We start from the raw sequence: 144179 nt of genomic DNA, 5'->3' as shown, positions 1-144179 counted from the left end.
CACACCAAACCCGAAACTAAGATGTTCTACTTAGGATCAAGAAGACAAAGATACCCCCACACTTAAGCTCTTAGTACCCAACATTGATTCTAGCAACAAGTATACATCCTAATTAGGGAATCTCCCCATATCTTCCAAACACCACCTTACTTAAGGTAAGACCACTCATGACGTCGAGGGCATCAAGGACTTTCGGCTTCGGAGCATTTTTTACCATACAATTGTACCAAGGCAATGACATTTCTTCCTCTTTTTTTTTCTTTTTTTTTCAAAACAATGAACTCCATTTGTTACTCCACTACTGTTCCTCAAATGCCATGCAGGGTCACTACACAAGACACCCGAGCTACTTGGTAGCTTTGTTTCTTACATATATCCACATGGATAGTGATGCTAGAGCTCTTTTTCAGAGGTTTCACCCCAAGGAGTGTCGATCAAGTCACCTCGCTTCCTGAGGCGGAGTGCCCTGTCTAGCCCCAAAGAATTCAACTCTTACTTTTAATTTTTTTTCCAGAGGTTTCACCCCAAGGAGTGTCGATCAAGTCACCTCGCTTCTTGAGGCGGAGTGCCCTGTCTAGCTCCAAGGAATTCAACTCTTACTTTTATTTTTCAAAACAATGAACTCCATTTGTTACTCCACTACTGTTCCTCAAATGCCATGCAGGGTCACTACACAAGACACCCGAGCTACTTGGTAGCTTTGTTTCTTACATATATCCACATGGATAGTGATGCTAGAGCTATTTTTCAGAGGTTTCACCCCAAGGAGTGTCGATCAAGTCACCTCGCTTCCTGAGGCGGAGTGCCCTGTCTAGCTCCAAGGAATTCAACTCTTACTTTATTTTTATTTTTATTTTTTTTTTGTCACGCCAAAACTAAACTTGGTCTCAGCTCCTAACCAAAAGCTCAAAGAAACACAAAACAGCCAAGTGGTCTGTCCCTTCGACAAGATGGGGCTCTTATTGTCTGAGTCAAAACCCACCTTAGGATACATACTAGCTACTGTCCTCTTAACAGGGTTTTCATTACTTCAGATTAGGGTTCCTAAGTCACTTTCTCCCGCGTTTCGCATCAAAGTAACAGAGAGACATGTAACACTTACTAAAAGCTGAAAAACAAAAATATGCCAATCGGTCTTACACCCCCCCCAGTTAAAGTATGCAGTGTCCTCAATGCATGCAAAAGAATAAAAACAGGGATAAGGGAAGGAGTGTACCAGAAATCAGCAATATAGGGCAGAACAGTGCATCCAGCAATCAGTAGCAACTACCTAAAAAGACAAAAATAAACAAACACAAAAACCAAAGAAATAATATCATGAAGCAAGGAAGGGGGCGGTCACAATCATCTTCTATGGTTGGAGTTGTGCCGTCGTTCTTCGTTGAGAGTTCTGCTCAGAATTATAAAGAGAACTATAACAGTTAGATTGGGTATCATCCTTGAGCAGCAAACTTTCACCAATCTTTATTTATGGACATACATAAAGAGAACTATAACACAGAATTAATATTAGAAAGAAAGAATTGAAAAGTTCCATCAGGCTTCAGAGCTTATAGAGAGTATTGGAAAATAAAATTTCACATAGAGCTGCAATTGAGACCTAATATAAGAGGCAAACATATGGCATATAATTCTTTTAATAAGAAAAAGAATACTCAGTAAACCAGTGATCGGCTGTTGCTTTAAAGTACTAGTGAGTTTATTAAAGAAGAGGAAACAGACTGATAACAGCAGTTTTTCTGATAGGAATAACGATGAAAACTCGGACTATAATAACAATAATAATTAAAAAAAAAAATCCATCCTTGCCGAGGGAGTCCACCGAATCATTAACGGAAGTTGGGAATCCCAAGAACAATACAATTGATGCAGCCGTCTACCCCCATGGTTTCTCTAAAATGTTACATATTGTCAAGGAATTTCTTACCCATGACCTCCATCCTAAAACATTGTTAGAAGCACCCTAGCTTACCACATTAATAGAATTAAGCTTCTTCATTATTCTAGCTAAATAGATGTTACATATTGGCAGCATATTCACACAATTTAACAATTTTCTGTTCATTTGGAGCACCCTTCTACAAAATTACACAGCAAGACATCATTATCCTGGATGTCAAATAGATAAGTAGGACTACTCTGATTTTATAACATCATGTAACAAGAAGATAGATGCGGCGTCTATCTCAAAGAAGGATACAAGAAATCCAAATCGACAACCCTACAAACTAAATAGGAAAACGCATATACTCTCTCTCTCTCTATTATCTGGTAAAGTAAGTGTTTCTATCACAAAATCATGTGGTACCTTTCAATTCGGAAGAGCTCGAAGGAACCTTAGTCGGGCACTTACTCGGATATTTCAACCTTGCCTCGGCTACCTCATCGCTTGGATTAATCATCCTACATCAAAGGAAAAGGAAAGTAAAAATATAATTCAGATTCTTGGTCCATTTGGCCAAGCAAACACGAAGTCCAACGAAAGGTTCAACCCGATTACTTAATTCACAATATGATCTACCGGCTTCAAGCTCGAAATTTTCACAAGCAATAACTGCTCCCTTTAGAACACAGCTGTTTCAACCTATCAATTGAGAAAATATTGAACAATTTGCACTTAACGTGCTCTCAAATGAGTCATACACAAAGAGAACTACAACACAAAATTAATATTAGAAAGAAAGAATTGAACAGTTCCATCATGCTTCAGAGCTTATAGACAGCATTGGAAAATAAAATTTCACATAAAGCTGCTATTGAGACCTAATATAATAGGCAAACGTATGGCATAAAATTCTTTTAATAAGAAAAAGAATACTGAGTAAACCAGTGATCACCTGTTACTTTAAAGTACTAGTAAGTTTAGTAAAGAAGAGGAAACAGACTGATAACAACAGTTTTTCCGATAGGAATAACAATGAAAACTTGGATCATAATAATAATAATAACAATTATAAAATCCACCGATCGCTCTATTTCTAGGTCAAGGGAAGTCAGGTTGGGGTGCAAAGAACGCCGACCATGCATAAAACACAACACAAGTTGAACGTGCTAATTAAACAGAAATTAAAATGTAATAACTCAATAAAAAAAAAAAGTAAAAATCAGAACTAAAAAGTAAACAATTAACTAATTTCAAACTAACCAAAATACTTACTTGGTGTTGGCGGTTGCGCAATTCCATGTGCTGTCCCCGATGAACGGTTAAACATATGATCTTAAGGGGCTAGCGGAATTAAAATTAAACCTAAACACCCAATCTAATGCTGGAATAAAAAAAATTACATAAAATAACCCTAATTACATAAAGTCTAGGAATTTGTAGTAAACCAAACGGACAGCTTGTCATGCTCGATCTACTCGACTTCCTGCACAAACAAAGAGAACGTTAGGTATACTCAAATTTACCTAATAAAGTACTTAAAAATAAAAATTCTGCAATTATGAAATTAAAGCTAAAACAAAGTAACACAAAACAACTCAATCAATCTTAGCAGCCGTGCTTCGGTTCCCCGGAACGGCACCAAAATTTAAGAGAGGGATTGTTAAAAGAGATGGGATTTAGGAAGGATTAGAAACCGTAGTGGGATGAGAGAGGAAGAGAGAAAGAAAGAGAATTTAATCTAAATACCAAATTTGATCCAAATTCTCGTTTTAAACATATCTCTCCATCCTGGCCCTGGATGGACCCAATCTGAGAATTAAAGTTGCTCCAATTAATATTCCGGATAATATGAGCCCAATATCGGATATCTTTCGAAAATTTACCAATTTTCTGAAATTACAGTTATGCCCTTGGGTCTTCAGTGAAACTTCTTCCCATATGCCGAAAATACCCCTGCACCCTGAAAATACAGAAAAGTGCCCGAATAGCTCCATTCTAAGCAGATAAAAATGCAGAATTAAATGGGATAATTTCACATATAAATGTGCTCATCAAATACCCCCACACTTAGATTTTGCTAGTCCTCGAGTAAAAAGAAAATAAAGAAAACAAAAATCCTAACTCACTTTCGAAGGAATCACGGTTGCAATAAGCATGTGCAACAAGCTTTTAAACCCTTAGGTTACCCCTAGTGGACGAGTTTTGTCTCCTGAGTGTTTGCAAGGAATATACACAACAAATTCATGATTGCAAGTTTAAATTTTGACAATGGGTAAGAAGCACACACCAAACCCGAAACTAAGATGTTCTACTTAGGATCAAGAAGACAAAGGTACCCCCACACTTAAGCTCTTAGTACCCAACATTGATTCTAGCAACAAGTATACATCCTAATTAGGGAATCTCCCCATATCTTCCAAACACCACCTTACTTAAGGTAAGACCACTCATGACGTCGAGGGCATCAAGGACTTTCGGCTTCGGAGCATTTTTTACCATACAATTGTACCAAGGCAATGACATTTCTTCCTCTTTTTTTTTCTTTTTTTTCAAAACAATGAACTCCATTTGTTACTCCACTACTGTTCCTCAAATGCCATGCAGGGTCACTACACAAGACACCCGAGCTACTTGGTAGCTTTGTTTCTTACATATATCCACATGGATAGTGATGCTAGAGCTCTTTTTCAGAGGTTTCACCCAGGAGAGTCATCGCTCCGGCGGAGTGCCGTCTAGCCCAAGAATTCACTCTTACTTTTAATTTTTTCCGAGGTTTCACCAAGGAGGTCGATCAAGTCACCTCGCTCAGCGAGTGCCTGCTAGCTCAAGGAATTCAACTCTTACTTTTATTTTTCAAAACAATGAACTCCATTTGTTACTCCACATGCGGTCATACAAACCGAGCTACTTGGTAGCTTTGTTTCTTACATATATCCACATGGATAGTGATCTAGAGCTCTTTTTGAGGTTTCACCCAGGAGTGCCCAAGTCACCTCGCTCCAAGGAATGCCTGTCTAGCTCAAGGAATTCAACTCTTACTTTTATTTTATTTTATTTTTTTTTTTTTGTCACGCCAAAACTAAACTTGGTCTCAGCTCCTAACCAAAAGCTCAAAGAAACACAAAACAGCCAAGTGGTCTGTCCCTTCGACAAGATGGGGCTCTTATTGTCTGAGTCAAAACCCACCTTAGGATACATACTAGCTACTGTCCTCTTAACAGGGTTTTCATTACTTCAGATTAGGGTTCCTAAGTCACTTTCTCCCGCGTTTCGCATCAAAGTAACAGAGAGACATGTAACACTTACTAAAAGCTGAAAAACAAAAATCTGCCAATCGGTCTTACACCCCCAGATTAAAGTATCACGCAGTGTCCTCAATGCATGCAAAAGAATAAAAACAGGGGATAAGGGAAGGAGTGTACCAAAAATCAGCAATATAGGGCGAGCAGTGCATCCAAGAATCGAGCAACTACTAAAAAGACAAAAATAAACAAACACAAAAACCAAAGAAATAATATCATGAAGCAAGGAAGGGGGCGGTCACAATCATCTTCAATGGTTGTAGTTGTGCCGTCGTTCTTCGTTGAGAGTTCTGCTCAGAATTATAAAGAGAACTATAACAGTTAGATTGGGTATCATCCTTGAGCAGCAAACTTTCACCAATCTTTATTTATGGACATACATAAAGAGAACTATAACACAGAATTAATATTAGAAAGAAAGAATTGAAAAGTTCCATCATGCTTCAGAGCTTATAGAGAGCATTGGAAAATAAAATTTCACATAGAGCTGCTATTGAGACCTAATATAAGAGGCAAACATATGGAATATAATTCTTTTAATAAGAAAAAGAATACTAAGTAAACCAGTGATCGGCTGTTGCTTTAAAGTACTAGTGAGTTTATTAAAGAAGAGGAAACAGATGATAAAGCAGTTTTTTCCGATAGGAATAACGATGAAAACTCGGACATAATAACAATAATAATAAATAAAAAAATCCATCCTTTCCTAGGAGTCCACCGAATCATTAGTGGAAGTTGGGAATCCCAAGAATGATACACTTGATGCAGCCGTCTACCCCCATGGTTTCTCTAAAATGTTACATATTGTCAAGGAATCTCTTACCCATGACCTCCATCCTAAAACATTGTTAGAAGCACCCTAGCTTACCACATTAATAGAATTAAGCTTCTTCATTATTCTAGCTAAATAGATGTTACATATTGGCAGCATATTCACACAATTTAACAATTTTCTGTTCATTTGGAGCACCCTTCTACAAAATTACACAGCAAGACATCATTATCCTGGATGTCAAATAGATAAGTAGGACTACTCTCGATTTTATAACATCATGTAACAAGAAGATAGATGCGGCGTCTATCTCAAAGAAGGATACAAGAAATCCAAATTGACAACCCTACAAACTAGATAGGAAAACGCATATACTCTCTCTCTCTCTATTATCCGGTAAAGTAAGTGTTTCTATCACAAAATCATGTGGTACCTTTCAATTTAGAAGAGCTAAGAAGGAACCTTACTCGGCACTTACTCGCAGATATTTCAACCTTCCTCGGCTACCTCATCGATTGGATTAATCATCCTACATCAAAGGAAAAGGAAAGTAAAAATATAATTCAGATTCTTGGTCCATTTGGCCAAGCAAACACTAAGTCCTACAGAAGGTTCAACCCAGTTACTTAATTCACAATATGATCTACCTGGCTTCAAGCTCTGAAATTTTCACAAGCAATAACTGCTCCCTTTAGAACACAGCTGTTTCAACCTATCAATTGAGAAAATATTGAACAATTTGCACTTAACTTGCTCTCAAATGAGTCATACATAAAGAGAACTACAACACAGAATTAATATTAGAAAGAAAGAATTGAACAGTTCCATCATGCTTCAGAGCTTATAGAGAGCATTGGAAAATAAAATTTCACATAAAGCCGTTATTGAGACCTAATATAATAGGCAAACGTATGGCATAAAATTCTTTTAATAAGAAAAAGAATACTGAGTAAACCAGTGATCGGCTGTTACTTTAAAGTACTAGTAAGTTTATTAAAGAAGAGGAAACAGACTGATAACAACAGTTTTTCTGATAGGAATAACAATGAAAACTTGGATCATAATAATAATAATAACAATATAAAATCCACCGATCGCTCTATTTCTAGGTCAAGGGAAGTCGGTTGGGGAACAAAGAACGCCGACCATGCATAAAACACAACACAAGTTGAACGTGCTAATTAAACAAAAATTAAAATGTAATAACTAAATAAAAAAAAAGTAAAAATCAGAACTAAAAAGTAAACAATTAACTAATTTAAAACTAACGAAAATACTTACTTGTGTTGGCGGTTGCGCAATTCCATGTGCTGCCCCGATGAACGGTTAAACATATGATCTTAACTAGCGGGGAATTAAAATTAAACCAAACACCCAATCTAATGCTGGAATAAAAAAATTACATAAAATAACCCTAATTACATAAAGTCTAGGAATTATAAGTAAACCAAACGGACAACTTGTCCTACTCGATCTACTCGACTTCCCGCACAAACAAAGAGAACGTTAGGTATACTCAAATTTACCTAATAAAGTACTTAAAAATAAAAATTCTGCAATTATGAAATTAAAGCTAAAACAAAGTAACCCAAAACAACTCAATCAATCTTAGCAACCGTGCTTGGTTCCTCCTAACAACGCCAAAATTTAAGAGAGGGATTGTTAAAAGAGATGGGATTTAGGAAGGATTAGAAACCGTAGTGGGATGAGAGAGGAAGAGAGAAAGAAAGAGAATTTAATCTAAATACCAAATTTGATCCAAATTCTTGTTTTAAACATATCTCTCCATCCTGGCCCGATGGACCCAATCTGAGAATTAAAGTTCCTCCAATTAATATTCCGGATAATATGAGCCCAATATCGGATATCTTTCGAAAATTTACCAATTTTCTGAAATTACAGTTATGCCCTTGGGTCTTCAAGTGAAACTTCTTCCCATATGCCGAAAATACCCTGCACCCTAAAAATACGTAGAAAAGTGCCCGAATAGCTCCATTCTAAGCGATAAAAATGCAGAATTAAATGGGATAATTTCACACATAAATGTGCTCATCAAATACCCCCACACTTAGATTTTGCTAGTCCTCAAGCAAAAGAAAATATAGAAAACAAAAATCCTAACTCACTTTCATAAAAATCACGGTTGCACTTAGCATGTGCAACAAGCTTTTAAACCCTTAGGTTACCCCTAGTGGACGAGTTTTGTCTCGTGAGTGTTTGCAGGAATATACACAACAAATTCATGATTGTAAGTTTAAATTTTGACAATGGGTAAGAAGCACACACCAAACCCGAAACTAAGATGTTCTACTTAGGATCAAGAAGACAAAGATACCCCCACACTTAAGCTCTTAGTACCCAACATTGATTTAGCAACAAGTATACATCCTAATTAGGGAATCTCCCATATCTTCCAAACACCACCTTACTTAAGGTAAGACCACTCATGACGTCGAGGGCATCAAGGACTTTCGGCTCGGAGCATTTTTTACCATACAATTGTATCAAGGCAATGACATTTCTTCCTCTTTTTTTTTTTTTTTTTTCAAAACAATGAACTCCATTTGTTACTCCACTACTGTTCCTCAAATGCCATGCAGGGTCACTACACAAGACACCCGAGCTACTTGGTAGCTTTGTTTCTTACATATATCCACATGGATAGTGATGCTAGAGCTCTTTTTCGAGGTTTCACCCCAAGGAGTGTCGATCAAGTCACCTCGCTCTCGAGGCGGAGTGCCTGTCTAGCCCCAAGGAATTCAACTCTTATATTTTTTTTTCCGGGTTTCCCCAAGGAGTGCGTCATTACCTCGCTCGAGGCGGAGTCCTGCTCTAGCTCCAAGGAATTCAACTCTTACTTTTATTTTTCAAAACAATGAACTCCATTTGTTACTCCACTTCGTCTCAAATGCCATGCAGGTCACTACACAAGACACCCAGCTACTTGGTAGCTTTGTTTCACATATATCCACATGGATAGTGATGCTGAGTCTTTTTCGAGGTTTCACCCCAAGGAGGTCGATCAAGTCACCTCGCTCCGAGGCGAGTGACTTGTCTAGCTCTCAAGGAATTCAACTCTTACTTTTTTTTATTTTTTTTTTTTGTCACGCCAAAACTAAACTTGGTCTCACTCCTAACCAAAAGCTCAAAGAAACACAAAACAGCCAAGTGGTCTGTCCCTTCGACAAGATGGGGCTCTTATTGTCTGAGGCAAAACCCACCTTAGGATACATACTAGCTACTGTCCTCTTAACAGGGTTTTCATTACTTCGATTAGGGTTCCTAAGTCTCTTTCTCCGCGTTTAGCATCAAAGTACAGAGACATGTAACACTTACTAAAAGCTGAAAAACAAAAATCTGCCAATCGGTCTTACCCCCCCCCCCAGTTAAAGTATGCAGTGTCCTCAATGCATGCAAAAGAATAAAAACAGGGATAAGGGAAGGAGTGTACCAAAAATCAGCAATATAGGGCAGAACAGTGCATCCAGCAATCAGTAGCAACTACCTAAAAAGACAAAAATAAACAAACACAAAAACCAAAGAAATAATATCATGAAGCAAGGAAGGGGGCGGTCACAATCATCTTCTATGGTTGGAGTTGTGCCGTCGTTCTTCGTTGAGAGTTCTGCTCAGAATTATAAAGAGAACTATAACAGTTAGATTGGGTATCATCCTTGAGCAGCAAACTTTCACCAATCTTTATTTATGGACATACATAAAGAGAACTATAACACAGAATTAATATTAGAAAGAAAGAATTGAAAAGTTCCATCAGGCTTCAGAGCTTATAGAGAGTATTGGAAAATAAAATTTCACATAGAGCTGCAATTGAGACCTAATATAAGAGGCAAACATATGGCATATAATTCTTTTAATAAGAAAAAGAATACTAAGTAAACCAGTGATCGACTGTTGCTTTAAAGTACTAGTGAGTTTATTAAAGAAGAGGAAACAGACTGATAACAGCAGTTTTTCTGATAGGAATAACGATGAAAACTCGGACAACAATAACAATAATAATAAATAAATAAAATCCATCCTTTCCTAGGGAGTCCACCGAATCATTAGTGGAAGTTGGGAATCCCAAGAATGATACACTTGATGCAGCCGTCTACCCCCATGGTTTCTCTAAAATGTTACATATTGTCAAGGAATCTCTCACCCATGACCTCCAGCCTAAAACATTGTTAGAAGCACCCTAGCTTACCACATTAATAGAATTAAGCTTCTTCATTATTGTAGCTAAATAGATGTTACATATTGGCAGCATATTCACACAATTTAACAATTTTCTGTTCATTTGGAGCACCCTTCTACAAAATTACACAGCAAGACATCATTATCCTGGATGTCAAATAGATAAGTAGGACTACTCTCGTTTTATAACATCATGTAACAAGAAGATAGATGCGGCGTCTATCTCAAAGAAGGATACAAGAAATCCAAATTGACAACCCTACAAACTAAATAGGAAAACGCATATACTCTCTCTCTCTCTCTATTATCTGGTAAAGTAAGTGTTTCTATCACAAAATCATGTGGTACCTTTCAATTCAGAAGAGCTCAGAAGGAACCTTAGTCAGGCACTTACCTGCAGATATTTCAACCTTGCCTCGGCTACCTCATCAGTTGGATTAATCATCCTACATCAAAGGAAAAGGAAAGTAAAAATATAATTCAGATTCTTGGTCCATTTGGCCAAGCAAACACGAAGTCCAACAGAAGGTTCAACCCAGTTACTTAATTCACAATACAATATGATCTACCTGGCTTCAAGCTCTGAAATTTTCACAAGCAATAACTGCTCCCTTTAGAACACAGCTGTTTCAACCTATCAATTGAGAAAATATTGAACAATTTGCACTTAACGTGCTCTCAAATGAGTCATACATAAAGCGAACTACAACACAAAATTAATATTAGAAAGAAAGAATTGAACAGTTCCATCATGCTTCAGAGCTTATAGAGAGCATTGGAAAATAAAATTTCACATAAAGCTGCTATTGAGACCTAATATAACAGGCAGACGTATGGCATAAAATTTTTTTAATAAGAAAAAGAATACTGAGTAAACCAGTGATCACCTGTTACTTTAAAGTACTAGTAAGTTTAGTAAAGAAGAGGAAACAGACTGATAACAACAGTTTTTCCGATAGGAATAACAATGAAAACTTGGATCATAATAATAATAATAACAATTATAAAATCCACCGATCGCTCTATTTCTAGGTCAAGGGAAGTCAGGTTGGGGTGCAAAGAACGCCGACCATGCATAAAACACAACACAAGTTGAACGTGCTAATTAAACAAAAATTAAAATGTAATAACTCAATAAAAAAAAAAGTAAAAATCAGAACTAAAAAGTAAACAATTAACTAATTTCAAACTAACGAAAATACTTACTTGTGTTGGCGGTTGCGCAATTCCATGTGCTGCCCCGATGAACGGTTAAACATATGATCTTAAGGGCTAGCGGAATTAAAATTAAACCTAAACACCCAATCTAATGCTGGAATAAAAAAATTACATAAAATAACCCTAATTACATAAAGTCTAGGAATTATAAGTAAACCAAACGGACAGCTTGTCCTACTCGATCTACTCGACTTCTGCGACAAACAAAGAGAACGTTAGGTATACTCAAATTAACCTAATAAAGTACTTAAAAATAAAAATTCTGGAATTATGAAATTAAAGCTAAAACAAAGTAACCCAAAACAACTCAATCAATCTTAGCAACGTGCTTGGTTCCCCAACAACACCAAAATTTAAGAGAGGGATTGTTAAAAGAGATGGGATTTAGGAAGGATTAGAAACCGTAGTGGGATGAGAGAGGAAGAGAGAAAGAAAGAGAATTTAATCTAAATACCAAATTTGATCCAAATTCTCGTTTTAAACATATCTCTCCATCCTGCCCGATGGACCCAATCCGAGAATTAAAGTTGCTCCAATTAATATTCCGGATAATATGAGCCCAATATCGGATATCTTTCGAAAATTTACCAATTTTCTGAAATTATAGTTATGCCCTTGGGTCTTCAGAAACTTCTTCCCATATGCCGAAAATACCCCTGCACTGAAAAATACGAGAAAAGTGCCCGAATAGCTCCATTCTAAGCGAGATAAAAATGCAGAATTAAATGGGATAATTTCACATATAAATGTGCTCATCAAATACCCCCACACTTAGATTTTGCTAGTCCTCAAGCAAAAGAAAATAAAGAAAACAAAAATCCTAACTCACTTTCATAGGAATCACGGTTGCAATTAGCATGTGCAACAAGCTTTAAACCCTTAGGTTACCCCTAGTGGACGAGTTTTGTCTCGTGAGTGTTTCTAGGAATATACACAACAAATTCATGATTGTAAGTTTAAATTTTGACAATGGGTAAGAAGCACACACCAAACCCGAAACTAAGATGTTCTACTTAGGATCAAGAAGACAAAGGTACCCCCACACTTAAGCTCTTAGTACCCAACATTGATTTTAGCAACAGGTATACATCCTAATTAGGGAATCTCCCCATATCTTCCAAACACCACCTTACTTAAGGTAAGACCACTCATGACGTCGAGGGCACCAAGGACTTTCGGCCGAGCATTTTTTACCATACAATTGTACCAAGGCAATGACATTTCTTCCTCTTTTTTTTCTTTTTTTCAAAACAATGAACTCCATTTGTTACTCCACTCACTTCCTCAAATGCCATGCGAGGTCACTACACAAGACACCCGAGCTACTTGGTAGCTTTGTTTCTTACATATATCCACATGGATAGTGATGCTAGAGCTCTTTTTCAGAGGTTTCACCCCAAGGAGTGTCGATCAAGTCACCTCGCTTCCTGAGGCGGAGTGCCCTGTCTAGCCCCAAGGAATTCAACTCTTACTTTTAATTTTTTTTTCAGAGGTTTCACCCCAAGGAGTGTCGATCAAGTCACCTCGCTTCTGAGGCTGAGTGCCCTGTCTAGCTCCAAGGAATTCAACTCTTACTTTTATTTTTCAAAACAATGAACTCCATTTGTTACTCCACTACTGTTCCTCAAATGCCATGCAGGGTCACTACACAAGACACCCAAGCTACTTGGTAGCTTTGTTTCTTACATATATCCACATGGATAGTGATGCTAGAGCTCTTTTTCAGAGGTTTCACCCCAAGGAGTGTCGATCAAGTCACCTCGCTTCCTGAGGCGGAGTGCCCTGTCTAGCTCCAAGGAATTCAACTCTTACTTTTATTTTTATTTATTTTTTTATTTTTTTTTTGTCACGCCAAAACTAAACTTGGTCTCAGCTCCTAACCAAAAGCTCAAAGAAACACAAAACAGCCAAGTGGTCTGTCCCTTCGACAAGATGGGGCTCTTATTGTCTGAGGCAAAACCCACCTTAGGATACATACTAGCTACTGTCCTCTTAACAGGGTTTTCATTACTTCAGATTAGGGTTCCTAAGTCTCTTTCTCCCGCGTTTAGCATCAAAGTAACAGAGAGACATGTAACACTTACTAAAAGCCGAAAAACAAAAATCTGTCAATCGGTCTTTCACCCCCCCGCCCACAGTTAAAGTATGCAGTGTCCCCAATGCATGCAAAAGAATAAAAACAGGGATAAGGGAAGGAGTGTACCAGAAATCAGCAATATAGGGCAGAACAGTGCATCCAGCAATCAGTAGCAACTACCTAAAAAGACAAAAATAAACAAACACAAAAACCAAAGAAATAATATCATGAAGCAAGGAAGGGGGCGGTCACAATCATCTTCAATGGTTGTAGTTGTGCCGTCGTTCTTCGTTGAGAGTTCTGCTCAGAATTATAAAGAGAACTATAACAGTTAGATTGGGTATCATCCTTGAGCAGCAAACTTTCACCAATCTTTATTTATGGACATACATAAAGAGAACTATAACACAGAATTAATATTAGAAAGAAAGAATTGAAAAGTTCCATCATGCTTCAGAGCTTATAGAGAGCATTGGAAAATAAAATTTCACATAGAGCTGCTATTGAGACCTAATATAAGAGGCAAACATATGGAATATAATTCTTTTAATAAGAAAAAGAATACTGAGTAAACCAGTGATCGACTGTTGCTTTAAAGTACTAGTGAGTTTATTAAAGAAGAGGAAACAGACTGATAACAGCAGTTTTTCTGATAGGAATAACGATGAAAACTCGGACAACAATAACAATAATAATAAATAAAAAAAATCCATCCTTTCCTAGGGAGTCCACCGAATCATTAGTGGAAGTTGGGAATCCCAAGAATGATACACTTGATGCAGCCGTCTACCCCCATGGTTTCTCTAAAATGTTACATATTGTCAAGGAATCTCTCACCCATGACCTCCAGCCTAAAACATTGTTAGAAGCACCCTAGCTTACCACATTAATAGAATTAAGCTTCTTCATTATTGTAGCTAAATAGATGTTACATATTGGCAGCATATTCACACAATTTAACAATTTTCTGTTCATTTGGAGCACCCTTCTACAAAATTACACAGCAAGACATCATTATCCTGGATGTCAAATAGATAAGTAGGACTACTCTCGTTTTATAACATCATGTAACAAGAAGATAGATGCGGCGTCTATCTCAAAGAAGGATACAAGAAATCCAAATTGACAACCCTACAAACTAGATAGGAAAACGCATATACTCTCTCTCTCTCTATTATCTGGTAAAGTAAGTGTTTCTATCACAAAATCATGTGGTACCTTTCAATTTAGAAGAGCTAAGAAGGAACCTTACTCAGGCACTTAACTGCAGATATTTCGACCTTGCCTCGGCTACCTCATCAGTTGGATTAATCATCCTACATCAAAGGAAAAGGAAAGTAAAAATATAATTCAGATTCTTGGTCCATTTGGCCAAGCAAACACTAAGTCCTACAGAAGGTTCAACCCAGTTACTTAATTCACAAATCACAATATGATCTACCTGGCTTCAAGCTCTGAAATTTTCACAAGCAATAACTGCTCCCTTTAGAACACAGCCGTTTCAACCTGTCAATTGAGAAAATATTGAACAATTTGCACTTAACTTGCTCTCAAATGAGTCATACATAAAGAGAACTACAACACAGAATTAATATTAGAAAGAAAGAATTGAACAGTTCCATCATGCTTCAGAGCTTATAGAGAGCATTGGAAAATAAAATTTCACATAAAGCTGTTATTGAGACCTAATATAATAGGCAAACGTATGGCATAAAATTCTTTTAATAAGAAAAAGAATACTGAGTAAACCAGTGATCGGCTGTTACTTTAAAGTACTAGTAAGTTTATTAAAGAAGAGGAAACAGACTGATAACAACAGTTTTTCTGATAGGAATAACAATGAAAACTTGGATCATAATAATAATAATAACAATAATAAAATCCACAGATCGCTCTATTTCTAGGTCAAGGGAAGTCAGGTTGGGGAACAAAGAACGCTGACCATGCATAAAACACAAGACAAGTTGAACGTGCTAATTAAACAAAAATTAAAACGTAATAACTAAATAAAAAGAAAAGTAAAAAACAGAACTAAAAAGTAAACAATTAACTAATTTAAAACTAACGAAAATACTTACCTGCTGTTGGCGGTTGCGCAATTCCACGTGCTGCCCCCGATGAACGGTCACCCATATGATCTTAACTAGCTGGGGGAATTAAAATTAAACCAAAACACCCAATCTAATGCTGGAATAAAAAAAAATTACATAAAATAACCCTAATTACATCAAGTCTAGGAATTATAAGCAAACCAAACGGACAGCTTGTCCTACTCGATCTACTCGGCTTCCTGCACAAACAAAGAGAACGTTAGGTATACTCAAATTAACCTAATAAAGTACTTAAAAATAAAAATTCTGGAATTATGAAATTAAAGCTAAAACAAAGTAACCCAAAACAACTCAATCAATCTTAGCAACCGTGCTTCAGTTCCCCGGCAACAACGCCAAAATTTAAGAGAGGGATTTTTAAAAGAGATGGGATTTAGGAAGGATTAGAAACCGTAGTGGGATGAGAGAGAAAGAGAGAAAGAAAGAGAATTTAATCTAAACACCAAACTTGATCCAAATTCTCGTTTTAAACATATCTCTCCATCCTGGCCACGGATGGACCCAATCCGAGAATTAAAGTTCCTCCAATTAATATTCCGGACGATATGAGCCCAATATCGGATATATTCTGAAAATTTACCAATTTTTTGAAATTATAGTTATGCCCTTGAGTCTTCAGTGAAACTTCTTCCCATATGCCGAAAATACCCCTGTACCCTGAAAATACAGAAAAGTACCCGAATAGCTCCATTCTAAGCAGATAAAAATGCAGAATTAAATGGGATAATTTCAGACATAAATGTGCTCATCAAATACCCCCACACTTAGATTTTGCTAGTCCTCAAGCAAAAAGAAAATATAGAAAACAAAAATCCTAACTCACTTTCATAAAAATCACGGTTGCACTTAGCATGTGTAACAAGCCTTTAAACCCCTAGGTTACCCCTAGTGGACGAGTTTTGTCTCGTGAGTGTTTGCAGGGAATATACACCCAAAATTCATGATTGTAAGTTTAAATTTTGACAATGGGTAAGAAGCACACACCAAACCCGAAACTAAGATGTTCTACTTAGGATAAAAAAGACAAAGGTACCCCCACACTTAAGCTCTTAGTACCCAACATTGATTTTAGCAACAGGTATACATCCTAATTAGGGAATCTCCCCATATCTTCCAAACACCACCTTACTTAAGGTAAGACCACTCATGACGTCGAGGGCACCAAGGACTTTCGGCTTCGGAGCATTTTTTACCATACAATTGTACCAAGGCAATGACATTTCTTCCTCTTTTTTTTTTCTTTCTTTTCAAAACAATGAACTCCATTTGTTACTCCACTACTGTTCCTCAAATGCCATGCAGGGTCACTACACAAGACACCCGAGCTACTTGGTAGCTTTGTTTCTTACATATATCCACATGGATAGTGATGCTAGAGCTCTTTTTCAGAGGTTTCACCCCAAGGAGTGTCGATCAAGTCACCTCGCTTCCTGAGGCGGAGTGCCCTGTCTAGCCCCAAGGAATTCAACTCTTATATTTTTTTTTTCCAGAGGTTTACCCCCAAGGAGTGTCGATCAAGTTACCTCGCTTCCTGAGGCGGAGTACCCTGTCTAGCTCCAAGGAATTCAACTCTTACTTTTATTTTTCAAAACAATGAACTCCATTTGTTACTCCACTACTGTTCCTCAAATGCCATGCAGGGTCACTACACAAGACACCCGAGCTACTTGGTAGCTTTGTTTCTTACATATATCCACATGGATAGTGATGCTAGAGCTCTTTTTCAGAGGTTTCACCCCAAGGAGTGTCGATCAAGTCACCTCGCTTCCTGAGGCGGAGTGCCCTGTCTAGCTCCAAGGAATTCAACTCTTACTTTTATTTTTTTTTCCAGAGGTTTCACCCCAAAGAGTGTCGATCAAGTCACCTCGCTTCCTGAGGCGGAGTGCCCTGTCTAGCTCTAAGGAATTCAACTCTTACTTTTATTTTATTTTTATTATTATTATTTTTTTTTTATGTCACGCCAAAACTAAACTTGGTTTCAGCTCCTAACCAAAAGCTCAAAGAAACACAAGATAGCCAAGTGGTCTATCCCTTCGACAAGATGGGGCTCTTATTGTCTGAGTTAAAACCCACCTTAGGATAAATACTAGCTACTGTCCTCTCAATAGGGTTTTCATTACTTCAGATTAGGGTTCCTAAGTCTCTTTTTCCCGCATTTCGCATCAAAGTAACAGAGAGATATGTAACACTTACCAAAAGCCAAAAAATAAAAATCTGTCAATCGGTCTCACCCCCCACACTTAAAGTATGCAATGTCCTCAATGCATGCAAAAGAATAAAAACAGGGATAAGGGAAGGAGTGTACTGAGAATCAGCAATATACGGCGAACAATGCATCCAACAATCAGTAGTACTACCTAAAAGATAAAAACAAACAAACACAAAAACCAAAGAAATAATTTCATGAAGCAAGGAAGGGGGCGGTCACGATCATCTTCTATGGTTGGAGTCGTGCCGTCGTTCTTCGTTGAGAGTTCTGCTCAGAATTTTAAAGAGAACTATAAAGAGAACTATAACAGTTAGATTGGGTATCATCCTTGAGCAGCAAACTTTCACCAATCTTTATTTATGGACATACATAAAGAGAACTATAACACAGAATTAATATTAGAAAAAAAGAATTGAAAAGTTCCATCATGCTTTAGAGCTTATAGAGAGCATTGGTAAATAAAATTTCACATAGAGCTGCTATTGAGACCTAATATAATAGGCAAACATATGGCATATAATTCTTTTAATAAGAAAAACCAGTGATCGGCTGTTGCTTTAAAGCACTAGTGAGTTTATTAAAGAAGAGGAAACAGACTGATAACAGCAGTTTTTCTGATAGGAATAACGATGAAAACTTGGATCATAATAACAATAATAATAAATAAATCCATCCTTGCCTAGGGAGTCCACCGAATCATTAGTGGAAGTTGGGAATCCCAAGAATGATACACTTGATGGAGCCGTCTACCCCCCTGGTTTCTCTAAAATGTTACATATTGTCAAGGAATCTCTTACCCATGACCTCCAGCCTAAAACATTGTTAGAAGCACCCTAGCTTACCACATTAATAGAATTAAGCTTCTTCATTATTCTAGCTAAATAGATGTTAATCATTGTTATACGGACACAGCTCCAGCCTTATTTTGGTCACAACATGCAATGAATATGCATAGCACTTATTCCTTTAGCAATTTCCAATAGGCGGTCTTCAATGAAGGTCGGGAGTGAAATGTTCGAGTTTGACTCTTGCTGTCCTACCAATTCAACTGTTACCTGAATAGGAATTTTTATCACCTCCAATTCCCTGCCCCCTCCAATTCCCTCCAATCCCTCACATAGGAGCAGAAATGACCACCCTACCCCACCTTGGGCAGTGTGTTCGGGCAGTGGGTAAGGTGGTCATTATTGCTCCTATGTGAGGGATTGGAGGGAATTGGAGCGGGCAGGAATTGGAGGTGATAACGATTCCCTGAATAGACTTCCTCAAATGCCTGCATAGATCACTGATAGTCCCAATTTCAGAGACTACGGCTCATGTTCTGAGTTGTCGAGCCAAAGCGTTAGCAATCTGAACAATATCAGATTTAATTTGGGGATCATGTGCAACTTTTTTGTGATCCAGATGTCGAATGACAGCAGCTAGAATCAACCAAAATTGGAGTAAAAATAAACAAATATTATAAGATTCAAATAAGGAAGAAATATTTGGAGGGGGAATAAATCGGTTACAGAGATCTATAAACATGAAATGTGAGAATTGCAAATGAGAATAAAGATGTGGTTAAACCTAAAATTCAACTTCGAAGGCTTCGAAGTATTAACAGTGGTTGGGTTAACCTGGTCTCGGGAACAGGATGAGGGCTTTCGTTGATGGATGAGAAGAACCACCTCCTCAGCTTTGAAGAAGGAGTTGAAGTGACATTGATGATGGAAGCAGAAAAAGGGTTTGGTCTTCTGCAATTCGGAGGGAGAGCAGATTGCGCGAGTATAGAGGGGAGCGAATCTTAAGGATTTTTTCCATCGGGGTTTTAGCAAGATGAATTTGAAGACGATGCTTCTTCCTCCTCCTCCTCAACGGCTTCTTCTTCTTCCACGCCCGCTTCCTCCCTTATGTTTTTTTTTCATCTCATAACGTTGAGCTCCGAAAAGCAGTGCTGGTCTTAAATCCATAAAAGTTCACCTTCAGCTTGAACGGAATACAGCCATCAAATAATACTCCCAAAGTTCCTCCTCTGCACCTGCCCAGTTCAAATTCCAATTGAGAACACCATCACCCATCTCTGTCTCTCTCTCTCATGTTGTTTATTGACTGATGAACCAATACAGAAAAAGGGTATTAAGTCCAGCAATACACTTTATATGGGGAAGTCAGCGTTTCTCCCTCCCTCCCTCTCAAGTTATAAGTTATGACTGAATCAGAATAGCAAAATGGGTATTCAATCAAATTATTTCCTCACTGTTTCAATAATTATTAGTTCCTCACTGTTTTCATGATGGGGAAGATTTTGGATGTCAACACCGAAGAACTTACAAGGAATAAATATTGTAATGAAAAGGAAAAATATCACCACCTACCAAGGGGTTAATCTTGCTAGAATCATTGCCAAGCAATTAAAGAGAAGATTCAAAGTTACTTTATGTCTACACAGCTTGTCTCTCTTCTAATAAAAAATTTTTATTTATAAAAAAAATGGGAATGCATGAGAGAGAGAAATAAAACATGAAATTGAAGGTTAATATTGTCAATAAGCAGCTTCCTGCAGATCGTGAAGAGTTTCATATCAGAAGCCTAATTACAAATCATCTGTAAAACTCCTACATCATCTAACTGGCAAATAAACATCAATATCACACATCAAGTATAATGTTAACCATTCACCCAAAAAAAATTGTTTTAGCGAGAGAGAGAATAGAAAAGGCACCAAAATACCTGCAGCGTCCACAAAGTAGCACATATCAGACAGAATAACCATAGCTAACCCCTGCCGAGGAACTCAATGCTTCCCATTATCAAAGAAAGCGAACATTGGATCTAAAACCTGGTGCATTGTTGTACTCTCCTTGGCCAATTCTACTATTTTCTGGACACAAATTTGAGCCCATATTTTTGGATTTTCAATCTCTTCTCTGTTGTGCAAGTAAACCAATGTATTAACCACAGTCCACTATGTTTTTTTTTTTAATCTTTAGAGGAATGGAAAGAAAAAAGTTCCATTAGAAAAATGCATAATGAATCAAGAATATGATAGGTTAGGCTTTGGTGGCGCAGGTTACGAGTTGGGTTCTCGTGGGGTTCTGGCATGGTGTCGTCTCCCTCTCGGGAGGTTCGCCCCCCTGATCCTGGCCTGGGGGGCCCCCTGCTGCGTCGCAACCTGCGTCCTTCGCAACTGTGGTCTCATGTTCGTTGGCTGTTCCTGTGGTGGACATCAAGGTGAAGAAGGTTTCTTCCCACTTTGGGGATCCAGCGGTTTTCTTCTCGCAGGCGGAGGTGGATCGATCGGAGAGGGCTTTCTCGACAGCCTTGGTCGCAAAGTGCAGCTACGGGAGGCCATCGTTGTTCTCAATTAAGGATTTTCTGCAGAAATCTCTGTTCCTCCAGGGGGATCTTATCGTCTCCCTCCTTGACGCGAGGCATGTACTGTTGAGATTCGTGACACAGGCAGATTTCGTAAAGGTTTGGATGAAGGGCCAAGTTCATGTTCAGGGTTTTCTCTTGCGGTTTATGAAGTGGACTTCTGGCTTTCGGGGGTAACTCGATTTATGATAGAATTGGATTGCTAGCTTTGAAGCATTTGTTTCGCATATTTGGATGGAGCGCAACATCGAAGATGGACGGCCAACTCTAGGTCTTTCAAAGATTCATTCCATCTATTTGGATGTCAATTCCAAATCTTGTTTCCCTTCCCCTACCCACCATTTGTAAACACTCCAAGGCACGACACATTGCTGCTTCCTGGGGTCTACCCTTATCTCTTCTCACCACTTCCCCCTAGGGGGAAGGTTAGCCCTATGTACTGTAGGATGTTCTCTTCTTCTCCTTTCTCTCCCTGAATTCAGAGGGATTCTTGTTTACTCTATTTGGTAATGAATTACTGTTCACTCAAAAAAAAAGAGGCAAATTTCACGAACACCCCCTATAACTATTCGAAATGACAAGTACACCCTAAATTTTGTCAAAATGGCACAGACTACCCTTATTTTATATTTTTATTTCAACTTAGTCCACTCCGTTAGGTCTGTGCAGTTAAGTGGCTGTTAACTCTTTTATAATGGCAAAATTACCCTTACCATAGGGTGAACTTCCTATTATACCCTTAAGGTTAAATCCCCAATATCCCAAATACAAACCAGATTTTCTTCATCGTTTTCGCCGAGTACATTCTTAACTGAGAATGAGAACATTGTCTATATACATGTTTGGTTAAATGCATTCACTGATGATATCAGTGGCGGCCGGCAACTGAAAATCTTCACCTAGCCCTTGCCCTTCAAAATGCGAAACCAAAGAGCACTGTGGTTGGAAGTTGGAACCCTAACGGCCTAGTCCCCTTCTTCTCCGGCTCCGGTCAGTTTGTTCCCAGATGATTTCAATGGCGGTCGGCGATTGAAGTTCTTGAATATTGATTCAAATACCTCGAGTTGATCCTCTTGCCACCGGTGCTCCTTTTTTCTTCTTCTCCATCTCTCGCAAATTAACGAGAATTGCTCCTGTAAGTTTTTTTTTCTGTAAATCTAAACTTATTTCTCTCTATATATATAAAAATTAAAGAGAAAAGTAATGAAGATGTGCCATTAGTAGTCTGTTTCGATGATCGCTTTGTTCTTTTTCATTTCGTTAGTGTTTTTAGCTTCTTGTCCTCTACAAGTCCTAATAAATTCTACAATGGTCCTTTCAAATCTGGTTTTCATTTTTATGGAGACTGAAAGACGGATCAAAATTGCAAACTTTTTAGTTGATGGTGTTCCTATTTGACGTATTTGATGGAGATAAACTTTGAGGTTGGCCGTGAGATCGGTTATTGTTAATCCTGCAACTGAAATTTTCTAAATCTGAGTTTCAGAACGATGTGCGCAAGCTCGTTGATTTGCTATGGCGGTTGAGAAGAGGGGAAGAAACGAAATGACAGTTTTTTGTGACCGGAATTTATTCTCTCCGGTCGCAGAGAGCGTCGCCGATGGTACTACTGCTCACCGTGTCGTACTTTCCTGTTTATGGGCTTCTGGGTGAAATCAGTGGTGGTCGGAAAGACAGTGGTGGTGATGAGGAAGTTCAATTTGGGAAGATGATGGAATCTTAGTAATTTTTATTTAAATTATTAAGAGGGTAAAATCGACATTTTAATTTTTTTAGGGTAACCTTGCTTAATGTCAGGGGGAAGGTTGCCATTTTGACAAAATTTAGGGTGTACTTGTCATTTTGAATAGTTATAGGGGGTGTCCGTGAAATTTGCCCAAAAAAAAATGATATGTTTTCGGGAAAAGGAGATAGAGATTTGTAGCTGAAACTGATTTAGAGGAAATATCGGCCCAGATCTTGGATTCTTTGGATGACAGAATGAGACCCAATCTAGCATAAAGTACTAAAATTCCTTTAGCCAACTTCCAGGCGGAATTAATTTGCCCTTACTTGTCCGATTCGCCTTTATAATGATATGTTTTCGGAAAAAGGAGAAAGAGATATGTAGCTGAAACTGATTTAGAGGAAATATCAGTCCAATTCTTGGATCCTCTAAACCGACAGAATGAGACCCAATCTAGCTGAATGTACTTAAATTCCTTGAACCAACTTCAAGGCGGAATAAATTTTCCCATACTCATCCGGTTCGCAATTATAATGATACGTGTTTGAAAATGGGAGATAGAGATCTTTAGGTGAAACTAATTTAGAGGAAATATCGGCCCAGTTCTCGGATTTTCTGGACCAACAGAATGAGACCCAATCTAGCTGAAAGTAATAAAACTCCTTAAGCCAACTTCTGGGCGGAATTAATTTGCCCATACTTGTTGGGTTCGCTATTATAAGAATATGGTTACGAAAATGGGAGATAGAGATCTGTAGGTGAAACAAATTTAAGAGGAAATATCGACCAAGTTCTTGGATTCTCTGGACAGACAGAATGAGACCTAATCCAACATAAATTACTAAAATTCTTAGGGCCATTTTCCGGGGGGAATAACTTTTCCCATACTCATCCGGTTAGCCATTAAATATGTGTTTTGAAAATGGGAGATAGAGATCTGTACATGAAACTAATTTGGAGGAATTATCAACCCAGTTCTTTGACTCTCTGGACTGACAGAATGAGACCCAATCCAAAAGAAAGTAAAAAAAATCCTTTAGCCAACTTCCAAGCTGAACAATATTGCCTATACTTGTCTGGTTCGCAATTATAATGATATGTATTCGGAAAAGGGAGATACAGACCTGTAGGTGAAACTGATTTAGAGGAAATATCAGCACAGATCTTGGATTCTCTGGACCGATAGAATGAGACCCAATATAGCTGAAATAACTAATAATTATTGACACAACTTCCGAGCGGAATAACTTTTCCCATACTAGTCCAGTACACAATTATAACAGTATGTTTTCGAAAATGGGAGATAGAGATCTGTAGGTGAAACTTATTTAGAGGTAATATCACCCCAGTTCTTGGATACTCCGAACCGACAGAATGAGACCCAATCCAACAGAAAGTACAAAAATTCTTAGGGCCAACATCTGGGAGGAATAACTTTGCCCATACTCATCGAGTTAGCCATTTTAACGATATGTTTTCGGAAAAGGGAGATAGAGATCTGTAGCTGAAACTGATTTAGAGGAAATATCGGCTCAGTTCTTCAATTCTCTGGACCAATAGAATGAGGCCCAATCTAGCTGAAAGTACCTTCCATGAGCCAACTTCCGGGGGAAATAAATTTGCCCATACTCATCCAGTTCACCATTATAATGATATGTTCTCGAGAAAGGGAGATAGAGATCTATAGCTGAAACTGATTTAGAGGAAATATCAGCACAGTTCCTGGATTCTTTGGATCGAAAGAATGAGACCCAATCTAGCTGAGGTACTAAAAATCCTTGAACCAACTTCCGGGCGGATTAACTTTGCCCATACTTGTCCAATTCGCTATTATAATATTATGTTTACGAAATGGGAGATAGAGATTTGTAGGTGAAACCAATTTAGAGAAAAAATCGGCCCAGTTCTTGGATTCTCTGGACCGACAGAATGAGACCCAATCTAATAAAAGTACTAAAATTCTTAGGGCCAACTGCCGGGTGGAATAACTTTGCCCATACTCATCCGAATATCCATTATAATATGTGTTTCGAAAATGGGAGATAAGTGAAACTAATTTAGAGGAAATATCAGCCAAGTTCTTACATCCTCTGGACCGACAGAATGAGACCCAATCTAGCAGAAAGTACTAACATTCTTAGGGCCAACATGAGACCCAATCTAGCTAAAAGTACTAAAATTCCTTGAGCCAACTTCCGAGCGGAATAAATTTTCCCATATTAATCTGGTTCGCAATTATAATGACACGTGTTCGAAAATGGGAGATAGAGATCTTTAGGTGAAACTGATTTAGAGGAAATACCGGCCCAGTTCTTGGATTCTCTGGACCGACAGAATGAGACCCAATCTAGCTGAAAGTAATAAAATTCCTTGAGCCAACTTCCGGATGGAATTAATTTGCCCATACTGTTCCGGTTCGCAATTATAATGATAAGTATTAGAAAATTCGAGATAAAGATCTTTAGGTGAAACTGATATAGAAGTAATATCGGCCCAGTTCTTGGATTCTCAAGACCGACAAAATGAGACCAAAACTAGCTGAAAGTACTAAAATTCTTAGGGGCAACTTACAGGTGGAATAACTTTTCCCATACACGCCCGGATCGCAATTACAATTATATGTTTTTAAAAATTGAAGATAGAGATCAATAGGTGATATTGATTTAGAGGTAATATCGGCCCAGTTCTTGAATTCTCTTGACCGACAAAATGAGACCCAATCTAGCCTGAAGGTAATAAAATTCCTTAAGCCAACTCCCGGGCTGATTAACTTCGCCCATACTTGTCGGTTTCGCTATTATAGTAATATGTTTACGGAAATGGGAGATAGAGATCTGTAGGTGAAACTAATTTAGAGGAAATATCAGCCCAATTCTTGGATTCTCTGGACCGACAGAATTAGACCCAATCCAGCAGAAAGTACTAAAATTCCTTGGGCCAACTTCCGGATGGAAAACTTTGCCCATACTCGTCCGGTTAGCCATTATAATGATATGTTTTTGGAAAAGGGAGATAGAGATTTGTAGCTGAAACTGATTTAAAAGAAATATCGGCCCAGTTCTTTGATTCTTTGAACCGATAGAATGAGACCCAATCTAGCTGAAAATACAAAAATTCCTTGAGCCAACTTCAGGGCGGAATTAATTTGCCCATACTCATCTGATTCGCCATTATAATGATATGTTTCCGGAAAAGGGAGATAAGATCTGTAGTTGAAACTGATTTAGAGGAAATATCAGCCTAGTTCTTGGATTCTCTAGACCGATAGAATGAAACCCAATCTATTTGGAAATACTAAAATTCTATGAGCCAACTTCCGGGCGGAACAAATTTTTCCATACTCATCCGGCTCGCAATTATAATGATACGTTTTCGAAAATGGGAGATGATAACAGATCAGAATTAGGCCGAATGCTTGGATGCTTAATTCATCCCAAGCACCTTCTTATTTATAAGAATAATAGAATAGTAAAATATGCACATGAGCAATGTGGGACTAAACCACATATACAAAAACAATAAAATAACAAAGGGAAAAAGTCCAGAATACCCCCCACGGTATTCTGGCCCATATATCTAACACTCCCCCTCAAGTTGGAGCATATATATCATGCATGCCCAACTTGACTAAGATAGCATGAAACAGCTTGCTACTCAATCCCTTAGTGAACACATCAGCCAATTGATCAGTAGACTTCATAAAGGGAACACAAATGAGGCCGGCTTCAAGCTTCTCCTTGATAAAATGTCGGTCAACCTCCACGTGTTTAGTGCGATCATGCTGGACAGGGTTGTGAGCAATGCTAATGGCAGCTTTATTGTCACAATAAAGCATCATGGGAAGATGGACAGCAATACCGATATCCTGCAATAACCCTCTAAGCCATAGAAGTTCACAAATGCCTTGTGCCATTGCACGAAACTCGGCTTCAGCACTGGACCTTGCCACAACATTCTGCTTTTTACTACGCCATGTGACAAGGTTCCCACCCACAAAGGAACAATAGCCAGAGATAGATTTCCTGTCTGCAGAACCAGCCCAATCGGCATCAGTGTAAGCCTCAATCTTAAGATGACCATTGGGAGATAAAAGAATTCCCTTTCCTGGAGCAGACTTCAAGTACCTCAAAATACGATGGACTGCATCCATATGAGAGGAATAGGGATCATGCATGAACTGGCTTACCAAACTTACAGCAACTGCTATGTCAGGTTGTGTGTGGGAAAGATAGATTAGTTTGCCTACTAACCGTTGATAACCACCCTTGTCAACAAGCTCACCCTCTTTCTCCCTAAGTTTTGTAGTAGCTTCCATAGGAGTATCTGAAGGATGACAACCTAGTAACCCTGTCTCAGTCAATAGATCAAGGACATATTTTCGTTGAGAAAGAAATATGCCCTTTGAAGATCGAGCAACTTCTATCCCTAGAAAATATTTTAGAGGGTCAAGATCTTTGACCTCAAACTCACGGCCAAGGAGAAGCTTCAAATCTCTGATTGCAGCATCATCATTACCAGTGACCACAATGTCATCCACATAGACTATGAGAAGAGTAACCTTGTCACCAACTCGTCTGATAAACAGGGTGTGATCAGCATTGCTCTGCTTGTAACCTGTTGAATTCATAGCCTTATGAAATCTGTCAAACCAGGCTCTAGGTGACTGCTTCAACCCATAAAGAGCCCGCTTTAATTTACAGTCCTTGCCCCTAGTCCTGTCATTAGAGAAGCCTAGTGGAATGTCCATATATACCTCCTCCTCAAGCTCCCCATGAAGGATGGCATTCTTCACATCTAACTGCTGAAGATCAACTGAACCATCCGCCTTTTGTTTGACCACAAAGACCCATTTACATCCCACTGGTTTTTTCCCTAGAGGAAGAGCCACAAGATCCCATGTATTATTTTTATGTAGTGCTCTCATTTCTTCCAACATTGCTGTCTTCCACTTTCCATCTATAGATGCTTCCTGCCAATTGTTAGGAATCGAGATAGAGGAAAGAGAAGATACAAACGCACAAAAAGAGGGAGAAAGAGAGCTATAAGAAATAAAACGAGATATGGGATGTAAAGTGCTAGTCTTAGTACCTTTGCGATGTGACATAGGTAGGTCGGAAGAAGAGGAATTACCAGGAGATGTAGGATCCGGATCTGGAGCCGGCAATTGGATGGGGACTGGTGCTACAGTGGGTTGCAGCTGCCCTCTGTTGGATCTGCCCCTTGTATAGGTGAGTATATTGGAGTTGTCAATTCTCTTCTGAAATTCACCAATAGTTCTCTGGACTGGAGTCAGCTCCCCCTGGATAGGAACATTAACAACACTATTTTCAATGGTCTCCCCCAGCAAAGGATTCCCATCAGGTGAGGGAGGAACAGCCAGAGGGTGTCGGGTATCAACCAAAATAGGATGGGCAGCAGCCGTGGGTGGTGGTAAAGAAGGCTGGACAGCAGCCTGAGGAACCTCTGGTAGAGGAATCTCAAAAGACACATCTTCACTAGAACTCTCCCCCTGAAGAGGTGGCGAAGAATAGTAAGAAAGGGACTCATGGAAAATAACATCCATACTAACCATGGTACGACGGGAAGGGGGATGGTAACACTTATATCCTTTCTGGGTCGGAGAATAACCCAAGAAAATACAACGGAGACCCCGAGGTTCAAGCTTGCCTGGAGATCTAGTATCTCGAGCATAGCACACACAACCAAACACCTTGGGAGGTACAATAAATGAGGAATTCCCCCTTAAAACATCAAAGGGGCTACGGGAGTCAAGCACCCTGGTAGGTAGCCTATTGATTAGATAGGCCGCAGTGAGAACCGCATCCCCCCAATAATGAGAAGGTACATTTCTCGCAAACATCAAAGCCCTGGCCATCTCTAATAAATGGCGATTTTTCCTTTCTGCCACACCATTCTGGGCAGGGTATCAACACAACTAGTTTGATGAAGGATGCCATGATCAGCTAAATATTTTTGAAATTGGGATTCAGTGTACTCTATTCCATTATCACTTCTCAATACTTTGAGAGTAGCCTGGAACTGAGTTTGTACCATTTTATGAAAATGCTGAAAACATGAGAAAACCTGATTCTTTGTGTGCAAAAGATACACCCAAGTGTGCCTAGAATGACAATCAATGAAAGAGACAAACCAACGATGACCAGAAATAGATGCTTTAGGACTGGGGGCCCCAAACATCAGAATGCACTAATTGAAAACAAAAAGAACTCCTTTTATTTGAAATTGGATAAGTTAAACCTGTCTGTTTGGCCAGAACACAAGCCTCACAAAAAAAAAGTCATCCTTAGTACAAATGGTGACCAAACTAGGAAATAAATGAGCTAAAATTCCTAAAGGGGAATGACCTAACCTAGAGTGCCACTGGTAGAGTTCAGAAGAGACCATGGAGTTCTGGTGTAGCGGAGAAGGCAATGGTAGTGGAGAGAAGCGATTGTCGTCAAGCAGGTACAGCCCACCATGCACTTTACCCAATCCAACCGTCTTCCTAGATTCCAGATCCTGAAACACACAATAAGATGGAAAGAAAGTGACTTTGCAGTTAAGATCACGAGTAATACTACTAATGGAAAGAAGGTTAGTAGTAAAGTTAGGAATGTGCAAAACAGAAGACAAGGGAAGAGAAGAAGTGCAGTTGATGAGTCCTTTTCCAGAAATGGAAGAAAGGGAACCATCAGCCACCTTGACCTTGTCTTTCCCAGAAGTGGGAGAATATCTGTGAAACAAGCTAGAAGAACCAGTCATATGATCTGTAGCTCCAGAATCTATGATCCAAGGATGGGAAGCTAGAGAAGCACAATGACCTCCAAATGCAATACCTGATCGGGCAAAGTGTGAACCTGAGGGAGCAGAAGAACTGGCAGGAGCTAATGTAGTAGAGGCAGCAGCAGCAGAAGACCTGAGCATAAGGAGGAATGCCTGTAGATCATCCTGGGATAGACCAGTGTCAGTAGCAGGGGCTGCAGTAACAGTTTCAGACTAATGGGCCTTGGTCTTTGTCTTTGTCTTTGTCTTGGCAGCCCTTTTAGCTTCAAAGTCAACAGGTTTCCTATGAAGTTTCTAGCACTTCTCCTTGGTGTGATAGGGTTTGTGACAGTGCTCACAAACGATAGTCCCTGTGGTAGAATCACCAAGAGAAGCAGTGCTACTAGGTGCAGAGAGTGGCGGCAAAGCAGCCTTGAGAGGCGATCCACAATAATAGGGGGTACAACATGGCAGCTTGACGGTTCTCCTCGAGAGGACACCAAAGCATAAGATTGTTCAAGTGTGGGAAAAGGCTTATGGCCCAACACTTGAACACGAATATGATCGTACTCCACATTTAAGCCAGCCAAAAAATCGTAGACCCTAATCTTGTCCACATGGTTCTTATAGGAGGCAATATCAACAGCGGAACTTGGGTGAAAGTCATAAAAGTGATCCAACTACTGCCAAAGGCTACGTAAAGTAGCATAATATTTAGAGACTGTCAATTCTCCTTGAGTAGTGTGAAGGACCTTCTTCCTGAGTTCATAGACCTGGGCATCATTGCCAAGCTGCCCGTAGGTCTCCTTGCAAGCAACCTAAATCTCCGAGGCTTGTCAAGAAGAAGAAAATTATGCTGCAGTTCTGTAGTCATAGAGCCAATGAGGTAGGACATGAGAACTCCATTGTTGGCCAGCCACCTGTCTTGAGCAGCTCCGATCTCAGTTGGCATAACACTGGTGCCAGTAATATGACCAGTAAGGCCATGGCCAGCAATGGCAAAGGAAGCCGACCTAGACCAAAGCAAGTAATTAGTGCCATCCAACTTGATTGGATTAGGAGTAAAGTTATGATAATCTGATTTGCTGTGTCCATCACCAACAGAAGTAGCAGTCGAATCCACTGAGTCACCCATGAGAGCAGTAGAGAAAGCCTAAATAATAGAGAGGGGCTGTTATGAAGAGAACCCCACGAAAGCCTGCAAGTTAAGGGCCGAAAACTGGAGGAGAGCCCTCTGGTAATGATAGAATATTAATCTCCAAATATTAGCAACAGCAGCAAAGTGAATCCCTTAGATCGATTCTTACAGAGTTTGAAAAACCCTGAAAGTACAGAAATCAATGTAGGGGAGAAGGAGAGCAAAAACACTGCTGATGGAGCTGAAAATAGGATAGAATGGTCCTCTAGTAATGCTGAATCACCCTGCCAAAAATCAGCCGCAACAGAAATCTGCAAACCCTAGATCGATATTGGTCAGGGTTTTGGAAAAAACCCTGAAATGCTGAAATCGATAAAGGATGTATGATGCCAAAAAACTGAGGTGTTGCAGCCCCAACCAAGGTCGAGTGTGTTTGTACAAGTAGAGAACCAGCCTTCAAAAAATCAGAATCAATAGAAGTCACCAGCCCCTAGATCGATAGTTGTTAGGGTTTTAGAAAAAACCCTGTTTTTTGTGAAAAATCGATCTTAGGGGGTCTTGAACAGATCTGGTGATAAGAACAGATAAAAGAGAAGGCCTGCTGCAGTTCTTGGTCTTCAAATAGGAGTGGTCCCTTGTAGCAGAGATGGAAGCAGTCCCCAAAAACTGAAGAAGCCAAATATCGCAGACAGGTAATAGTGTCCCTATCGAGCAGAAAATCACACCATAGAAAGAGGTAATGGAGGGCAGCAACTAGATCTTGTAGATCACCTCATTAGTGCTGCCCTAGTGGGAGAATGAAGAGCAAGAGAAGAGAAGGAAGAAACCGAGAATGAAAAAAAGGAAAGAAGGAACTGAAATCGAGAATGGAAAAGAAGGGGGGGTCCCTAATTCGAGATCTGCTCTGATACCATGTTAACATATCAGAATTAGGCTGAATGCTTGGATGCTTAATTCATCCCAAGCACCTTCTTATTTATAAGAATAATAGAATAGTAAAATATATACATGAGCAATGTGGGACTAAACCACATATACAAAAACAATAAAATAACAAAGGGAAAAAGTCCAGAATACCCCCCACGGTATTCTGGCCCATATATCTAACAGGAGATAGAGATCTGCAGCTAAAACTGATTTAGAGGTAATATCGGCCCAGTTCTTGGATCCTCTAGACCGACAGAATGACATCCAATCTAGCGGAAAGTACTAAAATTCCTTGAACCAACTTCCGGGCGGATTAACTTTGCCCATACTTGTCAGGTACGATATTATAGTAATATGTTTCCAACAATTAGAGATAGGGATGATTTAGAGGTAATTCAGGTAACACCTCAACATTTGAGTTACATTTAAAACTAAGTCGGTGGCTGTGACCCCATCTAGGAACTTTCTGGTCAACTTGAACCCAACAACACCAGGTAATACCATGCTCATGGGCTGACAATATTGAGAAGTGAAGCATTAGAGGTAATATTGAAACAGAACTTAGATGCACATAGATGCCCAAGAATCATGCACCTATGTATACCCAAGACATGGGTGTATTAGCAAAAGATTAGTCCTAAAATAGCAGTGTAGTGTAAAAACCCGGTGGTCCAAAAATACAATTGAATATGTAAGACTAAAAGAGGTTTAGATTTCATCTGCCTGAATGATTACAGAGGTTAAATTCATAAGTAAATCCACGACAATAAAATTCATATGTGAAAACATCAATATCCAATTATCCATAACCCCGAAATATATGGAGTTCAAAATAAAAATAAGGGTAAAGGCTGGGCATGCCTGCACTGTGCCCAGCTTGAGTCTGTGTCTCTCCCACCCCCTAAGGAAATGACTCCCCTGCCCTCCCCATCCCACTCTCTCCATTGGGCACAGCCGCTAGCTCCAGGAAAGCCAGCGCCGTGCCCAACCCTCTCCCTAAAAATAAACTATGATTATAAGGCAAATATTAGGTAGAAAAGAGAATGCACAGGAAGTACGATAAGATATAAAAGAATCTAGAGCAAGTATCAGTGGCGGAACAATGTGGTATCCCATGAGAGTTCCTCTATCACAGTATGCACATGCATCCAAGTTTCCAAATGCAATGATTTGCATTCTTTTCTTTGGATGAATACGCCAAGCTTGGATTTCTCCATGATTATTGTAATAAGTACAAGCATTTCCCTAGACAATACAAATTACCAGGTTTAGTTGACAATTTTCTTATTATACCTGGCCAAGAATTGCTGCCTCTGCTTCAATTCCTCCAACTCCCCATCCAGCAACTCCTAACCCATCAATCATAGTTGTATACTTGTATGGGTATCAGTTCCAACCACACTATCAGGGTACAGCTGGCCATCAGTGTTGAATACAACCCGATCAAGGTATTCCAGGTTAACCTGAGTTTCAATAGTAATTTACACCGTACATAAATATAAAAAATGATAACATTAGTGTGAGTAACACAAGACCATTTGAAGATTTCATATATTCTACTTATCAATTGGGAGAAGGAGTATTTAGAGACAGAAGAAAGGAAGGAATTATGTAGATCTGAAATCTAAAGGTAGAACCCATGTGATGTAACATTGCTATTTCTGATGACAGTAACTCCCTAACCTGATGCACGATACCAGAGCCGGGAGGAACAACAAGCATGTTGTGAAAAGCAGTAGATCCCCATATAAGAAAAGCAAATCTCTCCTTGTTCCTCTCAAATTCAAGATCCATATTTGCCTTCACTGCATTTTCAGATCTTGCTACATCCACCTGAACAGAATGATGAACAACAAGATCCACTGGGACCTGCATAAAATATCAATTTTTAGAAGAAAGTTAGGAAACCTTCCCCAAAAGGAAAGAAAATATAGATTAGAAATACAGGAATAACAAGAATACATCTTACACTCAAAATATTAAATGCAGCAAAGTCATCTAGAAAAAGAAAAAAAAGCACGTTAAAAGAATGTGGAATGAGTGACATTATTACAGAATCAAATATATGTTCTATGATGTTACCGAGAAAGAAGAACAGAAGTAGTTCATCGAAGGCCACTTCAGTAATTATTAGTTCCTCACTGTTTTCATGATGGGGAAGATTTTGGATGTTCAACACCGAAGAACTTACAAGGAATAAATATTGTAATGAAAAGGAAAAATATCACCACCTACCAAAGGGGTAATCTTGTTAGAATCACTGCCAAGCTTGTTCATAGCATCCCTCATGCAAGCAGGGTCAACCACAGCTGGTACACCAGTAACATCCTAACCAACAAATGTAGGTCATAAAATTTGGCAGAAATGTAACAAATTAAAACTACTGTGCAATTACATCTTCAAAAAACAAAACTACTACGTAATTAGCAATTTAGCATAACGATAAACACCTGCGGGAGAACACGGGCAGGCTTGAAAGGAATCTCGACTTGTTTGGGAGAAGTATTCTCCCAATCAATAATCTTCTCAACATCTTCCTTGGTGACTTGGAAGTTGTCACAGCTACGGATTGCCGATTCAAGAAGGATCCTGATGGAGTACGGCAACTTATCTGTGATGCACACAATGTAAAGATGAGTGGATTTCTAAGAGATTGTGATTTTGGGAACCTGATAACAATACGAAAATTCAGAGTATTTCAAACTTCAAATCCGAGATAGCCTCATAACATAGAAGGTATCCTTCAATGCTGAAGAGAAACGGGAACTCGTGAGGGGAAAGAAGAAAAAAGGAACGTCAAGAAGTCCAAGAAGGATGACAAAATATATAATTTGCACATAAGAGCAGAAGTACAAAGGGGAGCAGCGATAATGCCACTTACCGATCCTTGGATCATTCAGAGCAGGTAGGCTATCGTACTTTCCAAACTCGCCACCACCAGGCTTGGGAAGACTGGTTAAGATTTCCCTTGAAAGCATTCTCAGAAGCTGATCCAACACATATTCACAAACAGAACTCGATCAATTATGTCGATCTCTGGAACAGTATTAACTCGAGAATCTAATCATCTATACAAATCGTCTTTCTCTAGTAATACGCTGAGTTGGATTAGTTAATCCAATAATTTAAGTTGTTCGCTCAATACATAAAAAACATAAATCAGTGATGAATATTCATAAAGGACTCTCATCAACCAAGGCACATTTTTAATCCATCTGGTCCGATTTCAAAACACTATTCAGAAATTAAAGCAAATATCCTCCAGCAACAACGAAACAGCGTAGCCAAAAGATAAAATTCATCAAATGAATGAAATTATAAGTTGAAAAACCGGTCTGCGTCGAAAGTCATACCCATAGTAGAGATCTTGCGCTGAAAGCATTCAATCACAGGAGCAGCAGCCCTGGTCTGAGCCCTAAGACTAGCTGGAGATCTCCAATCGACACCGTGGCTCCAGCGAGGAACCGAGGATTGGGTGAAATGGATAGCAGTGGAGAAGCAAAGTGATCGGGCTTTGATGAGAGAAGGAGAGAAGTTAGGGTTTTAGAGATGGAAGGCAAGGATAAGGACGATAAGAAATGAACCCTAGAAGCTCTGAGCAGCGCCGCTGACGAAGAAGACCGTGACATTAGAGGTAATTCAGGTAATACCTCAACATTTAAGTTACAGTTAAAAACTAAGTCGGTGGCTGTGACCCCATCTAGGAACTTTCCAGTCAACTTGATCCCAACAACACCAGGTAATACCATGCTCATGGGCTGACAATATTGGGGAAGTGAAGCATTAGAGGTAATATTGAAACAGAACTTAGATGCACATAGATGCCCAAGAATCATGCACCTATGTATATTCAATTCATGGGTGTATTAGAAAAAGATTAGTCCTAAAATAGCAGTGTAATGTAAAAGCCCGGTGGTCCAAAAATACACTTGAATATGTAAGCCTAAAAGAGGTTTAGATTTCATCTGCCTGAATGATTACAGAGGTTAAATTCATAAGTAAATCCACGACAATAAAATGCATATGTGAAAACATCCATATCCATAACCCCGAAGTATATGGAGTTCAAAATAAAAATAAGGGTAAAGGCTGGGCACGCCGGCACTGTGCCCAGCATGAGACTGTGTCTCTCCCACCCCCTAAGGAAATGACCCCCTACCCTCAACATCCCACCCTCTCCATTGGGCACAGCTGCTAGCTCCAGGAAAGCCAGCAGCGTGCCCAACCCTCTCCCTAAAAATAAACTATGATTATAAGGCAAATATTAGGTAGAAAAGAGAATGCACAGGAAGTACGATAAGATATAAAAGAATCTAGATGGCTCTCTCAGAGTTTCCATATTGACTGCAAAATTCAAGTTCATCATTAGATGTTCTTTTTACATGCAACAAGTGTACATTTCACTTGGGCAGGCAAGCTTTCAGCAGATAAAATTACTAACTTTTTTTGCCCTCTCTTTTTTTGACGAGTCAGATACCATTACTAGTTAGTAGGAACTGCCATGGTAATTGAAACCGATGCAATCGAATAGCACATAAAAAATAAGGGAGAAGGGGTTTCAACAACATAAGTTCTCAAAATACTGCGTACCATATCCTTGCAAGACATGGGCACATGTCACCACACGTAGATAAGCTTCAACATGATTTGCAAGAGGAGCAGCTGCAGATAAAATGAGATGTACATTCCCTCCTAAACCTTGCTTTACATGCCGAAGTCATGAAAATCATCAAGAGTTCTAAGTAAATTTTGGAAATCTCTCTAGCAAAAGTAAGCAGGAAATTAGAAAAAATACAATTTTCCACTTCCAATACCTTGCTAAAAACAATTTTGTCACTCAGTGGGGAGGCCTCTTCATGTGCAAGCCCCTTCTTCATGTTATTTAGTTTGCTGCAACATTTGTATGTTGTAGGTTAAAAACTAGAAATGAAAAGGTAATGCACTAACATTCACTGCAGGAGAAATCAAAAGAAACACAATAAAATCTAAACATTAGTTTATGAATTAGCACAGAAACATCATGGAGTAAATAAAAATGAATTGCAAACAACTTGTTATAAACAGAACCATGAGTGACATTGGTGGTATTATTTTTGTAGGAACATCTTCAAGACTTGAACTGCTCCTACAATATATTTCTATGAAGTTCCAAGGCATTCAACAAAGACCACCCAACCCAACACTGAACTGAACTAAACCTTATCACAAGTTCACAACTACTTCAGGACGGCTATAGAAATCCTGCTCCAATAGAATTGTGCGGGCTTCAATTTGAGAAGTTAAGACCGAACAAAGGTAGGATGCATAAACATTGGTCCCTAACCAGAAAATCTGGACATGTGTCAAATATGTTGTTGATAAGGAAATATTAATGAATGGGCAACAATAAGCAGCTATCTTTGACCATCCAATCTGCAGACTTTTCTGGAACATATGTGGGTGTTTTCTACTGTAAATGGAAGATTAAAATTGGATGATGGAGACCATCTGATTGATTGCTTCTAGGCCAAGTAGATCTCCTCGGCAGGACCAATTAAATGTTGGTCCGGAATTGCTTGCCTATCATGTGTCCACTTATTTGCAAGTGTTTGTGCTCAGGAGCAGTCTCAGTACTGAAGACACTGGTTATCCTCTTTGAAATAGCTTTCTTATGCAGTGGTAAAATTACTGTTTACACACACAGGCACAAAACTTGGGCGTCAATGGGCAGCCAACTATGTCGCAACATAACAGAGAGTTACAGTATTGAACATTTAAAACAATGATTCAATGAGTAGAAACTTACAATGAGTACGCTAAGTTAAACAATTTGCCCTTTAAGAAACCCCCAGAAGATAGCTTCTCTGTCAGACCTGTCAAAATTATAGAATAAGAGCTAAGAATGTGAATATGTATTTATCTCATCTTCTGTAACCAACGGACCATCAGCAAAGAGGAACAGGACCAAGGAATTTGAATTATAATGCCACTGCACATAAGAGTTTCTAGCATTCCTCCAGCAAATAATCGGGCAGATATTTTCTGTGCATATCTACTAGAAAAGCAGAGAAGGCATAATTTTTCTTCCAAATTTCACCTGAATAGATCCTATCCAGTACACGTGGAACAGCGCAGAACAGAGTTGGTTTTAGCTCCCCAAGGTCTTCAATCATTAATTTGACATCCTGAAGATGAAAAGCAATCAATTATAAGTAGGAATCTTTCTAGGTAAATGATAAATCTATTTTCTTCTTCCTCAAAAAAAAAAGGTTAATCTTTATAGGAAATTGAATTCTGACTAGGTAATATAGTACGCTGTAATCAACTTACCCCACGCCAAAATCCTATTGAACCACCCTTATGAATAAACAGCTCCTCAATTACCCAATCAAAGATATGAGCCAGAGGAAGGTAAGACATAAAAACATCATCTGGAGTCAACTGCAACACTTTAAAAAATGAAAGTTCATGAGAAACTGATAAAGTTGCAAAAGTGTTTCCATTTCTGTTCTCCCACTTGACACAAAGGAAAGTAAAAGAATAAATTGATTATGACTTCCCCTTTTCATTCACACTCTCTAACATTTGTCCTATACCAGCTAAAAGAGTAGCAATTGCATTGTTGGAGATCAGTACTCCCTTGGGGTCACCAGTTGTTCCACTCGTATACATAATTGTACAAATGTCAGACAGCTTTTTCGTTGGAAGATCAAATTCCTTACCATCTCCCTGTTGATAAAACATAGTAAAAATTGAAATCAAAATCAGTTCTATGCATAAGAAATCCGAAAGAGGAAGTGACAACATAGAACTTTTGTATTAAGTCAAGAAATACCACCCAAGCTTAACTCGAAACTACCCATTTAACTAGGTATTTTAAAACTGACTCTTCCTTGATCCTTTGGATTAAATAAGTTGAAAATTAAAAAGAAATTAATGGAGATGAAATAGCTATTACAAAATACTGCTACAAAGAAAGCATTCAAAAAGCATACAAAGAAAGATCTCCTGTGAGAAATTCACTATGATTACATAAAATGATTGCAAATCATAAGATTTATAATTTGAACCAATCAGCATACCAGTTGCAAAAATTCATCACATGAATATATTGCTAAACCAAACTTCTCAACCTCTTCTCTTTGTTCAGGTGTAACCTTGCCAAAACTCACAATTGCTACAAAAGAGAAACAAAAATATCAATAGCATTAACACAAAAAGCATCAAATATGGGATAGAAATGAACGAATTTGACTTACTCTTCAAATTTTCTGTTGTCATCGGAAATGTTTTCAATACCTGAAAAGAGGGAAATATGAATTTAGAATTGCAAAGTGCATTGCTATCATGTGTTATCACTTCTCAAATCTAAAAACCATGGTAAGAATGATACTCCTGTAAATGGTCAATGGATCGTTTTGACTTATAGAACCAAATTCCTATAGCCACATAAGCTGTCAATTTGGATCAAATTTCCAGCTTTTGTAATACATATGAACAAATAGCTGTACAAGCAAAAACATTCCCCACAAACCTTTTCAAACCAACTTATTCCAGAACTGAAATGCTAAAATAGAATATCATCTACCTCTGGGATTTTCTTTTTTTCTGCGAAAACAATTGAAACCTCGGCATGGCATATAATATATTCCACAGCACCAGCACCTAAATCATAAAATAAAATAATCAAATTTTCATCAACTACAGTTTTTAGCAGACCCAAACTTCACAATTTGTGAAGCTTAAGGTAGTAGGTATTTACATCCTATATTTAATGAAAGAATTTCAACCACACCATAAGCAACTTTATGGGTAAATGGACATCTATAAACAAATCTATAGAAAACGTGCAAAATGAATACCAAGGGTATCATATAAAGGAACGCAATAAAGCCCATGAGCATTGCAAGCCTGCAAAAATTTTATACCATTAGAATAAATCTCAACAAAATTCATATAGTATCAATATGGTAAGAAAACAAGAAACTCAACAACAGTGAGATAGAAAAGCTCACTCCATGCAGAAAATCACAGGAAAAACAAGATGAAACCATAATATGATCAAGGAGGAGAAAGAAATGCATTAAGACCAGAACTGCTTAAACTTACAGGCAAAACTATAACTGAGATATCATGTCATTGTCACTAGAAAAAAATATCAAAAGTACAGAAAGCAAACTAAACCTGCATACTGATCACCCACTCTGGACAATTGACACCATATATACCGCATCTACCTCCCTGGTAAAAAGAAAATTAAGTTACAGATTAAGTTGGACATATGTTTATGCAAAAGGATTACAAATATATACAAGCAACATATGCTATGAGAATAACTACATCCATTCAAACCAAAGAAAAATTGAAAACAAGAGAGGTGCAATTGTTAAATTTTCTAATTTACATGAAACCCTCAGAAAGAATCCTGGTTACAGAACCCTCAATGAAGAAAAAGGTGAATGTGAATGTTTATTCATCATTGGAGAACCTAAAGTAGGGCAGAGTTTATTTTTCCTCTAACAAACATTATGAGAAACCAAAAGGATAGAAACTAAGTAATTCACAAATAGCAGAATAAAACGATAAGATTTCCAAGGTAAGGCACAATGATTGACATAAGGCAGCTAAAACCTAAAATACCTTTTTAGTAGAAAGTATAGTTGATGCTTGATTATTTTCCCATGTATTTATACAATTACAGGGTTGATTATCATAAGATCTATAAAAGGTCTTATTGTTGTCACACTTCCCCAAAACAACTAATGAGGTAGAAGAACAAATCTTTCATTTTTATGTTTCATGCAGGTGTCCTCTTCAAGTTCAGATGAAATTTAACAAAGGACAAGAATTTCAGTACGAACAAGTTGTGAAAGGATAGACAATAACAAAACCTCTTACGCAGAATCATACTATCCCAACCCTACATCTCAGTAGAAGGCCTTCTTAGAGCATTAAAATTAAATCCAGTAATCCATGATCAACTTCTAAAACCATATGTTCAAAATGATTTAAAGATTCCTTCTAATTTAAGGTTTGTTCTTAGATCTGATTTAAGTATCCATTTCTTGAACTGCAGCATTAGATTTTAGGTATCAGTTGTTGCGCAGAATTTAACAGAATTTGGGCAGACTGATTAATCCTAACTTCCATTTATCATCTGATCTCTTATCCTAAATATTTTTGCATCAATTGATACATTTGTTAACCCTCTTTACTTGAAATCAGGGAATACAGTACCTTATTCTGTGACTCGCTACAGTTATTTTCGATCTTGTTATTCTGTCCTATCTTGGTCTGAGTGATCATGATTTATCAGTATGGTTCTAGATTCAGCTCTAGAAATCTGAACCACGTCAATTTCGCCTGGTCTTCTTTTTTTTTTTCCCTTTTTCCAAGCTTGTGAATTGCAACATGTGTATGGTTGGTCCAAACTCATAGCACGAGTGAAGATGTGATCAATTCTGCAAAGTGAGTCATCTGCAGGGGCCTTTCCCAGTGATTGGCATCGGAGTTGGACATTCATTTAATCGGCAGCCATACCTAAACAGAAATCTAAAAGTTGGGGGTGGGGTGGGGGTGCAGTCTCGCTTACAGCGTCCTGAGAAGGGTGGCTTGGGGTTGGTCCTAATCTTTGTCATTTTTGCACAAAGTAGCTGCCTCAAGCGAACTTGTGTCTTCACCCAGGAAGCCCCAAGTTTAAACCAAACAAAAATCTTTTAATGGACTTGTATGTTCAAGTCCTTGTGTGAACAAAACATTTATATGGGAGTAGCTACTTACTGGCTCAACACCACAGCTGCGAATGGAACGCCCACTTTCATTACAATATCATATACTTCCTTGTAAGTTAGCCACACATATTGACCTGCCTGTAAACAAACAAAAGCGATACTTGTAAAACAGTTATAAAGACTGAAAGGAAATAACAGAAGGCAAAAAGTTTCTGACACGGCCATTTAACACAGAATTTCCTTAACAAGCACTCCTAGTTTTGCTACATGAAAGAGTGATGTAGCCAATCCGACCATGGATATCAAGGGAATGGTTTTAATAGGTCACCTGTCAAAATTCAGGATCAAGTTTAGTCATATACCCTTCCATGTAATGGCATACCCTTCCATATATGTCCATGCACCCTCTTGGTAGTCCCAGAATTTTCAATTATTTGTTTTTCCACATGGCCGACTCCAATTAGGCTTGAACTTGACATGCGAGCAAAGAGACCTTGAGGTCTACCTGTCTCCAAAATTTCAATCCCATCTGACCTGCCATGTGGAAGAACTACGTGCCCATTAAGGAGATTCCATCCTAAACAGCCGTTTAGGAAATCCCGGTCCATAAGAAAAGTAACAGATATATTTTATTGGAGAAGTGAAGAATATGTGAGGAGGGCAGGAGCAGTAGTCAATAATCCACAATAAAGAAATACCTTCCCATCCACTATCTCTCGACAACCAAGCATTTGATTTCCTGGATATTTTTCAACGGATAACCTGTCACAGGATTACAAATACATTAACGATTACCAGGATGACAATAGAACGAGAACATGTTCCTAGATATTCGAAGCATTCAATTTAACCTTTTTGGTTGTAGTGACTCTTTGCGGAGCCTTCAGAAAACAGTATCCAACAGAATCACATATTAACAGGTTTATGCACCAGCACTCTTGAATTTGAATGTCAAAAAAACACTATGTCATAACAAGATTGGACTCAGGTAACTGGAATTATTGTAGCTAGGAGCCACGTTTTATTTAATTAAAAGGCACAAAAATATGCATACCATGCCTTTAAGTCGTACCCATAGTAGCGATCTTGCGCTGAAAGCGTTCAATCACAGGAGCAGCAATCCTGGTCTGAGCCCTAAGACTAGCTGGAGGGATACCGTGGCTTCAACGAGGAACCGAGGATCGGATGGAACTGATAGCAGTGGAGAAGCAAAGTGATCGGGCTTTGATGAGAGAAGGAGATGAGGAGCGATGAAGAGGAGAAGTTAGGATTCTAGAGATGGAAGGAAAGAATAAGGATGGTAAGAAACGAACCCTAGAAGCTCTGAGCAGCGCCGCTGACGAAGAAGCGGTTATATACAGGCGCTGAATGCTTACCTGTGAGTAATCGTGTGAGAGAAAGCGAAAGAAAGAGGAGGGAAAAGAGAAAAAGGAAAGTTGATTTGAAACAGAGAAGAAAAGACCGTTGAGGAGGGAAAAGAGAAAAAGGAAGGTTAATTTGAAACAGAGAAGAAAAAACCGTTGAGATAAAATATCTGGAGGTAGTTGTAATTTTTTTTTGGGTAGAAATATCTAGAGATTGTTGCGTCAAAGACACGCAATCTGTAGTACCGGACTCGTGCGAGTTCGTGTCAATTAAGGTAAGGAGGTATTTACCAACAAAACAAGTACGGCGGTGTGTGTGTTTTTTTTTTGTTTTCGGGTAATAGCAATCTGGGTAATCACCACGCGGTATTTTACAGAATTCTTGCCGAACCAAAAGGATTTTAAATTGGAAATCGATATCATTGAACGAGTCCTAGAATTTATATTTTTTCTACCCCAAAAAAAATTTCCTAGAAATTCCCAGAATCAATATGCAATAGAATTTTTTTCCTATGCGGTTCCCTGGCCGGTGAGGTTCCCCAGTGCCTCTCACAAGAAGAGGGTGGACCCCACCCAAGCAAAGTATTCGGGCTGGTGCCCCGGGTGGGTCCCACCCCCCTCTTGTGAGAGGAACTAGGGAATCGCACTGGTCAGGGAACCATAGATGATAACGATTCTATGCAATAAGCCAATAATTTATAGGGAAATTTTCATTGACACCCCCTCCGATAGCCCGTTAAATTAATGCCACCCTACTAAGGGTCAAAATATCAATTTTTGCTCAAAAACTAATAGGGTTAACTGAGTTGAATGAAAATGACTAAACTACCCTTTACACTAAAAGCATAAAAAACCCAACCTCACTCTATTTTTTACTAAAAAAAACCCTTCAAACAAAGCTGTAAAACGAATTGTTTGGAGCAGAGGCCGAACCCCTTAGATCGACGTCGTTGCAAGTCTGATAATAGTCTGTTGTAAAACGAATTGTTTGTAGCTTTCGGAAATTGATTCTGGTGTTGGCCTTGGAGGTAATGGATTAGGGTTTCAAACCCAGATGAACAATGGCTTCCAGTGTGAAATTAGATCTAAAGAAGATGATTGAAAAGCTGGATTAGTTCGATGTGGGGCGGGGGAGACTGGAGAGGGTGGTGGCGGGGTTGCAGCGGAGCGAGAGAAGTAACCGACATTCTTTTGTTGCTTCACTGCTCTCATCTCACCTCTTCTCGATGTAGGCGGTATCAGGGGCTTCTCTGGCAAGGCCATCGGGCTCGATTCCGGGAAGAAGAGAAAGACTCATGGCCTTTGAATGGGACTAGGGAAGCAAATCAAATGTCTGATCTGGTCAATCTCTACTCCATTGCGTCAAATTGCCTGCAGACGTCTGAGATCTTCATCGTTTCCTCCTTTGTCCTTTTATTTCTTTTTTCAAATTTAGGGCTTGGATCGCACGAAGGTGTGACACCCTTGTCCCAACTTTGAAAAAGAATGGATAAGAGATTGGGGTTTTTCAAACCTACTCTGTTGCAGGTCTACCCAGTGCCATAACAGCCAAGAAGATAAGAATGAGATGTTAACTAAACTTAAAATTGAAAACCCAGTTTGGATTTTGGCTTATGATGGTGGGTTTTGGTTGGATCTTCGGGATTCAGTTCTTTGCTTTCAAAAATTATGAGAAAATTATACTTCTCAGTTCAGTGTCTTAAAAATAAACCCACATTTTTAGGGGAGAGGTTTCAGGGTATGTGAAAAGGGAGAAGAAGAAGAAGAAGCAAGGAGAGAATAGGAGAAAAGGGAAAGGGAAAGTGCACCTGTGTATGGGGTTGAATTGCTTAGAGCATGGTGGGGCGGAGGAGACTAGAGAGGGTGGGGGGGGGGGGGTGCAAGGGAGGGAGAGTAAGAGCGAGAGATGGAGGCCTAAGCTGGTGGTGGCGGCCGCGATGGCAAAAAACAGCAGAAGGAGAAGAAGAAGGAAAGAAAAAGAAATAAAAACAATGGCAAAATTGTCTTTACAAAAAAAGGAACATGCTAACATCATTAATTAACATTTAAAAGGCTTTTTCCGCTTGTTTTTAGGCCAAAATTGATATTTTGGCCCTTAGTGGGGTGACATTAATTTAACGGGGTATCAGAGGGGGTGTCGATGAAAATTTCCCTAACTTATAATATTCCCAACTTAACCCCAAACAGGGATGATTAACATAACCACATAAACATACAAATTGACTATTATTGTGTACTCCCCTCTACATTACCATGGGCATTAGGTGTTTGAAAATAAGTCTAGATCCTTTAGAAGCCATAAAGGGCATACTCAGTGCAAGTTACGCAGCCTTACCCCTGCTTACATAAAGAGGTTGTTTCTTAATTCGAACCTGTGACCACTTGGCCACAATTGAGCCACCTTACCGTTGTTCCAAAGCCCGCCCTCGATCCTTTAGAAGTCATGTTTTCAATAAATATTGGGTAGCAATTACCGCACTAGAAGTAGCCCCAATAAGCAAATTTTGACTAGTTGATTTAACAATATCATGGCTAGTTCCCATTATAAGCATGTTGATCCACATATAAAATTATAAACACACCTTTGTTGTGATGAAATTTAATATACAAACATCTATCAAAATCCTTTACATGAAAACCATTTGAGATTAGGACATTGTCAAATTTCCTATGCCATTGTTTTGGTATTATTTTAAGTCAAATGAAGAACGCATAAGCTTACAAATCTTATGCTCTTCACCTAGAACAACAGATCCTTTTGGTTGTTTGATATAGATTTCTTCCTCTACGTTTTCATTTAGAAACAGTCTTTACATCCATTTGATGTATAACAAGCTTGTACACTGATTCAATAGCAATCAGTAGCCTAATAGTTGCAATTCTAGCAATAAGGAAAAACGTATCAAAATAGTCTATATCCTCTATTCTGCTTGAATCCTTTGAGAACTAGTCTAGCTTTGAATTTGTCAAGAGATCCATTAGGTTTAAGTTTCTTCATGAAGATCCACTTTGTGTCAAGAACCTTACTCCCTGGAAGAAGGTTAACTAACTCCCATGTGTAGTTAACAATGATAGAATCTAATTTTATTTAATTATTTATTTTTTGTCAGAAAGGAATTTACTGAATAAAAGATCCATGTGAATGAATAGCCTGTAGCTTCAGACAAATAACAAAGGTCATGAAGCCACATAATGGAACACAGCCAATCTGTCATACACATGTGTAGGTACCGCGGTCCGAATCCTGATGGGAATCGGTTTTCACTTGGTCCTTTGGTGATGAAAGAAGTGTCGTATGATATGTGGGTTTGTGGATGGCATCGGATCTTGACGTATCAACATAGGGGTTGGGGTTATGCTTCATAAATAAAATTAAATGGAGTCGCCACCTAGGATTCGGGCCTAGGACCCAATGGGTGTAGCCCCATCCGGGGTGAGCGGAAAGGGCTATTTGATTCCATATGGTCTGGTCAGAAATTTTGGGTAAGTGGTCAGGTTATGAGCGTGGAAAGGTATTAGCACCCCATCTCGTCCGGTTAAATCGATCTTTCTACTAGATGCTAAATTAGAAGATTCTCCCATAATAACACGTCTTATACCAACATGCAAAGCTAGATTATGATGCATCAAACTTAAAAAAATCATTTACTATGTACACTTAAGTGAACTACTTTAATGGTTTACATAGTATTAAATAGAGGATGATATGAAAATATACCTTTACTCAAAAAGTGGAAAATGCAAACTTACAGTTGCCTCCCGGCTCAGGTGGAGACGAATGATCGATTTGCCTCTCTCTTGTCGAACAGAGAAATGGCTAGAAAAAAGAAATTTTGCTAGACTTCGGACAGAGTAACGACTGTATGTAGGATCTTCGTTACTTGGACTGGGACAGAATAACGACTATGAATGAGACCTTTATTATCTGCATGCGGACGGAATAACAGCTGTAATGAAGGCTTCTTCGTTATCTGTATGAGAACAGAATAACGGTTGTAATGAAGGCTTCTTCGTTATCTGTATGTAGACAGAATAACGACTAAAAGGGGGTTGATAGAGACCACTCTTTAAGCTGGGGAATCGACAGATCTACCCATCGCTATCGCCGAGATGGCTCCCATACTAGAAAAGGGACAAAATGGGAGAAGGGCTGTCAAAAGGCTCAGAAATCGGGGCTGGGGGGTCTCTCCTCCCTCTTTTCTTCCTCATTTGAGGGTGGGGGACCTCCTATTTATAGGGGTACCCCATAACGGTGGCGTCATGGAGCAAAATCACACGGCGCAGTCGATGACATCATCTGCATGATGTGAGTCTACAGATTCGTCCTTTTCCACGGCGCTACCGTGGTCGGGGAAAGTGAGCAGTACCTCCTTCAGCATTTAGTAAAAGGATCTTACAAATCATTTCTAGGGTTGTAAGGGTGATATGGCTTGGGTGTAGGGGTAAGAGTCCTTCTTGAGAGAGATACCGATATTTGTCCGTGTCCTATTGTCATCATCATCGGGGGGTAACAAAATTTAGTGTCTACAACATGATAGACAGGGCCTTTCGAGCCAGGGCATCTGCTACAACATTCAGAGCCCGTGGAATACACTGAAAAAAGAAGTAGAGAGGCACTTCACATCATCAATAATAGCTACTACATTTAGCAGTAGGATCCGGTGCGGTTCAAGAATGTGGGAGACGACCTCCTTGCTATCCAATTCAACTTGAAGTTGATTGTACCCGGACTCGAGGGCCTGAAATAACGTAAGTGAATAGCTAAGGCCTCTCCTTGAGCAACCGAGTTAAGGCAATAGGGAACTGAAATGGCCTTCTGTTTCCACCCCCTATATATAATCCCAAAAGATATATCCAATACCACCTTTTGAACCTCCACGCAACATGGCTGCATCACAATTAACCTTTGTGTAACCCAAAGGAGGTGGACTCCAATTCTTGATACCCAAATCTTGATCAGATATGGTGAAAGAATTGGTCCTCGGAGGAGCAGACATTGGCGAAAGATACTCAGAATATGCTTTCTCAACGACAAATATACAAGCATATGAAAGAGGCACAAGCAAGAGAATCCCGCGTTAACCTCTTATCACGGTGAAATAAAGAGGTCCAGCTGTCCAACCAAACTGATATTTTTTGGGTTCAGATCAGATGGTGGAGAGTACGATAATGCACTTCCAAACCAAACGGCCCTAGCAAAAGAGCAATCATGCTAATTCACTCTTTATTTTTTGTTTGCAAAAAACAAAATCTGGAGAAGTGATGGTTTGTTGGTATGTCATAGGATCATTGCCAATTAAATATGTGAACATACCACCACCCATATTGGGTTTTGTTCTTGCCTCTTACTCCTCTCTGGTTCAATTTCACTAGTAGGTGTTCCATGTTTTGATCTCATATTTTTATCATTCACTTTTTCAATTGAGATAGATTCATTTGGCACAAATGTATAATTACTAGGTGGATCTTTTTGCAATGAAAATAAATTTTCAAAGAAAATAGCATCTCTAGATTCAATTATAGTATTAGCATAAGTAATACCATCCAAGGATTTAATTACAAAAAAACCTATATGCTACACTATAGTGTGCATAGCCAATGAAAACACAATCACGAGTCTTTGGTCCAAGTTCCCTTTTCTTAGGTTTCGGAATTTCCACTTTAGCCAAATAGTCTCAGACCTTTAAATATTTAAAGTTAGACTTCCGACCATGTCATTGTTCAAATGCAATAAAACCAGTCTTTCTATGTGGTATTCTGTTTAGGACAAAGCATGCAGGCAGAATTACTTCACCCCACAAGTTCATGGGTAAACCTAAACTAATGAACATGAAGTTCATTGTCTCTTTTAGAGAACGATTCTTCCTTTCAGCAACTCCATTAGATTAAGGCTGATAAGGGGCAGTAGTTTCATATATTGTTCCATTTTCTTCACAATATTGAGATATATCGTATTTTGTCCTTCCATCAGTTCTTAGTCTTTTGATTTTCTTTCCTAACTAATTTTCAACCTCAGTCTTATAAGATATAAATGAATTATTTGTTTCATATTTATTCTGAAGAAGATATGCCTTATTATATCTAGAAATGTCATCAATAAAGGTAACAAAGTAAATTTTTACTTTCTCTTGATTCACGTGACTTAAAGTCACCCAAGTCATTATGGACAAATTCCCAGAGTTCATTTTTCCTTTCTACGGACATGTGAGGTTTTTTAGTAAATTTAACCTCCGCACAAGTAAAACATTTAGCCAATGAAGAATCTATATCACCTTCAATCAAACCATGCTTACAAAGAATATTTTTAATGTAAGAAGCATTACAATGTCCTAATCTACCATACCATATATCTTAAGACTCAACCAAGTAAGAATAACTACTAGGAATTTCATTAATTACAGAATCCACATTCAGTACAAAGAGACCATTTGAATTATATCACTTCCCAACAGATACATTGTTCTTGGTGATGATTGCCTTGTATGTTCAAATGACATCCCAAATCCTGCCATATTGAGGAGATCATTAGAAATGAGATTTCACCTTATGTCCGGCACATCCAGTCCATCTTTGAGGATTAGGACCTTTTCTGAAGTTAACTTCGATCAATTGGACTTGTCCCTTTCTTCGGACTTGAGATGTTTGGACATTACTAATAAAAACCTATTCTCTTGTATCAACTGTTGAATAGTTGATAAAAGCATTTCGATCACAACTGATGTGCTTGGTAGCACCACTATCAATGATCCATTATTTTGGTTTTTCAACCAAAAGTACCTTAGTCACCACAACTTCAAGAGAAGTCTGCTTCCGTTAAGTTGACGTTAGCTTTGTTGAAATCTTTCTTCTTTCTATTTCCGCAATTTCTCTTTACGTGCTTCATATTAATTTTGAACTTACCCCATGATGATGATGGTAACTTCTCTATTAATGAGTCAACGATAAAATCATCAAGTAAAACCATTCCTACCTTGGCTAGTTTCGCCACTAGGATTTGGTATTCATCTATTTAACAGATATACTCTTGTCATCCTTCTCTACGTGGCATTTCGCTTTTTTTTTTTTTTTTTTTTGGAGACAGGAGGGGTATCCGACTTTAGGCCGACTAAATCCCCCCTGGGCTCGTACATGACCCCCGCACCATGCACGAATCGGGAACTTCTGGGCCCTAGTGAGCCTCAGGCGGGTGGCCCAAGAAATTATGCAGCGGCGAAGGTTTGATCACGAGACCTCGCTTCCTGAGGCAGAGTCTCAGCACGGAAATGAGAACGTGGCATTTCGCTTTTTGTTATACCGTGGGGGAAAGGATCCCCAGCTTTTCTCTGACAAAGAATGTTGACCCGTCAGATTCTTCGGAGACCTACCATACAACACACGTGTCTTCTGTGTCGGGTTCTCGCCTTTGGTCCGGGACTCCAGATCTCGTACACAGTATCTTTCACGAGATTTTAAGTTTTATGTGTCGTGAATTTGTGATACGTTACGAAAACAAAGGCGCAAGAAGAAAGCAAGTAACATGGCCCTCTATGATTCTAGCAAAGAAATATCAGAAACGGAAAAAATTATCCTTTTGTTAGTTTTGTTTTGTTTTGTTTTTTTTTTAATGGGTTTTGCTTGTTTCCAAGAACAAGTTTACCAAGCGGGTCAAAAACAGTTTCGCAGCACAGAAAATGAAAAACCTGTTTTGCTGTTCTCACCACATAACCATAACAGAAACACCCGTAATGTTATCAAGCGGGAAAAACAATGATATGTTTAGCACACTTTTCTAATTTTACAAAAGAGCATAGTGAACGAATATAGGAGTTTTTATCGGGCACACTTTTCCAATTTTCAGCCAACAAACGACAAAACCCATGTTCTGTCAAAAGTCTTCCAAAGAGCATAAATTTTGATTTATATTTCCAAAAATAGTTACTAAAAATACTTCGTTATCAAGCGATTTTTAGGTGTTTTTCCATAATAGAAAAACACCAGAAACTATTTCTCGTAAGGTTATCAAGCGGGCTCTTCGAGTCTATCTCTGAGATCTTATTTGTCTATTATCCAACATCTTCTACCGTCAGATCATGGATCCTATGATGATTTACCATAGAGTGGTGCATTGGACGGTGAGATCTCCATTATAACACATCTGATGAATAAGGTCAATCCCAGTCTTTCTTGGAATCGATGGCGGTGATTCTCAATTGTTCTTGGAATCGACCTGCTTGAATCGGTAACCGACTCATCCATTATTAATTGAGAGCTGATTTTGGAACCGACTACCAAGTGGGATAAGACAATTATGTGATGCCTCGTCGTATAGTCCCTACAACACTACACCAGTGTGGGGCTAATGACAGCATGTAAGGAATTGAGCTCGTCTCCAGAGAGGCGTGAGCCCAAGGTTCTGCCAGGGGGCATCCAGCGGCTGAATTGTGCCGCACACATCTCGGAGCATGCCTAGGGATGTGTGAGGCACAACCCAACAGTTGGCAACACCCTGGGCATTCCCTGCTCCCTGGAGACGATCCTGATCCGCATGTAAGGGCATCAACATGAATGGATTTTTTTTTAGTTCACTGGGATGGGGGTGGGATAGTGATTTTCCGCACTCCTGTGTTTGGGCATAAAGGCCACACAACCAAGCATTGATCTTTTTCTTTACTTAATAATTATAACTTAGGGAGGGTTCTTCGCTTGGGGCAGGGGGGCAATCACATCAAGCACGACAACATCAATAGTGGAGGGACTTTTGTGCATTCATGAGGCGTGAGAGTCATTTCACCTCCCTTTGTGTTTGTGTATAGATGCCATGCAGCTAGAGAGAGATCTTTTTCCCTTATAACTTATAAAGATTATATTGTAAGGGAAGTAGTTTTCTGTCCGGGAGTGTGGCCTACGCCAGCACTCCCATGTGTCTATCTCTCTCTTCCTCAAAATAAGGGTGTAGAGATGTCTTTTCAAATGGAGAGGAGAGAGATAGACTCATGGGAGTGCTGGCATAGGCCACACTCCCGGACAGACAACTTTCTCCCATGTTGTAATTACCAATAAAAAACACAAAGGTAATGCGAACAACGATCTTTGAAATTACCATCCCATTGTGAACTAAAAAATCATATCCATGCTGATGCCCCTACGTGCGCTCGAATTGGTGCAAGGACCATGCGACTAAGCAACAATCTCTTGCCCTATATAATGAAAGAAAAGGTTGTCAGACAATGCTCCTATGCCCTCTCACATGGGATAGTGAAATGACCACACTACCCATTCCTTTGGATGCCTGCACGTACATTCCCATTAGACCCCACATTGGCATAGGGGCCACTCAACCTGGCAGCAAACCCCTTCACATATTCAATTATTTGTATGATTGGGAAGTTATTTGCATACTTAGAAATTTTGGATTTATTTGAGTGCCTAAAACCATTAAAGAATCAGAATTGAACTGTCGCATTATTAAATGAGATGAGGTCCTACTTTTAAAAACTTTTAAGGCAAGAGTTTGTTGTCTGATCAGGTAGCGCCTACACAAGCGCGGGGCCAATCAGAGCATATGTAGGGATATCAACATAGATGTAATTTTTTACTTCATAGGACAGCGCAAGGCCAATGAGAGCACATTTAGGAGCCATGCAACCAGGACTAATACTGTTACGATTTGTTCTCAAACATTGACAACCTTATTCATCTCCCCAAAAAAACAAAACACCAATAACCTCCAAACAAAGACCGTGCAACATGGTTCTCCCTATTGTTCAAGACATACCTCACCTTAAATCGTATATCAATAAGAGTGAACAACTGTGTTTTGCATGACATGTGAATTTTTTTTTTTTTGAGGTAAAAGAGAAATTATTTATTGCGGCCTGACCAGCACATGGTATCCGAGTTATAAATATCAGACAACCATGAAGTGTATATGGGCCATAGTGTCCTACACACCAAAGATAATGCTCTCCGGGGGAAGGAGTCAGCCACGTTGTTAATTTTCCTGAGATTGCGATGGAAAGGACAAGGGATAAAAAACAATAAAAAAAAAAGAATTGCAAGATGTTGAATATCTTTAACAATGTCAACTACCGCAACCTGAACTGAAAAGTGGCTATGGGATAAATAGGATATGAGACATATTTAGTTCACCAAAAATCCCTGATCATATGAGACATATTTATTTCATGAATGGAGTGAAGCTCCAAAATATTTTTGTTTAAGTAGATATAAATTAATTAGGAGTTGCTTATGTTTAAGTAGTCAAAAGGACTGCAGAAGTTAAGTTTGAAAAATCTCAGCATTAGAGATATATCGAAGTGAAACAACCAAATTCGAAAATGACAGCTATGTGTCATGACCTTGTGGAGTTTCCAACTGTGTTCATACGATTGGAGGCCAAATAATTGAATTAGTTGGGGGGAAACTAACAAGACATTAAAATTAGGTAATTAAGATCCATTTGGTTAGGATAGAAACTCTTTACACTCCCCAAAGGCCAAACTTAACAATCCATCTCAATTGTTTATGGCCCTCCTGTATGATTTTTTTTTCCCATTTTGTTTCTTCAACATCTAAAATTAACAAGGATTATCATTAAACTTGACAACGATAGATTAGCTTACCATGATATTAGATGATTACATGAATAACATACATAGAAACTTACTATCATAAAACAGAAATGGTTGAGTGTAGAACCCTGTTCTCCCCTCAAATAAAGATATTGATATTTTCCCCATATCACTAGACTTGGGAAGAGAGTTAGAGCTTCTTAATTTTCAAATCTAATATACAAATTGATAAAAATTGGGAAAATTACATATCCCTCCCCTGTACTCTGCTCTAATTACACGTTCCTCCCCTTGGTTTTCCCACCTTACATACGATTCCCCTGTAGTTTTCGAAAAATTACTAAATTTTTAGGAGCATGTCATGACTATAGAATTTGGGCTTCATTGAGAAGATCAACCATGTCATGACTATAGAATTCTCAGTCTCCCATTTAACATAAGTAGGTGAACCAGGTGCTAGTTTCCCTTTGCTCCTGAGGGAAAGCCTCACAGCAACTCACACCACACTCACACACCCGTTGTGGGACTTTTTTTTTTTTAGTACGACCGTTATGGGACTAAACCCACACACACCTCTTCTTTTTTTTTTTTTTTTTGGATGAAAGTGTAATCACACAAACCACACACCAATCCTAAAAGGTTAACAAAATGATATTGTACATTGGAGGACATCAAGATCATTTCATGTGAGGAGAGAGAGAGATACAAAAGTTCTAGTGTACTTTGCTCTGATGTCTTAGAGAATCTATTTTCACAAAAAGCTAATATTAGAAAAAGAGAAGATATAAGGTTTAGTACATTTGAATGATTTAAAATCATAGTTGGAAAATTAGGTTTGACTCGGGCTAGTCACTTGAGTAGAGTAACAAAAAACATGAAACTTGATAAGGAATCATGAAGATTCCCTAAAATTTAAGAAATGTTCAAACCATGTCTGAATTAGTTTGAGTTTTTATTGACTCAGTGTTTTCGCCTAAATCATGTGAAACTCACCGAGTTTGGGTTTTCTTCTTTTATTTGGCCATAAACTATTCTTAGACCATAAGCTAGGTTTACAACCAAACAAAACCCTAGAATTATTCTTTTTTGTTGTCGTCAATATTAGTCTTTTTCCTTCAAACATGTGAAGCAAATCTTATTTGGCCATATTGATTCATGTTGATCAGGTTTGACTTGCCCGACTCACCAAATTTTGAAAAGAACGAGTCAAATTAACAACAAAAAAAAAGAGCATAATTTTCCAACTATGGGCTGAGATATTTATTCTATTTTCTTCTTATTTATTTAAATTTGGAGGTGTGTGCTCTCATACACCAACTGAGGGACGATTGTTGAAGGGGGCTATGAATCAGCCGAACCAAGCTCAGAGTTTTCTGTACCAGCCATCTTGTAAGGAAAATGGCACTTGACCATATACTAGGGTACCAATCCAAGTGGGGAGTACACACTCAACCCAAAAAAGGAACCAAAGACAAGAAAAGAACAGTGACAGCTTGAGAATACTTCACCCTAATACTCTCCAAGAGGTATCATCAATCATAAACAAGTTCAAAAACTTCACAAAGGCTGTATACTCAACAATAAGTCCAAGAAAAACGGAGCTCAGACATTCTCAGCTATACCTAGGCAAAAAACAGACTCCACAAAAAAGAGTTGTGCTCACATAGAGCCTTCAAGCAGCAAGAAGGGACACATGGACCTTGACAAGCACCCTTGGGCAATTCTAGTGCTCCATTCCAAGCCTCAAACCCATGCCGAGAGAGAGAGAGATACAGAAACTTCAAGTTGGAGCTGGCGGTAACTCTAGCAGTGGATAGAGAGGCTTCAAATCATCAAGAGAGCTTCATCTGAGCTCAAACAACAGTTGCAAACACCAGGATAGGTTATATTAAACCTATTTCATGCTCCTTTCAACAGATTTCTTACATAAGGAGTTTCTCCTGGAAACCCTTCGTTCCCTAGGGTTTCAAAGAGAAGGAAAGAATGGAAGCAAGAAGATAGATTCGACTCTCAAACCCTAAGGCTTTGATACCAAGTTAGATTTTAGGTTAAGAAGGTAAGTAAGAGAGAAGGAAGAAGTTGGAGGAAGAAGATGGCAAGAGAAGAGAGAAGAGAGAAGAGAATGTTTTGGGTTGTAATCGGTTGTGTTGGGGAGACTTCTCCACACATCTATATTACTTCAATGATATTAATGAGAGAATTACAACCACCTCCCTAGGGAGGTAAAAGATAAAAAAGACAAAAATACAGAATTACATAATAAGGTAACTAGTAATAAGACTATTACCCAAACTACCCTTATTACACGACTTCTAACAAGTTGTTTTTTTGCCCACATTCTTGTTGTGCTGCCTATTTTTAACATTTTGAACCTAATTCATGCATTAGTTTCACATAGAAAACACTCAAAATAATACTTTTGGTTTTGACCCAAGTTTGATAGTGCAAATTGTTCTTGGACATGGTATCGAACATAACTCCTTTAATATAAATCAGATTTCCAACAAATCCAAGATTGTTTATTCATAACTGTTCAATAACTGTCTCATGGAACATCTTAAAGGAAGTCGGATGCCTAGGCAAAATATCATGTGGATGATTTAGCCAAACAAAGTTATTCATAGACAACCCTGTATAGTGGTCCTCACCCCTTGATTTAGTGGGTATACTTGCATGGTTTTACTGTGGCCAACATGCCCCCAAACACATCTTTTACATTTTGCTATTCTAATACTTTTTTGGCTTCAATTAATAAAATCCTTCTATTCCCAATGAGAAAATTTTACTTTAAGTGTATAAGGAATCTGTTACATCATGCTCCCTGTTAAGTTATATTTATAGTAAAGCCAACCAGGACAAGAAAACTTACATGATTAGAAACCACAGACATAAGCAAATCATTAGGATCTGGAACATTATACGTCTTTGCTGCAAACATCAACATTGCCGTTGCTAACACAAAAAGTGACCTCTGGCATGATGGCAGCAACATTCCTGTCAATTAGACCACAGAAAGAAGTCAAAGAATATGTAAATCCAACTCTTTAAAGTTCAAGAGGTCATTCTTTTGTGTTTTACGAATTTTTCAATTACAATACCATTAAAAGGATCCAGAGATATATTTATGAGAGAAATTGGAAGCTAAAAGAATCCAACAATGTTTTGATTGGTGTTCTACAACATCACAAGTTTAAGCAAGAAAACCTGGTATAGAGGAAAGTGCTCAGTTGTAGATACTTAGAAAACATTAGAATGCAATGCAATGGTTTTCATTACAGTAATGAGTACTGAAAAAATGAATTAATCTTGTTAAATACTTCAAGACAGATTTCAGCACACATGTCGCACTTCTAAATTCTAGTGGGTTCTCACCTTAAAGCGTGAAGCAATAAGAGTTAAGCCGAAAGAATAAGCTATAGCTTCAAAATTTGAAGGCAAGTTATCAGAAATATTGGCTTGTATCCATAAAACACAAAGCAACTGGGATGTTTGGTCCTCACTTAGTTTAGTAATTATTGGCTCCTGCATATTAGAAAAGTGGAAAGAAATAATGGGTATTGCTTGATATGGAAGAAAACAAGTGCGCTACATCCCAATTATCACTATGCACTCCTTGAAATTATAATTAGAAAATGCATGAATTCCAAGCACTTATCGCCTCATTAAGCATCTTGTCCAGTTGTTCTCACATTAGAACAACTTATTTTGTAAAAGTTAGGCGAGTTTTTACGGGCCCAGCCCTGTTTCTCATCACCAGATTCTCTATCTTTAGAATCATCTTCAGTATTATTCCCATGCTTTTCTACTATTGCATTGCCCTTCTCCCTGCAATGCTTTTCAAGTAGAGCAGCAGTGGAGGCAAACACCGATTCAGTTTTGCTATCAACTTCCTTGGTTCATACAGACTCTCAGATCATGAAGATGCTAAGTCATGTCGAGGATTGTTAGATGATGGAACAAGGATAATAGCAAATATCTGGTGTGCTTGAATATGAGCTTCAACATCTGGAAAAGTCAGTGTTTCTATCACAAAATCATGTGGTACCTTTCAATTCAGAAGAGCTCAAAAGGAACCTTCCACAGCCACCTGCAGATATTTCAACCTTGCCTCAGCTACCTCATTAGTAAGATTAATCATCCTATATCAAAGGAAAAGGAAAGTAAAAATATAAGAGGAAACAGAAATTCCTGTTTCTTTTGTAAAAGGATGTCAGAATCACTTTTATGTCCTGTATTAGTTTAGATTCTTGGTCCATTTGGCCAAGCAAACACGAAGTCCTGCAGAAGGTTCAACCTAGTTACTTGATCCATAATATGATCAACCTGGCTTCAAGCTCTGAAATTTTCACAAACAATAACTGCTCCCTTTCAGACGCAGCTGTTTCAACCTGTCAATTGAGAAAATATAGAACAATTTGCACTTAACTTGACCTCAAATGAGACATACATAAAGAGAACTATAACACATAATTAATATTAGAAAGAAAGAATTGAACAGTTCCATCAAGCTCCAGAGCCTATAGAGAGCATTGAAAAATAAAATTTCACATAGAGCTGCTATTGAGACCTAATATAATAGGCATATGGCATATAATTCTTTTAATAAGAAAAAGAATACTGAGTAAACCAGTGATCGGCTGTTGCTTTAAAGTACTAGTGAGTTTATTAAAGAAGAGGAAACAGGCTGATAACAACAGTTTTTCTTATAGGAATAACAATGAAAACTCGGATCATAACATAAATAACAAAAAAAAGATCCATCCTTGCCTATGGAGTCCACCGAATCATTAGTGGAAGTTGGGAAACCCAAGAATGATGCACTTGATGCAGCCGTCTACCCCCCCGGTTTCTCTAAAGTGTCACATATTATTAAGGAATCTCTTACCCATGACCTCCAACCTAAAACATTGTTAGAATCACCCTAGCTTACCACATGAATAGAATTAAGCTTCTTCATTATTCTAGCTAAAATAGATGTTAATCATTGTTACACGGACACAGCTCCAACCTTATTTTGGTCACATTGGCCTTGGAAAAGAGTAATGGCTATAAAGAACTCATCTTTTTTCAGCCCTTTCTACACCTTCAAAAAGTGAAATTTCAAAATCTGATCCTTCCTATATTGCTTTTGATGAACAAAGAAAGAGAGAGAGAAGATAAAATAGAGTTGATTTGAAAGGGAGCAAACAAAAAACGGTCATTGGAAAATATTTATATAGAGGAGGTGACATCAGAGATACATGGCAACTGTAGTTTCGTACGATTCGTGTACGTAAGCTGCATAATCACCACACAATTTTACATACATCTTGCCATGCCACCTAAGGATTTTAATCTCGAATTGGTTCTAAAAACCCTATCAAGTTTCACACATATAACGAAATGCATAAAGATTAGAATATTATCTTCACTTCAAAATAGCTCAAATTAGAATGTGCACTGCGAGGGAATGACTAAAAAATAAAGTAGAGAAAAGAGGAAAAAGGAAGAAATTCAATTGTGGAGGCGATCAAAAAACCTGGTAGACCCACCCACCAAAGGGGGGGAACAAAAATGCAAACCCAATTGGAAGTGGATACCTGTAAATCCAAAGCAAAACTTCTTAATTAGAACGTTTTCATGTTGGTTAACAAGAGAATTGAGAATGATTTCTATATCGCTTCAAATAATACTCTGTTTTCCAAGTAAAACAGGTGAACTTACAGGGACATGGGAGTCTCTGGCACTTCTCTTAGGATCAGTAGCAGAGAAAACATTGTAGACAAGGACGAAGGTGCCAATAATTTGAGCGGCCAAACCCACACCTTTTCTGTAGCCATCGATGATCTCATTCGCCCCACCACCATACTGCACATAGTAAGACATTTGGAAGGCCTTTACTAGCCCTACACCACACATTGCACCCAAGCATTCTGCCACGAAGTACATCACAACACAGATTAGTAACACTTTACGGGCTAAGAAAAGCCCAAACGGCACTGCTGGTTAAAATGCCCTCCTGTAAACACAAACACACAACTGTTTATAATCAAATTGTTAACAACAGAAAACAGAGAAAGAAGCAAAAAAATGGATTACCCACCAGAGATGGCGGTGCAGTAAACAAGGATGAAGATCATGAAACAAAACCAAATATCATAGTTATGTCCTAGATGATAAGAGAAAATTTGAGCAGCGGTCATGAGGTGCCAAGCGTCGAGAAGGAAATAAAAAGAATACCAAAAAATTAAAAGCAAATAAGAAAATAGTGATGAGTTCGAGTTACAGTGAAGCAGTCTTGAATGAAATGAAAATGGCGGTGGCTAGTGATGCAGGTCCGAGTGAAGTAGAGAACCTCAGCGTTTCGATGACGACGATGATGGCTTTTCCGTCTCAAAATTTTTTTGCGGTGTAGGGTTGCAGGTTTGAGCTTTGATTGGTTGAATAAGATGAAGTGCACTAGCTAGAGCCGGACCTTTAGGGTTGGGCTTGGGCCTGTTAAAAATTCAACAAAAAAAAAAACATCAGAAAACAACCTAAACGAGTAAGAAACGAAGAGAAAAGAGGAAGAAGGAAGAAATTCAATTGAGGTGGCGATAAAAAAACCTAGTTGTCCCAAGAAGTAGTGACAAAGTAATTTCCCTCGGGATTAAAACAAGAGCTTTGAACTCTGCGCCATGGGAAAGAACAAAGATTATTAAATTGCAAGCAGTTAAACATAGAAGAAACCACTGAGATGGCTGCTATAGTAAGGGAGGGAATGGGAGTAGAAGAAGATGCGCAGAACAAGCCTGTTTTCCTGAATCAATTTCTTGTACCTTCGGTTTTGATGTGTTCGAAATTGAGCGGAACTTCTTTCTTCTTCTGTGGTTGGGTTAACCTGGTCTCAAAAACAGGAGGAGGGCTTTCGTTGGTGGATGAGAAGAACCACCTCCTCAGCTTCGAAGAAGGAGTTGAAGTGACATTGATGATGGAAGCCAAAAAAGGGTTTGGTATTCTGCAATTCGGAGGGGAGAGCACGTTGCGGCAAGTATAGAGGGAAGCGAATCTTAACAAAGTTTGTCACATGACTCTAGGATTTTTTCCGATCAAGGTTTTAGCAGTTCAGAATTTGTACAGGCGCGGAGTGCTTACCTACGACTGAGAGAGGGAAAATTTAAAGCATTTAGAATTGATTTGAAAGAGAGGGAACGAAATAACGGTAGACTGGTGCATATCTTTGGCGCCACACCTTCTCTATTTAATAATAAATATCTCCCATAAATTTCTTCTTTGGAATATCCATTTTCTCCACTATTTTGTGCCACCCATTCAAGAAAAAGAAGTTTAGGCCGATGCAATGAACAAAAGCATGCCAAATTAACATACTAAATAAGATACTTGCTCTGCCCTCCTAACCAGTACAAGACAATCGAGAAAGGGATAAGGGATGATGCTAGCATGCCCCTCCCCAACACACGCAGAAATTCTCTCTTATAGCATATATTTCAGAAGAAAATCCTCAAAATTTGATGAGTTATAGAATATAATAATTTATTGGTTGCAAAAGATGCAACCAACTTGGCTCCTCAAAATATCATTAGATCTAAGAGATAATTTGCTTAATAAATATTGTTCATAAGGACTCTTGTATGTAGCAAAATTCTATCCCTTCTTAATTGACCAGGACTGCAAACTAGCAGAACAAAATGGTCCAGCACCCAGTTCAGTTTAAAAAAATATTGTTATCAAAGAGAAATTCATTTTGAGTCAGCAGAAATGAAGCACATCAAATTAAGATGAAAATAAAAAAGGTGATCAAATTCATACGTATTATGAATGCAAGGTCACAGATGCTAAAGAAATTACATGAGCCAGAATCAACAATGACCCAACAGTTGCCTTCGCAACAGAACCCATAGATGGAAGCTTCTCCAGTGTCATTGCCATCAAATCAAACAGTGGTCGAGCATCACTAATTACCCGATTAGGGTAATTAGTCCTAGTCATATTATGTTTCTCTTTCTTTTGTTTTTCTCTTTTTTATTGTTTTTCCCTCAGCCGAGTTCTATTTGGTATTCCTAGTTGTAATAGGAATTCCTAATAGGATTAGGGCTGAGGCAGCATTCCTATTTTTACTTTGATTAGTTGTAATTCAATTTAATATAAATAAAGGGCCTGGGTGATCGATTTTGATCATTCAAGCATTCAGTTCATAGGGCTGATAACATAATAAAATCCAACCTTGCCTAGGGAGCCTTCCGAATCATTAGTGGAAGTTGGGAAACCCAAGAATGATGCACTTGATGCAGCCGTCTACCCCCTGGTATCATCAATCATAAACAAGTTCAAAAACTTCACAAAGGCTGTATACTCAACAATAAGTCCAAGAAAAACAGAGCTCAGACATTCTTGGCTGTACCTGGGTAGAAAACAGAGCTCCACGAAAAAAGAGTTGTGCTCACATAGAGCCTTCAAGCAACAAGAAGGGACACATGGACCTTGACAAGCACCCTTGGGCGATTCTAGTGCTCCATTCCAAGCCTCAAACCCATGCCGAGAGAGACAGAGCTACAAAAACTTCAAGCTAGAGCTGGCGGTAACTCTAGCAGTGGATAGACAGGCTTCAAATCATCAAGAGAGCTTCGTCTGAGCTCAAACAGCAGTTGCAAACACAAGGATAGGTTATATTATTTCATGCTCCTTTCAACAGATGTCTTACATAAGGAGCTTCTCCTTGAAACCCTTTGTTCCTAGGGTTTCTAAGAGAAGGAAAGAATGGAAGCAAGAAGATAGATTCGACTCTCAAACCTTAAGGCTTTGATACCAAGTTAGATTTTAGGTTAAGAAGGTAAGTAAGAGAGAAAGAAGAAGTTGGAGGAAGAAGATGGCAAGAGAAGAGAGAAGAGAGAAGAGAATGTTTTGGGTTGTAATCGGTTGTGTTTTTTTTGGATGAATAAGAATATCATTACCAAAAGGAAGAAAACACAAGGGGCCCCGAGGGGAAGAAGAAAAAATAAAAGCACAACCCAAGCTTAGCTAAGGCCAGCTGTAGCAACTAAAGAAACATTAGATAAACCCCAGGAATCAACAATGAGCCTGTTCCTTGGGGTGTCCGAACAAGAAGAGGGAGGAGCTAGCATTAACACTTTGCTTTGATTTCGAAGGAAATGGAATCCCAAATCTTCTGGTAGGAGCGAGAGTTGGAGGTCCATTTCCTGATATTGCGCTCCATCCAAATGTGGTTGAGAGTTGCACAAAAAGCTAATTTGCCTACTGTGTCACAAAAAGAATGGCCCGCAAAGGTCATGTTAATCTAGATCCATTCCCTTGAGAAAGGGAGAATTCTTCTGCGAGAAGGCAAGCACTTGGACAAGATACCTTTCCAGATGGCAGAAGCAGTAGGCAGTCAAAGAAGAGGTGATCCAAGTCTTCAGTATTGTTCCAGCAAAGGCAGCAAGCAGGAGAGACTGAGATCTGCCTAGAGCGAAGAAAAGCTTGAGTTGGGAAGCATTTGGTGAAGATTCTCCAAGCAGTGAAGCAATGACGGGGAATGTGAAACTTAAACCAGAGCAGCTTGCGCCAAGGCACCAAAGGGCCGTTCAAACGGATGAGGTTCTAGGCAGCCTTGGAAGAAAAAGAGCAAGAGTTGCTGGTCTTCCAAGTGACACAGTCACCCCTAGAAGCAGGCCTTCTGGAGATGGTGTGGAGCTCATTCCAAATGAGATCAAGGGCAGGAGAAGGAGGAGGACACCACCCAGCTTGATCAATGATATCAGCCACTAAGGAAAGCCTGTTGAAGTCGGAAGCATAGATGGTTCTTGGAGAGACCAAATGGAGGAGGATTCCTTTGGGATGCCAGTTGTCCAACCATAGGAAAGAGGAGAGCCCATCGCCAATAGTAGAGTGAATAGCTTGGAGGACCAGGGACCTGCTAGCAAGGATCTTAAGCCAGACCAAAGAGGCATCGGAGGAGTCTGAAGCAGTCCAGATTGAGTCCTAGCGAAGAAGGCTCGAATATAACCAATCTACCCAGATACTTTTCTGCTTTGAGGCAATCCTCCAAATAAGCTTGATGGTACCTGCCGAGTTCACCTCTTTTATTCTACAAATGCCTAGACCGCCTTCTTTTTTAGGGAGGCACACTACTGCCTAGCTGATAGGATGTAGAAATCTAGCTGATTCATTGCCCTTCCAAAGAAAAGAGGCAATGAGGGACTCCATGGATTTAATAACAGCTTGAGGAAGCCCAAAGATGCCTGACCAATAAATGTAAGAAGATTCCAGAACTGATTTGATAAGAACCAATCTGCCGGCGAAGGAGAGGAGCTTGCCCTTCCAAAGCTGCAACTTCTTCTTAATAAGGTCTAGCATAGGGGTGCAATGATGGGCGGATAGTCTAGCCGGGATAAAAGGGAGACCCAAGTATTTGACAGGCAAATGGCCTTCAAGAAAACCTGATTTCTCCAAGTAGGCTGATTTGCCCAGATCAGAAACCCCCGCAAAGAATAACAAGGACTTGGCCGGATTGATGCGAAGGCCAGATAGCTCATGGAAGTGCTGAAGACATAGCAAGATAGACTCAAGAGAGGCAATCGATGCCTTAGAGAAGAACATCAAGTCATCGGCAAAAGCCAAATGGGTAAGCTTGAGAGCTTTGCACTTGGCCATCAGAGAGATATGCAACTGATCAGTACTAATTTGGATTCTCTGGAGAGGACTTCCAAAGCCAGAGTAAATAAGTAGGGGGAGAGGGGTCAGCCTTGACGAATACCCACTGAAGCACCAAAATAGCCTACCGGGCTGCCATTCACCAAGACCGAGAACATTGGAGTCGAGATGCAAGAGGTGATCCAATTGACAAAGACCATAGGAAATCCCATCTTGTACATAACTTGAGCAATGTAATCCCACCTGAGAGAGTCAAAGGCCTTGTGGATATCAATCTTCATAAGGATGGAAGGAGCATGGTTTTTCCTGTCAAAGCCTCTGACAATGTCATTGCACAGAAGAATGTTGTCCGCAATATTTCTACCAGGGATAAAAGCAGATTGGTTGTTACTGACTAGTGGGTCCACAATCCCTTTTAGTCTTCTGGAAAGGATCTTGGCTATAAACTTGTAGAGCAGGTTGCACAGAGCAATGGGCCTGAAGTCATTCATGACAGTAGCACCTTCCTTTTTTGGGATGAGACAAAGGAAAGTATGGTTGATGCTCTTGATCTGACTGGGATTGAAGAAGAAACTCTCAATGGGGCAATGAGGTCCGCTTTGATGATATCCCATCAAGCAATAAAGAAACCCATGCTAAAACCATCAGGGCCCGGGGCACCATTCACCTTGAGGGAGTGGATAGTAGCAACAATATCCTCTTCTTTAGGAATAGCGCACAAGGAAGCATGCAGGTTAGGGGCAACAAACTTGTTGAGTAAGTTATCAGGGATGGGAGGATGATCCACCTGATGACTAGAGAACAAGTCTTTAAAATGCTGGACAGCTAGGTCTTTGATGCCATTTACTGTTGTGACAAGAGAGCCATCCAGGTGATAGAGCTGAGAGATAGAGTTTGCATTGGCTCTAACTTTCACAAAGTAATGAAAGTAAGCAGTGTTCGAGTCACCCAGATCCAGCTAATTGATTCTAGACTTTTGCTTCATTAAACTCTCTTCCCTAGCAAGCAAAGAAGCAAGCCCAGAGGTGATCTCTTTCTCTTCTACTGCTAGGGAACCATTGTGCAAATCAAATTATAACCGAAGCTGAATGGAGGCCAACCTGTCTTTGCAATCTGCCACTTGCAAATTAATGTTCCCAAAGGTGTTGAGGTTCCAAGTCTTGAGAGCAGCCTTGACATTCTTAAGTCTTTTTGAGAAAGCAAGCAAGGGGTTGGAGAAGGAAAAAACAAGAATGTTCCAAGCTTCAAGAACCAGCGGCATAAAGGTAGAGTGAGAGGAGCACATGTCGAAGTACTTGAAAGGTTTAGGGCCGAAAGAAGAGAAGGGTTTGATGGTTAGGGAGATAGGAGAGTGATCAGAGATACCCGGATTGTCAAAGTAAGCATGGGAAGAAGGAAAAGAGGTCAGCCACTCTTCATTGACTAAGACTCTATCCAATTTACAAGCAATACGATTGGAACCTGCCCTTTTGTTGGACCAAGTAAGAGGAAAACCAGTCCAGCTGAGATTATTTGCCCCTATATCCTCAATACACTCATTGAAGGAGTCCATAGCATTTGAATCTACATCATCTCCACCTTGCTTTTCTATGCTGTAGCGGATGACATTAAAGTCACCTCCCAAACCCCAAGGATGGTTCACAGTAAGGTGGGCAATAGAATGGAGATCAGTCCAAAGAGAGACTTCTCCACACATCTATATTACTGCAATGATATTAATGAGAGAATTACAACCACCTCCCTAGGGAGGTAAAAGATAAAAAAGATGAAAATACAGAATTACATAATAAGGTAACTAGTAATAAGACTATTACCCAAACTACCCTTAATACACGACTTCTAACAAGAAGTTTTTTTTTGCCTTGATTCTTGTTGTGCTGCCTATTTTTAACATTTTGAACCTAATCCATGCATTAGTTTCACATAGAAAACACTCAAAATAATATTTTTGGTTTTGACCCAAGTTTGATAGTGTAAATTGTTCTTGGGCATGGTATCGAACATAACTCCTTTAATATAAATTAGATTTCCAACAAATCCAAGATTGTTTATTCATAACTATTCAATAACTGTCGCATGGAACATCTTAAAGGAAGTCGGACGCCTAGGCAAAATCTCATGTGGATGATTTAGCCAAACAAAGTTATCTATAGACAACCCTGTATAGTGGTCCTCACCCCTTGATTTAGTGGGTATACTTGCATGGTTTTACTGTGGCCAACATGCCCCCAAACACATCTTTTACATTTTGCTATACTAGTACTTTTTTGGCTTCAATTAATAAAATCTTTCTATTCCCAATGAGAAAATTTTACTTTAGGTGTATAAGGAAACATCATGCTCCCTGTTAAGTTATATTTATAGTAAAGCCAACCAGGACAAGAAAACTTACATGATTAGAAACCACAGACATAAGCAAATCATTAGGATCCGGAACATTATACGTCTTTGCTGCAAACATCAACATTGCCATTGCTAACACAAAAAGTGACCTCTGGCATGATGGCACGAACGTTCCTGTCAATTAGATCACAGAAAGAAGTTAAAGAACATGTAAATCGAACTCTTTAAAGTTCAAGAGGTCATTCTTTCGTGTTTTACGGATTTTTCAATTACAATACCATTAAAAGGATCCAGAGATATATTTATGAGAGAAATTGGAAGCTGAAAGAATACAACAATGTTTTGATTGGTGTTCTGCAACATCACAAGTTTAAGCAAGAAAACCTATTATAGAGGAAAGTGCTCAGTTATAGATACTTAGAAAACATTAGAATGCAATGCAATGGTTTTCATTACAGTAATGAATACTGAAAAAATGAATTAATCTTGTTAAATACTTCAAGACAGATTTCAGCACACATGTCGCACTTCTAAATTCTAGTGGGTTCTCACCTTATAGTTGTCTCTTGACTATAATTTTCAAGCCTATCGGATCTGGTGCATTGCCAATACTCATCAAATCTGTCTTCCTTATGTGATTATGAAAACCATGGAGTTGGCTGCTGAGAGAGACTCCAAGGCTAACCTCCCTTATAGTTGTCTCTTGACTATAAATTTCAAGCATTTTGAAGTGGATCTCACTGATGAGATTCCCTCCACAAATCCTTCCGCCATTGATACTTCCACTTTGAAGAAAATGGCCATTCCTACCAGTGCTTCTGATGCTCCTCCTCCTCCTGGTCGTCAAGCTAGGCGCAAGCAAGCCTCTTCATCCTTTGTTGATAGTGATGCTTCTAATGATGATGATAGTGAGGATGAAGAATATGTGACAAGGGCTGAATTTGCTGCTTACCAAGAGAAGCTTGACTCTCGCCTTCAGGGCTTTGATGATCAGTTCGCCGCACTTCGTGGAGACAACAAGGAGATTATGGCTCAGCTTCGGATGATCGCTCAGCATTTCCACAGTTCTACCCCTCCTGCAGATGATTAGTGTTTTTTACTTATGTTTTCTTTTAAAAACCACTTGAGTTGTAATATTTGAACAACTGCTTTGCTTTTAGTATGGGTCTTAAACTCCTGGACATTTCTAGGGGGAGAGTGCTTTGGACTATTTGGTTTAAGAACATTCAACCTATATGATTGCCTTGCTTTACTTTTATAACTATGTGGTTGACTTATTTTGATAACTATTATATGCAATTATTTCTTTATTATATGATCTTCGGATGATTACTCAGCATTTCTCTACTCCTTTTTGTTGTTGACAAATGGGGAGAAGATATGATGATTTGGATTTGGATTTGAACTTATTTATGGCTTATGATGTGATGGATATGATTATGATGCATGTTTTGACTGTCGTAAAACTGTTATGTTATGCTATATATTGCTACCAAATCATATGTTTGTCATCATCAAAAAGGGGGAGATTGTTGGGGATTTCTAACCCACTTCCATAAGTGTTTTGATGATAACAAACATATTAGACATGGTCTTGTGTGTGTCTTCGTGTCAACAGGCCAATAAGTCACAAAACTAGAAGGCACAAAGTTAAAGACACTCAAGAACAAACCATTGAAGTTTAAGACCTTGAAAACGTGACAAAGCTTGTCAAGTAAAGAAGATATCAAAGAGCTTTTGAAGATTCAAGAACATCACGTGAAGCAAAAAAGACAAGATGCTCGATGATTTGGATTTGGATTTGAACTTATTTATGGCTTATGATGTGATGGATATGATTATGATGCATGTTTTGACTGTCGTAAAATTGTTATGCTATGCTATATATTGCTACCAAATCATATATTTGTCATCATCAAAAAGGGGGAGATTGTTGGGGATTTCTAACCCACCTCCATAAGTGTTTTGATGATAACAAACATATTAGACATGGTTTTATGTGTGTCTTCGTGTCAATAGGCCAATAAGTCACAAAGTAAGAAGGCACAAAGTCAAAGACACTCAAGAACAAACCATTGAAGTTCAAGACCTTGAAGACGTGACAAAGCTTGTCAAGTAAAGAAGATATCAAAAGAGCTTTTGAAGATTGAAGAACGTCATGTGAAGCAAGAAAGACAAGATGCGCGATGATTTGGATTTGGATTTGGATTTGAACTTATTTATGGCTTATGATGTGATGGATATGATTATGATGCATGTTTTAACTGTCGTAAAATTGTTATGTTATGCTATATATTGCTATCAAATCATATGTTTGTCATCATCAAAAAGGGGGAGATTGTTGGGGATTTCTAACCCACATCCATCAGTGTTTTGATGATAACAAACATATTAGACATGGTCTTGTGTGTATCTTCGTGTCAATAGGCCAATAAGTCACAAAACTAAAATGCACAAAATAAGAAAGCACAAAGTCAAAGACACTCAAGAACAAACCATTGAAGTTCAAGACCTTAAAGACGTGACAAAGCTGGTCAAGTAAAGAAGATATCAAAAGAGCTTTTGAAGATTGAAGCACGTCACGTGAAGCAAGAAAGACAAGATGCTCGTGTGCACATACTTAGGCACTCACACTGTATACTCGTAATAGCATTTGCATAAAATTAATGAAACAAGCATGTGCATCATTTAGAGACTTTAGGAGGTTATAAATGAACCCCCTATGCCCTTAGAATGTGTTAGAATTGGTTGGAGAATGTCCCGGACCAATCCCCGCAGTCAAACTGTCAGAATCATGCCTTGACTGGGATCCGATCGACCGGATCTCAGGGTATGCATCAATCGGGATTCACAGCAGCCTTACTGGCAAGTTCCCATATATGATCCGGTCGACCAGATCAAGTGGGACGATGATCCGGTCGACCAGACAACGACTGGATGCTATTTTGGCCTTTAAACAGTTAGTTTCAAACGGCTAGTTTCTCCAACGGCTATGATCCAGTCGACCAGATCAATCTTCAGGTCGACCAGATTGGTGAAAAATAGATCCGTTAGAGCACATTTTGCATATGTTCTAAAAGCCATTAATGAGCCTATAAATTGAGAATATGTCAGTCCTTTTCTCCTATCCACTACAGTCCAAAATTCAACTTTTGAGAAAGGTGAAAAGTGAATTATTGCTCTCTTTATTGAAGTCTTCTTGTCTACATCTCCATCACTCAAGGATTGACTTCAAAACTTAAAGGACCTTCACATGCTCACACTCTAAAAATAAGTCTTTAAGAAGGTATTCATTTGCAAGTATTCATTTGCATCATTTGGCACTTGCAAGGAGTATACATCACACTCCTTGCCTAGGTAATCTTTACCTTTATTCTCTTTTGTATTAGTTTATGCTTTTGAGTTTATAAAACATTGTTTGCATTAGCCTAGACTGTACTTAGGTTGTGCAAGGATCCTCTTATCCTTAAAAGATTTGGATTCTCTTGTCCTTAAAAGATTGGGATCCACTTATCCCGTAGAAAAATATTGTAAAGGTGTTCCTCCCACCTACTGTACTGAAAGGAAGTAACTAGTGAATTCTCTCAAGGTTGAGAGGAGTGGACGTAGGCTAAGTTTAGCCGAACCACTATAAATTTTGTGTGTTCTTCATTTGTGTAATTTCTCTCTTTCTATCTTGTTTAAATTCAAGAAAATTTAAAACGGACAAAAATTCACTAGTGATAACCTATTCACCCCCCTCTAGGCATGTCTAAGTCTACGGCTCTTTCATATTCTCTTTTTTTTCTTCTCCTCTCCCTCTTAATTTGAGGCTGTTGTATTTCCCATTCTCTTTGGTAATGAAATTTTTATTCACCCCCAATAAAAAAGAGATGGTACAGAAGTTTGGATAGGATTGCTAAAACTGTCTCACATGAGCTTCTGAAACGGTAACTCAAATAAATGGAATGCCTCTATATGGCCAGAAGAAAAAGTTGTGGCAGTGATGAGGTCCAAAAAAAATGTACATAGTGGTTAATGACTTAAAGAAAATTTTCCATAGCAATTAAAGAGAAGATTCAAAGTTACTTTATGTCTGCATAGCTTGTCTCTCTTCTAATAAAATTTTTTTATTTACAAAAAAAAAAAGGGAATGCATGGGAGAGAAACAGAAAAATAAAACATGAAATTGAAGGTTAATATTGTCAATAAGCAGCTTCCTGCAGATCGTGAAGAGTTTTATATCAAAAGCCTAATTACAAATCATCTGTAAAACTCCTCCATCATCCAACTGGCAAAAAAAAAATCAATATCTCACATCAAGTATAATGAAAAAGAAGTTTTAGCAAGAGAGAGTAGAAAAGGCACCAAAATACCTGGAGTGTCCACAAAGTGGCACATATCAGACAGAACAACCATAGCTAACCCCTGCCGAGGAACCCAGTGCTTGCCAATATCAAAGTAAGCGAACATTGGATCTAAAACCTGGTGCATTGTCGTACTCTTCTTGGCCAATTTTAGCCCATATTTTTGGATTTTCAATCTCTTCTCTGTTGTGCAAGTAAATCAATGTATTAACCACAGTCCACTACATTATTTTTTTTAATCTTTGGAGGAATAGAAAGAAAAAAGTTCTATCAGAAAATGTATAATGAATCAAGAATACGATATTGAAGGACCTCATTTTTGGAGTTAAACATGTGGGGTTGCTCATTATTACTGAGTCAATAAAGTGTTTTTTTTTTTGCACGTCTTAGCCTTAGGTAGCTCAGGCTAAGATCACTACCAACACCCACACCACCCCTAGCATCAAATCTAACTACTTCATCAACCCAATTGTGATCTGGCTCCCCCCTTTCACCATCATCTACAAGATTTATATCTGGTTCGTAGTTATCCAGTGTGGCATGCACAATCTGCGAAAAGTATAAATCCTTAAATCAAGAGAAATTCATGATTTAGGAACCCAATTAAACTTAATATAGCCAAAATTTTAAGATGTACAAACAAAAGCTTAAAGTGGAAGTATATTCACAAATAGAGAGACTTGATTATCAGACTCGCATATATAAATGAATGTGCATGCTTTAATCATAACTTGCTATGGGTTAACAAGTTGTTGATCCTATGTAACTACCATTACCTGTGTTAGCATCAGATGCAGATAACATTAGATGGATACATATCAAACTCAATGATCTCCTAGAACTAAATGTAGTCTACAGACACACCCACACTATGTCAAACGTGCATCAATATGAGTAAACATGTCAAAAATCTAACAAGAGTGTGAAGTCTTGGAATGCCAGCCCTAGACACAAGATATGAGCAAGCATGCCCCCCCCCACCCCCACCACACGCAAAAATTCTCTCTTATAGCATATATTTTCAGAAGAAAATCCCCAAAATTTGATGAGTTATAGAATATAATAATTTATTGGTTGCAAAAGATGCAACCAACTTGGTTCCTCAAAATATCATTAGATCTAAGAGATAATTTGCTTATAAAATACTGTTCATAAGGACTCTTGCATGTAGAAAAATTCTATCCCTTTTTAATTGACCAGGACTGCAAACTACCAGAACAAAATGGTCCAGTACCTAGCTCAGTATAAAAAAATATTGTTATCAAAGAGATTCATTTTGAGTTAGCAGAAATGAAGCACACCAAATTAAGATGAAAATTAAAAAGTGATCAAATTCATACCTGCGGTGAATGCAAGGCCATAGATGCTAAAGAAATTACATGAGCCAGAATCAACAATGACCCAATAGTTAGCTTCGCAACAAAACTCATGGATGGAAGCTTCTCCAGTGTCATTGCCATCAAATCAAACAGTTGTCGAGCATCACCAATCTAAAAGAAACCAACTCTTTTGAGCACCTTTGTTCAAGATACTGGGTAATCTACAACAAAGAAAAGGAGACCAAAATAACCTCTAAATAAGCCATTGATACGCAAATAACGAAAGTAGGTTAAATTAAAGAAGGGAGTATCTTTGGAATTCGGAGGGGGTTCTTGGCAGCATATTCACACAATTTAACAATTTTCTATTTATTTGGAGCACCCTTCTACAAAATTACACAGCAAGACATCATTATCCCAGATGTTAAAAAGATAAGTAGGACTACTCTGCTTTTATAACACCATGTAACAAGAAGATAAATGCATCTATCTCAAACAAGGATACAAGACATCCAACATGACAACCCTACAAACTAGATAGGAAAACACATCTGTATATGTACTCTCTCTCTCTCTCTCTCTTACCTGGGAAAGTCAATGTTTCTATCACAAAATCATTTCGTACCTTTCAATTCAGAAGAGCTCAGAAGGAACATTCCTCAACCAGTTACCTGCAGATAATTCAACCTTGCCACAGCTACCACATCAGTTGGATTAATCATCCTACATCAAAGGAAAAAGAAAGTAAAAATATAAGAGGAAACAGAGATTCCTTTTTCTTTTGTAAAAAGACGTCAGAATCACTTCTATGTCTTGTATTAATTCAGATACTTGGTCCATTCGGCCAAGCAAACACGAAGTCCTACAGAAGGTTCAACCCTATTACTTGATCCACAATATGATCTACCTGGCTTCAAGCTCTGAAATTTTCACAAGTAATAATTGCTCCCTTTCGAGGCGCAATTGTTTCAACTTTGTCAATTGAGAAAATATAGAACAATTTGCACTTAACTTGCCCTCAAATGAGACATACATAAAGAGAACTATAACACATAATTAATATTAGAAAGAAAGAATTGAACAGTTCCATCATGCTTCATAGCTTATAGAGAGCATTGGAAAATAAAATTTCACATCCTTGTTTTTTATTTTTTGGTAGAAACTTCCCTTGTTTTTTATGAGACTTTGCTTTTTTGTTTTACAATGAAAAAAAGACGGTAAAAACATGAGAATAAAATTATTTTTATCAAAGGTTATGTTTGGCATTCCTTTATTAGCTTTGTCTTCATCCAAACCGGAAATGTTTTCGCTTTGCCGATATCTATTTCTCTAAACCCACTCCCACCCTTGACCCCACCTCCACCTTCAACTCTAGCTACCCTCCCCGCATGAGTTGGGCTCACGTTCACATACGAGAATGGCTTTCAACCGTTCAGATGGAATCCACCCCATGTGGGTCCCATAGAGTGGATTCCATCCGAGCAGTGTGAGTGTTCTTGTGGGAGTTCGGTTCCTCTGCACGTACCAATAGGTGAACGTACATCTAAGAGCAAATCACCTGTCCTATTTTTGCCATTTACAAGGGGAGGAGGGGTTTTTATGAAAACAAAATTAAATTGTGATTGGCTCAGAGATGTACGTTCACCTGTTGTACGGGCAAATGATTTATTCTCTCTCATGGACACCCCCTCCGCGGAGGAGGCTTAGGTTCATGTGCGAGAACATTCTTGTACGCCCCGAGCCTAACTCCCTCCGCTCCACATACCCTACACAAAAGTCACTAGTTGATCTCCAATGTTCCATGTGCCCCCATTTCCTCCATACCCACCGCCATGACCAGACACACATTGCACTTTCACCACCACCATCACCATAAACGCCACCACCTACTATGCCCCAATGCAACCCTCGACACTAGCACTAGCTCTAAATCCTTACTCGTGACTAGAACCACGTTCATTCACACACCTCTGCCACCACCACTGTCCTTTGTTCTTCCTCCCCAACCCTACCCTGCAACCCCACCCCACCGCCACTGCCACCGCCTGCAACTCTCCCTCACCCTATCTTATAACTTTGTCATTCGGATGGGAGTGGGGCAGGGTTGTTGGGCAAGGTTGGGGTGGGGTAGGAAGAATAGGAGAGGAGGGGTGGGGTGGGGAGTTGTCGGTCAAGGTGGGGTGGGGCGGGGTTGCGAGGCAAGGTGGGGTTGGGGGAGGAAAAATAGAGATGGTGGAGTATAGTTGCACGGCATGGTGGGTGCGGGAGGAAGAACAGAGGGAGTGTGGGGGGTTGTATAGCTAGGTGGGGTGGGGTTGTGGGGCAAGGAGAGGGTGGGGAGGAAGAACAGAGGGGTTGGTGGAGGTTGTGTGGCACGGTGGGATGGGGAGGAAGAACAAAGGGAGTGGGGGCGGGGTGCAAGTCAAGGTGGGGTGGGGGAGGAAGAACAAAGAGGGTGAGCGGGATTGTGAAGCAAGGTGGGGGTGGGGAGGAAGAATAGAGATAGTGGGGTCGGGTTGCACGGCATGGTGGGGTGTGGGAGGAACAACGAGAGAGGGTAGGATGGAGGTTATGGAGAGGGGGTAAGGAGGGTTGTGGGGCGTGGTGGAGAAAAGGGAGGAAGAACAAAGGGTAATGGTGGTGCTAGTGGTGGTGGCGGAGGTGTAGATCGAGGAGGTTCTAATCATGGGGAAGAATTTGGAGCTGGTGCTAGTGTTGAGGGTGGCATTGGAGGCGTAGGAGTTAGTGGAGTTTATGGTGACTGCGGTGGAGAAGATGCAAGTGAAGTGTTCGGTCATGATGTTAGGTACGATGGTGGTGAGGGTAAAGGGTTCGGTCATGTTGAGGGATATAGAGGAGAGGGGGGCATAAGGAGCATTAGAGATTTGCGGTTTTTGTGTATAGCATATGTAGCGGAGGTGGGGGCAAAGGGTGGAAGGAGGTAGAGGTGGGGGTGGGGTTAGGGGTGGGAATGGGTGTGGGGTTGAGAGAAATGGATAGTGCAAAGTTGAAAATATTTCGAAAACAAAACCGGTTAATAAAGGAACCCGGCCGAAACATATTATTTGAAACATGAGGTATCTCAAACATAGTTTATTTAAACATTTGGTCACTCATTGTAATTTAACTTTTTTATTGGGGGAGCACAAGAGCCACACATGTGTGACAGCCAATGAAAACACGCACATTGGTATCACGGGGGCCGGGCGATTATTTCATCCCCGACAGAGAATATTTTCCCATATCTTATAGCCAATGCATTTGTGGGGTGTTCTTGTAGACTATTTTCATAATGTACTAATACCTAATCTTATTAAAATGAATATATGATATTTCAATAAGAAGATACTGATTGTTGCTATAATCCACTAAGTGTATAAATTATTGTTTCTTATGTTTCTCCTTGTCTTTTATGTTCATTAGAGACTATTTATTATATGGGGCAAGAGATCACGCTATTTGAAAGGAGTGGCATATATATAAAATTAAGGAGTAGTGGTACATACAGATTAGTTTTCTATTTTCCTTTTTTTTTTTTTTTTTTTTTTTTTTTTGGTGAGACAGGGGGGTATCCGATTTTAGGCTAAATCCCCCCTGGGTTCGTACATGACCCCCGCACCACACACGAACCGGGAGCTTCTGGGCCCTAGTGAGCCTCAGGCAGGTTCTATTTTTCTTATTATATACATGGAAAAAAGAACTCTGTCCAAAAGTGAGTGTGACGTACACGGCTACACCAACATTTCCATGAATCTATCTTTTTCCTTCCCATATGAAACTACTTCCTTATATATATAAAAAGAGTGGTATTCATGTCCATTTTGGATGATCTATTTCACAAATATTACGTATTAGTTTTCTAGCTACTTTATTTTATAATTGAAAAAGTAAAATATAGTATCCTTTATTCCTTCGTGTATTTTCAACGGTCAATTTGCTATTATTTTGATTTTTTGTTATTTTTTAACTTTTTTTTTTGACTTTGTATTATTTTTTAGTTTTTATTTTGACTTTTTATTATTTCTTTTATCTTTCTCCGTTAGAGCAGTTATTGAGACCTAATATAATAAGCAACCATATGGCATATAATTCTTTTTTATAAGAAAAAGAATACAGAGTAAACCAGTGATCGGCTATTGCTTCAAAGTACTAGTGAGTTTATTAAAGAAGAGGAAACAGGCTGATAACAGCAGTTTTTCTGATAGGAATAACAATGAAAACTCGGATCATAACAATAATAATAATAAAAAAAATCCATCCTTGCCTAGGAAGTCCACCGAATCATGAGCGGAAGTTGGGAAACCCAAGAATGATGCACTTGATGCAGCCTTCTACCCACTTGGTTTCTCTAAAATGTCACATATTGTCAAGGAATCTCTTACCCATGACCACCAGCCTAAAACATTGTTAGAATCACCCTAGCTTACCACATGAATAGAATTAAGCTTCATCATTATTCTAGCTAAATAGATGTAATAATTGTTATACGGACAAAGCTCCAGCTTTATTTAGGTCACATTTGCTTTGGAAAAGAGTAATGGCTATAAAGAACTCTCATCTTTTTTCAGCCCTTTCTACACGTTCAAAAATGATATTTAAAAAATCTGATCTTTCCTATATTGCTTCTGATGAACAAAGAAAGAGAGGGAGAAGAGAAAATAGAGTTGATTTGAAAGAGAGCAAACAAAAAACGGTCAATGGAAAATATTTATATAGAGGAGGTGACATCAGTGATACAAGCCAACTGTAGTTTAGTACGACTCGTGTACGTAAGCTGCTTAATCACCACGCACAATTTTACATACATCTTGCCATGCCAACTAAGGATTTTAATCTTGAATTGGTTCTAAACACCCTATCAAGTTTCACACATATAACGAAATGCGTATAGATTAGATTACGAAGTTCACTTCAAAATAGCGCAAACTAGAATGCGCACTACGAGGGAATGACTAAAAAATAAAGAAGAGAAAAGAGGAAAAAGGAATAAATTCAATTGTGGAGGCGACAAAAAAACCTGATTGTCCCACCCACCGAAGGGGGGGGGGGGAACAAAAGTACAAACCCAATTGGAAGTGGATACCTGTCAATCCAAAGCAAAAGTTCTCAATTAGAACGTTTTCCACGTGGGTTAACATGAGAATTGAAAATGATTTCTATATCGCTTCTAATAATACTCTGTTTTCCAAGTAAAACAGGTGAACTTATAGGGACATGGGAGTCTCTGGCACTTCTCTTGGGATCAATTGCAGAGAAAACAGTGGACAAGGACGAAGGTGCCAATAATTTGAGCTGCCAAATCCACACCTTTTCTGTAGCCATCGGCGATCTTGTTCGCCCCACCACCATACTGCACAAAGTAAGACTTTTGGAAGGCCTTTACTAGCTCTACATCATACATTGCACCCAAGCATTCTGCCACGATTTACATCACAACACGGATTAGTGACACTTTACGGGCTAAGAAAAGCCCAAACGTCATTGCTGGGTTAATATGCCCCCTGTAAACACAAACACACACAACTGTTTATAATAAAATTGTAAACAACAGAAAACAAAGAAAGAAGGAAAAAAATGGATTACCCACCAGAGATGGCGGTGCAATAAACAAGGATGAAGATCATGAAACAAAACCAGATATCATAGTTATGTCCTATATGATAAGAGAAAATTTAAGCAGCGGTTATGAGGTGTCAAGCGTCGAAAAGGAAATAAAAAGAATACTAAAAAATTAAAAACAAATAAGAAAATAGTGATGAGTTCGAGTTACAGTGAAGCAGTCTTGAATGAAATGAAAATGGCGGTGGCTAGTGATGCAGGTCCGAGTGATGTAGAGAACCTCAGTGTTTCGATGACGACAACGATGGCTTCTCCGTCTCAAAATTTTTTTGCAGTGCAAGGCTGCAGGTTTGAGCTTTGATTGGTTGGATAAGGTGAAGTGCACTAGCTGGAGCCGGACCTTTAGGGTTGGACTTAGGCCTATTAAAAATTCAACAAAAAAAATCAGAAAACAACCTAAACATGTAAGCAACGAAGAGAAAAGAGGAAGAAGGAAGAAATTCAACTTAGACGGTTATCAAAAAACCCGGTTGTCGCAAGAAGTAGTGACGAAGTAATTTCCCTCGGGACTGAAACAAGAACATTGAACTCTGCGCCATAGGAAAGAACAAAGATGATTAAATTGCAAGCAGTTAAACAAAGAAGAAACCACTGTGATGGCTGCTATAGTAAAGGAGGGAGTGCGGGTAGAAGAAGATGCGCAAGACAGGCCTGTTTTCCGGAATCAATTTCTTCTACCTTCGGTTCTGATGTTCTCGAAATTGAGCTGAACTTCTATCTTCTTCTCTGGTTGGGTTAACCTGGTCTCGGAAACAGGAGGGCTTTCGTTGGTGGATGAGAAGAACCACCTCCTCAGCTTTGAAGGAGGAGTTGAAGTGACATTGAGGATGGAAGCAAAAAAAGGGTTTGGTCTTTTGCAATTCGGAGGGGAGAGCAGGTTGCGGCGAGTATAGAAGGAAGCAAACCTTAACAGAGTTTGTCTCAAGACTCTAGGATTATTTCCAGTCAAGGTTTTAGCCGTTCAGAATTTGTACAGGCGTGGAGAAGGAAGCAAACCTTAACAGAGTTTGTCTCAAGACTCTAGGATTATTTCCAGTCAAGGTTTTAGCCGTTCAGAATTTGTACAGGCGTGGAGAAGGCCGTTCAGAATTTGTACAGGCGTGGAGTGCTTACCTGCGAGTGAGAGAAGGATAAATAGAAATAATTTAGAATTGATTTTAAAGAGAGGGAACGAAATAATGGTAGAGACTGGTGCGTATCTTTGGCGCCACACCTTCTCTATTTAATAATAAATATCTCCCATAAATTTCTTCCTTGGAATATCCATTTTCTCCACTATTTTGTGTCACCCATTCAAAAAAAGAAGGTTAGGCCGATGCAATGAACAAAAGCATGCCAAATTAACATAGTAGAAAAGATACTTGCTATGCCCTTCTAACCAGTACAAGACAATCGAGAAAGGGAAAAGGGATGATGCAAGCATGCTCCCCTCCCCCAACACATGCAGAAATTCTCTATTATATCATATATTTCAGAAGAAAATCCCCAAAATTTGATGAGTTATAGAATATAATAATTTATTGGTTGCAAAAGATGCAACCAACTTGGTTCCTAAAAATATCATTAGATCTAAGAGATAATTTGCTTATAGAATATTGCTCATAAGGACTCTTGTATGTAGCAAAATTCTATCCCTTCTTAAATGAACAGGACTGCAAACTACCAGAACAAAATGGTCCAGCATCTAAGTTCAGTTTGAAAAAATATTGTTATCAAAGAGAAATTCATTTTGAATCAGAAGAAATGAAGCTCACCAAATTAAGATGAAAATAAAAAAGGATATCAAATTCATACCTGCTGTGAATGCAAGGTCACAGATGCTAAAGAAATTACATGAGCCAGAATCAACAATGACCCAACAGGTGCCTCCGCAACAGAACCCAAGAATGGAATCTTCTCCAGTGTCATTGCCATCGAATCAAACAGTGGTCGAGCATCACCAATCTAGAAAATGCCAACTCAAAAATAGATTATTTGGCACAACAAAAACCCCAGAGAGAAAAATTAGGAGTACCCACAAAAACAACATGCAATGAATATGCATAGCACTTACTCCTTTAGCAATTTCCAATAAGCAATCTTCAATGAAGGTTGGGACTGAAATGTTTAAGTTTGACTCTTGCTGTCCTACCAATTCAACTGTTGCCTGAAGAGACTTCCTCAAATGCCTGCATAGAGCACCGATAATCCCAATTACAGAGACTACGACTCGTGTTCTGAGTTGTCGAGCTAAAGCGTTAGTAATCTGAACATTATAAGATTTAATTTGCGGATCATGTGTAACATTTTTGTGATCCAGATGTCGAATGACAGCAGCTAGAACCAACTGTTCAATTCTTGTATGTAAGCAATGGAGAGACAACCAAAATTGTTTGGAGTAAAAATAAACAAATATTATAAGATTCAGATAAGAAAGAAATATTTGGAGGGGAATAAGTCGGATACAAAGATGTATAAACATGAAATGTGAGAATTTCAAATGAGAATAAAGATGTGGTTAAACCTAAAAATCAATGCTTAGAAATTAAAATATAAGACTCACAAGGAACCAGACCAAATAAAACTATGATGCTCAACCCTACTGTATGATCACTAGGCAACAATAAAGATAAAAATAAATAAATAAATGACGTAAAAAATACATAAGAAATGAACAGCAGGTAGATAATTATATATTTGGGCCACATTATTTGTAAGTAATTATAACTAATGAATAAAAGAGAAGGTACAGAAGTTTGGATAGGATTATTAAAATTGCCTCACATGAGCTTCTGAAACGGTAACTCAAATAAACGGAATTCCTCTGTGTGGCCAAAAGAAAAAGTTGTGGCAGTGATGGGGTCCAAAAAATATCGACATAGTGGTTAAGGACTTAAGAAAAATTTTCCATAGCAATTAAAGAGAAGATTCAAAGTTACTTTATGTCTGCATAGCTTGTCTCTCTTCTAATAAATATTTTTTTTTATTTATAAAAAAAAAGGGAATGCATGGGAGAGAAAGAGAGAAATAAAACATGAAATTGAAGGTTAATATTGTCAATAAGCAGCTTCCTGCAAATCGTGAAGAGTTTCATATCAGAAGCCTAATTACCAAATCTGTATAGTTCCTACATCATCCAACTGGCAAAAAAACATCAATATCTCACATCAAGTATAATGAAAAAGCAGTTTTAGCGAGAGAGAATTGAAATGGCACCAAAATACCTGCAGTGTCCACAAAGTAGCACATATCAGACAAAACAACCATAGCTAACGCCAACCGAGGAACCCAGTGCTTCCCATTATCAAAGTAAGCGAACATTGGATCTCAAACCTGGTGCATTGTCGTACTCTCCTCTGTTGTGCAAAGTAAGCGAACATCAATCTCTTCTCTGTTGTGCAAGTAAACCAATGTATTAACGACAATCGACTACATTATTTTTTTTTATCTTTGCAGGAATGGAAAGAAAAAAGTTCCATTAGAAAAATGCATAATAAATCAAGAATATGATACTGAAGGACCTCATTTTTGGAGTTAAACATGTATGGTTGCTCATTATTACCGAGTCAATAGAGTGCAATCTTTTTTTTCTCGTCTTAGCCTAAGGTAGCTCAGGCTGAGATCACTGCCAACACCCACACCACCCCTTGCTTCACATCTAACTACTTCATCAACCCAATTGTGAATTGTGATCTGGCTCCCCCTTTCACAATCATCTACAAGATTTATATCTGGTTCGCAGTTATCCAGTGTGGCATGCACAATCCGCGCAAAGTCTAAATCCTTCAATCAAAAGAAATTCATGATTGAGGAGCCCGCCTATGGTAGCTCAGGCTGAGATCACTACCAACACCCACACCACCCCTTGCTTCACATCTAACTGCTTCATCAACCCAATTGTGATTTGGCTCCCCCTTTCACCATCATCTACAAGATTTATAACTGGCTCACAGTTATCGAGTGTGGCATGCACAATCAGCATAAAGTATAAATACTTCAATCAAAAGAAATTCATGATTGAGGAACCCAATTAAATTTAATATAGCCAAAATTTTGACATGTACAAACAGAAGCTTAAATTGGAAGTATATCCACAAGTAGAGAGACTTGATTATCAGAGTAGCAAATATAAATGAATGTGCATGCTTTAATCATAACTTGCTAAGGGTTTACAAGCTGTTGATCCTATGTAACTACCATTACATGTGTTCGCGTGCGTTAGACACAGATAATGTTAGTAGAAGGACACATCAAACTCAATGATCTCCTAGAACTAAATACAGTCCGCAAACACACCCACACTACGTCAAATGTGCATCAATATGAGTAAACATGTCAAAAATTTAACAAGAGTGTGAAGTCTTGGAATGCCAGCCCTAGACACAAGATATGAGCAACCATGCCGCCCCTCAACACAAGCAGAAATTCTTTCTTGTAGCATATATTTCAGAAGAAAATCCCCAAAATTTGATGAGTTATAGAATATAATAATTTATTGGTTGCAAAAGATGCAACCAACTTGGTTCCACAAAATATTAGTATATCTAAGAGATAATTTGCTTATAAAATATTGTTCATAAGGACTCTTGTATGTAGCAAAATTCTATCCCTTCTTAATTGACCAGGACTGCAAACCACCAGAACAAAATGGTCCAGCACCTAGTTCAGTTTAAAAAAATATTGTTATCAAAGAGAAATTCATTGTGAGTCGGCCGAAATAAAGCACACCAAATTAAGACGAAAATAAAAAGCTGATCAAATTCATACCTGTTTTGAATGCATGGTCACAGATGATAAAGAAATTATATGCGCCAGAATCTACAATGACCCAACAGTTGCCTTCGCAACAGAACCCATAGATGGAAGCTTCTCCAGTGTCATTGCCATCAAATCAAACAGTGGTCGAGCATTACCAATTTAGAAGAAGTCAAATCTTTTGACCACCTTTGTTCAAGATACTTGGCAATCTACAGCAAAGAAAAGGAAACCAAAATAACCTCCAACTAGAAGCCACTGATACGCAAATAACGAAAGAAGGTTAAATTAGGTTGAAAGAAGGGAGTACCTTCGGAATTCGGAGGGGTTCTTCTCAGCATATTCACACAATTTAACAATTTTCTGTTCATTTGGAGCACCCTTCTACAAAATTACATAGCAAGACATCATTATCCTGGATGTTAAATAGATAAGTAGGACTACTCTGATTTTATAACATCATATAACAAGAAGATAGATGCGTCTATCTCAAAGAAGGATACAAGACATCCAAATTGACAACCCTACAAAATAGATAGGAAAACGCATATACTCTCTCTCTCTATATATATATATATATATTATTTGGTAAAGTCAGTATTTCTATCACAAAATCATGTGGTACCTTTCAATTCAGAAGAGCTCAGAAGGAACCTTACTCAGGCACTTACCTGCAGATATTTCAACCTTGCCTCGGCTACCTCATCTATTGGATTAATCATCCTACATCAAAGGAAAAGGAAAGTAAAAATATAATTCAGATTCTTGGTCCATTTGGCCAAGCAAACACGAAGTCCTACAGAAGGTTCAACCCAGTTACTTAATTCACAATATGATCTACCTGGCTTCAACCTCTGAAATTTTCACAAGCAATAACTGCTCCCTTTAGAACACAGCTGTTTCAACCTGTCAATTGCGAAAATATAAAATAATTTGCACTTAACTTGCTCTCAAATCATACATAAAGAGAACTACAACACAGAATTAATATTAGAAAGAAAGAATTGAACAGTTCCATCATGCTTTAGAGCTTATAGAGAGCTTTGGAAAATAAAATTTCACATAAAGCTGCTATTGAGACCTAATATAATAGGCAAACGTATGGCATAAAATTCTTTTAATAAGAAAACGAATACTGAGTAAACCAGTGATCGGCTGTTACTTTAAAGTACTAGTAAGTTTATTAAAGAGGAAACAGACTGATAACAGCAGTTTTTCTGATAGGAATAACTATGAAAACTCAGATCATAATAATAATAATAACAATAATAAAATCCACAGATCGCTCTATTTCTAGGTCAAGAGAAGTTAGGTTGGGGTGCAAAGAACACCGACCATGCATAAAACACAAGACAAGTTGAATGTGCTAATTAAACAGAAATTAAAAGGTAATAACTCAATAAATAAAAAAAAAGCAAAAATCAGAACTAAAAAGTAAACAATTAACTAATTTCAAACTAACGAAAATACTTACCTGGTGTTGGCGGTTGCATAATTCCACGTGCTGCCCCCGATGAACGGTTACACATATGATCTTAAGGGGCTGGGGGAATTAAAATTAAACCTAAACACCCAATCTAATGCTGGAATAAAAAAAAATTACACAAAATAACCCTAATTACATAAAGTCTAGGAATTAGAAGTAAACCAAACGGACATCTTGTCCTGCTCAATCTACTCGGCTTCCTGCACAAACAAAGAGAACGTTAGGTATACTCAAATTAACCTAATAAAGTACTTAAAAATAAAAATTATGGAATTATGAAATTAAAGCTAAAACAAAGTAACACAAAATAACTCAATCAATCTTAGCAACCATGCTTCGGTTCCTCGGCAACGGCCCCAAAATTTAAGAAAGGGATTTTTAAAACAGATGGGATTAGGAAGGATTAGAAACCGTAGTGGGATGAGAGAGGAAGAGAGAAAGAAAGAAAATTTAATCTAAATACCAAATTTGATCCAAATTCTCGTTTTAAACATATCTCTCCATCCTGGCCCCGGATGGACCCAATCTGAGAATTAAAGGTGCTCCAATTAATATTCCGGACGATATGAGCCCAATATCGAATATCTTCTGAAAAATTCCCAATTTTCTGAAATTACAGTTATGCCCTTGGGTCTTCAGTGAAACTTCTTCCCATATGCCGAAAATACCCTTGTACCTTGAAAATACAGAAAAGTACCCGAATAGCTCAATTCTAAGCAGATAAAAATGCAGAATTAAATCAGATAATTTCAAACATAAATGTGCTCATCAAATACCCCCACACTTAGATTTTGCTAGTCCTCGAGCAAAAAGAAAATAAAGAAAACAAAAATCCAAACTCACTTTCGTAGAAATCACGGTTGCACTTAGCATGTGCTATAAGCTTTTAAACCCTTAGGTTACCCCTAGTGGACGAGTTTTATCGCGTGAATGTTTGTAGGGAATATACACACAAAATTCATGATTGCAAGTTTAAATTTTGACAATGGGTAAGAAGCACACACCAAACCCGAAACTAAGATGTTCTACTTAGGATCAAGAAGACAAAGGTACCCCCACACTTAAGCTCTTAGTACCCAATATTGATTCTACCAACAGGTATACATCCTAATTAGGGAATCTCCCCATATCTTCCAAACACCACCTTACTTAAGGTAAGACCACTCATGACGTCGAGGGCACCAAGGACTTTAGCCTTCGGAGCATTTTTGACCATACAATTGTACCAAGGCAATGACATTTTTTCCTTCTTTTTTTTTTTTTTTCAAAACAATGAACTCCATTTGTTACTCCACTACTATTCCTCAAATGCCATGCAAGGTCACTACACAAGACACCCAAGCCACTTGGTAGCTTTGTTTCTTACATATATCCACATGGATAGTGATGCTAGAGCTCTTTTTTCAGAGGTTCCACCCCAAGGAGTGTCGATCAAGTCACCTCGCTTCCTAAGGCGGAGTGCCCTGTCTAGCTCCAAGGAATTCAACTCTTACACATTTTTTTTTCCAGAGGTTTCACCCTAAGGACTGTCGATCAAGTCACCTCGCTTCCTAAGGCGGAGTGCCCTGTCTAGCTCCAAGGAATTCAACTCTTACTTTTATTTTTCAAAACAATAAACTCCATTTGTTACTCCACTACTGTTCCACAAATGCCATGCAGGGTCACTACACAAGACACCCGAGCTACTTGGTAGCTTTGTTTCTTACATATATCCACATGGATAGTGATGCTAGAGCTCTTTTTCAGAGGTTTCACCCCAAGGAGTGTCGATCAAGTCACCTCGCTTCCTGAGGCAGAGTGCCCTGTCTAGCTCCAAGGAATTCAACGCTTACTTTATTTATTTATTTTTTTTTTATGTCGCGTCAAAACTAAACTTGGTTTCAGCTCCTAACCAAAAGCTCAAAGAAACACAAGATAGCCAAGTGGCCTGTTCCTTCAACAAGATGGGGCTCTTATTGTCTGAATCAAAACCCACCTTAGGATACATACTAGCTACTGTCCTCTCAACAGGGTTTTTATTACTTCAGATTAGGGTTCCTAAGTCTCTTTCTCCCGCATTTCGCATCAAAGTAACAGAGAGACATGTAACACTTACCAAAAGCCAAAAAATAAAAATTTGTCGATCGGTCTCACACCCCCCCCACTTAAAGTATGTAGTGTCCTCAATGCATGCAAAAGAATAAAAAGCAGGTATAAGGGAAGGAGTGTACCAGAAATGAGCAATATACGGCAGAACAGTGCATCCAGCAATCAGTAGCAGCTACCTAAAAAGACAAAAACAAACAAACACAAAAACAAAAGAAATAATTTCATGAAGCAAGGGGGCGGTCACGATCATCTTCTATGGTTGGAGTCTTGCCATCGTTCTTCGTTGAGAGTTCTGCTCAGAATTATTAAGAGAACTATAACAGTTAGATTGGGTATCATCCTTGAGCAGCAAACTTTCACCAATCTTTATTAATGGACATACATAAAGAGAACTATAACATAGAATTAATATTAGAAAGAAAGAATTGAAAAGTTCCATCATGCTTCAGAGCTTATAGAGAGCATTGGAAAATAAAATCTCACATAGAGCTGCTATTGAGACCTAATATAATAGGCAAACATATGGCATATAATTCTTTTAATAAGAAAAAGAATACTGAGTAAACCAGTGATCGACTGTTGCTTTAAAGTACTAGTGAGTTTATTAAAGAAGAGGAAACAGACTGATAACAACAGTTTTTCTGATAGGAATAACGATGAAAACTTGGATCATAATAACAATAATAATAATAATAAAAATCCATCCTTGCCTAGGGAGTCCACCAAATCATTAGTGGAAGTTGGGAATCCCAAGAATGATACACTTGATGCAGCCGTCTACCCCCCTGGTTTCTCTAAAATGTTACATATTGTCAAGGAATCTCTTACCCATGACCTCCAGCCTAAAACATTGTTAGAAGCACCCTAGCTTACCACATTAGTAGAATTAAGCTTCTAGCTACATCATCCAACTAGCAAAAAAACATCAATATCTCACATCAAGTATAATGAAAAAGCAGTTTTAGCGAGAGAGAGAATAGAAATGGCACCAAAATACCTGCAGTGTCCACAAAGTAGCACATATCAGACAAAACAACCATAGCTAACTCCTACCGAGGAACCCAGGGCTTCCCAATATCAAAGCGAACATTAGATCTCAAACCTGGTACATTGTCGTACTCTCCTTGGCCAATTCTACTATTTTCTGGACACAAATTTGAGCCCATATTTTTTTGTTTTCAATTTCTTCTTTGTTGAGCAAGTAAACCAATGTATTAACGACAGTCGACTACATATTTTTTTTTATCTTTGGAGGAATGGAAAGAAAAAAGTTCCATCACAAAAATACATGACAAATCAAGAATATGATACTGAAGGACCTCATTTTTGGAGTTAAACATGTATGGTTGCTCATTATTACCGAGTCAATAGAGTGCAATCTTTTTTTTCTCGCCTTGGCCTAAGGTAGCTCAGGCTGAGATCACTGCCAACACCCACACCACCCCTTGCTTCACATCTAACTACTTCATCAACCCAATTGTGATCTGGCTCCCCCTTTCATCATCATCTACAAGATTTATAACTAGCTCGCAGTTATCCAGTGTGGCATGCACGATCTGCACAAAGTATAAATACTTCAATCAAAAGAAATTCATGATTGAGGAACCCAATTAAATTTAATATAGCCAAAATTTTGACATGTACAAACAGAACCTTAAATTAGAAGTATATCCACAAGTAGGGAGACTTGATTATCAGACTAGCAAATATAAATGAATCTGCATGCTTTAATCATAACTTGCTAAGGGTTTACAAACTGTTGATCCTATGTAACTACCATTACATGTGTTCGCGTGCGGTAGACACAGATAATGTTAGTAGATGGACACATATCAAACTCAATGATCTCCTAGAACTAAATACAGTCCGCAGACACACCCACACTGCGTCAAATGTGCATCAATATGAGTAAACATGTAAAAAATCTAACAAGAGTGAAGTCTTGGAATGCCAGCCCTAGACACAAGATATAAGCAACCATGCCGCCCCTCAACACACGCAGAAATTCTTTCTTGTAGCATATATTTCAGAAGAAAATCCCCAAAATTTGATGAGTTATAGAATATAATAATTTATTGGTTGCAAAAGATGTAACCAACTTGGTTCCTTAAAATATTAGTAGATCTAAGAGACAATTTGCTTATAAAATATTGTTCATAAGGACTCTTTGTATGTAGCAAAATTCTATCCCTTCTTAATTGACCAGGACTGCAAACCACCAGAACAAAATGGTCCAGCACCAAGTTCAGTTTAAAAAAATATTGTTATCAAAGAGAAATTCATTGTGAGTCGGCCAAAATAAAGCACACCAAATTAAGACGAAAATAAAAAAGGTGATCAAATTCATACCTGTTGTGAATGCAAGGTCACAGATGATAAAAAAATTACAAGCGCCAGAATCTACAATGACCCAGCAGTTGCCTTCGCAACAGAACCCATAGATGGAAGCTTCTCCAGTGTCATTGCCATCAAATCAAACAGTGGTCGAGAATTACAAATTTAGATGAAGCCAACTCTTTTGAGCACCTTTATTCAAGATACTTGGCAATCTACAACAAAGAAAAGGAAACCAAAATAACCTTCAACTAGAAGCCATTGATACGCAAATAACGAAAGATGGTTAAATTAGGTTGAAAGAAGGGAGTACCTTCGGAATTTGGAGGGGTTCTTGGCAGCATATGCACACAATTTAACAATTTTCTGTTCATTTGGAGCACCCTTCTACAAAATTACACAGCAAGACATCATTATCCTGGATGTTAAATAGGTAAGTAGGATTACTCTGATTTTATAACATCATATAACAAGAAGATAGATGCGTCTATCTCAAAGAAGGATACAAGACATCCAAATTGACAACCCTACAAAATAGATAGGAAAACGCATATACTCTCTCTCTCTCTCTCTCTATTATCTGGTAAAGTCAATATTTCTATCACAAAATCACGTGGTACCTTTCAATTCAGAAGAGCTCAGAAGGAACCTTACTCAAACACTTACCTGCAGATATTTCAACCTTGCCTCGGCTACCTCATCTATTGGATTAATCATCCTACATCAAAGGAAAAGGAAAGTAAAAATATAATTCAGATTCTTGGTCCATTTGGCCAAGCAAACACGAAGTCCTACAAAAGTTTCAACCCAATTACTTAATTCACAATATGATCTACCTGGCTTCAACCTCTGAAATTTTCACAAGCAATAACTGCTCCCTTTAGAACACAACGGTTTCAACCTATCAATTGCGAAAATATAGAATAATTTGCACTTAACTTGCTCTCAAATCATACATAAAGAGAACTACAACACAGAATTAATATTAGAAAGAAAGAATTGAACAGTTCCATCATGCTTCAGAGCTTATAGAGAGCATTGGAAAATAAAATTTCACATAAAGCTGCTATTGAGACCAAATATAATAGGCAAACGTATGGCATAAAATTATTTTAATAAGAAAAAGAATACTGAGTAAACCAATGATTGGCTGTTACTTTAAAGTACTAGTAAATTTATTAAAGAGGAAACAGACTGATAACAGCAGTTTTTCTGATAGGAATAACTATGAAAACTCGGATCATAATAATAATAATAACAATAATAAAATCCACAGATCGCTCTATTTCTAGGTCAAGGGAAGTCAGGTTGGGGTGCAAAGAACGCCAACCATGCATAAAACACAACACAAGTTGAACGTGCTAATTAAACAGAAATTAAAACGTAATAACTCAATAAAGAATAAAAAAAAAGTAAAAATCAGAACTAAAAAGTAAACAACTAACTAATTTCATACTAACGAAAATATTTACCTGGTGTTGGCGGTTGCGCAATTCCACGTGCTGCCCCCGATGAACGGTTACACATGATCTTAAGGGGCTGAGGGAATTAAAATTAAACCTAAACACCCAATCTAATGCTGGAATAAAAAAAAATTACATAAAATAACCCTAATTACATAAAGTATAGGAATTAGAAGTAAACCAAACGGACAGCTTGTCCTGCTCGATCTACTCGGCTTCTTGCACAAACAAAGAGAACATTAGGTATACTCAAATTAACCTAATAAAGTACTTAAAAATAAAAATTCTGGAATTATGAAATTAAAACTAAAACAAAGTAACACAAAACAACCCAATCAATCTTAGCAACCGTGCTTCGGTTCCCTGGCAACAACCCCAAAATTTAAGAGAGGGATTTTTCAAAGAGATGGGATTTAGAAAGGATTAGAAACCGTAGTGGGATGAGGGAGGAAGAGAGAAAGAAAGAGAATTTAATCTAAATACCAAATTTGGTCCAAATTCTCGTTTTAAACATATCTCCCCATCCTGGCCCCAGATGGACCCAATCTGAGAATTAAAGTTGCTCCAACAAATATTCCGGACGATATGAGCCCACTATCGGATATCTTCTGAATATTTCTCAATTTTCTGAAATTACAGTTATGCCCATGGGTCTTCAGTGAAACTTCTTCCCATAAGCTGAAAATACCCCTGTATCCTGAAAATACAGAAAAGTACCCGAATAGCTCCATTCTAAGCAGATAAAAATGCATAATTAAATGGGATAATTTCACACATAAATGTGCTTATCAAATACCCCTACACTTAGATTTTGCTAGTCCTCGAGCAAAAACAAAATAAAGAAAACAAAAATCCTAACTCACTTTTGTAGGAATCACAGTTGCACTTAGCATGTGCAACAAGCTTTTAAACCCTTAGGTTACCCCTAGTGGACGAGTTTTGTCTTGTGAGTGTTTGCAGGGAATATATACACAAAATTCATGATTGCAAGTTTAAATTTTGACAATGGGTAAGAAGCACACACCAAACCCGAAACTAAGATGTTCTACTTAGGATCAAGAAGACAAAGGTACCCCCACACTTAAGCTCTTAGTACCCAATATTGATTCTACCAACAGGTATACATCCTAATTAGGGAATCTCCCCATATCTTCCAAACACCACCTTACTTAAGGTAAGACCACTCATGACGTCGAGGGCACCAAGGACTTTAGGCTTCAGAGCATTTTTTACCATACAATTGTACCAAGGCAATGACATTTCTTCCTCTTTTTTTTTTTTTTTTTTTTTCAAAACAATGAACTCCATTTGTTACTCCACTACTGTTCCTCAAATGCCATGCAGGGTCACTACACAAGACACCCGAGCTACTTGGTAGCTTTGTTTCTTACATATATCCACATGGATAGTGATGCTAGAGCTCTTTTTCAGAGGTTTCACCCCAAGGAGTATCAATCAAGTCACCTCGCTTCCTGAGGCGGAGTGCCCAGTCTAGCCCCAAGGAATTCAACTCTTACTTTTAATTTTTTTTTCAGAGGTTTCACCCCAAGGAGTGTCGATCAAGTCACCTCGCTTCTTGAGGCGGAGTGCCCTGTCTAGCTCCAAGGAATTCAACTCTTACTTTTATTTTTCAAAACAATGAACTCCATTTGTTACTCCACTACTGTTCCTCAAATGCCATGTAGGGTCACTACACAAGACACCCGAGCTACTTGGTAGCTTTGTTTCTTACATATATCCACATGGATAGTGATGCTAGAGCTCTTTTTCAGAGGTTTCACCCCAAGGAGTATCGATCAAGTCACCTCGCTTCCTGAGGCGAAGTGCCCTGTCTAGCTCCAAGGAATTCAACTCTTACTTTTATTTTTTTTTCCAGAGGTTTCACCCCAAGGAGTGTTGATCAAGTCACCTCGCTTCCTGAGGCGGAGTGCCCTGTCTAGCTCCAAGGAATTCAACTCTTACTTTTATTTTATTTTATTTTATTTTTATGTCATGCCAAAACTAAACTTGGTCTTAGCTCCTAACCAAAAGCTCAAAGAAACACAAGACAGCCAAGTGGTCTATCCCTTCGACAAGATGGCGCTCTTATTGTCTGAGTCAAAACCCACCTCAGGATACATACTAGCTACTGTCCTCTCAACAGGGTTTTCATTACTTCAGATTAGGGTTCCTAAGTCTCTTTCTCCCGTGTTTCGCATCAAAGTAACAGAGAGACATGTAACACTTACCAAAAGCCAAAAAATAAAAATCTGTCAATCTGTCTCACACCCCCCCCACACACACACTTAAAGTATGCAGTGTCCTCAATGCATGCAAAAGAATAAAAACAGGGATAAGGGAAGGAGTGTACCAGAAATGAGCAATATACGGCAGAATAGTGCATCCAGCAATCAGTAGCAGCTACCTAAAAAGACAAAAACAAACAAACACAAAAACAAAAGAAATAATTTCATGAAGCAAGGAAGGGGGCGGTCACGATCATCTTCTATGATTGGAGTCTTGCAGTCGTTCTTCGTTGAGAGTTATGCTCAGAATTATAAAGAGAACTATAACAGTTAGATTGGGTATCATCCTTGAGCAGCAAACTTTCACCAATCTTTATTTATGGACATACATAAAGAGAACTATAACACAGAATTAATATTAGAAAGAAAGAATTGAAAAGTTCCATCATGCTTCAGAGCTTATAGAGAGCATTGGAAAATAAAATTTCACATTGAGCTGCTATTGAGACCTAATATAATAGGAAAACATATGGCATATAATTCTTTTAATAAGAAAAAGAATACTGAGTAAACCAGTGATCGGCTGTTGCTTTAAAGTACTAGTGAGTTTATTAAAGAAGAGGAAACAGACTGATAACAACAGTTTTTCTGATAGGAATAACGATGAAAACTCGGATCATAATAACAATAATAATAAATAAATAAATCCATCCTTGCCTAGGGAGTCCACCGAATCATTAGTGGAAGTTGGGAACCCAAGAATGATACACTTGATGCAGCCGTCTACCCCCCTGGTTTCTCTAAAATGTAACATATTGTCAAGGAATCTCTTACCCATGACCTCCAGCCTAAAACATTGTTAGAAGCACCCTAGCTTACCACATTAATAGAATTAAGCTTCTTCATTATTCTAGCTAAATAGATGTTAATCATTGTTATACGGACACAGCTCCAGCCTTATTTTGGTCACAACATGCAATGAATATGCATAGCACTTATTCCTTTTGCAATTTCCAATAAGCGGTCTTCAATGAAGGTCGGGAGTGAAATGTTCAAGTTTGACTCTTGCTGTCCTGCCAATATAACTGTTACCTGAATAGGAATTTTTATCACCTCCAATTCCCTCCAATCCCTCACATAGGAACAGAAATGACCACCCTACCCCACCTTGGGCAGTGTGTTCGGGCAGTGGGTAAGGTGGTCATTATTGCTCCTATGTGAGGGATTGGAGGGAATTGGAGCGGGCAGGAATTGGAGGTGATAACGATTCCCTGAATAGACTTCCTCAAATGCCTGCATAGATCACTGATAATCCCAATTTCAGAGACTACGGCTCCTGTTCTGAGTTGTCGAGCCAAAGTGTTAGCAATCTGAACAATATCAGATTTAATTTGGGGATCATGTGCAGTTTTTTTGTGATCCAGATGTCGAATGACAGCAGCTAGAATCAACCAAAATTGGAGTAAAAATAAACAAATATTATAAGATTCAGATAAGGAAGAAATATTTGGAGGGGGAATAAATCAGTTACAGAGATGTATAAACATGAAATGTGAGAATTTCAAATGAGAATAAAGATGTGGTTAAACCTAAAATTCAACTTCGAAGGCTTTGAAGTTGAATATTAACAGTGGTTGGGTTAACCTGGTCTCGGGAACAGGATGAGGGCTTTCGTTGATGGATGAGAAGAACCACCTCCTCAGCTTCGAAGGAGTTGAAGTGACATTGATGATGGAAGCAGAAAAAGGGTTTGTTCTTTTGCAATTCGTAACTCATCCAAACCCTAAATTCTTTATACCAAAATAACCCCCTAGACCTGGCCATTAATGCCCATAAACCCCTTTCCCAAAATCCACCCCTTAAACCCTTGTTCCCGAAAACACTCCATTTTTACAAGGCCTCTAACCCGAAACCCTAGATTTCCAACTTCATCCAAATCAATCCAAACCTACTCCAATAGACTCCTAAAAACCTGCACATTATTACCAAATAAAACCCTAGCTCGAAACCCTAACCCTAACCCTAATTCTGCCCTAATTAGCCTAAGCTGTCCCAATCGACCAGCCTTGTTTGGTGATCCTATTACCCTGGTTCCTAGTGGGACTACTCCTACCTAGGACTACATTACCGACCCCATTTAGTTAGGATAAGGCTGAGTTATGGTTGTAAAAGGTGGGCTTGTGACCATGTACACGCCCCCTCATAAGCTCTTTCTCCTCTTCCTAATAAGGACAGCCTATAAATAAAAACATATCAATACATATGGTACAAATGCAGGGGAAAGGGCCAATAATTGATTGGCTTCAACCAGCGACCGATCCTCCACCGAAAATATGATTACAGCTTCCCCATTCATTATATTCTTAATGATGGCCATAAACCTATACGGCACAATATGTACTCCAAAGAAATCAATTCTATGAGAGACTTTAGGCAACTTTGTGCGCTGTGGTGCAGCCACGCCTAGCAGACGTGCGCTGTGGGGCAGCCACGTTAGCCAAATTTGTGCGCTGTGGTGCAGCCAAGCCTAGCAGACGTGCGCTGGGGTGCAGCCACGTGAGGTGTCTGTCATATCTACAAAAGTAATTGTGTGATCAACATTACAATTCTACAGGGTCAAATTTGTTGTTCTTGAAAGAATTGCTGGTTGGTTGAATGGTGAATCTCATATCTGCATGTGCTTGGGCACAGCTGGCAGAGCCTCTGCATGTGTCTACCCAGGAGCTTTTACACTTCATACATGGCACATATTGGTAAAAGAGTTGATAAAGCACCAAAGATTTCCTAAAATCAAAGACGGGATAAAGCACCAAAGATTTCCTAAAATCAAAGACGGGTACCACCTTATACTCCTCCCAGTTGATAAAATAAAGGCCTTCGTAATCAGCCTGGTAAATGTTACCATTTGCAAGAACTCAAGTAAAATTCCTGATCTTTTTTTCTTTAAGGCTGTACACATGGCTTTTCCATAGGTCCAACAAAATACGTCAGGTCAAAGAGGTTTTCTTATAGGGCAGCTGAACTAGATACATTGTGGTTACTTTTGATCTACAAAATCACCGTACTATAATACCCAACTTTTTTTATTTAAATAAGTTGCAATACCAAGCAACTTTTTAGAAGTTCAGCATAAGTATGCAATTCCCTTTAAAATTAGCATAGCCTGTTCATTTGCAATCAAATGTAAGTTGCATCAAGTTTAATTTGCTCGATGTGATAGTGTCGGATTGTTTACTGGTTCAGGTGTTTATTTGGAATCAGATTTAAGTTTCATCCACTTTAACTTGTTATTCATATTAAAGTGCTGGGTTGTCTAAACTGTTGTATTTGACTCCTAAATCCAGAGATGAACTCAATTTTTTAACACGATAAAACTCTCAAACTAGGCAACTCCCTAAGAGGTCTTAACCTATTTTCTTTCGCTAGTTACTAAAATATACTATTGCTTTATTGATGGATTTTGTGTTCTATCAATATCTTCATGAAGATATGATCACATTCAACCAACTATAGATAAAGTCCTAGAAGTCTCTAGATATGGTTCACCAGTGAAACCTTTTTCAATCTCACAAAGTCACAATAAATAACAAATTTATAAGAAAAATAGAGGATAACATATAAAAGAAATATTTTGTCAATCGCTGGATTACAATACATCGCTATGGAAAGCTTCCATGAATGCCAAAACACAATTCTCTAACCGGAATTGCAGGACATCACTAAAAACCCATAACATACTGATCATGTGGTGCATGTACAAATTACAAGAAAAAGGAGAGAACATGGGATTATCAGCAGGTCCAAAGTGGCCTCAGGTGAACATGCTACCTCAGGCAGGATAAACCATATACTTCATTTGGTTATTCAAATCAGTTTTCTAATATCTACATTAATGTTCAGCAAACAAAGAATAAAACCAACACTTTGAATGTGAGACTACAAGAGCATAATGCAATTAGAGGGGAGAGGAAATAGAACGACATCTACAGCTTTACGAACTCCAGCAGGTCTCTCTCCGAAAATATCATCACAAAACATACATGCTGATCTCTCACTCTGCACAAACTAGTGAAATTGTGACTATGAAACAGTGGAAATTAACATCTTAAAGTAATCGCAGTAAATATATCCAGACTCAAAAAATTAAAAAATAAACCATCCAAGGTCACAGAAGGAATCAAAAGAACCATGGTAGACAAGCTTGGGTGGTTGATTCATGCAAATCATGCTTACCCACGTATGCAAGAAATTTAAAAAATATCTAATTGTTAATTGGTCATCTACAAACCTTTGGAGTCCCATCCCCTAAACCCCCAGCACCAGAAGTGCTCTCATGTGCCAAAGTTCCATTATGTGAAGGTGATTTCCATATAGAAAAAGTAGGCTCGGGGACATCAGCCTCGGTACTATCATTCCTACCCTCAGAAGCAACAGATGTAGAATTAACCGTTTTTGGAGGAAGTATCTGTTATGCTGCCTTGTCGACATTGAGAGAACCATTTTCTGATCCAAAGCATTTATGGTTTAGTATGAACAATGAATAAAGGTTACAAAGAAAGCAGTCATCAACTAAAAATAAAACTCCGAAACATCAAAATATAGAAAACACAATTAGCTTGGAAGTGGATGACACCTTTAGTTGAGGCTTGACCATGAGGTACACCTGCTTTTGTGACTGTTGTTGCTGTTGTTTATATTTTTCTAGTATGCCTTGCCTTCTTTTCCTACTCTCTCAATTCTGTCAACATCCCCCTCTTCTTGTTCCTCTAGTTGTAATGAAACCCTATCTTCATAATCTTCTTCCACCTCTTCATCTCTAAAAGCAGACAACAGCATATAAGATAAATCTGAAGTAAGCCAGGATACATCCAATGATTAAATGACATTGTATACCTCAGTGGTTTCTTTTCACGCCTTTCCAGATCATCATCCATGATGCGGGGCACCTTTACTGGATCTTTTTTTCCTTTCCTGTAGTGGTAATCCAGTTCATCTTTCAAATGCCTGGAATCTTTCCAACTTATCCCACAAATAGAGAGAGAGATCCTTCTTTCCATATCTGCACGACTAATACGAAATCCTATCTGTTTGGCCTGACAGTTTGTCAAACATGTGTCTGGTAGGGAACTGACAATTATCCATAAGCATGAGTTCCAACTTAAGAAACAGCCTTGAACATGCTTCAGAAACACAATCAAGTATCAAGTTTACTTTCTCAGAAGAGATTTTTTATTCTGAGAAGGGTTGAATGAAGGATAGTTATGTCTACTTTCACTTCGTCTTGTAGATTTTGATGTGAACTGATGGGCATCCAATGTTGGAGTTGTATATTTGTGGGATTTGGGCCTAAAGGTGTCTCAAGATATGGAGGGCTATGGCCTTTGTGAGAAGAGTCCAGTGATGGAAGTATATTCACAAGTAGAGAGACTTGATTATCAGATTCGCAAATATAAATGAATGCGCATGCTTCAATCATAACTTGCTAAGGGTTTACAAACTGTTGATCCTATGTAACTACCATTACATGTGTTAGCATTAGACGCAGATAATGTTAGATGGATACATATCAAACTATGATCACCTCGAACTAAATGCAGATAATTTATTGGTTGCAAAAGATGCAACCAACTTGGTTCCTCAAAATATCATTAGATCTAAGAGATAATTTGCTTATAAAATATTGTTCATAAGGACTCTTGTATGTAGCAAAATTCTATCCCTTCTTAATTGACCAGGACTGCAAACTACCAGAACAAAATGGTCCAGCATCCAATTCAGTTTAAAAAAATATTGTTATCAAAGAGAAATTCATTTTGAGTCAGCAGAAATGAAGCACACCAAATTAAGAAGAAGATAAAAAAGGTGATCAAATTCATACCTGTTGTGAATGCAAGGTCACAGATGCTAAAGAAATCACATGAGCCAGAATCAACAATGACCCAACAATTGCCTTCGCAACAGAACCCATAAATGGAAGCTACTCCAGTGTCATTGCCATCAAATCAAACAGTGGTCTAGCCTCACAATTCTAGAAGAAGCCAACTCTTTTGAGCACCTTTGTTCAAGATACTTGCCAATCTACAGCAAAGAAAAGGAAACCAAAATAACCTCCGAGTAGAAGCCATTGATATGCAAATAACGAAAGAAGGTTAAATTAAGTTGAAAGAAGGGAGTACCTTCGGAATTCGGAGGGGGTTCTTGGCAGCATATTCACACAATTTAAAAATTTTCTGTTCTTTGGAGCACCCTTCTATAAAATTACACAGCAAGACATCATTATCCTGGATGTTAAAAAGATAAGTAGGACTACTCTGATTTTATAACAACATGTAACAAGAAGATAGATGCGTCTATCTCAAATAAGGATACAAGACATCCAACATGACAACCCTACAAACTAGATAGGAAAACACATCTGTATATGTACTCTCTCTCTCTCTCTTATCTGGTAAAGTCAGTGTTTCTATCACAAAATCATGTGGTACCTTTCAATTCAAAAGAGCTCAAAAGGAACCTTCCTCAGACACTTACCTGCAGATATTTCAACTTTGCCTCAGCAACCACATCAGTTGATTTAATCATCACACATCAAAGGAAAAGGAAAGTAAAAATATAAGAGGAAACAGAGATTCCTTTTTCTTTTGTAAAAGGATGTCAAAATCACTTTTATGTCTTGTATTAATTCAGATTCTTGGTCCATTTGGCCAAGCAAACACGAAGTCCTACAGAATGTTCAACCAAGTTACTTGATTCACAATATGATCTACCTGGCTTCAAGCTCTGAAATTTTCACTAGCAATAACTGCTCCCTTTCAGACGCAGCTGTTTCAACCTGTCAATTGAGAAAATATAAAACAATTTGCACTTAACTTGCCCTCAAATGAGACATACATAAAGAGAACTATAAACCAGAATTAATATTAGAAAGAAAGAATTGAACAATTCCATCATGCTTCAGAGCTTATAGAGGGCATTGGAAAATAAAATTTCATATAGAGCTGCTATTGAAACCTAATATAATAGGCAAACATATGGCATATAATTCTTTTAATATGAAAAAGAATACTGAGTAAACGACTGATCGGCTGTTGCTTGAAAGTACTAGTAAGTTTATTAAAGAAGAGGAAACAGACTGATAATAGGAATAACGATGAAAACTCGGATCATAACAATAACAATAAAAAAAACAATCCATCCTTGCCTAAGGAGTCCACCGAATCTTTAGTGGAAGTTGGGAAACCCAAGAATGATAAACTTGATGCAGCCGTCTACCCCCTGGTTTCTCTAAAATGTCACATTTAAGGAATCTCTTACCCATGACCTCCAGCCTAAAACATTGTTAGAAGCACCCTAGCTTACCACATTAATAGAATTAAGCTTCTTCATTATTCTAGCTAAATAGATGTTAATCATTGTTATACGGACACAGCTCCAACCTTATTTTGGTCACAACATGCAATGAATATGCATAGCACTTACTCTTTTAGCAATTTCCAATAAGCGGTCTTCAATAAAGGTCTGGAGAGAAATGTTCAAGTTTGACAACTGCTGTCCTACCAATTCAACTGTTGCCTGAATAGACTTCCTCAAATGCCTGCATAGATCACTGATAATCCCAATTTCAAAGACTACAGCTCGTGTTCTGAGTTGTCGAGCCAAAGCGTTACCAATCTGAACAATATCAGATTTAATTTGGGGATCAAGTGCAACATTTTTGAGATCCAGATGTCGAATGACAGCAGCTAGAATAAACCAAAATTAGTAAAAATAAACAAATATTATAAGATTCAGATAAGGAAGAAATATTTGGATGGGGGAATAAGTCAGGTACAGAGATGTATACACATGAAATGTGAGAATTTCAAATGAGAATAAAGATGTGGTCAAACCTAAAATTCAATGCTTAGAAATTAGAATATAAGACTCATAAGGAACCAGACCAAATAGAACCAGGAAGCCCAATACTCAACCCTACTGTATGATCACCGGGAACAATAAAGATAAAAATAAATAAATAAATGAGGTAAGAAATATATACGAAATGAACAGTAGGTAGATAATTATATATTTGGGCCACATTATTTGTAAGTAATTATAAATAATGAATAAAAGAGAAGGTACAGAAGTTTGGATAGGATTGTTAAAACTGTCTCACATGAGCTTCTGAAACGGTAACTCAAATAAATGGAATGCCTCGGTGTGGCCAAAAGAAAAAGTTGTGGTAGTGATAAGATCCAAAAAATATCTACATAGTTGGTTAATGACTTAAAGAAAAATTTTCAATAGCAATTAAAGAGAAGATTCAAGTTACTTTGTCTGCATAGCTTGTCTCTCTTCTAATAAAAATTTTTTATTTATAAAAAAAAAAAAAAAAGGAATGCATGAAAGAGAAATAAAACATGAAATTGAAGGTTAATATGTCAATAAGCAGCTTCCTGCAGATCGTGGAGAGTTTCATATCAGAAGCCTAATTACAAATCATCTGTAAAACTCCTACAACATCCAACTGGCAAAAAAACATCAATATCACACATCAAGTATAAGGAAAGAGAAGTTTTAGCGAGAGAGAGAATAGAAAAGGCACCAAAATACCTGCAGTGTCCACAAAGTAGCACATATCAACCATAGCTAACCTCTGCCAAGGAACCCAGTGCTTCCCATTATCAAAGCAAGCGAAACATTGGATCTAAAACCTGGTGCGTTGTCGTACTCTCCTTGGCCAATTCTACTATTTTCTGGACACAAATTTGAGCCCATATTTTTGGATTTTCAATCTCTTCTCTGTTGTACAAGTAAACCAATGTATTAACCACAGTTCACTACATTATTTTTTTTTAATCTTTAGAGGAATGGAAAGAAATAAGTTCTATCAGAAAAATGCATAATGAATCAAGAATATGATACTGAAGGACCTCATTTTTGGAGTTAAACATGTGGGGTTGCTCATTATTACCGAGTCAATAGAGTGCAATCTTTTTTTTCCCGTCTTGGCTTAAGGTAGCTCAGGCTGAGATTACTACCAACACCCACACCATCCGAGGCAGGACATTTGGGGGCTGCTCCTACTAGCCCTAGCCCTAGCCCAGGCCCAATTGGATACTCCAAGAGATACCATCTCAGGCCCAAGCCCAAGACCTACCAGCCCTACATTTAGTTTATTTTTGTTTTATCTTTTATTTTTAGAGTTATTTAGCAGTTATTGCTGTAGAAATAGTTATTAAGGGGCAGTTATTGCTGTAGAAGTAGTTGTTAGGGAGTTATTTTCTTCTTCTTTTTTTGATTTTGAGTTTTTAAAAGAATGTATTTTGAGAGGAATGAGAACATAACTGAATAACCAAAGAATGAATTGAGTTTCTGGCTGTGTGCGTGGCCCTCCTTACCCCCCCCCCCCCCTCCTTCTTCTTCTCTTGTCTCCCTGCAACTCTGATCCCCCCCCCCCTCTTCTTCTTCTTCTCTTTTCCCCCTGCAATGCTGATTTTCCCTCTTCTTCTTCTTCTGCTGTTTCTTCTTCTCACGGTTTCTCCTCTTTTCCCCCTGCAATTCTGATTTCCTTCCTAGCTTCTCTTTCTTTCTTTCTATCCCCCATTATTTGGTATCAGAGCCCAACCCTGGGTGAATCTCTCTTTCTCAAATTCTTCTCCCTTTCAGTCTCTCTTCCCCTCCTATCTTTCTTCTCCTATCTAAGTTCTCTTATCTTGTTCCCTTCCCTGTTCTGGAAACCCCAAGCCAGAACTCCAAAATACTCATATACACTACCTTATCTTCTTTACCATAATATCCATTGACCCCCTTTAACCACACGATTGCAACAACCAATCGTTCCATTTTATTCCATTTTATCCCAAGTTGGAATGAAGAACAACACCGGAGATGATGCAACAATAATGACGCAAGACTTCGACATTCCACTCAACAATATCGTCAAGACGTGCTGTTTCAAGATTTCATCTCCTCTTCTTGTGAATTACCGGAGCTTTTGAATGGCATGGATGTGCATCACATGGACTGGTTTCCTGGGTTTATCCAAACTCAAGGTCAAGTTTTTTTAAAGCAAGGGAGAGTTGATACAGGACATTTGGGGGCTGCTCCTACTAGCCCTAGCCCAGGCCCAATTGGATACTCCAAAAGATACCATCCCAGGCCCAAGCCCAAGACCTAACAGCCCTGCATTTAGTTTATTTTTGTTTTATCTTTTATTTTTAGAGTTATTTGGAAGTTATTGCTGTAGAAATAGTTATTAGGGGGTAGTTATTGCTGTAGAAGTAGTTGTTAGGGAGTTATTTTCTTCTTCTTTTTTTGATTTTGAGTTTTTAAACGAATGTACTTTGAGAGGAATGAGAACAGAATTGAACAACCAAAGAATGAATTGAGTTTCTGGCTGTGTGCGTGTGCACCCTCCTTCCCCCCCCTCCTTCTTCTCGTCTCCCTGCAACTCTGATCCCCCCCTCTTCTTCTTCTTCTTCTCTTTTTTCCCCCCTGCAATTCTGATTTTCCCTCTTCTTCTTCTTCTTCTACTGTTTCTTCTTCTCACGGTTTCTCCTCTTTTTCCCCTGCAATTTCCTTCCTATCTTCTCTTTCTTTCTTTCCCTCCCCCATTACCACCTCTTGCTTCACATCTAACTACTTCATCAACCCAATTGTGATCTGGTTCCCCCCTTTCACCATCATCTACAAGATTTATATCTGGTTCGTAGTTCTCCAGTGTGGCATGCACAATCTACGCAAAGTATAAATCCTTGAATCAAAAGAAATTCCTGATTAAGGAACCCAATTAAAATTTAGAGCAAATTACATGTACCCCCCTGTAGTTTGAAACAATATCAAAACACCCCCTAGTTTCATGATTTACGTGCATCCCCTGGATCCCTACCATCAAGTGTAAACCATTAGTTGTAGTTAAACTGTTCAAAAACCCTATTTTACCCTTAAATTTTTTCCATGGACCATTTTACCCTTATTCTTGCAACAAACCTTTCTGCTCCTATTACGTTTACAAAAAGAAATTAATTTCATGGCTGCCATGGCCGCCCAGCCATGGAGGAATAGCAAGTTCAATACTACCTACCTGGGCAAGGCAGTTTGACCATTTCACTCTCAAGCACGTTGGGCAAAAGGACGTTTTCCTCTTCAAGCATAAAATGTGCAAACCGGGAAGCCCAGATTTCTGCTTTTAGTCAATCCCTTCTCAATTTCCCAGTCTAGCTCAATTATAAGATGTAAAACAAATTTTCTCTCAAATGCCACTAAATCAAGCTGATGGAATACAAACATCTAAGCTATTTAATGGTGAAGTGAAACATTTTGAAAATCTCCTCGTCCAGTTTCTCACTTTAGGAAATTGAAGATGCATCACTAACTGAATGTCCCTCCATGTATAACAGTATTTGAAGTCAAGAATCAATGCTATATTAGCCATTTATGCATCACTAATTTATAAGAAATATCGGCCCAGTTCTAGGATTCTCTAGACCGACTGAATGAGACCCAATCCAGCAGAAAGTACTAAAATTCCATTGGCAAACTTCCGGGCGGAATAACTTTGCCCATACTCGTCCGGTTAGCCATTATAATGATATGCTTTCGGAAAAGGGGGACAGATCTGTAGCTAAAACTGATTAAGAGAAAATATCAGCCCAGTTCTTGGATTCTATGGACCAAGAGAATGAGACCCAATCTAGCTGAAATAATAAATTTCCTTGACCCAACTTCAATGCGGAATTAATTTGCCCATACTCATCCGGTTCGTCATTATAATGAATTATTTTCGGAAAAGGAAGATAGAGATCTGTAGCTGAAACTGATTTAGAAGAAATATTAGCCCAGTTCTTGGATTCTCTGGACCGACAAAATGAGACCCAATCTAGCTGAAAGTACTAAAATTCCTTGAGCCAACTTCCGGGCGAAATAAATTTTCCCATATTAATCCGGTTCGCAATTATAATAACACGTGTTCGAAAATGGGAGATAGAGATCTTTAGGTGAAACTGATTTAGAGGAAATATCGGCCCAGTTCTTGGATTCTCTGGACCAACAGAATGAGCCCCAATCTAGCTAAAAGTAATAAAATTCCTTGAGCCAACTTCCGGACGGAATTAATTTGCCCATACTGTTCCGGTTCGCAATTATAATGATAAGTATTCGAAAATTCGAGATAAGGATCTTTAGGTGAAACTGATATAGAGGTAATATCGGCCTAGTTCTTGGATTCTCAGGACCAACAAAATGAGACCAAAACTAGCTAAAAGTACTAAAATTCTTAGGGGCAACTTACAAGTGGAATAACTTTTCCCATACACATCCGGATCGGAATTACAATAATATGTTTTTAAAAATTGAAGATAGAGATCAATAGGTGATATTGATTTAGAGGTAATATCGGCCCAGTTCTTGGATTCTCTTGACCCTAGCTGAAGGCAATAAAATTCCTTGAGCCAACTCCCGGGCTGATTAACTTCGCCCATACTTGTCAGTTTCGCTATTATAATAATATGTTTACAGAAATGGGAGACAGAGATCTGTAGGTGAAACTAATTTAGAGGAAATATCAGCCCAATTCTTGGATTCTCTGGACCGTCAGAATTAGACCCAATCCAGCAGAAAGTACTAAAATTCCTTGGGCCAACTTCCGGAGGGAAAACTTTGCCCATACTCGTCCAATTAGCCACTATAATGATATGTTTTTGGAAAAGGGAGATAGAGATCTGTAGTTGAAACTGATTTAAAGGAAATATCGGCCCAGTTCTTGGATTCTTTGAACCGATAGAATGAGACACAATCTAGCTAAAAGTATGAAAAATTCCTTGAGCCAACTTCAGGGCGGAATTAATTTGCCCATACTCGTCCGGTTCGCCATTATAATGATACGTTTTCGAAAATGGGAGATAGAGATCTGTAGCTAAAACTGATTTAGAGGTAATATCGGCCCAGTTCTTGGATCCTCTAGACCGAAAAAATGACATCCAATCTAGCTAAAAGTACTAAAATTCCTTGAGCCAACTTCCGGGCGGATTAACTTTGCCCATACTTGTCAGATTCAATATTATAGTAATATGTTTTCGACATTTAGAGATAGGGATGATTTAGAGGTAATTCATGTAATACCTCAACATTTGAGTTACATTTAAAACTAAGTCGGTGGCTGTGACCCCATCTAGGAACTTTCCAGACAACTTGAACCCAACCCCACCAGGTAATACCATGCTCATGGGCTGACAATATTAAGAAGTGAAGCATTAGAGGTAATATTGAAACAGAACTTAGATGCACATAGATGCCCAAGAATCATGCACCTATGTATACCCAAGACATGGATGTATTAGCAAAACATTAGTCCTAAAATAGCAGTGTAGTGTAAAAACCCGGTGGTCCAAAAATACACTTGAATATGTAAGACTAAAAGAGGTTTAGATTTCATCTGCCTGAATGATTAGAGAGGTTAAATTCAGGAGTAAATCCACGACAATAAAATGCATATGTGAAAACATCCATATCCATAACCCCGAAATATATAGAGTTCAAAATAAAAATAAGGTAAAGGCTGGGCACGCCGGCACTGTGCCCAGCCTGAGTCTGTGTCTCTCCCACCCCCTAAGGAAATGACTCCCCTGCCCTCCCCATCCCACTCTCTCCATTAGGCACAGCCGCTAGCTCCAGGAAAGCCAGCGCCTTGCCCAACCCTCTCCCTAAAAATAAACTATGATTATAAGGCAAATATTAGGTAGAAAAGAGAATGCACAGGAAGTACGATAAGATATAAAAGAATCTAGAGCATGTATCAGTGGCGGAACAATGTGGTATCCCATGAGAGTTCCTCTATCACAGTATGCACATGCATCCAAGTTTCCAAATGCAATGATTTGCATTCTTTTCTTTGGATGAATACGCCAAGCTTGGATTTCTCCATGACTATTGTAATAAGTACAAGCATCCCTAGACAATACAAATTACCAGGTTTCATTGACAATTTTCATATTATACCGGGCCAAGTATTGGTGCCTCTGCTTCAATTCCTCCAACTCCCCATCCAGCAACTCCTAACCCATCGATCATAGTTGTATGGGTATCAGTTCCAACCACACTATCAGGGTACAGCAGGCCATCAGTGTTGAATACAACCCGATCAAGGTATTTCAGGTTAACCTGAGTTTCAATAGTTATTTACTCCGTACATAAATATAAAAAATGATAACATTAGTGTGAGTAACACAAGACCATTTGAAGATTTCATATATTCTACTTATCAATTGAGAGAACGAAAGGAAGGAATTATGTAGATCTGAAATCTAAAGGTAGAACCCATGTGATGTAACATTGCTATTTCTGATGATAGTAACTCCCTAACCTGATGCACGATACCAGAGCCGGGAGGAACAACAAGCATGTTGTGAAAAGCAGTAGATCCCCATTTAAGAAAAGCAAATCTCTCCTTGTTCCACTCAAATTCAAGATCCATATTTGCCTTCACTGCATTTTCTGATCTTGCTACATCCACCTGAGGAATGATCAACAACAAGATCCACTGGGACCTGCATAAAATATCAATTTTTAGAAGAAAGTTAGGAAACCTTCCCGAAAAGGAAAGAAAATATAGATTAGAAATACAGGAATAACAGGAATACATCATACACTCAAAATATTAAATGCAGCAAAAAGTCAAACTAGAAAAAAAAAAAAAAAAAAGCACATTAAAAGAAAGTGGAATGAATGACATTATTACAGAATCAAATATATGTTCTATGATGTTTCCGAGAAAGAAGAACAGAAGTAGTTCATCGAAGGCCATTTCAGTAATTATTAGTTCCTCACTGTTTTCATGATGGGGAAGATTTTGGATGTCAACACCGAAGAACTGACAAGGAATAAATATTGTAATGAAAAGGAAAAATATCACCACCTACCAAGGGGTTAATCTTGCTAGAATCACTGCCAAGCTTGTTTATAGCGTCCCTCATGCAAGCAAGGTCAACCACAGCTGGTAAACCAGAAAAATCCTAACCAACAAATGTAGGTCATAAAATTTGGCAGAAATGTAACAAATTAAAACTACTGTGCAATTACATCTTCAAAAAACAAAACTACTACGTAATTAGCATAACGATAAACACCTGCAGGAGAACATGGGCAGGCTTGAAAGGAATCTCGACTTGTTTGGGAGAAGTATTCTCCCAATAACCTTCTCAACATCTTCCTTGGTGACTTGGAAGTTGTCACAGTTACGGATTGCCGATTCAAGAAGGATCCAGATGGAGTACGGCAACTTATCTGTGACGCACACAATGTAAAGATGAGTGGATTTCTAAGAGATTGTGATTTTGGGAACCTGATAACAATATAAAAATTCAGAGTATTTCAAACTTCAAATCCGAGATAGCCTCATAACATAGAAGGTATCCTTCAATGCTGAAGAGAAACGGTAACTCATGAGGGGAAAGAAGAAAAAAGGAACGTCAAGAAGTCCAAGACCAACCTAAAGGATGACAAAATATATAATTTGCACAAAAGAGCAGAAGTACAAAGGGGAGCAGTGATAATGCCACTTACCGATCCTTGGATCATTCAGAGCAGGTAGGCTATAGTACTTTCCAAACTCACCACCCCCAGGCTTGGGAAGACTGATTAAGATTTCCCCTGAAAGCATTCTAAGAAGCTGATCCAACACATATTCACAAACAGAACTCAATCAATTATGTCAATCCCTGGAACAGTATTAACTCGAGCATCTAATCATCTATACAAATCGTCTTTCTCTAGTAATACGCTGAGTTGGATTAGTTAATCCAATAATTTAAGTTGTTCGCTGAATACATAAAAAGCATAAATCAGTGATGAATATTCATAAGGACTCTCATCAACGAAGGCACATTTTTAATCCATCTGGTCCGATTTCAAAATACTATTCAGAAATTAAAACAAATACCCTCCAGCAAGAACGAAACAGCGTAGACAAAAGATAAAATTCATCAAATGAATGAAATTATAAGTTGAAAAACCGGTCTACGTCGAAAGTCGTACCCATAGTAGCGATCTTGCGCTGAAAGCATTCAATCACAGGAGCAGCAGTCCTGGTCAGAGCCCTAAGACTAGCTGGAGATCTCCAATCGACACCGTGGCTCCAGCGAGGAACCGAAGATCGGATGAAATGGATAGCAGTGGAGAAGCAAAGTGATCAGGCTTTGATGAGAGCAGGAAAGGAGGAGTGAGGAAGAGAAGTTAGGGTTCTAGAGATGCAAGGCAAGGATAAGGATGATAAGAAACGAACCCTAGAAGCTCTGAGCAGCGCCGCTGATGAAGAAGACCGTGACATTAAAGGCAATTCAGGTAATACCTCAACATTTGAGTTACAGTTAAAACTAAGTCGGTGGCTGTGACCCCATCTAGGAACTTTCCAGTCAACTTGATCCTAACAACACCAGGTAATACCATGCTCATGGGCTGACAATATTGGGGAAGTGAAGCATTAGAGGTAATATTGAAACAGAACTTAGATGCACATAGATGCCCAAGAATCATGCACCTATGTATATCCAATTCATGGGTGTATTAGAAAAAGATTAGTCCTAAAATAGCAGTGTAATGTAAAAGCCCGGTGGTCCAAAAATACACTTGAATATGTAAGAGTAAAAGAGGTTTAGATTTCATCTGCCTGAATGATTAGAGAGGTTAAATTCATAAGTAAATCCACGACAATAAAATGCATATGTGAAAACAACCATTTCCATAACCCCGAAATATATGTAGTTCAAAAATAAAAATAAGGGTAAAGGCTGGGCACGCCGGCACTTTGCCCAGCATGAGTCTGTGTCTCTCCCACCCCCTAAGGAAATGACTCCCCTACCATCCCATCCCACTCTATCCATTGGGCACAGCTGCTAGCTCCAGGAAAGCCAGTAGCGTGGCCAATCCTCTCCCTAAAAATAAACTATGATTATAAGGCAAATATTAGGTAGAAAAGAGAATACACAGGAAGTACGATAAGATATAAAAGAATCTAGATGGCTCTCTCAGAGTTTCCATATTGACTGGAAATTTCAAGTTCAGGCAACAAGTGTACATTTCACTTGGACAGGAAAGCATCAAGCTTTCAGCAGATAACATTACTAACTTTTTTTGCCCTCTCTTTTTTTGACGAGTCAGATACCATTACTAGTTAGTAGGAACTGCCATGGTAATTGAAACCGATGCAATCGAATAGCACATAAAAAATAAGGGAGAAGGGGTTTCAACAACATAAGTTCTCAAAATACCGCGTACCATATCCTTGCAAGACATGGGCACATGTCATCACACGTAGATAAGCTTCAACATGATTTGCAAGAGGAGCAGCTCCAGATAAAATGAGACATACATTCCCTCCTAAACCTTGCTTTACCTGCCGAAGTCATGAAAATCATCAAGAGTTCTAAGTAAATTTTGGAAAGCTCTCTAGCAAAAGTAAGCAGGAAATTAGAAAAAATACAATTTTCCACTTCCAATACCATGCTAAAAACAATTTTGTCACTAAGTGGGGAGGCCTTTTCATGTGCAAGCCCCTTCTTCATGTTATTTAGTTTGCTGCAACATTTGTATGTTGTAGGTTAAAAACTAGAAATGAAAAGGTAATGCCCTAACATTCACTTCCCAGGAGAAATCTAAAGAAACACAATAAAATCTAACATTAGTTTCATATTAGCACAGAAACATCATGGAGTAAATAAAAATGAACTGCAAACAACTGGTTATAAACAGAACCATGAGTGACATTGGTGGTATTATTTTTGTAGGAACATCTTCAAGACTTGAACTGCTCCTACAATATATTTCTATGAAGTTCTAAGGTATTCAACAAAGACCACCCAACCCAACACTGAACTGAACTAAACCTTATCACAACTACTTCAGGACGGCTATAGAAATCCTGCTCCAATAGAATTGCGCGGGATTCAATTTGAGAAGTTAAGACTGAACAAAGGTAGGATGCATAAACATTGGTCCCCAACCAGAAAATCTGGACATGTGTCAAATATGTTGTTGATAAGAAAATATTAATGAATGGGCAACAATAATCAGCTATCTTTGACCATCTAATCTGCAGACTTTTCTGGAACATATGTGGGTGTTTTCTACTGTAAATGGAAGATTAAAATTGAATGATGGAGACCATCTGATTGATTGCTTCTAGGCCAAGTAGATCTCCTCGGCAGGACCAATTAAATGTTGGTCCGGAATTGCTTGCCTATCATGTGTCCACTTATTTGCAAGTGTTTGTGCTCAGGAGCAGTCTCAGTACTGAAGACACTGGTTATCCTCTTTGAAAAAGCTTTCTTATGCAGTGGTAAAATTACCGTTTACACACGCAGGCAAAAAACTTGGGAGTCAATGGGCAGCCAACTATGTCGCGACATAACAGAGAGTTACAGTATTGAACACTTGAAAGAATGAGTATGCAAAGTTAAACAATTTGCCCTTTAAGAAACCCCCAGAAGATACCTTCTCTGTCAGACCTGTCAAAATTATAGAAAAAGAGCTAAGAATGTGAATATGTATTTATCTCATCTTCTGTAACCAATGGACCATCAGCAAAGAGAAACAGGACCAAGGAATTTGAATTACAATGCCAGCACATAAGAGTTTCTAGCATTCCTCCAGCAAATAATCGGCAGATACTTTCTGTGCATATCTACTAGAAAAGCAGAGAAGGCATAATTTTTCTTCCAAATTTCACCTGAATAGATCCTATCCAGTACACGTGGAACAGAGCAGAACAGAGTTGGTTTTAGCTCCCCAAGGTCTTCAATCATTAATTTGACATCCTGAAGATGAAAAACAATCAATTATAAGTAGGAATCTTTCTAGGTAAATGATAAATCTATTTTCTTTTTCCTCAAAAAAAGAAGTTAATCTTTATAGGAAATTGAATTCTGACTAGGTAATATAGTATACTGTAATCAACTTACCCCGCGCCAAAATCCTATTGAACCACCCTTATGAATAAACAGCTCCTCAACTATCCGATCAAAGATATGAGCCAGAGGAAGGTAAGACATAAAAACATCATCTGGAGTCAACTGCAACACTTTCAAAAATGAAAGTTCATGAGAAACTGATAAAGTTGCAAAAGTGTTTCCATTTCTGTTCTCCCACATGACACAAAGGAAAGGAAAAGAATAAATTGATTATGACCTCACCTTTTCATTCACACTTTGTAACATTTGTCCTATACCCGCTAAAAGAGTAGCAATTGCATTCTTGGAGATCAGTACTCCCTTGGGGTCACCAATTGTTCCACTCGTATACATAATTGTACGAATGTCAGACAGCTTTTTCGTTGGAAGATCAAATTCCTTACCATCTCCCTGTTGATAAAACATAGTAAAAATTGAAATCAAAATCAGTTCTATGCATAAGAAATCCGAAAGAGGAAGTGGCAACATAGAACTTTTGTATTAAGTCAAGAAACACCACCCAAGCTTAACTCGAAACTACCCATTTAACTAGCAATTTTAAAACTGACTCTTCCTTGATCCTTTGGATTAAATAAGTTGAAAATTAACAAGAAATTAATGGAGATGAAATAGCTATTACAAAATACTGCTACAAAGAAAGCATTCAAAAAGCATACAAAGAAAGATCTACTGTGAGGAAATTCACTATGATTACATAAATGATTGCAAATCATAAGATTTATAATTTGAACCAATCAGCAAACCAGTTGCAAAAGTGAGTCATCTGCAGGGGCCTTTCCCAGTGATGGGCATAGGAGTTGGACATTCATTTAATCAAAAGATCGGCAGCCATACCTAAACAGAAATATAAAAGTTTGGGGGGGGGGGGGGAAGAGGAGGGGCATAACCCAGTGCAGTGTCCTGAGAAGGGTGGCTTGGGGTTGGTCCTAATCTTTGTCATTTTTTGCACAAAGTAGCTGCCCTCAAACGCGAACTTGTGTCTTCACCCAGGAAGCCCCGAGTTTAAACTAAACAATCTTTTAATGGACTTGTATGTTCAAGTCCTTGTGTGCAACAAAACACTTATATGGGAGTAGCTACTTACTGGCTCAACACCACAGCTGTGAATGGAACACCCCACTTTCATTACAATATCATATACTTCCTTTTAAGTTAGCCACACATATTGACCTGCCCGTAAACAAACAAAAGCGATACTTGCAAAACAATTATAAAGACTGAAAGGAAATAACAGAAGGCAAAAAGTTTCTGACACGGCCATTTAGCACAGAATTTCCTTAACAAGCACTCCTAGTTTTGCTACATGGAAGAGTGATGTAGCCAATCCGACAATGGATATCAAGGGAATGGTTTTAATAGGTCACACTGTCAAAATTCAGGATCAAGTTTAGTCATATACCCTTCCATATATGTCCATGCACCCTCTTGGTAGTCCCAGAATTTTCAATTATTTGTTTTTCCACATGACCGACGGACTCCATTTAGGCTTGAACTTGACATGCGAGCATAGAGACCTTGAGGTCTACCCGTCTCTAAAATTTCAATCCCATCTGACCTGCCATGTGGAAGAACTAGGTGCCCATTAAGGAGATTCCATCCTAAACAGCCGTTTAGGAAATCCCGGTCCATAAGAAAAGTAGCAGATATATTTTATTGGAGAAGTGAAGAATATGTGAGGAGGGCAGGAGCAGTAATCAATAATCCACAATAAAGATATACCTTCCCATCCACTATCTCTCGATGACCAAGCATTCGATTTCCTGGATATTTTTCAACGGATAACCTGTCACAGGATTACAAATACATTAACGAATACCAGGATGACAATAGAACGAGAACATGTTCCTAGATACTCGAAGCATTCAATTTAACCTTTTTGGTTGTAGTGACTCGTTACAGAACCTTCAGAAAACAGTATCCAACAGAATCCAATATTAACAGGTTTATGTACCAGCACTCTTGAATTTGAATGTCAAAAAAACAGTCATAACAAGATTGGACTCAGGTAACTGGAATTATTGTAGCTAGGAGCCACATTTTTTATAATTAAAAGGCACAAAAATATGCATACCATGCCTTTAAGTCATTTGCATAATGCATTGCCCAGTATTTATTTTGATGAATTATGCTGTTAATTATGCAAACAAACCCGAAAACTGAATATGTTCCAACAGCCCCAAAGTGTTAAACAAAAAGATTAATAAAAGTTTTCATAATTGGAAGATGTTAGGAAAACATAAGCAAAGTTTAACCTGGCCAGCATTTGGATAGGATAACTGTGAACTCCTCAATTTATTCCGATGTAAGGAAATGGGTGCCTGAACATGAACAGAATACAGCGAATACATTTGTTCTAATATAGATTTTTATTACTGTTAAGACAGTGTTGGAAAGTCATAGTCTCATCATTGCTAGGCATAGAATAAAATGAGTCTTGAACTTTCAGCATCAGATTCAACAGAACTAGCGTAGCTGGTTATTGGGTACTAAGCTCAATTTCATGGCCGATAATTGAGAGAGTGAAAACTAAATAAAGTGTGGAAAGATTTTCATTCTCTTTCATGGACAAAATGGATAAAGACCAAATAAATTGTCGGGGTCCACAAAAAGTAAAGGACATACATGACCTATTATGAGATTACTTCTAAGACTGACAGTCGGAGGACCAGGGCCTCGTCTACCGAGTGGTTCTTTACCAAAACAATCCTGCAGATTCCAGTAAATTGTTAATGGAAAAGGAAGAAACATGAAGGGCCATATTTTTGTAATCCAACCACCCCCCTCTCAAAAAAAAAAAAGAAAAAGAATAAGAACCATGATTAAAGAAATTTTCTTCTGTAAAAGAACAGTTCAAGAACACTGTAATCCACTTAAATTAGGCAAACAGTGCGGCATGCAAAGCTCAAATTGATCTCTTTCTATTAAAAAGAGAAGAACGTAATCCATCCATCCCCTAGACTAAGAACCAATAATTAAGTCAATTCCTGTTTGCTAAGAGAACAGTTCAAGAATATTGTAATCGTCTTGAGTATGCAAATAGTCCGGCATGCAACACTGAAATTGACCTCCTCTCTTAAAAAGAGAAGAAATTTTGACGTGATCAGGACAGCAGAGGAAGCAAGAAAGGCACCAAAGCAGTTCATACTTAAGAATCATCGGACATAAACGTGGTAGCACCAATATTCCCAAAAGAAAAGCTTCAATTCAGATAACTAAACCAAACTTGGAAGATTGCAACAAATTCGAATTAATAAGCCAAATTAAACCTGAGATCTCCATTGACAAACTGAAACAAAAACCTACCGAAAAATATCCCAGCAACTTTCCAATCCTTCAGGTAGAGATGGTAATCCTGGTCTGAGCCCAGGTAGCGATCTTGCGCTGAAAGTCGTACCCATAGTAGCGATCTTGCGTGAAAGCGTTTAATCACAGGAGCAGCAATCCTGGTCTGCACCCTAAGACTAGCTGGAGATCTCCAATCGACACCGTGGCTCCAGCGAGGAACCGAGGATCGGATGGAACTGATAGCAGTGGAGAAGCAAAGTGATCGGGCTTTGATGAGAGAAGGAGATGAGGAGCGAGGAAGAGGAGAAGTTAGGATTCTAGAGATGGAAGGCAAGAATAAGGATGGTAAGAAACGAACCCCAGAAGCTCTGAGCAGCGCCGCTGACGAAGAAGCGGTTATATACAGACGCTGAATGCTTACCTGTGAGTGATCGTGTGAGAGAAAGCGAAAGAAAGAGGAGGGAAAAGAGAAAAAGGAAAGTTGATTTGAAACAGAGAAGAAAAGACCGTTGAGGAGGGAAAAGAGAAAAAGTAAAGTTAATTTGTAAGAAGAAAAAACCGTTGAGATAAAATATCTGGAGGTGGTTTTTTTTTTTTTTGGGTAGAAATATCTAGAGATTGTTGCGTCAAAGACACGCAATCTGTGGTACCGGACTCCTACGAATTCGTGTCAATCAAGGTAAGGAGGTATTTTACCACCAGAAAAAAGTAAGGCGGTGTGTGTGTTGTTTTTTTGTTTTCGGATAATAGTAATCTGGGTTAGGGGTGTCAACCGGTCGGGTTCGGTCGATCTCGGTCGGGCCTAGACGGGCCTCACCAATTTTATAGGCTGCACCGTGTCCGACCGTTTAGGTGTTCGGGCTTGCATTAGGCGGACATGGTACTATTTAATTTCGGTCGGTCGGTGTTCGGTCTTTAATCGGGACAGCCTTATTCAAGGTAAACGGGTCTTAAACGGGCCTCGGTCGAGCTAATGGCCTATTTAACTCTAAACGGGCACTAAACGGTGTGAAAAGTAATGTCAGTCCCATTTCCCATGTCCACAAACTATAACGTCCCATGTCCCATGTCCTATTTAAAAAAAAATAAGAAAAAAAAAATAAGAAAAAAAGAAAAAAGAAGTGCAATTTTGCCGTGTGACTGTGTGAGACTCAAAGACTGAAATTTTGATTTTGTGAGATTGAATAGAAAAAAAAAAAACAGAGGTGGAATTTGGAAGGTTAGTTAGGGTTAATGGTTTTTTTTTTGGTAAATAATTAGGGTTAATGGTTAGTCATTTAGGACGGTTAGGTTACCTGGGTTGTTACTTGTTAGGGAGTTGGAAGTTGGAACGTGTATATGTTTGGGAATTTTCTCTGGGGTTGGGGGTAGAATAGGTAATAATAATCGGGTTTAGGGGGTCGGGTTTAAACGGGGCAAAGGGGGTCGGGCTCGGTCGGGCCTTTAAACGGGCGGGTCAATCGGGCACCCGACGGTGTTACTTCGGCACAGTGAACGACCGCTTATAAACGGGTCGGGCCGGTTCGGTCTTTAAACGGCCGGGTGGGGTCGGGTCTGCCGGTGCGGGCCTGGCATTGACACCCCTAATCTGGGTAATCACCACGCGGTATTTTACAGAATTCTTGCCGAACCAAATGGATTTTAAATTGGAAATCAATATCATGGAATGAGTCCTAGAATTTATATTTTTTCTACCCAAAAAAAAAAATCCTAAAAATTCCTAGAATCGATATACAATAAGCCAATAATTTATAGGGAAATTTTCATTGACACCCTCTCCGATAGCCCGTTAAATTAATGCCACCTTACTAAGGGTCAAAATATCAATTTTTGCCCCAAAACTAACAGGGTTAATTGAGTTAAATAAAAATGACTAAACTACCCTTTGCACTAAAAACATAAAAAACCCAGCCCCATTCTATTTTTTACCAAAAAAAAAAACCCTTCAAACAAAGCTATAAGACGACTTGTTTGGAGCAGAGGCCGAACCCCTTAGATCAACGTTGCTGCAAGTCTGATAATAGTCCGCTATAAAACGAATTGTTTGTAGCTTTCGGAAATTGATTTTGGTGTTGGCCTTGGAGGTAATGGATTAGGGTTTCAAACCCAGATGAACAATGGCTTCCAGTGTGAAATTGGATATGAAGAAGATGATTGAAGAGCTGGATTTGTCCGATGTGGGGCGGGGGAGACTGGAGAGGGTGGTGGCGGGGTTGCAGTGGAGGGATCCACATCCTCTACTTCCAAAAGTGGCGCTTCCATCCTACTTCCATGTGCTACAAGGGCGCCAGCTGGACTGACAGCAATCTAACAGTCAATATTGCAGGATTTCAAATTAAAGTAAAACCACATGGGATTTGTTTGAACCTACCTTAAGCCTAAACCCAAAACCAAACCCACCCGACCGGTTCAAAATTTTCAAACCAACCCATTTCACTACTCTCACATTCATCTAGATTCCGCTGTTCTTCTTTTTCGTCGAGCTCTAACGGTGAATGCCCAAATTGAGCTTATCCATCTAAATCCCCAAAAACCTCCATCATTCCCTTCCTGCAACGGATGAAAGAAACATACAAGCATCACTTTTAAAACTCTTGTCATCTAGATTATGGGCTTTTGAAGATCTTTAAATCTCTCTATGGGTGTGAACCTATATGAGAATCTGAGAAATATAAAGTGTGAACCCAAATAATCCTTTATTACCTGTAAAAAAAACCATTGAATGATCGAAATCATGGCCGACGAAAGCAAGATTCATCGCCTCCATTTAGGGTTTCGAACGATTGAAGGCAAGGGTTAGAGAGGGGGAGTAGCAAGGGAGAGCCGCAGCCATGGCGAGGATTAAGGTTCATGAGCTCAGAGGAAAGTCGAAGACAGATCTATTGAACCAGTTGAAAGATCTGAAAGCAGAACTCGCTCTGCTCCGAGGTGCGAAGGTCACTGGTGTTGCACCTAACAAACTTTCCAAGATCAAGGTGGTTAGGTTCTCAATAGGGTAGGTCTTGACTCGCAGAAGCAAAAAGTGGCTCTGAGGGAAGCCTACAAGAGAAGAAGTTCCTGCCACTTTTTGTCCGAAGAAAACTAGAGCCATTAGAAAACACTTGACTAAGCACCAGGAATCCATAAAAACACCTCGGGAAGAGAAGCAACAAAGGTACTTCCCAATGAGGAAGTATGCCATCAAGATGTAGGGTTGGATGAACTTAGAGACGGAATTGTTACTTGCTTTGAAGAATACAAACTTCGGAAGATCACGCCCTTTTAGTTTTTATTCAGAGAAGCTTTCTTTCTTTTTTAACAAAAAAAAAAAAAGCAAGATTCATCGCCATGAAAGTTTAACCTTGATGCCTCAAATATGGATGGGTTTATCTTTTCTTTTTTTCGTTTCCCATTATCGGAATTTTCTACCGACGAATTGAATCCAGATTTCAGAAACCTAACCTTTAAGTTTTGGAGTTTTTTAATTTCCCTTCCATTCCTTAATTTCTTGCTTCCTCAATCACTCAATCTGGATTCATCTCCGTTATACTTGCCATTTGAACAAGGGATTCAAAACACGGAATGGGGATTTTGATGGATAGGTCGATTTGGGCATTCACCTTCAGAGGTCGACGGAGAAGAAGAAGAGCCCGATCCGAGCAGAATCTAGATGAGTGTGAGAGTGAGTGAAAAGGGTTGGTTTGGAAATTTTGAACTGGTCGGATGGGTTTGGTTTTGGGTTTAGGTTTAAAGTGGGTTCAAGAAAATCCCTTGTGGTTTTAACTTTAATTTGAAATCCTGCAATATTGACCGTTAGATTGCTGTTAGTCCAGTTGGCGCCCTTGTAGCGCACGGAAGTAGGATGGAAGCGCCACTTTTGGAAGTAGAGGATGTGGATCCGCAGCGGAGCGAGAGAAGTAATCGGCATTCTTTTGTTGCTTCACTACTCTCATCTCACCTCTTCTCGGTGTAGGCAGTATCAAGGGCTTCTCTGGCGAGGGCATCGGGCCCGATTTCAGGAAGAAGAGAAAGATTCATGGCCTTTGAATGGAACTAGGGAAGCAAATCAAACGTCTGATCTGGTCAATCTCTACTCCATTGCGTCAAATTGCCGGCAGACGTCTGAGATCTTCATCGTTTCCTCCTTTGTCCTTTTATTTCTTTTTTCAAATTTAGGGCTTGGATCGCACAAAGGTGTGACACCCTTGTCCCAACTTTGAAAGAGAATGGATAAGAGATTGGGGTTTTTCAAGCCTACTCTGTTGCAGGTCTACCCAGTGCCATAACAGCCAAGAAGATAAGAATGAGATGTTAATTAAACTTAAAATTGGAAACCCAATTTGGATTTTGGTTTATGATGGTGGGTTTTGGTTGGATCTTCGGGGTTCAGTTATTTGCTTTCAAAAATTATACTTCTCTGTTCAATGTCTTAAAAATAAACCCACATTTTTATGGGAGTGGTTTCAGGGTATGCGAAAGGGAGAAGAAGAAGAAGAAGCAAGGAAAGAATAGAGAAAAGGGAAAGGGAAAGTGCACCTGTGTATGGAGTTGAATTGCTGAGAGCATGGTGGGGTGGGGGAGACTAGAGAGGGTGGTGGGGGGTTGCAGGGGAGGGAGAGTAAGAGCGAGAGATGGAGGCCTGAGATGGTGGTGGGGCTGGTGGTGGCGGTGGCGACGGCAAAATACAATAGAAGGAGAAGAAGAAGGAAAGAAAAAGAAATAAAAATAATGGCTAGAAAAATCATTTACTATGTACACTTAAGTGAACTACTTTAATGGTTTACATTGTATTAAAATATTAAATAGAGGATGCTATGAAAATATACCTTTACTCAAAAAGTGGAAAATGCAAAATTACAGTTGCCTCCCGGCTCAGGTGGAGACAGACGATCGATTTGCCTCTCTCTTGTCGGACAAAGTAATAGCTAGAAAAAAGGAATTTCGCTAGACTTCGGGCAGAGTAACTGTATATAGGATCTTCGTTACTTGGACTCGGATAGAGTAACGACTATGAATGAGACCTTTATTATCTGTAGGCGGACAGAATAACAGTTGTAATGAAGGCTTCTTCGTTATCTGTGTGCGGACAGAATAACGGTTGTAATGAAGGCTTCTTCGTTATCTGTATGCGGACAAAATAACGACTAAAAGGGGGTTGATAAAGACCACTCTTTAGGCAGGGGAATCGACGGATCTACCCACCGCTATCGCCGGGGTGGCTCCCATACTAGAAAAGGGACAAAATGGGAGAAGGGCTGTCAAAAGGCTCATAAATCGGGGTTGGGGGGTCTCTCCTCCCTCTTTTCTTCCTCATTTGAGGGTGGGGGACCTCCTATTTATAGGGGTACCCCATAATGGTGGCATTGTGGAGCAAAATCACACGGCGCCGTCGATGACATCATTTGCATGATGTGAGTCTGCAGATTCATCCTTTTCCACAGCGCTACCATGGTCGGGGAAAGTGAGCAGTACCTCCTTCAGCATTTAGTAAAAGGGTCTTACAAATCATTTCTAAGGTTGTGAGGGTGATATAACTTGGATGTAGGGGTAAGAGTCCTTCTTGAGAGAGATACCAATATCTGTCCATGTCCTGTTGTCAGCATCACTAGGGGGTGACAAAATTCAGTGTCTACAACATAATAGACATGGCCTTTCAAGCCAGGGCATCTGCTACAACATTCAGAGCCCGTGGAATACACTGAAACAAAATCAAAACAAAAGAAGTAGAGAGGCACTTCACATCATCAATAATAGCTACTACATTTAGCAGTGGGATCCGGTGCGGTTCAAGAATGTAGGAGACGATCTCCTTGCTATCCGATTCAACTTGAAGTCGATTGTACCCAGACTCGAGGGCCTGAAATAACGCAAGTGAATAGCTAAGGCCTCTCCTTGAGCAACCGAGCTAAGGCAATAGGGAATTGAAATGGCCTTCTGTTTCCACCCTCTATAATCCCAAAAGATATATCCAATACCACCTTTTGAACCTCCACGCAACATGGCTGCATCACAATTAACCTTTGTGTAACCTAAAGGAGGTGGACTCCACTTTTTGATACCCAAATCTTGATCAAATATGGTAAAAGAATTGGTCCTCGGAGGGGCAGACATTGGCAAAAGATACTCAGAATATGCTTTCTCAACCACAGATATAACGTCATCGGGAGTCCATGACTTGGTATTGAATACAAGGTCATTCCTTGCCCACCAAATATACAAGCATATGAAAGAGGCACAAGAAAGAGAATCCCACGTTAACCTCTTATCACGATGAAATAAAGAGGTCCAACTATCCAACCAAACTGGTATTTTTTGGGTTCAGATCAGATGGTGGAGAGTACGATAACGCACTTCCAAACCAAATGGCCCTGGCAAAAGGGCAATCATGCTAAATCACTCTTTATTTTTTGTTTGTAAAAAACGAAATCTGGAGAAGTGATGGTTTGTTGGTATGTCACAAGATCATTGCCAATTAAATATGTGAACATACCACCACCCATATTGGGTTTTGTTCTTGCTTCTTACTCCTCTCTTGTTCAATTTCACCACTAGGTGCTCCATGTTTTGATCTCGTATTTTTATCATTCACTTTTTCAACTGAGATAGATTCATTTGGCATAGATGTATAATTACTAGGTAGATCTTTTCGCAATGAAAATAAATTTTGAAAGAAAATAGCATTTCTAGATTCAATTATAGTATTAGCATAAGTAATACCATCCAAAGATTTAATTACAAAAAAAACTTATATGCTACACTATAGTGTGCAGATCCAACGAAAACACAATCATGAGTCTTTGGTCCAAGTTCCTTTTTCATAGGTTTTGGAATTTCCACTTTAGCCAAACAGTCTCACACCTTTAAATATTTAAAGTTAGGCTTCCTACCATGTCATTGTTCAAATGGTATAAAACCAGTCTTTCTATGTAGTATTCTGTTTAGGACAAAGCATGCAGGCAGAATTACTTCACCCCACAAGTTCATGGGTAAACCTAAACTAATAAACATGGAGTTCATTGTCTCTTTTAGAGAACGATTCTTCCTTTCAGCAACTCCATTAGATTAAGGTTGATAAGGGGCAGTAGTTTCATATATTGTTCCATTTTCTTCACAATATTGAGATATATCGTATTCTGTCCTTCCATCAATTCTTAGTCTTTTGATTTTCTTTCCCAACTAATTTCCAACCTCAATCTTATAAGATATAAATGCATTATTTGCTTCATCTTTAGCCCGAAGAGGATATGCCTTATTATATCTAGAAAAGTCATCAATAAAGATAACAAAGTACATTTTTACTTCCTCTTGATTCATGTGACTTAAAGTCACCCAAGTCATTATGGACTAATTCCAAGAGTTCATTTTTCCTTTCAACGGACATGTGAGGTTTTTTTAGTAAATTTAACCTCCGCACAAGTAAAACATTTAGCCAATGAAGAATCTATATCACCTTCAATCAAACCATGCTTACAAAACATATTTTTAATGTAAGAAGCATTACAATGTCCTAAGCTACGATACCATATATCATAAGACTCAACCAAATAAGAATAACTACTAGGAATTTCATTAATTACAGAATCCACATTCAGTACAAAGAGACCATTTGAATTATATCACTTCCCAAGAAATACGTTGTTCTTGGTGATGATTGCCTTGTATGTTCAAATGACACCCCAAATCCTACTTTATTTAGGAGATCATTAGAAATGAGATTTCACCTTCTGTCCGGCACATCCAGTCCATCTTTGAGGATTAGGACCTTTTCTGAAGTTGACTTCGATCAATTGGACTTGTCCCTTTCTTCAAACTTGAGATGTTTGGACATTACTATTAAAAACCTATTCTCTTGTATCAACTGTTGAATAGTTGATAAAAGCATTTCAATCACAACTGATGTGCTTGGTAGCACCACTATCGATGATCCATTATTTTGTTTTTTCAACCAAAAGTACCTTAGTCACCACAACTTCAAGAGAAGTCTGCTTCCATTAAGTTGACATTAGCTTTGTTGAAATCTTTCTTCTTTCTATTTCCGCAATTTCTCTTGAAGTGCTTCATATTAATTTTGAACTTACCCCATGATGATGATGGTAACTTCTCTATTAATGAGTCAACGATAAAATCATCTAGTAAAACCATTCTTACCTTGGCTAGTTTCGCCACTAGGATTTGGTATTGATCTATTTAACAGATATACTCTTGTCATCCTTTATTGCAAATTCCAAATTCAAGAAAATTTGCTACAATGTACTTCTTCTTGCTTGCATCCTCTAATGGATATTTTTTGTCTAATGCATTCCAAATAGTTTAGGCATAATCATAGAAAGCGTAGACTCCATAGAGTTCATTAGAGAGGGAATTGAGAATCCGGTTCTTACATTGATAATCTGTAAATTACACGTCATCCCTGGGTTTTCAAACGAAACTCAAATCATCCCTTGGTTTTTAAAAATACTCAAATCACCCCCCGTATTAGACCCCAATATGACAAATTAGTCCCTACCGTTAGTTGTATGCTGTTAAGTGATGATGTCAGTCAGTTAAATAAATTTAAATCCCTAAACTATCCTTGACTTCCAAATATAGATTTAGAAGGGTAGTATTGTAAATTTAATTTTAATGTTTTAGTACAAAGGTAAAATAGTCCTTTCACTCCAATAACTAACATCAGTCTAACAACGTTACTATAGAGGGGGATGGATGAGTATTTTAAAAAACCAAGGGGTTAGTTGAGTTTCGTTTGAAAACCAGGGGTGAAGTGTAATTTACTCTTCTTTGTCATCCACTTCTAATGTGGGACTAAACATTTTACAATAGAAGTGCATTCCCAAAAAACAAAAACACAAGAAAATAAAAAGTTCAAATTATGTGGGAGGGAAAGAACAATTTCAAAAGAAAGATATGGTTGAAACTTATTAAATAAAACCATTTAAAACAACCTGTTCTTTTGACTTATTTATTTTAAGGGATAATGTTCCGTGTCTGGCTACGTAGCATATGCTAGCGCCTCCCTATGTCTATCTATTCCTCCCTCATATGAAATGACATATCTAGCCCCTACTGTGTGAGGACTGAGGAGAGATATAGACACAGGGAAACGCTAGCGTATGATACACAGTCCGACAATGAACTCAATCCCTTTTTAGTGCAACTAGTTGTAATCAAAATAGTGAACTCATAAGTTCCATCCGGTCATTTCACATGTATATATTCAAAATTCTCTAAATTAAGGATAAGAAGTTACGTCAAGTCATTTCACATGTATATTCTCAAAAGTTCTTTAAAATTAGGATAGAAAAAGAGTTTGAAAATAATTCGAAAGCGACCTATATGTCATTCTCAAGAGTCATTATTGTGTAGCACGTTCGTAAGTATTTTTTTTATTATATCTCAATTATAAGAAATTTATTATATTAAAGGGATAATAAATCTTCTTGTTAAGATAAATTCCAACAAGTTTTTTTTCAAAAATGACCAAAATTTATTAAATCCAGCCGACGATAAGAGTGGTTAGACATGGAACCTGAAAGGAAATAGATTCATCAACATCAGTGTTGCACACTCGTACAACCACCTTTCTATGGAATACAAGTATTACTACCATTCTTACCACGATTTTAGGATTTGGTATCAGATTGGTCGTATCAGCCAATTCTTTTCTTATTACTACCATCTGGCCTCCCCATTGATATTTTCCCTACATTACTTGACTTAGGAAGAGAGTTAGAGCTTCTTAATTTTCAAATTTAATACAATAATAGATACAAATTTTGTTAAATTGGAAATGATTTTTCATTTTCCCATATTCTAGTATTTTAAAATAGATATTGGTTTCCAATTTTTGTCTTGTAGTTCAGTAAAATAAATTTTTTTTTTCTTACTCATTTTTAAATTTTGTATTTATTTTCAACAAATCTCATAAAAATTAGAAATAAATGCAGTCTTAAAATTAAAAAGGAAAAAAAAATGGAAGAACTAGGTAGGTTTTGTTTTGCACGTTAAATAAATCTAAGGTAGCAATGAATAATGTCATGTTAAGAGACACGTGTAATACAAAAAAATGACAAGTTAAAACATGACCCATTTTCTTACCAAAAAAAAAAAAACAACTAATAATAAAATCAAACAACTAAACACATCCATAACATCAAATGACATAATGCAAAATTGATCAATCTTGCTTTAGGAAAGTCAAGACGTTTTTCTAAACCCAAATGATCCAAGAATACGAAATCGACCCAGAATGCATTTCAAGAATACACACCAAACACAACCTTAATCTGTTTTTTTTTTCTCAAATATAATATTACATTAAAGAAGAAACTAGTACACCCCAAACTAGACCAACTTATAAAATGATTTTTTTTCCTGTCCTGTTCCCTGCCCAGTACAGTGATCCAGTTCCACTCATAGGGAGATGAAAATGACGTTTTAACCTCCCTCGGGTAGGGGGTTAGATTGTCATTTCCTGCCCATATGAGTGGAACTGGACCACTGTACCGGGCAAGGAGCAGGAGACGATAATAAAATAGTCACATGCACCATTGTACCGTATGTGTACAGTGTATATCCTCTACCTTGGTTGTATATATGTAAGATTCCGGTCGGGCTTGTGGTGTATTTGCCCTTTCTAAGATGATATCTTGCTTGGATCTTCATCCTCTCAAGTGTGGTGCACTACCAGTATACCTTTAAAGACAAGAAAAGAACAGAGACAGCTTGAGAATACTTCACCCTAATACTCTCCAAGAGGTATCATCAATCATAAACAAGTTCAAAAACTTCACAAAGGCTATATACTCAACAATAAGTCCAAGAAAAACAGAGCTTAGACACTCTCGGCTATACCTAGGCAGAAAACAGAGCTCCACAAAAAAAGAGTTGTGCTCACATAGAGCCTTCAAGCAACAAGAAGGGACACATGGACCTTGACAAGCACCCTTGGGCGATTCTAGTGCTCCATTCCAAGCCTCAAACCCATGCCGAGAGAGAGAGAGAGAGAGAGAGATACTGAAACTTCAAGCTGGAGCTGGCGGTAACTCTAGCAGTGGATAGAGAGGCTTCAAATAGAATGGCCCGCAAAGGTCATGTCAATCCAGATCGAGAGTTGGAGGTCCATTTCCTGATATAGCGCTCCATCCAAATGTGGTTGAGAGTTGCACAAAAAGCTAATCTACTTACTGTGTCACAAATAGAACGGCCCGCAAAGGTCATGTCAATCCAGATCCATTCCCTTGAGAAAGGGAGAATTCTTCTACGAGAAGGCCAACACTTGGACAAGATATCTTTCCAGATGGCAGAAGCAGTAGGGCAGTCAAAGCAGAGGTGATCCAAGTCTTCAGTATTGTTCCGGCAAAGGCAGCAAGCAGGAGAGATTGAGATCTGCCTAGAGCGAAGAAAAGCTTGAGTTGGGAGGCATTTGGTGAAGATTCTCCAAGCAGTGAAGCAGTGACGGGGAATGTGAAACTTAAACCAGAGCAGCTTGCGCCAAGGCACCAAAGGGCCGTTCAAACGGATGAGGTTCTAGGCAGCCTTGGAAGAAAAAGAGCAAGAGTTGCTGGTCTTCCACGTGACACAGTCACCCCTAGAAGCAGGCCTTCTGGAGTGGTGTGGAGCTCATTCCAGATGAGATCAAGGGCAGGAGAAGGAGGAGGACCCCAGCCAGCTTGATCAATGATATCAGCCACTAAGGAAAGCCTGTTGAAGCCGGAAGCATAGATGGTCCTTGGAGAGACCAAATGGAGGAGGATTCCTTTGGGATGCCAGTTGTCCAACCATAGGAAGGAGGAGAGCCCATCGCCAATAGTAGAGTGAATAGCTTGGAGGACCAGGGACTTTCTATCAAGGATCTTACGCCAGACCCAAGAGGCATCGGAGGAGGCTGAAGCAATCTAGATTAAGTCCTGGCGAAGAAAGCCTAAATATAACCAGTTTACCCAGATACTTTTCTGCTTTGAGGCAATCCTCCAAATAAGCTTGATGGTACCCGCCGAGTTTACCTCTTTTATTCTACGAATGCCTAGACCGCCTTCTTTTTTGGGGAGGCACACTGCTGCCCAACTGATAGGATGCAGAAATCTAGTTGATTCATTGCCCTTCCAAAGAAAAGAGGCAATGAGGGACTCCATAGATTTAATAACAGCTTGAGGAAGCTCAAAGATGCCTGACCAATAAATGTAAGAAGATTCTAGAACTGATTTGATAAGAACCAATTTGCTGGCAAAGCAGAGGAGCTTGCCCTTCCAAAGCTGCAACCTCTTCCTAATAAGGTCTAGCATAGGGGTGCAATGATGGGCGGATAGTCTAGCCGGGATCAAAGGGAGACCCAAGTATTTGACAGGCAAATGGCCTTCAAGAAAACCTAATTTCTCCAAGTAGGCTGATTTGTCCAGATCAGAAACCCCTGCAAAGAATAACAAGGACTTGGCCGGATTGATGCGAAGGCCAGATAGCTCATGGAAGTGCTGAAGACATAGCAAGATAGACTCAAGAGAGGTAATTGATGCCTTCGAGAAGAACATCAAGTCATCGACGAAAGCCAAATGGGTAAGCTTGAGAGCTTTGCACTTGGCCATCGGAGAGATATGCAACTGATCAATACTAATCTAGATTTCTCTGGAGAGGACTTCCAAAGCCAAAGTAAATAAGTAGGGGGAGAGGGGGCAGCCTTGATGAATACCCACCGAAGCACCAAAATAGCCTGCCGGGCTGCCATTCACCAAGACCGAGAACATTGGAGTTGAGATGCAAGAGGTGATCCAATTGACAAAAACCATAGGAAATCCCATCTTGTACATAACTTGAGCAATGTAATCCCACCTGAGAGAGTCAAAGGCGTTGTGGATATCAATCTTCATAAGGATGGAAGGAGTATGGTTTTTCCTGTCAAAGCCTCTGACAATGTCATTGAACAGAAGAATGTTGTCCGCAATATTTCTACCAGGGATAAAAGCAGATTGGTTGTCACTGACTAGCGGGTCCACAATCCCTTTTAGTCCTCTGGCAAGGATCTTGGCTATAAACTTGTAGAGCATGTTGCAAAGAGCAATGGGCCTGAAGTCATTCATGACAGTAACACCTTCCTTTTTTGGGATGAGACAAAGGAAAGTATGGTTGATGCTCTTGATCTGACTGGGATTGAAGAAGAAACTCTCAATGGCGGTAATGAGATCCGCTTTGATGATATCCTAGCAAGCGATAAAGAAACCCATGCTAAAACCATCAGGGCCCGGGGCACCATTCACCTTGAGAGAGTGGATAGCAGCAACAATTTCCTCTTCTTTAGGAATAGCGCACAAGGAAGCATGCAGGTCAGGGGCAACAAACTTGTTGAGTAAGTTATCAGGGATGGGAGGATGATCCACCTGATGACTAGAGAACAAGTCTTTAAAATCCTGGACAACCAGGTCTTTGATGCCATTTACTGTAGTGACAAGAGAGCCATCCAGGTGATAGAGCTGAGAGATAGAGTTTGCATTGGCTTAGCTTTCACAAAGCGATGAAAGTAAGCAGTCTTTGAGTCACCCAGATCCAGCCACTTGATTCTAGACTTTTGCTTCATTAAACTCTCTTCCCTAGCAAGCAAAGAAGCACGCTCAGACGTGATCTCTTTCTCTTCTCCTGCTAGGGAACCATTGTGCAAATCAGATTGTAATCGAAGCTGAATGGAGGCCAACCTGTCTTTGCAATCTGCCACCTGCAAATTAATGTTCCCAAAGGTGTTGAGGTTCCAAGTCTTGAGAGCAGCCTTGACATTCTTGAGTCTTTTTGAGAAAGCAAGCAAGGGGTTGGAGAAGGAAAAAACAGGAATGTTCCAAGCTTCAAGAACCAGCGGCATAAAGGTAGAGTGAGAGGACCACATGTTGAAGTACTTGAAAGGTTTAGGGCCGAAAGAAGAGAAGGGTTTGATGGTTAGGGAGATAGGAGAATGATCAGAGATACCCGGATTGTCAAAGTAAGCATGGGAAGAAGGAAAAGAGGTCAGCCACTCTTCATTGACTAAGACTCTATCCAATTTACAAGCAATACGATTGGAACTTGCCCTTTTGTTGGACCAAGTAAGAGGAAAACCAGTCCAGCTGAGATCATTTGCCCCTATATCCTCAATACACTCATTGAAGGAGTCCATAGCATCTAAATCTACATCATCTCCACCTTGCTTTTCTACGCTATAGCGGATGACATTGAAGTCACCTCCCAAACCCCAAGGATGGTTCACAATAAGGTGGGCAATAGAACGGAGGTCAGTCCAAAGAGAGACTTCTCCACACATCTATATTACTTTAATGATATTAATGAGAGAATTACAACCACCTCCCTAGGGAGGTAAAAGATAAAAAAGATGAAAATACAGAATTACATAATAAGGTAACTAGCAATAAGACTATTATCCAAACTACCCTTATTACACGACTTCTAACAAGAAGTTGTTTTTTTGTCCTGATTCTTGTTGTGCTGCCTGTTTTTAACATTTTGAACCTAATCCATGCATTAGTTTCACATAAAAAACACTCAAACTAATACTTTTGGTTTTGACCCAAGTTTGATAGTGCAAATTGTTCTTGGACATGGTATTGAACATAACTCCTTTAATGTAAATCAGATTTCCAACAAATCCAAGATTGTTTATTCATAACTGTTCAATAACTGTCTCATGGAACATCTTAAAGGAAGTCGGACGCCTAGGCAAAATCTCATGTGGATGATTTAGCCAAACAAAGTTATCCATAGACAACCCTGTATAGTGGTCCTCACCCCTTGATTTAGTGGGTATACTTGCATGGTTTTACTGTGGCCAACATGCCCCCAAACACATCTTTTACATTTTACTATACTAGTACTTTTTTGGCTTCAATTAATAAAATCCTTCTATTCCCAATGAGAAAATTTTACTTTAGGTGTATAAGGAATGTGTTACATCATGCTCCCTGTTAAGTTATATTTATAGTAAAGCCAACCAGGACAAGAAAACTTACATGATTAGATACCACAACCATAAGCAAATCATTAGGATCCGGAATATTATATGTCTTTGCTGCAAACATCAACATTGTCGTTGCTAACACAAAAAGTGACCACTGGCATAATGGCAGCAACGTTCCTGTCAATTAGATCACAGAAAGAAGTCAAAGAACATGTAAATGCAACTCTTTAAAGTTCAAGAGGTCATTCTTTCGTGTTTTACGGATTTTTCAATTACAATACCATTAAAAGAATCCAGAGATATATTTATGAGAGAAATTGGAAGCTGAAAGAATCCTACAATGTTTTGATTGGTGTTCTGCAACATCACAAGTTTAAGCAAGAAAACCTGGTATAGAGGAAAGTGCTCAGTTGTAGATACTTAGAAAACATTAGAATGCAATGCAATGGTTTTCATTACAGTAATGAGTACTGAAAAAATGAATTAATCTTGTTAAATACTTCAAAATAGATTTCAGCACACATGTCGCACTTCTAAATTCTAGTGGGTTCTCACCTTAAAGCGTGAAGCAATAAGAATTAAGTCGAAAGAATAAGCAATAGCTTCAAAATTTGAAGGCAAGTTATCAGAAATATTGGCTTGTATCCATAAAACACAAAGCAACTGGGATGTTTGGTCCTCACTTAGTTTAGTAATTATTGGCTCCTGCATATTAGAAAAGTGGAAAGAAATAATGGTTATTGCTTGATATGGAAGAAAACAAGTGCGCTACATCCCAATTATCACTATGCACTCCTTGAAATTATAATTAGAACATGCATGAATTCCAGCACTTAATGCCTCTGTTAAGCATGCTGGTCCAGTTGTTCTGTCAATTACAGAACAACTTATTTTGTAAAAGTTAGGCGAGTTTTTACGGGCCCAGCCCTGTTTCTCATCACCAGATTCTCTATCTTTAGAATCATCTTCAGTATTATTCCCATGCTTTTCTACTATTGCATTGCCCTTCTCCCTGCAATGCTTTTCAAGTAGAGCAGCAATGGAGGCAAACACCGATTCAGTTTTGGCCATCAAATTCCTTGGTTCATACAGACTCTCAGATCGTGAAGATGCTAAGTCATGTCGAGGATTGTTAGATGATGGAACAAGGATAATAGCAAATATCTGGTGTGCTCAAATACGAGCTTCGACATCTGGAAAAGTCAGTGTTTCTATCACAAAATCATGTGGTACCTTTCAATTCAGAAGAACTCAGAAGGAACCTTCCACAACCACCTGCAGATATTTCAACTTTGCCTCAACTACCTCATTAGTAAGATTAATCATCCGACATCAAAGGAAAAGGAAAGTAAAAATATAAGAGGAAACAGAGATTCCTGTTTCTTTTGTAAAAGGATGCTAGAATCACTTTTATGTCCTGTATTAGTTCAGATTCTTGGTCCATTTGGCCAAGCAAACACGAAGTCCTACAGAAGGTTCAACCCAGTTACTTGATCCACAATATGATCAACCTGGCTTCAAGCTCTAAAATTTTCACAAACAATAACTGCTCCCTTTCAGATGCAGCTGTTTCAACTTGTCAATTGAGAAAATATAGAACAATTTGCACTTAACTTGACCTCAAATGAGACATACATAAAGAGAACTATAACACATAATTAATATTAGAAAGAAAGAATTGAACAGTTCCATCATGCTTCAAAGCTTATAGAGAGCATTGAAAAATAAAATTTCACATAGAGCTGCTATTAAGACCTAATATAATAGGTATACGGCATATAATTCTTTTAATAAGTGGTAGAAGTTGTCGTAGTAGGGGGAGTGAGTCGTGAATTAGCGCTAGAGCTAATTCACGACTTCTCCCTCAGGGGTGTTTTGGTCTTTTTGGGTTTACCCTATTGTATTTTGAATTAAGTTAATATATATTGAAGGTTTTGGGGGCAGTCACTCTTACGACTGTGACTCCCAAACTGTAGCAGCAATTCTCTTCTATTTCTCCCCTCTTCTTCTTTCTTCTTATTTTATTTCATGGTATCAGAGATGGATCGATAGGGACTGATCTACACTTACACATATCAGTCATTCTCTGTTTGATCGAGGCTCTACAGTGGCTGTAATCTGCTTCGATAAAGTTGATTGGTTTCTAGGTCTTTTCAGGCTCTCGTTGGAAGGGGTACAACACCCTATGCTATTTTTGATGCGTGTCTAGGGATTAGTTCGAGATTATATGAAGAACTAGGTCTGATTTGTTTGTGTTTTTGATGAAGAATGTTGAGCAGTGATTTTCTATGGTGAGTTGGTTTATGTTTCTTGGAGGAGAGTCACGATTTTTATTTTAATTGCGACCTATTTGTTGGCTGTCCCTGTGGTTTGTGAGAATGGTTGAAACCAAGACTACCGTGGCTGAAATCTCAGCTCCTCATCGTATTACTGATCGCAAATTAGAAGGCATATCAAATTTCCAGCAATGGAAGAAGGTTGTTCGATTAGCTTTGATTGGCCGTGATCAACAGGATCATTTAACTAAACCAAAACCTGATGGAGATACCACATGGGACACTGTTGATGCTAGGATTTTGAGCCAGATGTTAAATTCAATGGAAAATCAGATTGCAGACTTGGTGACTTATATTGATACAGTTAAGGACCTATGGGAATATTTGAATGTCCTATACTCTGGACAAGATAACCTATCTCGTATATATGATTTGTCACAAGCGTTCTATAAAGTAGAGCAAAAGAATCTCAATGTTACCCAATATTTTGCTGACTTCAAACGTTTGTATGAGGAGCTCAATTTAGTTCTTCCTATCCCATCGAATGTACAGGCAATGTAAAATCAGCGAGAACAACTTGCTGTTATGGTATTTTTGGGTAGACTTCGTAAGGAGTTTGAGTCGGTGAGGTCTCAAATTCTTGGTGGGGATAAGGTCACCACTCTTTCTGACACTTTTTCTCAAGTTTTACGTGCTTCCCGTGAGAGCAGCCAAGAGGCCACCACTGCTGAAAATTCTGCTCTTGCTTCTTTTCCACCAAACCGTGGTCCTACAGGAGGGTCGGGTAATAGTGGTGGTGGTGCTAGGGGTCGTGGGACTGGTACTAGTAAAGCCCCCACGACTGGTGCTTTAGAGACTTCTGGACAAGTGCGGACCTGTCAGCATTGTGGCAAGCCTGGCCACATTCAACGCTTTTGTTGGAAACTACATGGTAAGCCACCTCAATTTGCTAACTCGGCCAGCAGTGAGTCGGGTGTTTCCTCTTCTTCCAAGTCCAAGGGTAAGACTGTGACGATGTCTAATGAAGATTATGAGCGCTTTACTCAGTTTCAGAATTCCCAGTCATCTCAGTTCTCTGCTGCTACTCTGGTTCAGACAGGGAATGCTACTGCATGCCTCTCCTCCACTTCTCATCCCGGGATCATTGATTTAGGTGCTTCGGATCACATGACTGGGGTTCTAGGTATTTTTTCCTCATTTTGTGAGTCTTCTTCCAATGTAGTATTAGCTTATGGGTCTTTAGCTCATGTTCGGGGTACTGGCACTATGCAAGCTACCTCATCTTTGTCCTTATCATCTGTTTCTTATTTACCTAAGTTTCCCTTTAATTTGTTATCTGTTCACAAGTTTACCAAAGCTCATAATTGTTCTGTCACTTTTTTCCCTGGCTATTGTGTATTTCAGGATCTCAAGTCAAAGAAGACGATTGGTAGAGGCCAGGAATCTGGGGGACTGTATCTGCTTGAAGACATATCAGCTGTGGCATGTTCGAGTGTGGCGCTTCCTCATCAGATTCATTGTCGTTTGGGTCATCCTTCATTGGAGAGTTTGAAAATTTTGGATAGTCGTTCTAAGTCTTTGTCTAGTCTTAATTGTGAGTCATGTTAGTTTGGGAAACTTCACCGTGTGAGTTATCCCCCTAGAGTCAATAAACAGGCTACCCACCCTTTTGCACTTGTTTATTCTGATATTTAGGGCCCTTATCCGGTTGTTTCTCAGTTAGGCTTTTGTTACTTTGTTACATTTGTTGATGATTATTCCAGAGTTACCTGGATTTATTTAATGAAAAATCGTTCTGAGTTATTCTCCATTTTTTGTGCTTTTGTTCTTGAAATTCAGAATCAGCTTCAAACTTCGTTAAAAGTACTTCGTAGTGATAATGCTAAAGAATACTTTTTTGTTCCTTTTTCTTCATTTATGGTTCAGCATGGCATTATTCATCAGTCCTCTTGTGCGGACACACCTGTTTCCTTCGCAGCCTTTGTTTGCTTTGCCTCCATAGGTTTTTGGGAGTGTTTGTTTTATTCGGGATCATCGTCCTGGTCGCTCTAAATTGGATCCCAGGGCTCTTAAATGTCTTTTTATGGGGTATTCTAAAACTCAAAAGGGTTATCGTTGCTACTCTTTTGATTTGAAGAAATATTTTGTTACTACTGATGTCAAATTCTTTGAGTCCACTCCATTTGTTGAGTCTTTGTTGCCTTCTTCAGATTTGGATGATGATCTGCCCGTCTATGTTGTCGAGCAATCTTCTCTTTTGTAAGATCCTTTGCCAGCAGCGCCACCTCCAGCTAAGCCACCTATTGTGTTTCATCGTCGCTCTTCTGATGAGCCGACAACTCGTATTTCAGCCCTTGACAAATATAGCAAACGGTTTGCTCCCTCTACCACGTCTTCTTTGCCTCCAGATCTGGTTCCTCCAATAGGTACTTCCCCTTCACCTCCTGCTCCTGTTATTTCAGATTTGGATGTTCCTATTCCTAAGTCTGTTGTCGAAGCTTTGTCTGACCCTGGGTGGAGGGCTGCTATGACTGAGGAATTGTCTGCACTACAGGAAAATCAGACATGGGACCTTGTTTCTTTACCCTCTGGTAAGACCGCAATTGGCTGCCGGTGGATCTTTGTGGTGAAAGTTAATCCTGATGGGTCTGTGGCTAGGTTAAAGGCCCGTCTTGTTGCTAAGGACTATGCCCAGGTCTATGGTATAGACTATCTGGATACTTTTTCTCCTTTTGCAAAACTTACTTCGGTTCGCATATTTCTCTCTTTGGCTGCTACACATCATTGGCCTTTGTATCAGTTGGATGTCAAGAATGCTTTCTTGCATGGTGATCTCCATGAGGAGGTATTTATGGAGCAACCTCCTGATTTTGTTGCTCAGGGGGAGTCGGGTAAGGTGTGTCGGCTGAAGAAATCGTTGTATGGGCTGAAACAGTCACCACGGGCACGGTTTGGCTGGTTTACTGAAGTTGTGTTGCAGTTTGGACTGACTCGATCTGAGAATGATCATTCGGTGTTCTGATGCAGGGAGGATATTTTTGGTAGTGTATGTAGATGACATTGTTATCACAAGAGATGATTCTTCAGGTACTGAGAGCTTGAAGACACATTTGGGACAGCAATTTCAGATTAAGGATCTGAAACGTCTAAAATATTTCTTGGGTATTGAGGTAGCCCAATCACGGAAAGGAATTTCGATCTCACAGCGAAAGTAAGTACTTGACTTGCTTTCAGAGACAGGGTTACTGGGGTCTAAAACTTTGGATACTCCTATGGATCCTAATTTGAAACTAGTGGCTGATGGTAGTGACATCCTTGATGATCCAGAGAAGTATCGGAGGCTGGTAGGGAAACTCAACTATTTGACTGTGACTAGGCCTGACATCTCTTTTCCTGTTAGTGTACAGAGTCAGTTTATGTCCTCTCCTCGGACGTCTCATTGGGATGCAGTTATAAGAGTTTTGCGCTATATCAAGAAAGCTCTAGGCCGTGGCCTTCTATATTCTGATCGTGGTCATGGGAGGGTTGAAGGCTTTACTGATGCTGACTGGGCAAGGTCTCCAGTTGATCGAAGGTCCACTTCAGGTTACTGTGTGTTTGTTGTAGGAAATCTTGTCTCATGGAAGAGCAAGAAACAGACCGTTGTAGCTCAGTCCAATGCATAGTCGGAGTATCGTGCTATGCCACATGGCACTTGTGAACTGATGTGGTTTAAACAGTTGATGGTAGAACTTGGGTTTGTTGATAATTCTCCTATGTTACTATGGTGTGACAATCAGGCTGCCATTCATATCTCTACCAATCCTGTGTTTCATGAGAGGACAAAACACATTGAGGTTGACTGTCAATTTATTCGTGAAAAGCTGCAACAAGGGATTATCTCTCCTCGTCATGTTCGAACTGGGGAGCAACTTATTGATTTATTTACAAAGTCTGTGGGGAGTGTGAGAGTAGATTATATTTGTAACAAGCCAGGCATGATTAACATATATGCTCCAACTTGAGGGGGAGTGTTAGAAGTTGTCGTAGTAGGGGGAGGGAGTCGTGAATTAGCGCTAGAGCTAATTCACTACTTCTCCCTCAGGGGTGTTTTGGTCTTTTTGGGTTTACCCTATTGTCTTTTGAATTAAGTTAATATATATTGAAGGTTTTGGGGGTAGTTACTCTTACGGCTGTGACTCCCAAACTGTTGCAGCAATTCTCTTCTATTTCTCCCCTCTTCTTCTTCCTCTCTTCTTCTTTCTTCTTATTTTATTTCAATAAGAAAAAGAATACTGAATAAACCAGTGATCGGCTATTGCTTTAAAGTACTAGTGAGTTTATTAAAGAAGAGGAAACAGGCTGGTAACAATAGTTTTTCTTATAGGAATAACGATGAAAACTCGGATCATAACAACAAAAAAAATCCATCCTTGCCTAGGGAGTCCACCGAATCATTAGTGGAAGTTGGGAAACCCAAGAATGATGCACTTGATGCAGCCGTCTACCCCCCAGTTCCTCTAAAATGTCACATATTGTTAAGGAATCTCTTACTCATGACCTCCAGCCTAAAACATTGTTAGAATCACCCTAGCTTACCACATGAATAGAATTAAGCTTCTTCATTATTCTAGCTAAATAGATGTTAATCATTGTTACACGGACACAACTCCAGCTTTATTTTGGTCACATTTGCCTTGGAAAAGAGTAATGGCTATAAAGAACTCATCTTTTTTCATTATTCTAGCTAAATAGGTGTTAATCATCTTTTTTCTTCCTATATTGCTTCTGATGAACAAAGAAAGAGAGGGAGAAGAGAAAATAGAGTTGATTTGAAAGGGAGCAAACCAAAAACGGTCATTGGAAAATATTTATATAGAGGAGGTGACATCAGAGATACATGCCAACTGTAGTTTCGTACGATTCGTGTACGTAAGCTGCATAATCACCACACACAATTTTTACATACATCTTGCCAGGCCAACTAAGGATTTTAATCTCGAATTGGTTCTAAAAACCCTATCAAGGTTCACACATATAACGAAATGCATAAAGATTAGATTATGATCTTCACTTCAAAATAGCTCAAATTAGAATGTGCACTGCGAGGGAATGACTAAAAAATAAAGTAGAGAAAAGAGGAAGGGAAGAATTTCAATTGTGGAGGCGATCAAAAAACCTGGTAGACCCACCCACCAAAGGGGGGAACAAAACTGCAAACCCAATTGGAAGTGGATACCTGTAAATCCAAAGCAAAACTTCTTAATTAGAACGTTTTCATGTTGGTTAACAAGAGAATTGAGAATGATTTCTATATCGCTTCTAATAATACGCTGTTTTCCAAGTAAAACAGGTGAACTTACAGGGACATGGGAGTCTCTGGCACTTCTCTTGGGATCAGTAACAGAGAAAACAGTGTAGACAAGGACGAAGGTACCAATAATTTGAGTTGCCAAACCCACACCTTTTCTGTAGCCATCGGTGATCTCATTCGCCCCACCACCATGCTGCACATAGTAAGACTTTTGGAAGGCCTTTACTAGCCCTACACCACACATTGCACCCAAGCATTCTGCCACGATGTACATCACAGCACGGATTAGTGACATTTTATGGGCTAAGAAAAGCCCAAACGTCATTGCTAGTTAAAATGCCCTCCTGTAAACACAAACATACACAACTGTTTATAATCAAATTGTTAACAGCAGAAAACAGAGAAAGAAGCAAAAAAATGGATTACCCACCAGAGATGGTGGTTCAGTAAACGAGGATGAAGATCATGAAACAAAACCAGATATCATAGTTATGTCCTAGATGATAAGAGAAAATTTGAGAGCGGTCATGAGGTGCCAAGCATCGAGAAGGAAATAAAAAGAATACCAAAAAATTAAAAACAAATAAGAAAATAGTGATGAGTTTGAGTTACAGTGAAGCAGTCTTGAATGAAATGAAAATGGGGGTGGTTAGTGATGCAGGTCCGAGTGAAGTAGAGAACCTCAGCGTTTCAACGACGATGATGATGGCTTCTCAGTCTCAAAAATTTTTTGTAGCGCAGGGCAGCAGGTTTGAGCTTTGATTGGTTGAATAAGGTGAAGTGCACTAGCTAGAGCCGGACCTTTAGGGTTGGGCTTAGGCCTGTTAAAAGTTCAACAAAAAATAAAACATCAGAAAACAACCTAAACGAGTAAGAAACGAAGAGAAAAGAGAAAGAATGAAAAAATTGGTAAAAAACCTAGGACCTGTAACCAGTAACTTTAGAGAGAAGAGAAGATGGAAGTTGTAAATACTTGAATTAATTAATTGATAGGTAAGCCCCTCTATTTATAATAGAGGGGAGGGGAAATTACAAAGTGACTAAACTAGGCGATGTGGGACTAAAACCCACATAGCCAACATACACTTAATAATATAAGAAGAATAAAATTACCCAAAAAAGACCATAATACCCCCATGGTATTCTGGATTACATATTCCAACACTCCCCCTCAAGCTGGATTATACAAATAAGAGAAGAAGGAAAATCCAGCTTGAACTAAATAAAAAAAGAACTCCATAATAATGCTAACACTCCCCCTTAAGTTGGTGCATACAAGGTACTAATGCCCAACTTGAACAAAATAGAAAAAAAACTAAGGTGCAGCAGAATCCAGCTTGAAATATGAATGTAGCTCCCAAATAAACCTTCAAGAACTTGAAAAAATAGATCTTCAAAACTTGGACAGACTTGATCAGCAAACCGGGACTGGAATGTCTTCCAAAAAAGGCAGCTTTCAACGATCTTCAATAGCTATCCAGTGATGAATCTCAGATTGTCATAGTGACATAGAATCTTGAAGTGAAATAACTAGAGCAGCAAGCAGCGAAAACAAACAGAATCAGGCAACGAAAAAAACTGTATCAACCCAATCGAAAGTCCTAAAATAGGCAATAACCAAATATCTTCAATACTTCAATACTTCAATCTCCCCCTTACGGCAAACTCAACCCAATAACAAAGTAGATACCCATTGGCAATGGTGAAAACTCTGATCTTCTATGCTTTGCACCGAGTGTTCCTGCAAGTTCTGCTTCTACAATGTCTGCAGGTGTACTGTACATAATCCCCCCTCACGTGTGTAGTACACGTGGACATAACAGAGATAATGTAAAAGATAGGGCAAAAACATAATATTCCAGAATTTTTTAAAAGTGCTATGGGTAATTAAAAAGGAAGGAATGGCAAAATTGTAATGTACCAGAAGTGTCCGAAGGTGTTATGGGTAAATACCAAAGGTATGGGATATGAAGGGAATTAGAATTATTGAAAGGGAACGGTGTTGGTAAAAAGGATGGCATGGCTGTAATTTGGTGGAAATCCACTTTTAACTACAATCCAAGCCAAAGGGCAAACTGGTAATAAACCAGAATTTTCAAGGGTCAATTGGGTAGTCAAATAGGGGAATGTATTAAAAGGTAATGGCAGCTCCGTAAATAACCAAAATTTTTCAAGGGGTTTTGGTAGACAAAAAGCAATGGGATGCAATTGGTAAAATAATGGCTATGGAGAGTGGCTATTTGGTAAATAACCAGAATTTTCAAGGGGTTATTGGAAAATAATGGAGCAAGGGACAGATTTGGAAAAGAATTTAATTCCCTAGTAGAAAGGGTACACTAGGAAAGGAATGTAAAAAATGGATTAAAGATAATAAGAGATAAATAGAAGGGTATTATCAGAACTCAAAAAAATAAGGTCTTAAGAAACCAATTTATGAAGGTTGACTTCAACCTTACGATAAAGAATCCAGGAAAAGCTGGGCAGCGAAAACCAGGGAAGAAGAGGAACCAGCAGCAGCGGCAACGGCAACGGCAACTCACCATGGTGTATGATCTCAACAAGAATACCTCATCAAGAACAGAAAATCGATGAACCAAGAACTAGCCGCACTTCTACCAAGAACTAGCAGTACCATCTCTAACCTCTAATGTGAATCAGAGGCGGAAGTATTGTCTTCAATCTCTGGACTCAACAAACACCAGAGCACAAAAGCCAACAGCAGAGAATGAGAGCCCATTCAGCAACTTACAAAACCCAACCACAACTCCAAACTCTCCTCCTCGCAACCAATAAGAAGAACAGGCGGTGATCTACAACCAGACGGAAATTGCACAGCCGGAAACCAGAGTTCGATTGCACAGCAGCAAACCAGGGCAATAATATCACAAATCTACTGAATCGCATAAGGAGAAAAATAATTCCACACCACCCGCAGTGTCGTCTTCTGCCCCAAACTCGATCAATGGCAGAAAAATAGCATGGGAGAAGAGGGTTTATACCAACCCACTTTCAAAAACTGGAGGGAAATCCGGCGAAAACCAAGGGGATAACCAGGCCGAAATCCTATTTGTAAACACCTCCAGATCAAGCCATCATACCAAGAATCCAATCGACTCCAGAAAACCAGAAACGATAGCAGTAGCGATACCATAAAGGATTCTAGAAATATTCACTGAATAAATCTTCAACGTGAACCAGTAAAGACCAACAAACGACAGTGGAAGATTTAAAAAAATCGATAAAGATTAAATGGGAAGGAAACCCTAGTTTTTCTTTTCTTTCTATGAACTAGGGCTTCTCCATAAATTGGAGAACTTTGAAACGACTCTCAAAACTACAAACCAGAAGAGGATCAATCACTGGTTACAACAACTTTGATACCATGTAGAAAACCTAGGACCTGTAACCAGTAACTTTAGAGAGAAGAAAAGAGAGAAGAGATGATGGAAGTTGTAAATACTTGAATTAATTAATTGATAGGTAAACCCCTCTATTTATAATAGAGGGGAGGGGAAATTACAAAGTGACTAAACTAGGCGATGTGGGACTAAAACCCACATAGCCGACATAAACTTAATAATATAAGAAGAATAAAATTACCCAAAAAAGACCAAAATACCCCCATGATATTTTGGATTACATATTCCAAAAAAATTCAATTGAGGCGACGATCAAAAAACCGGGTTGTCTCAAGAAGTAGCGACAAAGTAATTTCCCTCGGGACTGAAACAAGAGCTTTGAACTCTGCACAATAGAAAAGAACAAAGATTATTAAATTACAAGCAGTTAAACATAGAAGAAACCACTGAGATGACTGCTATAGTAAGGGAGGGAATGGGAGTAGAAGAAGATGCGCAGGACAGGCCTGTTTTCTTGAATCAATTTCTTCTACCTTCGGTTCTGATGTGTTCGAAATTGAGCGGAACTTCTTTCTTCTTCTATGGTTGGGTTAACCTGGTCTCGGAAACAAGAGGAGGGCTTTCGTTGGTGGATGAGAAGAACCACCTCCTCAGCTTTGAAGGAGTTAAAGTGACATTGATGATGGAAGCCAAAAAAGGGTTTGGTCTTCTGCAATTCGGAGGGGAGAGCGGATTGCGGCAAGTATAGAGGAAAGCGAATCTTAACAGAGTTTGTCACATGTCTCTAGGATTTTTTCCGGTCAAGGTTTTAGCATTTCAGAATTTGTACAGGCGCGGAGTGATTACCTGCAAGTGAGAGAGGGAAAATTGAAAGCATTTAGAATTGATTTGAAAGAGAAGGAATGCAATAACGGTAGAGACTGGTGCGTATCTTTGGTGCCACACCTTCTCTATTTAATAATAAATATCTCCCATAAATTTCTTCTTTGGAATATCCATTTTCTCCACTATTTTGGGCCACCCATTCAAGAAAAAGAAGGTTAGGCCGATGCAATGAACAAAAGCATGCAAAATTAACATACTAAAAAAGATACTTGCTATGCCCTCCTAACTAGTATAAGACAATCGAGAAAGGGATAAGGGATGATGCATGCATGCCCCCCCAACACACGCAGAAATTCTCTCTTATAGCATATATTTCAGAAGAAAATCCCCAAAATTTGATGAGTTATAGAATATAATAATTTATTGGTTGCAAAAGATGCAACCAACTTGGTTCCTCAAAATATCATTAGATCTAAGAGAGAATTTGCTTAAAAAATATTGTTCATAAGGACTCTTGTGTGTAGCAAAATTCTATCCCTTCTTAATTGACCAGGACTGCAAACTACCAGAACAAAATGGTCCATCACCCAGTTCAGTTTAAAAAAAATATTGTTATCAAAGAGAAATTCATTTTGAGTCAACAAAAATGAAGCACATCAAATTAAGATGAAAATAAAAAAGGTGATCAAATTCATATCTGTTGTGAATGCAAGGTCACAGATGCTAGAGAAATTACATGAGCCAGAATCAACAATGACCCAACAGTTGCCTTCGCAACAGAACCCATAGATAGAAGCTTCTCCAATGTCATTGCCATCAAATCAAACATTGGTCGAGCATCACAATTTAGAAGAAGCCAACTCTTTTGAGCACCTTTGTTCAAGATACTTGGCAATCTACACCAAAGAAAAGGAAACCAAAATAACCTCCAAGTAGAAGGCATTGATACGCAAATAACGAAAGAAGGTTAAATTATGTTAAAAGAAGGGAGTACCTTCAGAATTCGGGGGGGTTCTTGGCAACATATTCACACAATTTAACAATTTTCTGTTCATTTGGAGCACCCTTCTACAAAATTACACAACAAGACATCATTATCCTAGACGTTAAAAAGATAAGTAGGACTACTCTGATTTTATAACATCATGTAACAACTAACAAGAAGATAGATGTGTCTATCTCAAACAAGGATACAAGACATCCAACATGACAACCCTACAAACTAGATAGGAAAACACATCTGTATATCTTGGAATATGTAATCCAGAATACCGTGGAAGTATTCTGGTCCATTTGGGGTAGTTTAATTCCTATGTTATTAGGTTTAAGTCACTGCACTTATAGAGACAGTTAGTTAGGGGTAGTTATGTCTACAGTTGGCTATGTGGGTTTTTAGTCCCACATCGCCTATTTCAGTCCCTTTGTATTTTTCCCTCTATTATAAATAGAGGGGCTTACCTATGAATGAAATATTATTATTCCATTCTCTCATTCCCTCTTTCTAACTAACGATTCAACCAACATGGTATCAGAGCAGGTCTGATCTAGGTTAGAAAGAAAGGAAAAACCCTCCTCCTCTTAAATTGACTTCTCCCTTCTTCTATCTTTCTCGGTTTCTCCTTCTTCTGTTTTTTCTTCTTCTCATCCTTGTAAGGGGGTAGCACTAATGAGGTAATCAAAGCATCCAATGATTTCGTTGCTGCCCTCCTTCCAATCTACCTTTTTTTTTTTTATTAAAAATTATGTTCCAAATCTGCTGGAATCATACCTGCGATATTGGAGCTTTCCAGAATTTTTTGGAGATCTGAATTTTATCAATAATGAAGGCTGATCCTCCATTGTTGGAGACTCCCATGCACCCTTTTCAAGCACCTTTCTACCCTATTCCACTGTCCTCTTTCCCCAGTTTTCATTAACCATTCTAGTTCCCATACCCAATCGATCTCAACTTGTCAGGGTTTTTCAAAACCCTGACTCCAATCGATTTTAGGGTTTCCCTTTTCAGATGCAACTAATTTTTTGGGGGTGATTCCCTACTACTAAAAACCCTACTTGAGCTAAGTTTGGACCATGGCTGGATTTGTTTCTACAGCAAAACTCTCTTAACCTGTTAATTTGGTTACCTGCTAAAACCCTGACTCCAATCGAAATTAGGGTTACAAGTTTCAGCTTTTGCTGATTTTTTGAGGGCTGATCACTCCCACTTCAAGGACCAATCGACCTCAATATTGCACCTATCCAAGCTATTTTGAAGACCCTACCCCAATTGATCTTAGCTTTTCAGAGTTTTCCAAAACCCTGATAAAAAGCGATTTGGGATAGGATTGCTTGCTGTTGCTGGAGTTTTTTAGAGGTGTTTCTACCATCAAGAGGGACATTCTACTTTAACTATTCTTGGCTTAAAGAAGTTCTATTACACAAGATAACTGCTGTCCTATTTTTTCTCCAATTTTTGGTGTTTCTCCCTCTTGAAGATTAAGTCTCAAACACAAATAGAGATTGGTTATTCGTATTGGAGATCCATTCAAGCCGCAGAGGACAACATCTATTCAAATACATCATCAATCTTTGACAAGTCATCATAAATTTTTTTGAAGCCCCCTTCCCTACAATCGATCTTAACTTTCAGGGTTTTTTACAAAACCCTAACTTTAATCGATCTTAAGGGAAGGGATGTCCTATCTTGCTATTTTTTTAGGGAACTTTTATCACCATCAGAGGAGTATTCGACCCAAGTTTCAGAATCAATCATGGATTTATTACTGAAAAAAATTCAGGTTCATCTTATGGCTCGATTTTTCCAATTATCAACCTATTTTATTGATTTGTATGTGACTGGCTGCGTCAACTACCTATTGGATCTGTTGAGTCATTATCTTATACTTGCTGGTTCTATTGAGCTTTACTACATGCCTTGCTGGTTCTATTGATTGGCTTCTGTAAGCTCCAACGCTTAATTTCTTCATATTATGCCAGGAAACAAGTCAGAAAACACTGGGTCCAATTGCCAACACATACTACTCATTAGAAAACCACTCACCTCATCGAAACCATCAAGAACATGTGAAAAATCTGCCATAAACCACACCTAAAATGTAAAAAATCAATTTGACTCAATGAGGAATTAGATGGAGGTAAATTTCAAAAATGATTGTGCTCATGTTGCGCTAACAAGAAAACATTACAACCAAAAAAAAAAAAAATTCCACCAACTACCATGGCTGAAAGGCATTGCAAACTTGATGCCCTCAAACAGCACTTGCCATATTCCTCCCCAGGCTCACGTGCAAGCATGCATACTCTAGGAACCAATTTCTTAATATTTTGAGCATAACTTCCATCTACCTGTTCATGCACAAAGGTAAGAACAGAACCAGCATAAAACATATGGAGAAGTAACCGTA

The 144179-nt window shown here is 38.7% G+C and overlaps 1 protein-coding gene, 1 long non-coding RNA gene and 2 pseudogenes across 2 annotated transcripts; 1 reads left to right on the top strand and 3 right to left on the bottom strand.

Moving 5' to 3' along the window:
• Positions 1–33042: 33042 nt before the first annotated feature.
• Positions 33043–34004, bottom strand: LOC122655803 (aconitate hydratase, cytoplasmic-like). The gene is made up of 3 exons (XM_043850148.1): positions 33917–34004; positions 33365–33550; positions 33043–33144 (listed from the first exon to the last, which is right to left on the bottom strand). Exons 1-3 carry the CDS (start codon positions 33968–33970, stop codon positions 33043–33045), a joined length of 342 nt encoding a protein of 113 aa, XP_043706083.1. The 5' UTR covers positions 33971–34004.
• A 153-nt stretch (positions 34005–34157) lies between these two features.
• LOC122640356 lies at positions 34158–35123 on the bottom strand. The gene is made up of 3 exons (XR_006329649.1): positions 35035–35123; positions 34563–34668; positions 34158–34292 (listed from the first exon to the last, which is right to left on the bottom strand). It is a non-coding gene; the product is annotated as an uncharacterized LOC122640356 (long non-coding RNA).
• Positions 35124–36224: 1101 nt separating this feature from the next.
• LOC122655794 lies at positions 36225–114230 on the bottom strand (annotated as a pseudogene).
• A 2654-nt stretch (positions 114231–116884) lies between these two features.
• Positions 116885–117393, top strand: LOC122640342 (annotated as a pseudogene).
• Positions 117394–144179: the final 26786 nt, after the last annotated feature.

The sequence above is a fragment of the Telopea speciosissima genome, chromosome 1 (assembly GCF_018873765.1).
Source record: "Telopea speciosissima isolate NSW1024214 ecotype Mountain lineage chromosome 1, Tspe_v1, whole genome shotgun sequence".
NCBI lineage: Eukaryota > Viridiplantae > Streptophyta > Magnoliopsida > Proteales > Proteaceae > Telopea > Telopea speciosissima.
Note: the sequence above shows the minus strand (reverse complement) of the source record. Positions and strands in the feature narration are given on the sequence as shown.

Coding starts and splice junctions, on each gene's coding strand:
- LOC122655803 (XM_043850148.1), bottom strand. CDS start 33,970: ATGAGGGATGCTATGAACAAGCTTGGCAGTGATTCTAACAAGATTACC. Junction 33,551..33,916: donor CTAACAAGATTACCCCTTTG/GTAGGTGGTGAT, acceptor TATTTTATGCAG/GTCCCAGTGGATCTTGTTGT. Junction 33,145..33,364: donor GCTCTGGTATCGTGCATCAG/GTTAGGGAGTTA, acceptor ATTGAAACTCAG/GTTAACCTGGAATACCTTGA.